At 47.5% G+C, this 144,179-nt stretch overlaps 1 protein-coding gene and 1 long non-coding RNA gene across 2 annotated transcripts; one reads left to right on the plus strand and one right to left on the minus strand.

Moving 5' to 3' along the window:
• Positions 1-23,486: 23,486 nt before the first annotated feature.
• On the minus strand, positions 23,487-28,242 carry ZNF703 (zinc finger protein 703). Its single transcript, XM_059685424.1, has 2 exons — positions 27,275-28,242; positions 23,487-26,302 (listed from the first exon to the last, which is right to left on the minus strand). The coding sequence occupies exons 1-2, from the start codon at positions 27,515-27,517 to the stop codon at positions 24,785-24,787; spliced, it is 1,761 nt and encodes a 586-aa protein (XP_059541407.1). The 5' UTR covers positions 27,518-28,242; the 3' UTR covers positions 23,487-24,784.
• LOC132228653 (uncharacterized) lies at positions 26,231-73,354 on the plus strand. Its single transcript, XR_009451396.1, has 3 exons — positions 26,231-26,367; positions 61,649-61,936; positions 71,582-73,354. It is a non-coding gene; the product is annotated as an uncharacterized LOC132228653 (long non-coding RNA).
• Positions 73,355-144,179: the final 70,825 nt, after the last annotated feature.

Below are 144,179 nucleotides of genomic sequence, written 5' to 3' on the forward strand. Positions count from 1 at the left end.
CACTATAATCTCATTTTACAAATGAGTACATGCAGGTTTAGAGGGTGAAGTCACTTCTCAAGGTCATGAACAGATCATCTGATTGTCAATCCAATATTTGCCTCCTATATTTGTGAATTGAAAAAATGTCAATGTATTAGGACAGAAATTTAGTTCAATAAACACTTATTAAAGACCTACTAGCTATAAGCCAAAACCCTAAGTCTGTGGTCGGCAAACTGCGGCTCGCGAGCCACATGCGGCTCTTTGGCCCCTTGAGTGTGGCTCTTCCTAAGCCTTAGGAGTACCCTAATTAAGTTAATAACAATGAACCTACCTATATAGTTTAAGTTTAAGAAATTTGGCTCTCAAAAGAAATTTCAGTCGTCGTACTGTTGCTATTTGGCTCTGTTGACTAATGAGTTTGCTGACCACTGCCCTAAGTGATGAAAGCACAGAAGAAGAATGGGAGAGGCCACTTGTACCTGTTAGGGTTCTATCGCAAGATTTCTCACTCTTTCCACTATTAATATTTTAGGCTGGGTGATTTTGTTGTTGTTGTTGTTGAGGGGAAGGGCTGTCTTCTGCATTGGAGGATGTTTAGCAGCATCTCTGGCCTCTATCCATGGATGCTAGTAATAACCTCCCTACCTTCCTACACAAACCCAATCAAATATGTTTCCAGACATTGCCCAATGTCCCCTGGTGTGTGCGTGTGTGTGTGTGACAAAGTTGCCCCCACTTGAGAATCACTATTGTATAGCAAGGCTTAAAAGGGGGGTTGCAAATGGGAGAGCAAGCTTTCCAGGCATCCCAAAGTATGACAGATGTGTGGTTCTGTCTGGGCAAAGAGAGTCGGGGGAGGAGAGAATGGAGGAGAGGTTATGAGTGTGGCCGCATGGAAGCAGAGCCCAGGAGGAGTTCTGGAGGTCGGAGGAAGATGGGGGCTGGTACTGCTGGACGGGGCCCTGGGAACCTGTAGGGAAAAAAATCCCTGGCTATTGGGATGGGAGAGGTAGAGACATTTATGTGTATGCTTGGAATGTAGATTTCAGTTTATTCTACTGAGCCGAATACCAAAGAGGGAAATTACTTGTTCTTGAGAAGATCAGACTTGGGGAGAGGCCCGGCTGTAAATCCTGGAGGGAGGACTTTAATGCCACTTAGAAATCAGGCCTGAAACACCCATAATGTTTGTCAGTCCACATTTTAGTGTTCTTGAGAAAGTGTGCAGGGTGTGGGGGATGAAATATGGCAGGTATTTGATTTAAAAAGCCTGCACAGATTTAATGTCCTGATAAAATGTATTAAATCTTTTAAGGTTTTAATGAATCTAGTATGTGTTTCATAAATCAAGAACTCTGCTAAGCCGTCTCCTGGTTTAATAAGAGTAAACTAGGAAATTGCTCTGAGCAGAAGCAAAATACATTTATATCGCATTGAAAAGTAATAGATTTTTAAGCTGAGGGGGTCTTTCTGGGCCTTTTAAGCTGTTTGCTTATTACATTGCTCCAACTCCTTCAAATATTAAACCCCAGGCAAACACGTGCTTAACCGTATCAAGAAGTGAGCTAGCACAAAGGTAAAGCTGGTTTGTAAGAGCAGAAAACAAAGAGTGTCTCCTTACCCTGAGACCTCAGACCAAGTTGATTTCTGCACGGAAACCTGGCTTATGTGTGTCCAGGCTCAAGGTGGTTGGTTAAAAATCGTTATGAACTCTTATTAGGCCCCCTTTCCTAAATTCATTCACTCCTCCATCCTCACCTCCTCAACACATTTTCTGGATTGAAGTGGTAAGAGCGGAAAATACTTGTTGACTTTTACAGCTGATGGTGGAATGGCTTGTTGAGGTGGCTGGTCAGACTGTCCAGAGCAAGCATGCAGAACCTTCTTGCCCTGTCTTTAACCCAGGGCTGTAATGTTTGCGCGCCAGCAGGGGCAGGGAACTAGGTGTGGATGCAACAGATGGTCTCTCTGGGCAGGCTGGGGATCAGAAACCGCTGCCACTCAGCTTCCTTTGTGGATGGGGCAGGTTCTGGGTGAGATGGTGGTTCGGGGCGCTGGGAGTGAGGTATGTTGGGGGAACAAGGGAGGGGGTGGGGATGGGGCTGGAACATTCCTGTGCATGAAAGCTGGCAGGGCTTGTGAGCTCTGCAGGGGAGGGAGCCGGCCCCATAAAGCTCAGTGTGGAGAAGCCTGTCCAACCTCATTAGCTGTCACGGGCAACAATACTGATCTGGCAATAAAGGCGATTCCAAACCTGTTGGTCATTAATCACCCGCCTGACAGTTGCGAATGGAAGTGGAAAAACCTCATCCCCCCCCCCCACCCTTTCCCTCCGCCCCTGGCCCAGCTCTAGGGTTTCGGGTTACCTCTCTCTCTCTGTCTCTCTCTCTGTCTCTCTCTCTCTGTCTCTCTCTCTCTGTCTCTCTCTCTGTCTCTCTCTCTCTCTGTCTCTCTCTGTCTCTCTGTCTCTCTCTGTCTCTCTGTCTCTCCCTCTCTCTCTCTCTCTCTGTCTCTCTCTCTCTCTGTCTCTCTCTCTGTCTCTCTCTCCCTCCCTCTCTCTCTGTCTCTCTCTCTCTCTCTGTCTCTCTTTGTCTCTCTCTCTGTCTCTGTCTCTCTGTCTCTGTCTCTCTCTGTCTCTCTCTCTCTGTATATATATATATATATATATATATATATATATATATATATATATATATATATATATATAGCTGCTGGGGCTGGTCTCTTTCCCGGCCATTTTCCAAGGGGCCAGTTTCAGCCAGGACAGGCCACAGGTTGGCCAGCACCTGGCAGACCTGATTCCTGCACAGAGACCAGAGAGTGAGAAGGTGACAGGAGGTGGCCCCAGAGGTCAGCCGTCACTGTGACCCCTGGGATCCAGGGCTGGGTCTTGGCAAGCTTGTGGACATGGGGAAGCTTGCCGTCAGCCCTCAAGCCTGCCTTTCCACACCCTCCCCCTCCTTCCCTGGCACTCCCTGCTCTCCCTCCTTCAGCCACTAAGCGTCAACATATTTCCCTTTAAGTTCCTTTTCCTACTCTTCCTGCCCCCTGCCCTCCGTTCCCAGATAAGCAGGTCTCGGTTCAGGAAAAGTTTTCATCTCAGTCCTTCACGGCCTACTCTGAACGGAAGCCTCTGTCCTTTCCCAGAAGCACTTGTCTTGTCAGCCCCCAACAGTGGCATTTGGTTAAAGCATGCTCAGTGTGTGGAGGTGGGGTCCATTGGTAGGGTGGGAGGGGAGGCCCGGGCTGCATAGGCGTCCTTGAAAGCCGCTCACAGGAAGTGCAGCTTGGTTGCTTGGTCTGCCTCTGAATTTTGTATCTAGAGAAAGGAGGACGGAGGAGGAAAGGTGGTGTGCTAGAGAACATCCACAGACCAGACCAGGGGAGGACTCACCAACTCTTCAAGTTCCTGGCATGCTCTTCAATGCCCTTGAGCTGGGGGTGCCTTCAGGAGCAAGGAGGTGCAACTTTGCAGTTTCAGAGAATGTGGAGGGAGGAGGGGTGGAAGAATTAGCCAGGAATTTCTGAACCAGCAGCCTGAACATAGCTTACACACTCCTTGGCTCCTGTGATGGGCAGGGCAGGCATGAGCGAGAGTAAACAGAATGCTGATGACTTGGGAGGGGGAGACATTGCAACATATATTTTCAAGTGATGGAAAATAGTCCTCTAGTTTGCCCAGACTTTTCTGAATCCCGTGGGTAAGATTGACCCTGGCCTGGCCGGGCCCATGTTTGCTGGTGCTGCCTGTTCTTTCCATGGCTGAGGACAGGAACATCTGTGCACAGCTGATCCATCCAGACGACTCTGACAAAGACAAATTCCCATGACAAACTAATAAGAACAAAATGGGGAAAAAAGATAGGCATAATTACAGGTTTTTGGGCCTGCTTTACAATTTCCCTTATACCCTTTTTTCTTTTACTCCTTTGTGTTTTTTTTTCTTTCTAATACTGTGGTTGTTTTTATCTCTATCTCCACATTTGAATCACTTGGGGAGCTTTTAAAAAATAGTGATGGCTGGGCCACATTCCTGGTATTCTGATAAAGGTGGGCTGGGGTGGGGCTCCCACAGGGAGATTCGAATCTCAGCTAGGGCTGAGAGCTACTGCCGTGATGTTTTTAAACTCACCATGGCAGTTCACACCATAGCATCTTTGCTTTTGAGGTTTTCTGTGCTTTGAATGCTCTCTTCTCTTCTCTCTGCCTCTTGACCAACCAACTGGTGCCACATGTGTCAGGTGCCACTACTGAACCAGTGCTTGGCATCATTCCAAAGAGAGAAGCAAAGGATGTGGTCTTTAGTTGGGGAAATAATACACACACACACATTTCTATTTAAAGACTAAATGGTCTGATACAAAATAGAGGTGCTATACAAGCTCAGAGGAAACAGAAGTCAGTGAGGAAAGTTGTATGGAAGAAGGGGGCTGGGCTGAGCATTAATGGGTGGGTTGGGTTTGGGTAAGGGGTCAGGAAGAGTAGGGGACTTCAGCGGAGGGACTGCATGAGCAAATGAGTAGAGGCTGAAATGATCTGGGCGTGTGCTGGGGACAAGGAGATTTGCTTGACTAGATAGAAGGCTCACCTAGCCCTGTCTCCTCCTTCAGCCTGCACTCATCCTTGCACAGCTCCGACAGCATTGCTGTGGATTCCTCTCAGTCATTGGTGTGTACTGTTCTGTCACTTCCATGTGTGTCTCTAGTTCTAACCATCAGAGTTGTAAGCAACTGAAAGGCAGGGACTATACTATATATAAGTTGGGACCTATCATTCAATTCAATCCAGTTCAACATATATTTATTGAGTGCCAGTTCTAGGTTTTTGGGATTCAACTAAACAGACAAAGATACTGCCCCTTTGCCCCCCCTCCCGCCCCCAGCCAAGATTCTAACAGGGAATACAGACAAGCACACACACTATAAGTCAGGGGTGGGGAACCTTATTTCTGTCAAGGGGCACTTGGATATTTATAACATCATTCATGGGCCATACAAAATTATCAATTTAAAAATTAGCCTGCTGTATTTGGTCAAACATTTTATTAACTCACCCCTAATGCCTTGGCAGGGCCAGACCCAATGAGTTGGAGACCCTTATATGTCCCCACTCCTGTGATAAGTAATATAGAGATGAATTATATAGTACAGTGAAAGGTGACAAGTACCATGGAAAAAAGAAAAAGAAGAACAGGGTAAGGGGGATCAGGAGTGAGTGTGTGTCTGTGTCTGTGTGTAGACTTATTAAATGGAAAGTATTAAATAGAAGGCATTATTAATAGAGGTATGGAATTGAAGGTCAGACTAGATTTTACTGAGAAGTTGAGCACTGACCAGAGACTTGAAGAAAAACTGAGGGGTTTACCTAAGTGGATATCTGGGAGAAAAGTTTTCCAGACAGAGGGGCCAGCTAGAGCCAAGCCCTAAGATAGAGCACTCCTGGCATGTTTGAGGAAGGGCCAGGGGGCCATGGGCCTGGAGCTGAGTGACTGCAGGGGGCAGTGTTGGGAAAAGACACCGGAGCTGGATCACGTAGGGTCTCAGAAGCCCCCTAAGGACTTTGGCCTTTACACAGTAAGACGGGAGTCCTTGCAGGGTTTCAAGCAGTTGAGTGACATGATCTGACTTATTTTTAAAAACATCTCTTGGGCTGCTGTCTTGAGAGTAGTCCAGGGGAGTTGGGGGTGGGGTGTAGGACCAGGGCAGAAGCAAGGAGATCTCTCATGAGATTGATTTTGTAGACACAGCTCAACTCATGCAAGTCAGTGAAAGAAGACCTTTACAATATGCCCATGGGAAGGCTGCACACGATTCCTACGTGCTCCTAAGAGCATCATTATGAGGTGCACATTATTTAGATTTTGGACCTGACCAACCAGCTTACTCACTAGGCTTGAATTCAAGAGACATTTCTCTCACCTAATCTGCACACAAAGATTTGTCATTGTCAGTAAAGAATGTGATGGGCTTTGAAGGTGGTTTTCCAAGAGTTTCAGAGTTCAGACCAAGGTAACTGGACAACAGCTTTAATGGGATGATATTTATCTCGATGTCTAAGTCTTACTATGTTTGTTAAAAAGTTCTACTTACAGTGTTTCTTCTGAGTGGAGGTTGGGCACCCAGCACGAAGCACACTCAGTGAGCACTTAAGGGATGGAATTAAGCCTTGAGCATGCTGGTATGTGCTAATTTGCAAGGCAGTATTTAAAATTCCACTTGAATTTCCAAATCCAACTAATTTTAAGGGGGGGTAAACGATATTTTTTCCTCAAGGAAAGTAAGACATGCATATTTAAAGGAGGCCTTTACCTTCCTCCCTTAAGAAGCCAAGGTGACCATGTTCCTGTTAAGCTTCTTATGAGTTCATTTAGGTGAATGAGCAGCCAGGAGGGTGGTCAGACTGTCATGCAGTAAGCAACATTGTTGGGTGCCTGCTGAGAGTGTAGTCACTGAGAGAGGATACAAAAGAAGTAGAAACTGCCATCTCTGCCCTCATGCTGCCCCCAGTCTATTGAGGACACTTATAAAGACTCATGCCGGTGAGCCATGGGAGGTTAGGAGGCTGCTCATTACCATATGCTTGCGTATCATTTTACGCTTCTCAATGTACTATAACATCCATCATCTCATTTTACTTGGTCCTCACCATAATTCTGTGAAATACAATCACAGACTGTTACAGCTGGAAAGGACCTTAGAGAGCATCCATTGGCCCAATCCCCTCATCGAGGAGGAGGGCACTGAGGCCCGGGCGTGTCAAGTGCTTTGCCCTGGGCCACCTGGGAACCAGAGTTGCAGGAACTGGAACCCGGGTCTCTCGGCTCCCAGTCTAAGTTCTTTCCTACACGTTCAGAGCTGTGTTACAGGGTCAAGATCACAGACACATTGAGTGAAGCGTGGGGGGAAACGTTTAATTTGGCAGGGGGAGAAAAAAGAGGCAGCGAGTGGGAAGAGCCCCTAACTCTTGTTTCAAAGAGAGTCCAGGCAGGGAAGACATGGTGATTCACAGAAAGGGTTTGGAAGGTTGAGTCACAGCAGGGCGCCCATAGACCCAGAGTCACAAGAGAAAACATTAGCTTTTAATTATTATTTTCTGAGGCTGGTCCTCCCACACCTAGAGTGGCTGGAGCAGGGCAATGGCAACCAGGGGGGGTTAGGAATGCCTAACAGAGAGAAGGCCAGCCAGCGGCAGTAGTTACAGGACGCCCCAGTAATGAACTGAATTCCTCGGCCTGGAGTGTTTAGGTTCCAACCACTGAGCCGGAACAAAGACCCCAGATGTGGGACACCCACGGGAGAAAGTCCCAGCTCCTGCCTGCTGGTGTTAGGGCCACATTTTTGAGGAACAAGGCTTGAAAGGGGGAATCAGTGGGAATTCAACTTCCCCAACCGCTCACCTGGATAATGGCCTTCCCAGCTCTTTCTGCCTAAGGCCTTCCATCTTTCAGACCATTTTTCATACTCCTTTCTAGACATCTCCAGCCCCCTCCTCCGAACTGGCCTGTCCTCTGAATACTGGTGGCACTGACTGCCTGTGCGACTCATTTGCCCTTCCCACCCACTGCCCAGGCTGCTCTTCTCCGTCCACTTGTTATTTCTCCAACTAGACCGGGCTACCTGGGCCTCACCTCCCTCCCTCTGTCCCGGGAAGTCAAAGCCACAACATCCCCAGTACTGCCAGGAGTCTGTGAATACAAGCTCCTTGAACTGGTCTGCCCTGTTGGAGCCAACATCTCCTTCCCTGGGCCCCTTGTCACCTTGAACAGTTGGCCCAGAGAATCCTTGCCGGGCCAGTCTCCCTGTCCCTATCGCCTGGGACTCTATTTCTAGAACAATAAAATGGATTCCATTCCTCTCCCCAGAGAATGCTGAGTTCCGGCATGGGGGCAAGAGTTCTCTCTTGGCAGAGGAGGAACCTGCCCCGCCAGACGGGCCAAGGGACCATTGATCTGAGTCCAGTGAAAAAGTGGCTTCTTAGGAGCCCGGGATCCAGGCCCACTTCTAGACAACTTCTTCTTTCAGCTCCCTTGCCCGTGTTTCAACTTCACAAACACGCCAGCCCTGGCTGGCCCTGAGACACAGCGGTGATGGTGGTGGTGGGGAGACCACAGCAGGGGTCAGATGGAGTGTCGGGGCGGGGAGGGTGCAGTTCGAGGTGTCACCTCCCAGAGACTTTTCTTTTGGGGCCTGAGGTGATGTTGCAGGTCAGCAGACACAGTCATATGGACCCACTCCACCTGACTCGTAAGACATTCACATATATTAACATATAGATGTCCACATGGGGCAAATTCAGACACAGACTTCTCACTCCTTTCTCTTGCCTTTTATACTTCTTACTCTCTCTCTCTCTCTCTCTCTCTCTCTCTCTCTCTCACACACACACACACACACACACATACACACACACAAATACTTAACCAATTAAGTCCGTCGAGCGCTATTTGCAGATGATGGTGTGGAATTGTGCTGGAGTTGTGTCCGGCCTCATTAAATGTCAGCATTAACAATACGGCACTTGGCAATCAAGGCTGCTCTGTGGCTGTTAGTCATTAATCACCATCTGACAGTCCTGAATTGGAAACGAGGAGCCTGCTCACATGTGCTCTGTGTACCTAGTTACCCTCTCGGTAATCAGTCTCGGAAAAGTTTTCTTTGACTCCCTGCCTGGAGGGCCTCTGTCCTGGCGAGGGGGCAGAGGGTCATTAGGCTTCGGGCCCCTCTCCTCCTCCTCCTCACTGGGAAAAGAAGTCGAGGTTCTAAAAAAACAGGGGAGAGAGGAGCATATTGTTTTTGGCCTGCTCTTTCTGTCGTAGGCCTGCTTTATGTAGCCTTGTTTTTATATTCTGGCCCAATGGCCAGGAAAATTCCTTTTCTCCCTGAAGAAATCATGAAAGACAGCGGGGAGCTCGGTTCTGTTCCAAAAGCTGGTGGGGTAAGTTTGTAAAGTGTGTTCTTCCCAAACTGCTCAGGTGAGGACCTCTGACTGCCAGCTGGGGGGACTTGTCTAATATCAGGATGGTTTCCAGCAGCGTGAGCCTGAATTTTCAAAGGTCTCTGGGTCCCTTTGCAGAATGGAGAGGGAGGATGAGTTTCTCTTTGGGATTCATTCTCATATCCTTTCTACAACCTTATTGCTTTAATGAAGAAATGTCTATTGAGTGCCTGTTGCTCAACAGGCGTAGACTGGACACTGAATACAGCAACGGCGCAGGTCAAGGTGGCGGCTTTCAGTGGGTGCAAGAAGGATTCACTAGAGACTCTTCATTGTGGCAGGGATGCTCTTTGAAAGGAAGTCCTCTTTCTCCGAATTCTCAGTGTGTGTGCTGCCCAGCTGCCAGCTTCTCCCCAGGGGCACTAACCCCGGAGCTGCCTTTCCTGGGAAAATGTTCATGTTCTAGAACTTTCTGACCTGCCTCCTTCCCACCCCTTAATGGTCTCATGTCTCATTCCCTGCAGAGCCTGCTCTCTGTCTACCTGGTGCTGGCTGTTCCCAAACAGGTTTATGAAGAGGGTTGTCTTCTCCCTCTGCCCCTTTGACAAGCACATTTTAATGATTTTTTTAAGGACTTTATTCTTTAACTCCAAGGAATGAGTTGAGAGGGGGAATTTCAGCTGACATGGTGGGTTGGTAGAGGAAGAAGGTCACGGATGGTCTGCCTAGTCCCAGCCGGTCTCCTCTGCCTGCCTCCAGGGTTCACTGCTCTAGTCAGCGTCCCGTGTGGCTGCCTCAGGACCACCCATCCAGTTCTGCGCATGGGGAGACGGACAGAGAAGGACAGACTTCTGGAGCAACTGGTCGCCAGGCCATTGGTTAGGGTTTACATTCTCTCTTTCCTGATGGCTCTGGCTTTGTCCCTCCTTTGAGTTTTACCCCCAGGGTCTCTTCTCTCACCCAACTAATAGCTTCAGTTCAAAGATGACTACTTTTTAAGCCTTTTAGCTGTTTTCTGGTTAAATGGAATTCAGCAAGCATTTATTGATTGTCCACTAAGTGCCTGGCACTGTCCTAGGTACATGGAGGACATACAGATTAAAAAAACACCCTTCTTGTCTTTAAGGAACTTATGGTCCACTGGAGGGGCAATGAGGGGCCCTCACATAGAGGTCTCTAAAGGGGACAAAAATAAGGGGTGCAAGGGAGGGGCGCTCTGGCAGGGGCATCATGACTGGTTGGGTGAACATGAGGCCAGTGAACTTGTGAGGAGATGGGCTTTTTAGGGAGAAGGAACAACTCAAAGCAAGAGTTTGACGTCTGAGAAGCTGAGTCGAACTTGGTTCCCCTGAGGGTTCTGGCCGGCAGGGTGGGAAGGGATGTGGGGCCATGTTGTGGGTGGTTTGAATACTAGGCTAAAGGTTTGGCCTTGATTAGACAATGGGCAGCCAATGGGTTTCCAAGAGTAAGAAACACACCCCTCCATTTTTCATTCAAAAACTATCTTTCTGCAAGACAGAAGCCAAGTTTCCCCCAAGCTTCATACTCTGGGGAAGAACCTTGTGATTATGTATTCATTTGAGTGATCATTAGTTTAATCTGTCTCCATCGGCAGCTCCATGCCACAGCTCCAGGAGCTAGAAGACCTCAAAGCTCTGTCCCAGGCCTCTCTTTAACCCTCTGGAGAGATGCGCTTTGGCCCAATCACTTTCTGGTCTCCCTCTGGCTTGCCTTGGTCCAAGGTCCTGTCTGGCCAAGGCAGTTGTTGGTGCTCCAGACTGAAGGGTGACTAGGCAGTCAGGGCTCTCCCGCCACACCCCTCACTCCCCTTCTCCCAGTCCTTGGTTCTTCTGGTTCTTCCCAGGCTCAGGCTGAGTGACTGAGTGTTTGTCCTTCCTGGAGGTATAGCTACAATGGAAAGCACCTCATGACAGGAGAATTTGGCTGATGTTCAGGTGTGGATTTCCCCAGCCTGAGACACACTTTCGTTTTCACCTGGCTAACCACTTAGCCTTCAGGTCTCAGCTTCAAGGTCATGTTCCCAAAGGGGCTCTCCCTGACCTTAGTTCTAAATGAGCATTCCTTGTTGCACCCTTTCTGTGTGCATTCTGCTTTTCTTTCACCGCTGCTATCACAATTTATAATTATACATTGATTTGTTTAGGTCCTCCCTCCCCTCCTTGTTAGTCTGTAAGCTCATGAAGGCAGGAACTGTGTGTCTTTTTATTCACAATTGTATGCCCAGAGTCTAGCCCTGTGCCTGGCATGTAGTAGATGCCCGTAGATGGTGCTGAATGAGTGCACTCATAGTGCTGGGCCCATCTGGGAGCCGGATGATCTCAGAGCTGATTGGGCGTTTACCCAATGGCCTGGGGGTAGGTAAACTGTGGGGTTCCCCCCTCTTTTTCAGAAGGAAAGGAAAAGAAGAAAATGGGGAGTGGCTTGGCATTCCTGGGAACAATCCCCATGGCCTGGCCCATGGAATATGCTTAGCCTGCTTCATAAGAGATCTCGGTGATGGCCCTGGCCACAGAGAGCCACCCAGCTTCTCCTCTGATAGAGTCCCGAACCCTCAGAGACTGGCTTGAAAAAGGAATCTATGGATATTCCAAAAAGAAATGCACATTCCTGACCCCAACTACCATCCATTGGCTTGTTCCTGAAGGATCCTGAGAACATAAAACCCAAAGAATTTTTGGGTGCCATTCTTTCCCCTGAAGCATGAATAAGCCATAGTCTGTTGGGGAAAACAGGAAAGCAGAAGAGGAAGGGAAGGATATAGAGTTTAGAGCAGGGTTGGTTTGAGGCAAGCAGCAGAGGAGAAAGTTTCGTATTGGGATGGGTGGTGCTTTCCTGGCCGAGTGGGCTTGAGGGGTGTGAGAGCAGAAGGAAGCAGAGAAGTGGGCAAGGCCCTCAAGGCATCAGGGAGGGAGGAGCCCCTTTACCAGGGCCAGTACCACCCCAGGAGCATTTGGGATTGTAGAGGATATTTTTGGTTGTCTCCATGTTGAAGGTGGCTGGGGTGGCGCTACAAACAAGTAGTGTCTTGAGACCAAGGATGCTAAACCTTCCACTCTGTACAGAAGGGTCCTGCCCAGTAAAGGACTCTTGCTCCAAACATCAATAGTACCCGCTCTGAGAAACACTGGGAGATAAGAGGAAAACAAAGACTTTGATGCTTTATCTCTTTGGGCCTCTAGCCACCCCATGGTTTCTGTCCCCAAGCTCCTGAGATCCATGGAGAAAAAGCAGAGAGGCCCATCCCTGACCACTGGGGCATGTGGCATGGCACTCAAGGAAGCTTGGGTCCCTGTCCTCTTTAGCTCCCTCCCAGCCCACCCTCTGCACCCCTCAAAGCTGCAGGCCCTGCTCACTCAAGCCAGGCCTCACTCAGCTGTAATGGTTAACGGTTTCCATATGCTGGGCTGCTCCTGCATCAGAAAACCAGAGAGGAATGGGAGCGATGCAGGGAGAGAGGTGGCTGTGAGCAGAGGTGAGGGGTGGTGGTGGTGGGGGGGAATGTCCTCGGATTGGTGGGAAAGGTTTTTTTTGGGGTGTTGCTGTGAGGGGGAAGTGCTGGGGGGAAGTCAACGGCAACACGTTCTAGCCTGTTGGGAGGACGGCTGTTGGCACCAGGAGAAATCCATCCAGCGGAGCCAACCCTCATTAATCATCCGGGCAGCTGAACTGCCAGCTCCTTTCAAGATCTTTCAAGAAGGGTTTTCACCCAAAATAGAGTTGAAAATGTGCTGGGCCCTACTCAGAATCTCATCAGTCTGGGCATTATGGGAAGTGTCAGGCAGGCTGTGACAGACAAGGCCCACTCTGTTCAAGGGGTCCTGACTCCCACAGCCTGTCATATCAAGCGTCTGATCAAATTTGACAGCTTCATTTGTACCTACAGAATAGATAAAAGGGGCTGTTCATTGAAACAAATGGAGGGGAAGGGTTGGGGGAGGGAAGGGAGGTGAGGGTGAGAGGGAGAGAATGTGTGTGTGAGTGTTGGGGGGAGGAATGGCATTTGGGGAGGGCCAGTGGGGAGGGTGATGGTTAGGAGCAAGGGGTGCAAAGAAGGATGCTCTGTAAGGACATTTTCTCCTCCAACACTCCCAGAGAAGGGAGCGGGGTCAGGGGAGGCAGGTGAGCATCAGGAAGGGATGGGTGTGAAGGCCCCGCTTGTCAGTGTCGCCATCAGGAGGCTCCTGAGCCCCTGGCTGTGCTCTGGGCCCTGAAGCTGTAACTGGAGCCAGGAAGGTGGACCCTGGGAGCAGGAGAGCCCAGGGTGGGTGGCTGTGACCAGGAGAGCTGGGCCAACAAGTGTGATGCATGTTTCAATTCCAAACCCTGAGCTGAACTGTGCAAAGCCTTCCTTCCTTCTTGCTGCAGCCCCTACGTTGTGCTCACTTGTGCTACCTCTGTACCGAGGCTGTTGACCTTCTTTGACAAGGCTGCTGGGTGGCTGCACCTTAAGTTATACTTTTGCAGGTGTCTCTGAGCTTCCTGCAATGACAGTTGGTTGGTGTGAGCTGGAGGGATGTCTGCCAACCACACCTTGCACAGTTTGGCTTCGGGCTTGTCTCAGGCTGTGCCGCTGACCTTGAAGGCCTCTTCTTCCTCCCTTGGGGCTAAGTGAACAAATGAGTCCTTGCAGCTCCCAGGGTGCTCTGAATGCTTTTATGGTCTCCTTCATTTGTTAATGTCATCTTTTATTTCACATTATTAGTATGCGTTTGTACTGTTTTCCCTATGAGATTGTAAGCAGTTTGATGTGAAGGTCATGTCTTATGCATCTTCTATCCTCTGATAGCATTTAGCACACATAGTAGGTTCTCGAGAAATAGTCCCACAAGTACATGTGCACTCAAGGCTCAGCTGTGACCATCAGGAGGTGAGACTGGGGTCAGAGGACATAAGGTTCCTTCCTGACTTATGGCCTTTAGAGGAGAGGGTCAGAGGTTAACAAGGTTCTGCCTATCCTGCCCCCAGTTCCCTGGAGCCTTTGGGAGATTTAGAGAAAGGCCCCCTTCCAGGCTGAGGCAGCCCAGGCCCGGTTTCATGGGTGGCCATGGAGCCCTCACCTGCTCCCTTGACCAGATGCACTGATGTGGGCATCGCCTGGGTGACACTATGTCCTGGCTGTGGTGGCAGGAGTGTGGGTTTTTGGAATCAGTTTGACTTGGTAGGGATCTTGCCTCTACTGCCTACTGGCTTTGTGACCTTGGGAAAAATATGTTCAATATCAGACTCACTGGATTAAATGAATCTTCTGTGGAAAGTGCTCAGCACAGTGCCTGGCACATAGCAAGCACTCAATAAATGTTAGAGAGAAGGAAAAAGGCCATATCTGGTCCCTGTTGCCCAGACTTTCTTTATTTCAACTTATGGTAGACACAGATGGCATTTGTTTGGCAGTGACCAGGATCATTATCACTTTTTTTAAAAAAATTATTTTGTTGCTTAAAGTCTTACAAGCAGTAGTACATACGTCTCCTTTTCCCCCCCATTGACCTTCCCCTGGTCGATCATTATCACTTTGAATCAACCCTTAGCCTTTGGTAAGTTTCACAGATGAACATATTGCTAGAGTCCAATCCATCAAAGGTCCCTGCCCTCCTTGAGAGGAGTTGTTAATATGCTGCCTTAATACTCTTTGCAAGCCACCCGGTGGAGCTCTCAGGACCACAGGTATGCAGAAGTCCCAAATCTCTTTGAACTTCAGGGTCTCATAGCCTGAAGAGGTCTGTCTAACTGTAGAGAGGCCAGCCTTGTCTGGCGAGAGCATTCTGTTTCTGCCTCTCCTACAATTTCAAATGTAAACTTTCTCCAGGTAAACGGGGCTCAGTGGGTTTGGAAGGGGCTTCTGTTTGGGAAGGCCCGAGAAGGCAGGGTGGAGGTGAGCTGGAGTGAGGAAGAGGTGAGCTCTTATCTGGCTTCTTCCTTACTCATGGTGTGGCCCTTGGCAGTCCCTGCATGTCTTCATCTCATCACAAAGTCTGATGCACAGGCTTTCCCCTGTGAACAATGAACATGGGGAGGGAAAGATGGAAGCTGGCCAGAGCACCCTGACAACACCTGTGGCAGACCCCTCCAGCTCTCCTCTCCTTCTGGGCATGAGGGAGGGTCAACGTCCCACCCTTGCAGTTAGGAGGTGCCCTGTGACCAGTTCTGCCCAGAGGATTATGAGCAGAGGTGATATACACTGAGTGGCCAGATTATTATGACCACCTGACGTTTGTAGGTAAATTAGCTATAATTTTGTGCTGAAGTTGCTAGAGGGCCAGACCATTACAAATAGGGAAGCAGGTTGTTTACCACGACAGTAGAAGTGATTTTTTTCTGAAGATATGGGTAAACAACATGATTTAACAGCTTTTGAACGTGGGATATATATATACATATATGTTATTTTTGACCTGAAATGTAACTATTCATGCAAGTCCCTCCAGCTCTCCCCCTGCTGTGACTACTGAGGATGTTTCTTTTCAGTCAGCAGGCCTGGTTAATTACACACAACACTAATGTTTTCTGATATGTCACTGTAATTAGACTGAACTACAGTTCTCAGTTATTTTAATCAGAGATCTAGGTATTTCTGTGAAGGAATTTTGTAAATGTGATTGAATTTTGCAAGTGCGGGGATCAAAAGGGAGGTTATCTGGGGGTGGGCCTGATCTAATCAGGAAAGCCCCTTAAAAGAGGGTTTAGGCTTCCCTGAGCTCAGGAACTCTAAATGGCTCATGCCAGTAAAGTTTCAGCTTGCTGGTGATATTCCCTTCTTGCCTGCCTGCCCTACAGACTTCCACTTGCTTAGCTAGCCACCACAAATGCATAAGCCAATGCCTGAAGATAAGTGTGTGACTCTATTAGAGGTTCTGCTTGCCTGGTCAAACACTGTGATAACGGAGATCCCTATCAATCCACAGTGAAGAGGTAGTGTAAGTGAAAGATAAGCCTTTGTTAGGTTAAACCCTCAGCGTTTGGGGTTAATTTGTTACACTGCATAATCTAGCCTATACTGACTATCACAACAGCAGTATTAGAGCTCTTCATTCATCATATCTCAATTAGTTTACACATCTGCCTCCTACTAGGCTGTAAGCTTGTTGAGGCAAAATCAGTGTCTCTCTCATCTTTTAAATCCTCAGAGAAGACCATAGTACCTGCTATGTAGTGGGCACTCTGTAAAGTTTACTGAATGAGCCAAACCCATTGCACTGAGCAGCATCTTAGTTCTTGGAAGAGACGGGCAGGTCCAATGTTGTTGAAATTACATGGTATCTAGCATGGTCCCAACATATGCAGTCACATTGGCCAAAATATTTTGATGGGACAGTTCCCCTAATTCTATCTATCTGTAGCATCTAGACTTACTTAAATACAAAATCTGAAGCTACTTGGCTTAGTGCAAAGGGTTTTATAGTCAGAACTGCGTTAGAATCCTGGTTCCACAGCTCTTTATCTGTGAGATCTTGGACAATTTATTTGACCTCTCCAAATTTCAATTTGCTCATTAAAGGGAACTGGAAGTTGCAAGTATAACTATTATATAGGATATGCCCAGCATATCCTATATAATAAAAGGCTAATATGCAAATCGACCGAAGGGCAGAATGATCAGTCATTATGATGTGCACTGACCACCAGGGGACAGATGCTTAACGCAGGAGCTACCCCTTGGTGGTCAGTGTGCTCCCACAGGGGGAGTGCTGCTCAGCCAGAAGCTGGGCTCATGGCTGGTGAGTGCAGCTGTGGTGGTGGGAGGAGTGGGCCTAAACCATGAGTCGGACATTCCCTGAGGGCTCCCGGACTGCGAGAGGGTACAGGCAGGGCTGAGGGACCCTCCCTCCCTCCAGTGCACGAATCTCGTGCACCAGGCCTCTAGTCCTATAAAATAAAAGCCTAATATGCTAAGTGTCCAGTCGTCCATTTAACCAATCAAAGCATAATATGCTAATGATATGGTAAGGCTGCTCAACTGCTCACTATGACTTGCACTGACTACCAGGGGGCAGACACTCCGACCAGTAGGTTAGCTTGCTGCTGGGGTCTGGCTGATCGGGACTGAGCTAGATGGGCCAGACACACCCTAGAGCCCTCCTGCGGCCCCTTCCTGGCTGGCCAACCTCCTGTGTCCCTCCCTGGCCCCAATTGTGCACTGGTGGGGTCCTTCGGCCTGGCCTACACCCTCTCCCAATCTGGGACCCCTCAGGGGATGTCAGAGAGGTGGTTTTGGCCTGATGCCGCAGGCCAGGCCGAGGGACCCCACTGGTTCATGAATTAGTGCACTGGGCCTCTAGTATTATATTTAACTGTGCCAATGGCACACACAAAATGATGCTTTCTGAGCTGCCGTGGGTGGTCTGGACTATCGTTTCTGTATATTTGTTTGGTGGCACACGTATTTGAAGTTGTCAAAAGTAAGAAGAACACAGTCACAGTTCCTTATGGACTGCATACAAACCCGAACACAACTGACACCAAACACACACACACACACACACACACACACACACACACATGCACACACACATGCACATGCACACACACTCACATGCTCAGGCGAGCAAACAGGACATGGGGAAACCTGCAATGACACGTTCCCAATTACCGTTTCCATTCTAAAATCTGGCTCTCATTTAAACTCCAGCAGGATCATTTTATTTTATGTTCCAAAGAGCTGTGGAGACACTCACTGGCCACTCAGAGCAAAGGTTCCCCCCACTGTGGTTTGATTTTTATCTGCTTTTCATTTCTTCCCTCGCCAGTCCCATTTTCCAAAAGCAATTGGCTGTAGGCTATGAAAAATGTGATTCTTTTTGAAGACCTTGGTTTAACCTCACAGGATTCTCAACATTATTTTTAATAATGATGTTTGACCCACTTCAGCACCCACAAAGTCTCTGAAATACCCGAATCACCGTAGATTCAGCATTTCATCAAATAAAACATATTTTAATAATTCCCTTTGTGGGAGCCAGTTCTCTGGGTGAAAAGTCCATATTACACATTCTTTTTGTGTTTGCTCCACCTGCCCTCCCTGATTTAGGGGAAGTCATGAGGTTTCTTTTTCTGGATCTTCCACATTTGCCATCCTGATGGGAACTTTAGAATTGTGTGTGACTGGGGGCCAGTGACTGAGCGTTCTGACCAACTCTCATCCCCATAATGCTTTACTCCTTAAACATTTTATAAACTCATGGAATATTCCAGTTAGAAAGGACTTAAAGACTATAGGGCTCAAAGACTTCATTTCCAAACTGGGAAAGAGACTCAGAGCGATCAAGTGACTTGCTCAGGGTCACATAGCAATTAAGTTTCAGCACCAGAACAGAACCAGGTATCCTGACTCCCATTTCAATGCTCTTTCTTCGGTATGTACAACGACAGGACTTTCTGGGACAGTCCTAAAGTTCGCCCAAATACTTATGACTCTTGGTCTCTATTTTGAAGTTTATAAAATATGGTCACTTAATTTTTTCTCAGCCAGCAGTTTAAGCTCTTAAGAGAGTTTTCCCAGTTCATCTGTGATCCAAATTCGCTGACAGCTTTTCCTGTTTTAGGAAGTGTTAATAATGCTGGTGATACGCCCCCACCCTGGGAGAACTTGGAAAGGCACTTTGTTTAGGAAGAAGTACAAACCATTTCCATGCCTGGAACGTTCTGTGGAAGGTGCAGCTGCCTGGAGAGGGCGGGTGGAAGAAAATTCAGATGTGTTGTTTACAACATCAGTGAAGCCTGTTCCTTGATCTGCTTGAGCAATGAAAATTATGGGCTCAGGGGCTCGAAGTTCCAGCCCTCTCACCACTGTGGAATGAAGGCCTCATCCATCTTTCCAGCCTGGGAGGAAATGGGGAGCCTCCCAACAGACTGGAGCTCCCATGGGAAGGTCCCCAACATCAGCCCCAATATGTTAGCCCCCACCCCCTCCAGCTCCTGCAGCTGGACCATCTGATCTGCACAAGTAGCACCTTATTATATCCTGTCCTATTCTCCATGGTTTGCACAGAAGGCTTTAGCACTTTATCAGATCAGCATAAATGCAGTTATATAGAATGCTCTCTTGCTCCCTGTCTCATGGGTATGTCTTGTCTCCCCCCCCCCCCCCCAAATATGGGCAGGAATTTGGTCTGAGTTTTCTTCTGACTCAGGGCATCCAGCATTGTGCTGGGCATGTAACGGGAACTCTGTACATTCTATTTGCTGCGACGATTGACCGCCTGGACTGTAATCCCAAATACTGGGGCTCTATTTCCAAGCTGCCATTTCTCTATTTTGGTCATTAGATACATCATTTGTCAAAACATAAACCGTACAAGTGGAAAGAAGTAGCTATCACTCTTATGGTCCCCCCACCTCTTTTTAAAAGTTGAAATCACCCACTGGGCTCAATCAATTTCCTGCAAAGCCCCTGACCTTGTTCCCACCCCGGGACCAGGGGGGTTGCCTGGGTTTTCTGGATTTGCCTGGCCTTGCTCCATCAGTCCCTTCCCCTGCCTCCCCCTCTGCTGGGTGCCTTTCCTGTGCTTGGATTCAGGGGCTGACAGGTGGTTTGGGGAACTGGAGGAGGAAATGTGGGCACGCTGAGCGTCACAATGGGGCAGGCTTTGTCCAGGCGCCATGGTGCGTCTCCACTGACCTTGGAGCTGAGTGACTGGGGACGACCCAGGGGAGGCAGTTTCCTTCCCTCTCTGGGCTGCAGGATTTTAATGTCTTCTTTGTTGGTCTGGGCCCCTGGAGATTGAACTGAAGGCAGAGACTTTGGGCTGCTCTCTCCCTCCCGGACAAAATGGTGCATGCTTTTCCTGTTTAAACAGGGCGCAGTTGTGAAGTGCCCTGACTTCGCACACACCACGGCCCGGCAACGGCTGCAATAAATCAATAGGAAAATAGAAGCTGCCAGTTAGACTAAACAAGTGCATTTGCAAAGACGGCTAGCCCTCATTAATCACTCTGACAGTCCTAAAAACACATTTCCCCTTTAATGACTGTATTTGGATAATCAGTGCTTTTTCCTCCTCAGTCAGAGTTTGAGTAACAGACAGCTGGTGTTATTACAGCTATTGGGGAGGGAGTGCTGGGATTAGGGTTGAGGGAGAGCCGTCCACTGGAGGTCTCCGTAAAGGGTGCTGGCTGCAAAGCTGTTGTTATGTAATAATGAGGGGAAGCTTTGTGCTGCCATTGATGGCTCCTGGGCAGCCATGTGCAAGTTCCCCCCAAACCTTGACACCCACCTGCATTATGTGAACACAAAAGCCTCATGTTGGGTTTTATGAGCCTTGGCAGATTGCATGGGGTGGGGGCGGGGGCAGGAGTGTCTCTGGTAGTGAGGTGAGAAGATGGGTGGGTGTGACTTGGCTTTGTTTCTTTTAGGTGACTTTGGCTTTCAGGAGAAAAGTTGGAAACCCAGCACATTCCTCTTTATAAATGATGTAACACATTAATGCACAGCACATTATGAAAATGGTAATTCAAACCCATAGTGCGCCAAATTAAACCATACATTATCAGATGCACTCAACCATCTATTTTACAAAAAGACAGGATGAATGAAATCAAATCAAACAGGAAACTGGAGTGCAGCTTCCCCTACAGAATGATTAATAAAGCCCAGAGCCAAAGGACTATTTTCAGAAGAAGGCCACGGTAACCCAGACAGACATACATTAGGAAGGAGTTAGTTCAGATACTGAGAGACGCATCACAGGCGGCTGCGTAGGACCAGGCAGTTATGGTCTAAAGGTGGTGATGGACCCCTCAACCCCCACGTGGGCTACAGATTTCCTAGGAGGTGGGTTTGTGGGGGGCGGGGGGGGGGGATGATTGTGAAGTTAAAAATGAACAGTCACGAAATTCTCTTTGTGTCAAACCTATATCCGAGGGGGAGTCTTTCCCCTCTCTCTCCTCCCTTCCTCCCACAGCTGCCCACGAGGCCACAAAAATAACCAGGCAAGAGGTGTGAAAATGTGACCTGGAGCCAGGAACGCCCAGCATCTCAAGTTCCAGCTCTGTGGCTTCCACCCTTCCGGGGGGGGGGGGGGGGGGGGGCCTTAGGAACACAGGCCCACTTCTGGCGCCTGGGAGAGATGAGGAGGAAGAAGGGGAGGAGGGCTAAGATGAGAAGGTGGAGGTGATGCTCAAACAAGGGTTGCTGGATGAATTAATTGTGTAAATTAAACGGTGGGGAGTATTATCTCTATTAAAACAGCAACTTTGCTTAATGAGAATTTAGCTACTAACAGTAACAAACTCCCCGCCAGCTAATTAAAACAGCCACATTTGTTGGGAATGTCACCCATTCCAGGGTGAGAACAGGGACACTCCGGACTACAATGCCTATACCCTTTGTGGTCACAATGGAATTTGGGGCCACCTTTCTGGTCTGAGGCGTGTCTAACCTGCATTCTCAAACCTCACTGTCAGCCAGGCAGCTACAGAAAAGCTGCTTTTGCTGGATGGAAAGTTTGCTATTGGAGTTTCTGAGTCTTCCTTCTTATGGTCCCAACAAGAGGAGGCAGATGGTCCTTGGGGGGGGAGGGGGAGGGAGGTGTCTGAGGACCACAAAGTTTAAGGAAGAGAAAGTTTAAGTCCCCCTGCAGAGGGAGCAATTTCCAGCAGTTTTAATAGGAATTTAAAAGGTACTGGAGGAGCCGGGCTGGTGTGGCCCAGTGGTTGAGCATCCACCCATGAACCAGGAGGTTGCAGTTTGATTCCCCTGTCAGGGCACATGCCTGGGTTTCAGGCTCTATCCCCAGTAGGAGGTGTGCAGGAAGCAGCCGATTAGTGATTCTCATCATTGATGTTTCAATCTCTCTCTCCCTCTCCCTTCCTCTCTCTGAAGTCAATAAAAAACACATTTAAGGACAAAAAAAAAAAAAAAGGCACTGAAGGAAAGAGCGGGGACTTGAGAGAAAAGGAAGGTGGGAAACCACCAACAGCAAACACAACAGAGAAAAAGGAAAATTAAAGCAAGTCACTACACTTCAGGTCTCTTACAGATTCAGGCCAATTTGAACTCTGAGAAATCCGGTAACAGCGATTCCCCAGGAGGAGGCTGAGCTGCTGGTGGTGGTGGTGGTGGTGGGGGGGGGGTGACTTCTCCAGTGCCAGTCAGCATTTCCCTGATGCCAGTGATGCCAGCAGCCCTGGTCCCTCTCCAGGGACACGCTTAGGGTCTTAGGGTGTCCAGCACCCACAGTTCCTGCAGAAGAAGGCTGAGGTTCTCTTGACTAATGAAGGAATTTTTCCCAGAAACAAAGATACAGGTGCAACCTCCCCCCAAACCCCAAACTCTACAAAAACATCTCGTGCCGAGGTTCTGCCAAGTACGGAGGGGATGGCGCCCAGTGAGGCCGAGGCCAGCGCTGCCATTCTCCAGCACCCCTCCCACCCCTTCCGCACTTGACCTCGGGTCTGCAGATGTTTCAGAAGCACACAGTTTGTGGAGCACGAACTGCCCAATACATCTCATGCCTCAGGAAAAGCAACGCAAAACCCCACCCCAGCAGCCACGGATCCCAAAGCCGCGCGGCGCCGACGCGGAGGAGTGCGGCCAGGAGGGGGCGAGGCAGGCCATGGTGAAGTGCATTCGACAGGTGGCCCCGGCGGTCAGTGCTGGGCGCCAGGGGTCCGCCAGCCGGAACCTGCAACCTGCGCTGGGGGCCTCGGCGGGCGACCCCCGCAGTCAGCCCCAGAAAGGACGTGGTTCAGGCCCCGCCTTCCCCCGCAGCCGCGCGTCCCCTCCTCCGGCCTCTGGGACTCCCCGCACAGTGGGAGGTGCCCCCCTCCTCCCACCAACCTGATAAACAGCACCCCACCCTCGCCTGCCCGAGGATGAAGTCAGTGTCAGTCGTGCGAGATCAAGAAAACAGGGACCCAGAGTGAGTGACTCCAAGGTCCCGAGTAATCGCCCCGACTTCTCAGCAAAACCCAACTCCGGTGGAGGAGTCTCTGGGAGCGCGGATAACTGGGATGAGCTGCCCGGCGCGGGCATTAGGGAGCCTCCAAGCCTTGCGAAGCGCCCCCGTCAGCAGGTGCGTTTACCCTTCGGTTTCAGGTGTGTAAAGGCTTTGTCAGCAAAGAGGAAACCCTCGCCTGTAGAGTGGGAAGCGCCTACGGTGCCGTCGGGGGAGGCGCCAGGAGCTGCCTGCCACCAGGTGGCGCCAGAGGCACGTCGTCTTTGCTCACCCTTAGGCCTGGGACTGTGCTGCCTGGCTGGAGCCCCTCTGTGCTGGTTCCCTCACAGCCCCTCTTACCTCGAATCTAGGTCCAGAGGAAAATCCACCTTTACACACTCTCCACCCTGTCCCCAGGAAATGTTAAGGCCTTTGAAGTGAGGCTGGAAAGTAAATAACCAAGTGGAAAAAAAATAAAGGTGGTTTTATGTAATTTGTAATGCGCTGGCAGTTTTTTTCTCCCCCTTTTCTCAAGGAAAGACGTTAAACTTGTCCTTGACCAGAAATCTGAGAAGGAAACCGTAAGGTATTTTAAACAAGAATAAAAGAAGGGCATCTGCTTGGGTATCTGGAAGTGGGGTGGTGGGTGAGGCAAGAGAGAAACACACCACGGTGTGAATATAGCCAAGTATTTCATTTATTAACAAAATAAGTCTTACCAAGGGAGAGCTCTATTCATCCCAGAGAGGCCCCGCAGCCTCCCCACGATGGTGCATAAGAGAAGGGACGGTGTGGGGAGAAGACCCAGGGCCCAAGTCTTCAATCCCAGTCACCGAGGGAGCCCAAGGAAGTCCCCAACTTTGGGGAATCTGTTGGGACCAGCCTGGGAAGGGATGAAGGGGGGCTATTGCGATCTGTATGCTCCTTTACCGTCCAACCTTCCCCCAACGGAGCTAAAAGGTTGTACTGCCCGCTGATAGTGCCACTGGTCTGCTTTGGAGGGATCTAGCAAGGATCGCTGACGCCACCCCCCACTGCCAGGAGAGGGACCACTGCCCCAATAACGGAGAGAAAAACAATGACTATAAAAGCACTTTGCAAAATATAAAAAGCAAAGTTTCATGCCGGCAAGGCCTTCTAGGACTTTTAATTGAATAAGATGAGCCCTATAGGACCACTCCCCTCCTTCCTACCCAGCGGGCAGTGTTTGGGGTTGGAAGAGTCTAGAAGCAGAAGGGCTCTGTCCAAGGCCACTGGGGTCCCTCTCTCAGGGCTCTCCGTTCTCAGAGCAAGGTAGGGAAGAAAGGCTCTAATTTTGGGGGCCAGGGCCAAGACCAGGGACCCTGGGAGGAGGGGGCTACAGGGGAGAAGTCACAGAGTAGAGTTCTGGGTCAACAGAGGCAAGACCTCCTGCCACCAAGGCCCCTCCCTGCACCCTCCGAATACGTTACAAAAAATATCTCCTCTCTGTTTCTGGTACAAAGGTAAAAACAGAACCTCAAGTGGAAGAAAATGAGGGAATGAAGGGAAAAGGGGGAAATGTAGTTTTAATGGTTAAGAAGCATGCAAGAAACTCCCCAGGAAGGGAGAACAAAACAAAGAGAAGAACCCCAGAACCCCAACTCTCCTTCTTCCCCTAAGACCAAACCAAAAAAAAAAGCAAAAGGAAAACAAATTAAAACATATCTAAGAAAAAGAAAAAATAAAGGAAGTGGGACGGGGAGCATGTAGTTACTTGTGTGATTAATATTATTTGGGGAAAACACAGACTTTTTGCATACCATTGACTCGTGTGGGCCGTTAATGCACTTATATTCCCAGCTTGTAAGCTAACATTATAGTAAATAAATACACAGTCCAGTGGGGAGGGCATGGGCGGGAACATCTGGCAGGACAAGCAGTAGTGGAGGTTGCAGCGGCCAGGCCAGGAGGCTGGGGGAGGGTCAGGGAGCGGGTGGGAGGAAGAGCTGTAGTTACTGGTATCCAAGTGCCGAGGCTGAGGCTAGTCTCTGTCCGTACAGCGCATATGGCGAGTAGTAGGGTCCGGCTGTGGGGAGAGACGGCATGGCCAGGCCCCCAGCTGTGGATAAGTGGCTCTTGCCGTAGGGGTGGTACCGGCTTAGCCCCAAAGTGTGTGGACTCCGCAAGGACAGCGATCCGGGGCTGCCCGGGGCGGAGGGCGGGGGGAGGTGCAGGTGGCAGGAGGCAGCGGCGGCGGCGGCTGCGGCGGCGCTGCCCAGGCCCGAGGCCCCAGGGTAGGCGGCCAGAAGTTTCTCTGCGCCGGGCAGGGCCGTGTGAGTCCGTAGGTGGCTGAGCAGCTCCTCTGAGGTGGCAAAGCGCTTGTCGCACGGCCCGCTGGCTGCTACCCAGTTGCAGCTGTGCGGCAGCGGTTCGTTCTGCAGCATGAAGCCGTAGGTGTAGAGGGGGTGGCCCGGGAGTGCGGCCTGGGCGGCGCTGGAGGAGAGGGCAGCGGGCTGCAGAGGGTGCCCCGGGTACACCAGCGGGTAGCCGCCCTTCAGGCTGGGCCCGGCTGGGTCGTGCGCGCTGCAAGTGGAGCAGCTGGAGCCGCCGAGGTGAGAGGCGCTGTGGTAACCGCCCAGGCAGTAGGGGTCGCGGCATAATCCCTGCAGGAAGGAGGGCGGGGAGGCCCCGGTGAGTGGGCTCGAGCTGGGGGGCTTGCCAGGGGGCAGGCCCAGGCTCCCCGACAGCTGGCCTCCCACGAGGCCAGACTTGCTAGGATCCAGGCCAGGCACGAACTGAGAGGGGTAGCCGGCGTAGGCGCCCACGATGGAGCCGTGGTAGCCGATGCTGGACGGCGGCAGCGGGAAAACCGAGTGGCCGGGTTTGTAGGGTGACACCGGGGCCACGTGGCCGGCCCCTACCAGCGCCGAGGGCGGCTCCGACTTGCGCCCGGAGGCCCCTGCGTCGGCAGCACCCCCGTGTGTGCCGGGCTCCCCGCTGCTCCCGCGGCTCACGGACACAGCCTCCGGGCTGGGCTTGGGCTCCTGGTCTTTCTTGTCCAGCTCCCCGCTGCCGCCATTCTTGCAGTCAGAGTGGTGCGGGGAGCCGCCCCGGGAGCCACCAGGCGAGGAGGAAGACGAAGATGCGGAGACGGGCGCTCCATGCGGGGGAAAGGGCGTGCAGGCGGCGCTGGGGACCCTGAAGCCTGCCTTGTCTCCCGGGGACAACGAGGAGGAAGAGGAGGTGGAGGACACAGAGGAGGAGCCGCTGTCTTTACGGGAGTCGCCGCTGGAGCCCTTGGAGTAGGGCTTGAAGCTGGACTTGTCCTCGACGGGGGAGTCCCCCAGCTGCTTGAGCACCGCAGACGCCGAGGCAGCGCCCGAGGCGGAGCGGCCCGGGTCCTTCTCCGCTCCCAGCCCGTTGGCTGCCGCCGCCACCGAGTTGAGCTTGGACGAGGGCGGCGGGTCCGGCTTGCCGATCTGCGAACAAGTCTGGGCCAGCAGCGCCAACGGGCTCTTCTTGGCGTCCAGCTGTGGGAGACAGCGGCGAGAGCGGGGAGAGGGAGTGAGACGACCAGACCGACAGAGCCAGCCGGGTAGGTGGGGTGCCTGGGGAGCCGGGTGGGCACGGGAGAGAGAAGGCCTGGGGGAGAAGTCTGAGCGCGCCCGGTGGGCGGCGCAGCTGGGCAGGACTGCGCTCTCTCTGCTCGTCGCCCGTTGGTGGATCCCCGGCCCCGCTGGGTCCCAGAGCGCACCACAGGCCCCGGGGAACCGGGCAGTGGAAGTGGCCCACCAACGGCCCCCGCGGGCGAGGTGGCGCCTCTGGAGTCGGGGCTGTGCCTTGCCCCCTCCCCTCTCATCTCCCTCTCCTCTAAGCCCAGGGAAAACTTACTCCTTCAGTTTGGGGAACTTCGCTTGGGACGGGTTTTCGGGCGGAGGCGAGGCGCGGTAAAAACCCGGAGAAGCGCCTTCTAAAGCCTGGGCTGCCGTGGGCGCGCTTAGCAGTCCCTCTCTCCCCGGAGCGCACCCAGGGAAGGGGGAGGAAGGAAGCCCCGGGATCGGGAGTGCCGGGGCGTCGTGCGCTCTAACCGGAGGGGACAGAGGCGGAGTGGGACGGGCGCGATCCGGGATTCAGAGAGAACAAACCCGGGTGGTGGCGGCGGCGGCGGGGTGGGGGCAGGAAAGACCCAGGAAAGATCATCTCTGGCCTAGAAACTGGGTGCCAGAAAAAGTAAAGGACCTAGTGGGAGACGCCAAGAGCAAACCCAATCCGAGAGAAAACCCGTAGCTCCGAAGGGCGCGCGTGGAAGGGAACCTTTCACGGAGAAGCCTGGGAGAACCGCGTGGGCTCTGATCACCTCCGTTCTCGGTCCCCCCTCACCCGCCAGTGTGGCCGGCCCGGAGCGTCGCGCCGAGGACGGGGTGCAGGGAGTGGGGCCGTGGGCCCGGCAGTGGTGGGCGCAATGGGAACGGCGCAGGGCGGGCAGAGACCAAGACACTGACCTCAATGGGGCTGACGGGAGTGGAAGACAGCGGCTGCAGGTACTCCGGGTGCAGGAGGTGGCCGGTGTGAGCGCTCAGCATCTTCAGGACCCTGATAGGGAGCCGGTTCGCTTGGCGCAGGGGGTCCGCCGGGGGCAAGAGGGACACCGCCGCCGGCACCGCCGGCCTCTTCCCGCCGCCGCCGCTGCCGCTGCCGCTGCTCTCGGGTGTCCTTGGGTTAGATCCAGCGGGCGAATCGCTCATTTGGAGGAGGCAGCGCCACTGGGGGGGCGGGGAGGGAGGGGGAGCACCGGGAGGCGAGCTCCCGGGCGGGTGGGCTCGCTCCGCAGCGTGGAGCGCGGTGCAGCAGTCGCCGCGCTTCCACCCCTCCTCCACCGCCGCCGCCGCCGCCGCCGCCGCCGCCGCTAGCCCGGGATAGCAACACAAAAACCTTCGCCTTCCGCGAGCCGCACGTCAAATAGCCGCGATCGGCAGCCACACTTCAAAGGGATCGCCGCACCCGCCCAATCGCAGCTCTCGCCGGGACCCGGGGCGGGGAGAGCGGCGGGCGGAGGCCGGCGCCGCCGGTGGGAGGGGAGAGCCTTAAAGGAGCCTCGCCCTTGCGCCGCCGCCGCCGCCGCCTCGGCCTTCACCGGCCGCTGTACTCCTCCCCTCCCCCCAACTGGGCCGCCCTTGCCCAGGGGGCAGAAGGGGTTTTCCACCGAGGACCAGACTTCTCCGGGATTCTGGGTTCTGCGCCCTATTCTCCGCTGTCTTTCCTGCCGCTCTTCCTCCTCTTTTCCTTCAAACTACCGGGCGGAGGTGCTGGCGGGGCCTCACAGCCGGGCCGTGAGTGTCTGGGGGCGGGGGGATAGGAGCGCAAGGCGGTGGCTCCCTCACTGCCCAGTCCAAGCCTCTCCCGAAGGCCGCCTGGGGGCAGGCCGCGCCGCCTGAGCCCCAGCCCTGTTCCGGCCCAGCTTGGGCTCTGCTCGGGTCCAGTTCTGTTCCCCGAATGGGCTTCTCCCGGGTGTGTTCACTCGGAAGCACCCGAGACTCAGAGGCATCCCTGGTTCTCGGGATGCGACGTCAGCCGTTCCAACAACTTTGAGCCCATCCTGTCCGAAGCCTGCAAGTCTGAGGACTCCCTTCCGGGGTGAGATGGTGGCGAAGAAGCACGGGGTACCCTGGGCTGTGCGCGCCACCCGGACGCGCCAGGCGCGCGGTGCCTGCGCATTGATTTAGAGGGTCGGAGTTTGAGTGTTTCAGGTTTCTTATCGTGTCCTCCTGTTTAGAGGCGTAAAATTCTCTGAGTGCACTGCTCATAGCTGCTATTTATTTTTTTATTTTTTGGGGGGAAGGGAGATCTGGGATCACTGGAGAGGCCAGTATCCCAGAGGGGGTAGGGATCTCTCTAAGTGCTGTACGTCGATACAAACTCTAGAGATGCCTCCCCCCCGCCCCCCCCCTCCCCGTTTTTCTTCTCACCGGAGAAAAAGAAAATGTACTATCTTTCCTCAGGGAAACGTCGGAATAAAAACTTTGTATTAAAAATAACAATGCACTCCTCTCCCCTCTCCCCTTCCCCGCGTCTTTCGGATGGAGTGTGCATCGCCAGCTTCGCACTTGGCGGAGATTTTACATAGTCATAGTTTGACGTTAAAGTTCCCAGTCCGCAGATCCTCAGGGGGTGTAGCCGGTCCTTTGTGCGCGGGCCTCTGGGGAGACCACTTCTTGCTCTCCGCGGCCAGTGGAGGCGCGCTGGTGTCACTGCCTTGCTTCGAGTACCACTTTCTCAGCCCCAATCCATCACTCTGACTGTCAGGCCTGTCACTAGGGGCATATTGCTCCAGGACTAACTGTCCCGACTCTGCCGCGTTGACCTGTGTCTTGAGCCAACACGAGAACCCAAGGTAGGTGATTTCAAAAAGGGTTCTTCAAAGAGAAAGAACTATCACACAGAAATAAAAAATAGCCGCCATGAACCGGTTTCATGCTCAGTGAAGGGGACAGCAGGCACCATTCCCAAGGCCACTTCGATCAAAAAGTAAATTAAACCTACTCCTGGGTCTGTGCTGTTTTTTGGGCAGTAGGTACAGACCTCTTAGGAATCCCACTGGCTTTCCCTACCCCGATTTACTCCTGGTAGAGTCAGGTTAGAAGGAATTCCAAGGGATGCCCCAACTGGGGGGTGTCTTCCATATCGTGGCAAGAGGGGCACAAGAAGGGGTGTGTGTGATCCCAATCATTGTGGTGGTCTCTATCCCCCTCCTCCTGCCTCTCCCCATGCCAGCCTCTGTGCATTCTGACATTGTTGCCAGTGCCAGCACTACAGTTAGAGGTCCACCTTCAGGGCCATTTGGCCTTTGGGAGAGTGCTATGCAGAGAGCGAACAGAAGAACGCCTTACAGAATGGAAGAGGATGGGCCTTTGCAGGCACCTTGGAGGAGGAAGAGTTGGGAAGAGTGGAGACCTTGGAGGCAGTAAGAGATGAAAGACTCCTTCTTGACTATTGTAACCAGCTCAGCTGTGAGAGCCAGCCAAGAAATCCTTCCAGGACCCAAGCATATGTGTGCTAAGAGTGATTAATGGGGAATCAGTTGGGAGCAGAAGGGAGGTAGCGAGAGGAAAGGCAGTTAGGACTTTGGAAGGAAGGAGGCAGCAGGAAGGAGAGAGGAGGAGAATGGAGGAGGAAAGAATATTCACTCTCTATTTGGAGAGGAAAAGGGCAGTGAATGAATGAAAGGGAGGGAGAAGGGAAGAGATGAGGACAGGATGGCCAGGCTCAGGGTGGAGGGTTGGGAATTTGCCTAGGTAAGAATAAATTGTCCTTAAAAAGAAACGCCAGTCCCTTAGTCCACAGCAGAATTCACTGATGGGAACAGTGGGTGCCAGACAGCATTGAGATAGAGACAAGGCTCCTTCCTGGAAGGTGCTAGCAAGGTAGTAGGGACACCCTTCTTTTCGGGTGCTGGTGAGGGCATCAGGGCTCCTTTGGCTGAATCCATCTAGTTGCCTGAGGAGAGAAAATGGATAACCGTACTAAGCCAGACCAGAGGCCTAATTAAAACACGACTAGACAATTATAATCAGCATTTGACAATCACTTAGCTGAAACGCTAACTTACACAGAGTTTTAAATAGGGTCCTAGCGGCTTACAGCAAGGATAGTTTTCAAAGAAATGCCTTGTCACTGGGGAGAGAATAAGACAGTATTCAGTTGGGTCAAGTTTATTGAAGGCCACTTGTAGGCAGAGAACTGCACTAGGGTTGTGGTTGAAAAGTCCATGCAAGACAACGTTGCACAGGGACAGGGCCTATGGCAATGTTCTCCCTTGCCAAAAGTGCAGATGTATGGGTAAGGGACCGCTAGGTCTTCCTCAGATTGCCCTGTGAGTGAGCAGCACCGTTGCTTGGCACAAAGAAAGTCCCAGGTCAATGAAGGCCACCTGCATCTGCGGGCAATTGCTCCAGAGAACAGTCAAGGCAGCAACTGGACCCAGAGGATCTCAGCACTGGCAACCAACGGACCCGAAGGCCCAACGCTGTCCCAGAAGGCCACCAACATGAGTTCCCTTCTCCCAGCCTCCAAATGTATCTTTAAAAAAATGGCCCCCCTCCCCCAAGCCATCAGGAAAAATCCTTTAGGAAATTCTGCATATTTATAGATTTTTTTTCACTACTTCAATTTACATAAAATTCACCACCCAGGAAAAAAATGCCTGAGTCAGGTTGAGAGCGAGAGGTGGTAGATTTGTTGTGTGGGGTTAATGTGGAGTTTTCCGTCCTCGCTGAGGCGGAATTGCCTGAACGATCGCCTCTCTCTGCATAACACTCACACCCTAATGGCAACAACATGAAATAATATCTCACTGGGTAACTATTTACATTTTTTTTTTTTTTTACAAGCTGTAAGAACTCTGAAAAGTCGGCCTCATAGAGAACTTGGTTTTCCTCCCTGGCGTTTAATATCTTTCAGCGGCTGGCAATTACAGCCTTGGCCAGGAGCCCTGATGTAGCGCATTGCGCTCAGGGCACCGGGAGGCACTTCCTCTGCAGGCCTCATCCCAGGCTTCAGACACAGCCTGGGCAGCAGAGGGCCAGGGGGGCAAGAGGAACAATCCGGTGAAAGCAAGAACAGCCAGCCTTGCAGGGAGCGAGCACACTCTAGTTACTAGAGTCTAGTAGCTCCCTCTTCTGTTCTCACAGCTCCCATTACGTTCTATTACTATACCTATGACCTGGCATCTGTCTGTTTACTTGTCCATTCTCCCACTGGACTGTGAATGCTTCTGCATTGTCCTCATTCTCTTTGTATTCTTGTGGCCTGGCTGGGTGTTTCACTATCATCATCACAGTAGCTATCACTGAGAGCCAAGCACTGTTGTAAGCACTTTGCTCACATGATCTCATTTAATCCTTTCAGGAGCCTGAGGAGGGAGGTCCTGTCATTACTCCCATTTCACAGAGGTAGAAGTGGAGGTCCCTGAGAGGTTAACTAACTTTTCCAAATTCCCAGCTGGTAAGAGGTGGGGCTGGGATGAGAAGCCATGCAGCCTGAATGCCGTAAGTGCTCAACGAATGTTAGTGAATGAATAAGAATCTATAATAATAAAAGTGTAATATGCTAATTAGACCAGATGTCCTTCTGGACATCCTTCTGGACTACCTTCTGGATGAAGCCGGGGCTGGGAGGGAAGCCCGGGTCCCGGGTGCTGGAGGGAAGCTGGTGCTGGCAGCCGGGGGAAGGAAGGCCTACTGTTGCATGAATTTTGTGCATTGGGCCTCTACTTTTACATAAAAAGGGCTATTTATTTATATCTCAGCTCAGCTTATTCCCAAAAAGATTCAAGGTGGATGACTGTGTAATTTTCAACATGTTAACTGTGGAAACATCGAGTATCTTTTCCCAAATACATGTTTGTACTCATCATCTCATAACAATTTTGTGAGTTATTTTGGACAGGTGTTTTTATCCCCCTTGACAGATGAAGCATCGGGCTCTGAGAACTTACGGGGGAGTCTGAAGTCACACAGCTAACGCTGGCAGAGGGCCGGGAAGAGGCCTTCCTAACTCCTTCCCTAGTTCCCTGGTTCTCCTATCACCAGCCATTGCCCGGGAAGGGGAGGTAACGCCTTTTGATAAAAGAGGAGGAATTAACTACTTTTCCTCCCTCTAGAATTTCCTTTGGAGATGTGGTGGGAAGGAATGGACAAAAGGAAATGTAGACTGAAGCTTATCTTCAAGCCCTGGTGTTTGATCCGGGTCCTTGAGTAGGGTGCTTTGAAGAAGTGATTTCATTTATCTCCTATCAGCCCCCAGGAGATAGGCAGGGCGGGCAGGCGGGTGGGGAGAGGGGGATGCAAGTAGGTGTGCTTTTGAAGTTCTCCAGCCTTCATCTGCCTGCCCCTCCTCCTGCCCCCCATACATCAGCCTTAGCCCTGGGCATTCACCCTTGACTACTCTGTTCCTCTGGGCCTTCACGTTTCTTAGAGATTCCTCTTTTAAGTATTTCCAAAAACTGCTGGAAGGAATCATACCTTAGCAATCTGCCAGCACCTCAATTGTGATTAGCAGACAATGAGTTATTACTACCCAGGGTAATGGTAACATTTAGTGAGTGCTTACTTCTGAACACCTTATGTGCCACAACTCATTTACTTCGCACAGCAAACCGATGAAGTGGGCACTAGTATCATGCCTGTTTTATAGGTGAAGCACTGAGGCTCAGAGAGGTTGTGTAACTTGCCCAAATTACACAGCTAGAAAGTGGCAGAACTAATAGTCAGTTCCTGAGCCAGACTTCTAGGTGCAGGACTGAGGGAGAGGGAGAGAGCAGCAGGAGAAATGGAAAACAAGGGACTTGAATAATTTTCCAGAGGGCCGGTCTTCACACTCAAGATTTCCCTTTCATCCTGAGGAAGGAGAATATGGTAGAAAGGAAACTGAGGCAGAGAAGGAAGGGAGGGGAACATTTATTCAATGAATTGAACTGGATTGAATTAATTCATTCAGTTACTGTTTATTGACCACTTGGATGGTGTAGGTCCCCGCTGAACCCAAGGTAGGAAAGGACCAGAGAAAGCCAGCCAGTCCAGGCGTCCCACCTTTCACGTCCTGAAAGGCAGGGCAACCCTGTCTTTTGGGCATCTGTGTGCTTCTTTGGTAGATTTTTTTTTAAAAAGCCAGATGGTTCTAACTTAAATCCTGCACAGTAGCCTATACTTTAATTGCCCACTGTTCTTAAGTCCATTTACTCAAAGGTAAATTCAGATGCTGCTACATTTACTGAGCACCTTCTGGGTGTCAGTATGAACCGTTCTAGGTGTTGATGCACCTTCTCTTATTTGGGTACAAGGGGAGTTCTGAAGCAGAGCATAAGGCCCCTGAAAGGGAAGTAGGGACCATGCTGACCTACACATTCTGCCCCCATGTGCTGAGCTGCCACCAACTGGAACCACCAGGCACCCCAGACAGACTGTGAATACCTCAGCTGCACAGGGCTGGTGTCACACCTGCTTCTGACCCTTCTATGGGCCTCAGCCGTGAGGGTGATGATCCCCACTTTTCATGGCTAAGGCTTTAAACTTGCCCAAAGTGTGCCCCTGTCTAGGCTGGGCTCCCAACTAGCTGGAATGTGCAGCTCCAAACTCATTTTGACAAACACAATTGGAGAAAAGGGGAGAGCTGCTCAGGCCATGGCTGCATTATCACTGGTTGTATTTGATAAAACCAAATTCCAAGATGCCAGAACGACTTTGAGGAGGGTTTATGTCAGTGGCCCTTGGCCAGTCTCTGCTCAGAGAAGGAAACTTGAGAGACAGGGTCTCAACCAAACCCGGGGGCCAGAAGTAGAGAACTAGAGTAGTCCATTCAGAGTAGAGAGTTACATACTAGCCCCCTTTACAAATGATTTTTTTTTTATTTTATTGAAAAATGCATTTATTTATGATGAAATGCATTCCCATGGTGCCAAATTCCAAAGCTATAAGACCATACAGTGAAAAAACCTCCCTCTAGCCATCAAGATTTTCTCCCCAATGTATTAATACTATGAGTTTATTGTCCATCCATCCAGAGGTATTTTATACATGTATTAGCAAATACATATATATTTTTCCCCCGTTGTACACATAAATGGCAGCATACTACACAAACTGTTCCACATTTACTTTTTAAAAAATATTAATATATTTTGGAGAGCGCATCATAGGCTTTTGTGTGTTTTTTTTGTTTGTTTAAAATTTAAGTTTAATATTCAAGAACCAAACATACCCATAATTCTACATTTCTTGTAATCTTGCTAAATGCATAACTGTTCACCAAATTATATAATATTGTTTTTTTGTTTTTAATTCTTTATTGTTTGTGCTTTTGTATTTTATTTATTTTCTTCAGTTCATGGCTTTGTTACATGGATGTGCCCTGTTTATTTTGACTAGTCCCCTACTGGGGACATTGGATAGTTTCTAATCTTTTGCTCCTGCAGTGAATAACCAGTTATATGTATACTAGTGGCCCGATGCACGAAATTCATGCACATTAAAAGGGAATTAATTAGAGGAAATATTTTAATATTGCTATTTGCCCTTTCTCTATAATAGAAGTGTCAGAGATGAAAGAAAATTAGTAAAATGTATATGAAAATCTCCCTCCTGTCAGAGTCTGGGGCACGCTGTGGGACCCCGCCCACCCGCATGCACATCAAAATCACGCGAGACCTGGACCTGGCCAGCCCCACCTGTCAAGTGCCGCCGGGCAGGGGATGCAGCCCCAGGTCCCCCGTCAAGCCCCGCCAGGTGGGGGGCGCAGCCTCAGGTCCCCCAGCCCTGGCACCAGGGAGGGGAGTGCGGCCTCAGGTCCTCTGGCCCTGGCTTGAGGGTGTGAGGGCGCGAGGGCGCAGGCACAAGGGTGTGATGACCATTTGCATATTAGCTCTTTATTATATAGGATTTGTGTGTGTATGTGTGTGTGTGTGTGTGTGTGTGTGTGTATAATACACATATTCTCCATGTGTACTACTAGAACTATAGGATGAATTCCTAAGAGTAAAACTGCTGGGTCAAAAGCTACATGCATTCAAAACAAGCCCCTTTTAAGAAAGGTGGTAGGATAGCTGTGGAGTAAGTTCAGCTGGGGACTCAAGCAAGGAAACCCAGGAAACACCTCTGGCACCTACTGGTCATATCATTTGGAGGAATTTGAAGGCTCATTGGGAAGGAGGTCCCATTCCATCTTTGGATTTAAGAAAATAAGCATGCTTCTCATGCTCTCCACCCCTTCCCACCTTCTCCCTCATCTAGTCAGAGAAGAAGAAGGAGAAGAGGAATATTCAATCTGGTCTAAAAGAATCCAAGATACAGGGAGGGGCAAAAGTAGTTTTACAGTTGTGAGTACACGAAACACAGAGTTTGTTCTTGTATTATTATTTATTAATTATTGTATTATTTTCCATACTAATAACTATAAACCTACTCTTGCCCCACCTGTATTGACAGGTCCCTATTTTAATATAGCAAACTTTCCAATAATTGAATCCTAATAAGAACTCTGGATTATCTAGACTATTTTGGATCATGCTCATGAAAAGGCAGAGTTTCTCATCAAAGACAGCACATACAATGGTTTTGGTAGTATCTGGAGAGGTTCATCTCCAGACCTCACCATGAATTTCCAGAATGGGGCCTGTGAAGCATTAAAAGACATCAAATCATGAAATCAGTAACTACTGTTAGTAGATTGCTCACCAAGACAGGTAAAAAGTCTTCATTTTGTTCTTATTTTTATTACTAGAGGCCTGGTGCATGAAATTCGTGTACAGCCTTCACCCTCTCCAATTGGAGACCCCTTGGGGGATGTCTGACTGCTGGATGACTGACTATCTGGCAGTCGGACATCCCTCTCACAATCTGGGACTGCTGACTCCTAACTGCTCACCTGCCTGTCTGCCTGATTGCCCCTAACCACTCTGCCTGCCTGCCTGATGCCGCTAACTGCTCCTCTGCCAGCCTGGTCGCCTCTAACTGCCCTCCCCTGCCAGCATGGTCACCCCTAACTGCCCTTCCCTGCTGGCCTAATCGCCCCTAACTGCTCCCCTGTCAGCCTGATCACCCCTAACCGCCACCATGGCGGATGGATGTCTGGAAGATGTCCAGTCTAATTAGCATATTACCCTTTTATTAGTATAGATTTTTGAATGGGTACTACCTGAAAAATTCAAAGGCACGAAAGGACATGGGTACATGAGATGATAAGTTTTCTACTTTAGCAAGTATTTGCCAAGAAAAGAATAAAAAAGAACAGCCCACTCCCTAGGAATTTTGGTACCTGCAGCTTCTTTGAGCTCCTCTTTTATCTCCTTACTTTCTGTCCTGGGCCTCCTTGGGTCACTGAGTCAAAACTCATGTTTGTTAGTGACCTGGACCCTGTGACACTAGGATGAACCTTCTGGACTGGGTAGAGTGTGGATGGGCTTGTGGAATCAGGAGAAACTTATATGCTGGGATGTCTCAAGTAAATTTCTAAGGTCTTGAAGAACTTCCCTCAGGAAATCAGAGGTCCCTCTCTCATGACTCCCCACCGAACACCGATAAGTTCAACACAACCACTTTCTGTCAAGCTGTCTTTGTTTTTACTCTTAATTTCCTTAAATTGATAAACAAATGATAAAAAAACCCACCAAATAACCCAAACCAGAAAAGCTATGGCAGTTAAAAAACCCTGAGGAGCCTGTGTCTTTTTCTTATTTTTATTCCTGTTTCACATCAGGCCTGAAGGGCTCTCACAGGTCCTGCTCTTCTCGCTCAGTCGGTGAATTTGTCACTGCTGCAAGTCAAAATGCATGACAACAATCTTATTTGTGACAGGAGACATGTTTTAAAACAGCTGTTTTAAAACAACTGACAGAGCAGCAAGATGGGAAACGACAAGAAAGTGCGATTTTTTGGGGGAGGGTGGGATGGGGGGATAGGATGCTGGCAAAGGAGGACGATATTTTCCTTATAGAAGTTGGAATTCATCCTTTCTTCCTGGAGCAAGTAGAGACAAGCACCCAGGAGGAAAGCTGGGGGAGGGGCATTGCATAATGACCCTGCTTAGAGGTTGGGCCGCTGGCCCTTGGCGAGCTTCTTGTTAGGCTCTCAGAAGACACGATGCTCTAAGAAAGTGCAAAGGCCTCGCGGACACCCAGTGTACAGGCCTCTCGTGGGGCCGGGAGAAAGGCGAACTCTGCTCTCCAACCTGACCTCTCTAGTCACCTCAACAGCTATCTGTGATGCTTCCCAGTCTAGGCAGAGCAAGCAAGTCGGAAACCCTCAGGATGGCAAGAGGCTGGTAAAGGCTGTTGTATGGATGGCTCATTGAGGCCCCTGTGGGGTTAGGGAAGAGAAAGTCAGTGTTCTCATCTGTGCTTGAGGAGAAATCTCTCTCCTTCAGCCAATAGCTGGAGACTGTAACCTTCTCTTTATAGCTGTTTCTCCCTCTAAGACTGGAGGGAAAATTACAGAAGATGAGCCCTTACTAGGCTTGACTCTGATCCTCTAGGACAGTGGTCGGCAAACCGGGCTCATAAGCCACATGTGGCTCTTTGGCCCCTTGAGTGTGGCTCTCCCACAAAATACCAGGTGCGGGCGCGCACGTACAGTGCGATTGAAACTTCGTGGCCCATGCGCAGGAGTCGGTTTTCGGCCTGGGTGAGTCTATTTTGAAGAAGTGGTGTTAGAAGAAGTGGGGGGTGTCAGTAGGTCGGGCAATGGGAGACGTGGCGCAGGCGGGCCGCGGAATATGCAGCGTGGGGGAGGCGCCAAATATCAACAGTGCTTAAACTATATAGGTAGGTTAATAACAATATACCTGCCTATATAGTTTAAGTTTAAAAAATTTGGCTCTCAAAAGAAATTCCAATCGTACTGTTGATATTTGGCTCTGTTGACTAATGAGTTTGCCGACCACTGCTCTAGGAGGGTAGAAGCAGAGAGCAAAAGTCAAGAACAAAGAAGGGAAAGTAGGGAAAAGGAAGAATGAACTTGGATGAGAAAGAAGCTGTAGTTTAAAGTGAATTTAAACTGGAGGTGGTGAGGGGACCCAGGGCACGGAAAGGAATTGGAATGCGTCTGGCACATCTTTTTAGAAGGATGTTTTGGGGCTTACGTGTGATGGGAAGGATGGACCAGAAGCAGCTAATTTTGCTGAAGGATCTTTGATGATTTCTCTCCTTGGTTTTTGGACATTATCACATTGATCTGAGAGCCACCAGCTTGTCTCTTCCTAGATTGGTGGTGAGACAGCCTAGGTCTTCAGAGGCCCCAACCCAGGTCCCTGCCCAGGCCCCTGCCCAGGCCCCTGCCCAGGCCCCTGCCCAGGCCCTCTGACCTTGTAGTTCAGACCTGGATAGTTAAAGCATTTGGTCAGCCTCTTCCTTGGGGACACAAATTCAGACCTGAGAACACACCCATCCCCTAAACCATTCTGCATGCAAAGCAGGGTATTGGTTTTCTAGACCCCAATGTATTTCGCCAAATAAGAGTGTTAATCCCTCCTCCTTCCCCCACTCTGCATGAATTGGATTACTTAAAGCATCTTTTCAGAGACGTCAGCAGTTTAATAGAGGCAATAAGTCAGGCCTGCCCTTGTGTTTTATTTTTCTGCCAGTATTTAGTTAATTAAAGAATGCAAATTAAAACACCTTAATTTATATAATATCAATACCAACGCCTTAAGACATTTGGCATAACTGCTCTGGCACGTCCCTTACATAAACCGTTCAGAGCCATGCTAATAAAAATGAAAAAGGTTGTAAATCAAATTTAATTTATTCATCTTCTGTTTGGTATTAAAGCATATGCCAAAATCAAGTTATTTATGAGCGCATCATAACAATAGGCATTTTTTTGTTGGTTGCAAATGACAAAAAGTTCCTTCCTCCAATGTTTTAACTTTGAAATGTCTCCAGGTGCATCTATGTTCTGGGCTCTGATCTCTAAAATTTATGTTTTTGCACCCAGGTCGCCAGAAAAGAATAGATTTCGATATTGAAAAACATATCGAGCCTAAAAACATGGTAACATCAGCTCAAAAAGGCAGCTGCAATCCTCTTTATGTAGACAGACATATCCACCATATGGCCTATGGAGTATGACTTTTCAGGTGAGATAAAAGGTTGGTGATTTATATCCGATTTCTTAAATATTCCATTAAGAGGATTATCTCACAGGAGGCTCAGATACAGACAGCGTAGGAAGGGATTTGGTGTGCGGCTGCTTTCTTGGGAGCCTGGGAGATGAACTGTGTGTGTACTACGTGAATGGATAGCCGAACACCCATTTTCATCGTTCCCCTCGTTTGCTGATATATCTCTCTTTGTCTGGTGCACGGGAGCCTAGAATACATTTTATTCAGTCCTGGAGGAAGAACAGTAGGCCCCATTCAGGGGCACTGAGGGATGGCGTGCTCTCCTGCTGCTCACAGCAAAGCTCCCTAGTGCAGTCGTGCTTTTAGACGCCTCACCACTGTCAGCCGCGCTCTGTACTCAAACAGGTCTCAGGGCAGGTGGGAGAATTGAGAGAAGTTTTGGAAAAACCCTCTCCACCCTGAGCCTCTCCTGAAAAACCCAAGCAAATTCACAAGTACAATCTTCTAGCCAGTCCCTGGCGTCCCTACTTGGGAAGAAAACACCCAGGACAATACCACGCCCTACTGTATTCATTATCTTTTAACATGAGCATAACACACTTGGCAGAAAAGGTAGGAAATTGGGGTTCCTCACTTGGGAACTGATACAGAAGTGGCAAGTGGCATCTTTCTGAGACCTTGAGAGTCACGGTCCTGGGCTGCCTCCTGGTTGTGGGGAGAGCCCTGCAAAACCCCAAATAAAATGCATCCTGGAGGGAGGTGCCCTTTCTGATGTTAAAAGCAGTGACACAATTTTACATTGGTTCTATTTAGAGCCAATGGGATGCCCCTCCCCGCCCTTGCAGCAAACTCAATGCAATAGGGAGTTAGAAACACTTCTTCAAGCAGGTGAAAGGGGGGTTGTTGTTGTTGGTGGTGGTGGTGAGGTACCAAGCAGAGCCAGAGAAGGTCCTAGGAAGTTAACTACCCCACCCTTATTCTCCTAAACTCCCTTTTACCCCCATCCATCCCATAGTGTCTCAGAAGATCATGGGGGAAAAGGTGTGGTGTGGCAGATAACCAAGCTTGAGAGGCAAGCTGAGCTCTCTGCACTTTATCAGGGCACCAGCATGAGTCTCTCAGTGGTAGGATTGGAGCTGGCACTGTGGGCAGTTTCTCAGGGCGTCCGCGCAGAGTCTATACATCTCCACGTGTGATCGTGGGCATATTCTCTTTCACTTTTTCTTTATACATGTCATCTTTCAAGGCTATTTTTAACCTTTATATTTATTTATACCCCTCAAAATGCAGATACAGTAAAACCGGAAGCCATTAACCCAAAGGTAACAAGATCAGAGCCAAGTACAAAGAAGGAGGGGGAGGAAGAAGCTGAGTAATTATACCAGAATGGGGAAAAAACCGTAGATTAAGGAATAATGTAATTGAGAACAAAACCCAGCTTCTAACTCCCTGGTAGCTTGGTGGGTGGCTGCCAGCTCTTGTAATACTAAGGATTATTATACCTCAAAGGCAGGTTTAAATGCCTGCGGCGGGCTCCCTGGCTCTGTGAGCGTGGTCAAGCTACTTCATCTCTCTGAATCTCTGTTTCCTCAGCTGTAGAGTGAAAATGGCCTCACTCATCCTAGGGTTCTTGTGAGAATGCAATTCAACAACACCGACAGTAGCTCTTACTTAATGATTATGTGCTGTGTGCAGCGAATCTAAGTGTTCGACGCAGACACGTTTCATCAATTTTAAGATGCATTTTCTCACATTTTAACATCCCTGACATTGATTTTTTTTTAAAAAAAGCATGTGTCACCCATTATTTCACAGCATTTTTTTCTTTCTTTGTTGGATCTAAAATAATGGTGCATTGTAGATTAGATGAAATACGTTATTACTCATTCAGTCCTCACAGCCACTTTATGAGGTAGGTGCTATGTTTGTCCCATTTTCCAGACAGGAAACTGAGGCATCAGAAAATGGAAATGACTTGTCCAAGGGCTCCAGCTGGCAAGCAGTGGAGATGGGCATGTGATCCTAGGCTGTGGACCTTTCGCTTCACTATACTGCCTTTCCACAAATATTTCAGCAACAACCATTCCAACAAAAATGTCCCTGTTGGGCACTGAGGATATAAGGTGAACTGGGCACTGGGGATATTAAGGTGAAAAGACATGTACTTGCCCAAAAGGATTGGATTCCAATGAGGGGACCAACATGTAAACAAACCACATTTCGTGGCTTCAAGTGCGTCAGTGCTAACACAGCCAAGGCAGAGAGGCAGGTAAGGGAGCCATGATGTTTCTCCAAAGCCCCTGCCCAGGGCTTAGCTCTCTAGTAGAAACTGCCCCTTAGCAGGTCAAGAGAGACACCATTAAGTTTCCTGGGGTCTGAGAGGAGTCTGTTGGTGGACCTTCAAATGAGGGCGATGGACAACCTTAGTGGATGCATTCCAATAGCAGAGAGCCAGAGCACGGGTGCTGTACTTATGGCCACTTTGTGTATAGACACCAGGTGAGAGCTGGGACAGCAGATCTTTTTTTTTTTTTTTTTTAAATATATTTGTATTGATCTCAGAGAGAAAGGGAGAGGGAGAGAGAGATAGAAACATCAATGATGAGAGAGAATCATTGATTGGTTGCCTCTGCATGTTCCCTACTGGGGATCGAGCCTGCAACCCAACATGTGCCCTGGCCAGAAATCAAACCGTGACCTCCTGGATCATAGGTTGAAGCTCAACCACTGAGCTACACCGGCCAGGGGGACAGCAGATCTTAAGGGAGCATAACACTCTCAGGAAAGGTATGGAAATGGCTTTTGGAACAGAAATGAAGGGAGAGGTTTGGCCTCCCAAGGCTAGGGCTGGAGATCCAAACAGGAGGGTGGGGAGCCAGGGGAGTACATGAAAAGGAGAAAACAAGGAAGGGAAACAGGATTGAACCACCTTTTGGGGCAAGAAAATGCAGCTTCAGAGAATTTAGAACACAGAACTAGAGACAGAAGAACTTCGCTGGAGAGAGCATGCCGGAGGATCCTGGACAGGGACTGGCCTTGGAGCCTGGAGGCGGAGCCTGGCGAGAGAGCATGGCAGGGGATCCTGGACTGAACCTGACTGCGGAGATTGGCAGGAGAGCCTGACTAGAACCTGGTGACTGAACCTGACTGGAGAACCTGGTGACCGAACCTGGCTGGAGATCTCAGACAGAACCTGGCTGGAGAACCTAGCGAGGGAACATGGCTACAGAACCTGGCTGGAGAACCAGCAGAACCTCTCTGGAGATCGAGACCAGAACTTGGCTGGAGATCCTGGCTAGGCTGCTGATCAACTGAACGCTGTCTCCATGTCCTTCCTTCTTCGCCGACTCCGTCCACGCCTTTGGGGACCCCTGGACCTGCTGGGGTTGGACCCCGGCATATGGCGCCCGAACAGGGACCCCTAGGTAAGCCCCACTCTCGGGATGGATAGGACTCCACCGTAGGAAGAGGGTGGATAGTCTTCGCCGACTCCGTCCACACCTTTGGGGACCCCTGGACCTGCTGGGGCTGGACCCCGGCACGGCACCTGGCCCCGGCTGGCTCCTCCCCAGCCGCCTGCCACTTAGCACACTGTTACATCCCTTGTACCCCATAAGTCTGCAGTTACAATCTCCAGAGAACAGTTGAAGCGTGGACACTCAGAGTAACCAGGACGAGCCTGATATCACCACCAGCTCCTGGAACTCTGCCTTAGGCATTGAGACCAAATCTCATCCTTTAACAATTTCCCCGGAGCTACAGAGGAGGGCAGCAATATAACAGTGTCCACAAAGGTGGTGACTGACAACTGGGGTAAAAGTCAAGGAGAGATGGATCTGAAGGGTGGGAGCGTGGGCAACAGAGCACCCCCGTCCACCAAGATCCCCAATTTTGTATTGTTCACCTTGGAGTGTCTCTTATCTGGCTCTGAGCAGTGGAAAGTGTCCAGCACGGCCCAAGGCATCCACTAGGGACCTCCAGCTTGGCAAGGCGGGACCTTAGCTGCAGAAGGGATATTTGGAAATATTTTTTCAGGAAGCTGCGGGGAGGAGGACAGACTCCCCATGTGAATTCCCAGTGGCTCACGGGGATGTGGAAACTCCCTGGGCACACGGGCACGAACTCCTGATTTCCTTTTAATGTGCATGAATCCGTGCACCAGGCCACTAGTAAAGAAATAAAAGTCTATGTTATTAAAGCAAAATACAAAAAATCCTCCAAGATCTGTGCAGAGATCAGGCAAGTGAATTTCTGCACAGGACTGGGTGGTATGTACAAGGGGTCTCCCCCACTCTCCCCTTGGCATGTCCCATCTACAGTACTTTTCTGCTCCAACTGGATGTTTTCGTTTTGAAAACAAAATGTAAAGTTGTAAGTGTCAGAGCAATGGAATCAATTTAAAAGAGCCCTCCTCCTCTAAAAGGTACTAGTAAAAGGTATGTTTTCTCCTTTTGACGTTGTTCTCCACTTTACCTTGTCATGCTTAGGATTTTATTGTAATAAAGAATGGACACCATTGCCTTGATCGGTTTGGCTCAGTGGATAGAGCGTCAGCCTGGGGACTGAAGGGTCCCAGGTTCGATTCCGGTCAGGGGCATGTACCTTGGTTTGGGCACATCCCCAATGGGGGGTGTGCAGAAGGCAGCTAATCGATGTTTCTCTCTCATCGATGTTTCTGACTCTCTATCCCTCTCCCTTTCTCTCTGTAGAAAATCAATAAAATATATTAAAATAAAAAGAATGGACACCATGCTGAAGGATTTATAAAAAATTAAAAAAAAAAAAGAAAAAAAAAAAAAGAAAATGCAGCTTCAAAAGGGATGAGCTATTAGCCTTTGGGAGGCTGGGAGGTGCCATGAAGGAAGGAACTGACTTGGTTGGAGAAACTGGAGTTAGAGACCTGGTTTTGCCTCTGAGGAGCACAGTATCTTTTGTCTCAATGTTATCATCTGTCTAATGGGCATAATGACATCACACTTATTACCTCACATAGTTGTTGAAAGATCAATTACGCTAATATATGTGAAAGTACTTTCCAAACTAAACAATGCTATGCAAATGTGAGTTATTATCTCTGCCTTTCTAGCCAGACACTTGATCTTTCATTACCTCCTGGCTCTGTGAGCTTGGACAAGTTAGTGCAGAGAGAGAAGGAAAAAACACAGGGAGCAGGGCTTGCCCACCGTTTGGGGCAATCACGAGAGCTCCTGGCTGTGGGTCTCACTGACCCCTGACTAGTGAGGAAGCATGGGGACTCTGTCCCGTGGGTTGGGAGGGGGTCTGAGCTTTCATTACTCATTGCCCCACTCCTTTGACCTCAGCTCAGCCAGCAGCAAGTGAGCTGAGAAAATTTTGGGTGTGTCTTCTTATACGAATAAGGGAAGTTCAGCAGCCAATACAGCAGGACTTAAACAATATGGCAGGACTTAACAAAACCAAACCAAACAACCAAGTACAACCAAAGCAAATAGATCCTGACAGAACTCCCCTAATAAGGAATATTTCTAAAGTATCAAACAGACTAAACCTATATCATTAAAGCCTCTTCTAGACCAAACAAGAGTGGAAATGGAAGTCCCGCTGGCCTTGTTCACAAAGAGCTGTGACCCTGTTCATTGTAGTGTGACCTCCAGGAGGGAGGGGTCCATGGAGGCCTGGCCACCAAGTCCAAGTGTGCCCTGATCAGAAGGCCTCCCAGCCCGCAGCCCAGAGGGGAAAGGTGGCTGTCCAGGAGGAGACAGGTGTTCACCGGCTACTCCAGGGACAGTAGAAGCTGACTCCACCTTTTCTGGCCTTTCCTGAGAGGGAGAAGGAAGGAGGAAGTGGGAGGGGAAAGAGGAGGAGTAGGAAGAGGCCCAAGACCTGCGAAGGGTTTTAAATGAGAGAGGAAGTGAGGAGAAGAATTGAGGTGGACAAGAGCTGGACCAGCAAAAGAGGGTAAGAACAAAGTGGCCCTTTGTACACAGAAGGCTGGAATTCCACCCCTGGTCCCCTGGTCCCCTGGTCCCCTCCCAGACCAATCTTAGCATCTCAGCATCCTATTCCTCACTCTCCTGGGAGACTGGGGGTTGGGGCTGGGGGGTGGCTTCTGAGCAGGGCCTGCCTTCCTTGGCTGCAGACAAAAGGCCATTTCTGAGTTACACAGAAAATGTGTTACTTTGCCAGAGGGCCTGGTAAAGGCCGCCAGGTCCAATCCTGGGCTGAGGAGAGCGTCCATGGAGGGGGGCTGTCAGTCACCGGGAACCCTCCTGAAAGGGGCCCCTTGTCAACTTCCCCTGCCTTTGAAGTGACTGGGATGGAGGTGCTCAATTAAAAGCCCATCAGTCTGTAAGTAAATCAACGCCTATCAGGCTTGTCACATCAAACAAACGATTATTACCCCAGCCCGCCCACCCCATTAATCTGGCTGTTCCTTCTTGACGGCTCAGGGTCAGGGCACCGTAAATCCTGTACTGGATTGTAGCCACCTGGATCGGGATGAAAGTGCTGGCGCAGCGAGCAGGGCGGGTGCACTCAGGCATTTCCCATTTCCCGGAGTTCTCAGAGCTCTCGGGAGGATGCAGGAGGCACCCGGGACAGAGACAGAAAGCGACACCTAGAGACACAGTGATGTGAAGAGGTCTGTGGCTGGACAGAGACACAAGAGACAGAAACAGAGAGACAAGCGGCGGAGAGAGAGCCTGAGAAAATAGACCTCAATAGAAGTAACTGGAAGAGGAGCCCCAAAGTGGTTGACAGGTGCCATAAAAACCCACCCAGAATGGTAAGAGTGAATAGATGCTTCTAGAAGACAAGCAGGTGTGTGGATGAACTTTCTCAGAGTCAGAGAGTGATCAAAGTTATGCCGCTGTTTCCCCAGCTTCCCTCCCATCCCTACCACAGCCCCCAAATGTCACTTAGCCAAGAGAATGGGGGCAGGGGCGGGGGAGAGACATAGAAACTCAGGGCTTTGCTAAGCATGCCCTGCATTGGACATCAAAATGTGTGATGGCCAGAACTTGATTATCTGCAATAAAATGCTATGAACAGACAGATGGGACTGGAGTGCCGGGTTCTCATACTCTGCTGAGCGCATCCTCCAGAAACACTTTGTTCCAGGGCTTTCCAACTAGCTCTGTGGGTTGCTTTGTAGGTTCTTTCTGCTCTTGCGATCAAGCTCTGGCTCTCACCCACTGCAGACCAAAAAGAAAAGCAGGGTTGGGAGAAAGCTGTATTCTGGGCCTGAAGTGGGGGCTGGGTAGGAGGTGAAGGGCGGGGAGGAGAGAGGAAGGAGGCCCAGCAACCAGCTTGGAAGAACAAGGCATGCTTTTGAAAGGCAAGAAAGAATACTCTTTTCTCAAATGGCGGTTCCAGAGGTGCCCCAAGGCATAGCTCACTCTGACTCGTGATGTTTCATATTTAAAAAGGGCCTTCACATGCCTCCCTAATAGCTAGAGGACTAATTCCCAAAAGAAAACAAGAGATGGAAGCAGAGAGGGGGAAACTGAGGAAGGGAACGTCTTCCCCTCATCCCAATAAGGAATTTGACTTCCAGACTGGAAGCTTGTGGTGACTTCTTATTAGATAAAGGAAGAAAATTCTAAAAGAATGAAACTGGACCTCCATCTTACACCATACACAGAAGTCAACTCAAAATGGATTAAAGGCTTGAATGTATGACTTGAAAGAGTATATCCCCTAGAAGAAAATGTAGGTGGTAAGCTCCTTGACACCAGTCTTGGCAATGAATCTTTAGATTTGACACCCAAAACAAAAATAACCAAGTGGTACTATGTCAAACTATAAAGTTTCTGCACAGCAAAGGAAACCACCAATAAAAATGAAAAGGCAACCTAGAGAATGAGAGAACATTTTTGTAAATCTTATATTTGATAAGGGGTTAATATCCAAATATATAGAATTCATATAACTCAATAGCAAAAAAATAAAATAATCTGATTAAACAGTGGGCAGAGGAACTGAACAGATATTTTCCCAGAGAAGACCCACAAATGGCCAACAGGTACACAAAAAGGTGCTCAACATTACAAATCAAAGGAAATGCAAATCAAAATCACCATGAGCTATTACCTCACGCCCTAAGTTATAATGGCCATCATAAAAAGACAAGAGATAACAAGTGCTCTCTAGGATGTGGAGAAGAGGAAACCCTGTACACTGCTGGTAGTTTTGTAAACTGGTACAACTACTATGGGAAACAGCATGGAGGTTCCTCAGCAATTAAAAATAGAACTATGATATGATCCAGCAATTCCACATGTGGGAATATGTCCAAAATAAATGAAAACAGGATCTTGAAGAGATATCTGTACTGTCATTCATTACAGCCTTATTCACAACAGTGAAGATAAGGAAGCAACCTAAGTGTCCATCAACAGATGAATGACTAAGATGTGCTATCAATCAATCAGTCAATCAATCAAATCAGGCAATCCTGAGGGCATTGTGCTAAGTGAAATGAGCCAGACAGAGAAAGACACTATTCTATGTTATCACTTATATGTGGAATCTAAAAAAGCTGAACTCAGAATGGTGGTTACCAGGAGTTGAGAAGGAGGAGAAAGTGAGAGATGTTGGTTAGAATATAAACTTCTAGTTATAAGATGAATAAGTTATAGGGTTATAATGTATAACAGGGTGATCATAGTTAACAATACTGTATTCTATACTTGAAAGTTGCTAAGAGATCTTAAATTTTCTCACCATAAAAAAAGAAATAATTACGATAATTATGTGACAAGATAGAGGTGTTAGCTAACCTAAAGAGATAATCATCTTATAATATGTAAACGTATCAAATCAACACGTATGCCATATATTGTACAATGTTATATGTCAATTATGTCTCAATAAATTTGGACCAAAAAGAAAATTCTCAAAGATACTTGAGACATTATACTTGACTAGAGGCCCAATGCACAAAATTTGTGCAAGAGTAGGCCTTCCTTTCCCCAGCTGCCGGCACCGGCTTCTGGCACCTGGGAACCGGGCTTCTCTCACAGCCCTGGCTTTATCTGGAAGGTCATCTGGAAGGACGTCCAGTCTAATTAGCATATTACACTTTTATTATTATAGATAAGAACTGCTCACTGCAAATCCTGAAGATAGGCTATCACTGTCACTGCTACATGCTTGGGCCACTGCAGGGTTTTCTCTCTAGCCAACTGCCCATCACTCTCTTGTAAACTCATTCATTCCATCATCAAGGCCCAGTAATGCAGCAGGCATTCCTTAGTCCTCTAATAGACATGATAGATGTGTTGACTCATCCCACACAGCAAGGCCTTTCAAAGAGATGGATGGTATACAGATACTTTACAACGTGGGAGAATTATCTGTCCTTCATATTTCATTCATTCAACCAAAATTTGGTGTTTAGTATTCAGCAACTTATAGATATTTAATATTTACAACTCACAGGCCTTTTTAAAAAATATATATTTTTATTGATTTCAGAGAGGAAGAAAGAGAGAGGGAGGGAGAGAGAGAGAGAGAGAGAGAGAGAGAGAGAGAGAGAAACATCAATGATGATAAAGAATCATTGATCGACTGCCTCATGCATACACCTACTGGGGGATGGAGCCCACGCCGGTTGGGCCAACTCACAGGCCTTTTCCTAAGTCCTGGGGATATGATAGGCAAGGTTAAGGGATATGTGGAAGCTTTTACAAAGAACTGGGGTGTTTGACCTCATATTTATTTATGTCATGCATATACTCAGTACACAGATATTCGCTAAGCACCTACTATGTCCAAGTAATGTGCATGGCAAGGAGGCAAGGAAGGATCGGAAACAAATCTTATCCTCCTGGAGGAGAGAGTAGATACAAGTCATGAATAAATGGAATGCATTGTTTAAAGTAGTAGATGCTACAAACTGGAAAAGGACTGGAGAGAGTTCAGAGAGAAAAGATAATTTATTGAGGTTGCTTCTTTCTTAGTGAAGGTCTGGAATTGAGAAACCTGTTACCTGTTCAATCATGGCAACTTTTAAATCTACTCTATAATATAGTACAGTATGGGCTTAATGTTTCTTGTTATTATTACTGGTGTTAATGACAACGGGATTCACTGTCATTGTAATTACATCTCAACACCCCTCTCTATGAGGCAGGTGTTATAACTCTGGAGCTCTGTTTCAGGCCTTGTCAGGAGTCGGGAATGGTTGAGAATTTCCAGAAATCATAGATGTGCCTCTCACAAGAGGCAGAGTGGTGCAGAGGTTAAGCAAGTCGGCTCTGAAATCAGACTGCAATTCAAAACCAGCCTCAAATGCTGCCTCTCCTGCCTGCCTGCTGTGAGGCCACGGGCAAATCACTTGAACTCCCTGTGTGTGTTTCCCCATCTGTTAAATTGGGGTGATAATGGTACCGGCCTCATAGGGTTATATGACAATTAAATGCATGTAAAGTATTCACAACAGTGCCCAACAGACAGTGTATCCTTAACAATGCCTGTCATTATTATTGCTCTACCTCATTCAAAGTGGTCTCTTGAAGGTACACATTACATTAATGCAATTGTCTTCCTATATTTAAATATCACTGAAAGTCACTTATATTAATTTTACTTTAAAAATTATTTCCAAGTTCAGCACATGGGGTTTACATATTTGAAAAGTTTATTTTTACTAAAGTATTATTAACATTTAATGCTATAATGTAACATTTGACACATGCAAAAAAGAGTGCATGTACTATATGTATCACACATGTAAATTTGTGTCTCTGTGCTTCCTTCCCATCTCCTGGCCTCTCCTCCAGGAAGGACCACTTCTGAATTTTGTGTTTATGCTTTTAAAAAACGTTTTTGAATTAAAGCACAACCTGTATTCCAGTACAATGCACAACTCTTAAGTGTGCAACTTGATTAATTTTTATAAAGTATATACTTATGCAACCGCATATGGATTAAGATCTGTGATATTAATATTCCAGAAGCTTCTCTCACACCCCTTCCCAGGCAACTCTTCCCCCACTCCTACTGCAGGGAAACCACTGTTCGGACTTTTATTATCAGCTTAGTTTTGGAATTATTAAGTGTGTATTCTTGTGTCTGCCTTCTTTCAGTCAGCATTATATTTGTGAGATTCACCCATGGTGTTATGTGAATTAATAGTCCTTTTTTCATGGTTGAGTGGTATCCTGCTGGGAGCCGGTCCATCCTTGCTGTTTCAAGGGACCTGGCATATATGGCATACAGTTCTTAATATGTTTGCTCACCTTCTTGGCGCTGTGTTTTAACCAAGGTCACCTCTCCGAGAAAGGTTGTTTCCCCACGTAGGAATTTTTCCCTGAAGTCAGGGAGGGGATGCCTCTCCTAGAAAGGTTATTTCCCCAGGTAGGAATTTTTCCCTGAAGTCAGGGAGGGGATGAAACTCCTTAACTAAGTGCCAGGCGGGTAGTTAATCACTACAAACAATCATGCTTAAGCTACATAATCTTTACTCCCTGGAATGGAGATAAGAAACGCCCTAACCTTTGTAATAGAGATTGATAGGATTGAATGAACTGGTATAAATACAGATGTAACAAGACAGCAAGACACAGGGCTTGGAAGACAGGACCAAGAGATACAGAGCCTAGGCACAGAACCTACACAGAACGTTCTCTAGGGACAGAAGAACTTCGCTGGCGAGAGCATGCCGGAGGATCCTGGACAGGGACTGGCCTCGGAGCCTGGAGGTGGAGCCTGGCGAGAGAGCATGGCAGGGGATCCTGGACTGAACCTGACTGCGGAGATTGGCAGGAGAGCCTGACTAGAACCTGGTGACTGGACCTGCCTGGAGAACCTGGACAGAACCTGGCTGGAGATCCTAAGCAGAACCTCTCTGGAGATCCTAACCAGAACTTCGCTGGAGATCCTGAACAGAACTTGGCTGGAGATCCTGGCTAGGCTGCTGATCAACTGAACACTGTCTCCGTGTCATTCCTTCTTCGCCGACTCCGTCTACGCCTTTGGGAACCCCTGGACCTGCTGGGGTTGGACCCCGGCAGTATCCCATTGTCTGTATAAGTCACACAATTTATTCATTCCTTCTACTGTTAATGTACATTTATATTGTGTCCATATTTGACTCGTGACAATAAAGTTGCCCTGAATTTTCCTGTACATGTCTTTTTGTGCACATACGCAGTCATATCTGTTGGGTATAATAGGAATGTCATGGTATACACATGTTATATGGATAGTTCAAAATAATTTTCCAAAGTTGTTACACCTATTTACATATCTAACAGTAGTGTGTGAAAGTTTTAGCTGCTCCACATTCTTGCCAACACTTGATGTTGTTAGTTAATTTTTTAAAACCATCCTGGCTATTTCTTTTTGTCATCCAGTAATTTTTCATGTGTTATTTTCATTGCCATTCAGTTCATATTATTTCCATATCTATTGCAAACATCTCCTCCTATTCTGTGACTTGTTTTTTTGTCTTTATTCATGGGCTATTTTGTTGTTGGCCAGAAGCTTGATATATATATTTTTAAATTTTATTTTATTATTTAAAGTATTAAAAATAGTAGTACCTATGTCTCCTTTTCCCCCACCCCCATTGACCTTCCCCCGGCCTCCCTTACCCCCCGCCCCCCCACCCCCCCTGGCACATGCCCTCACCTCACCTCCCCAGTGTCTTGCGTCCATTGGTTATGCTTATATGCATGCATACAAGTCCTTCAGTTGATCTCTTACCTTCCCCCTCAACCCTCCCCAGCCTTCCCGCTGTAATTTGATAGTCTGTTTGATGCTCTCTGCCTCTGTATCTATCTTTTTGTTCATCAGGTTATAATGTTATTTATTATCCATAAATGAGTGAGATCATGTGGTATTTTCTTTCACTGACTGGCTTATTTCACTTAGCATAATGCTCTCCAGTTCCATCCATGCTGCTGAAAATGGTAAGATTTCCTTCTTTTTTTATAGCAGTGTAGTATTCCATTGTGTAGATGTACCACAGTTTTCTAATCCACTCATCTGCTGATGGGCACTTAGGCTGTTTCCAGATCTTAGCTATTATAAATTGTGCTGCTATGAACATAGGGGTGCATATATCCTTTCTGATTGGTGTTTCTGTTTTCTTGGGATGTATTCCTAGAAGTGGTATTACTGGGTCAAATGGGAGTTCCATTTTTAAACTTTTGAAGAAACGCCATACTGTTTTCCACAGTGGCTGCACCAGTCTGCATTCCCACCAGCAATGCAGGAGGGTTCCTTTTTCTCCGCATCCTCTCAGCACTTGTCATTTGTTGATTTGTTGATGATAGCCATTCTGACAGGTGTGAGGTGATACCTCACTGTTGTTTTGATTTGCATCTCAGAAGCTTGATATTTTAATGTAATTTTCTTTTTACTTTGTCCGGGGTTGTTTAGAAAAGTATATTTCTTAATTTTCTAATAATCTAGGGATTTTCTATTTATCTTTCTGTTTTGGATGTCTTGCTCCATTTCACTGTTATCAGAGCATATACTTTGAATGATGTCAATTTTTAAAAAATATTCTTAGGGAGATATGTTAAAAATCTCGAACTATACTTGTGGATCTATCTTTTTGTTCCTTAGTTTGGTCAGTTTTTGCTTTATATATTTTGAATCTATGCTATTATGTGTGTACAAATTTAGAATTGTTATATTTTTCTGTTGAGCCAACCCTCTCACCTTTAGAAAATATGATTCAGTAAAACTGCTTGCTTTAAAGTTATTTTGTCTGATACTTGTTTAGATACACCATGTTTATTTTGGTTAATGTTTGCTGTGTATCTTTTTCCATCCATCCTTGTAGTTTCAAACGTTTCCAGTTATCTGTTGCTTATAACAAATCATCCCCAAAACTTAGTGGTATAAACCAACAATCATTTTATCACAGTCATGTTTTGTGGGTCAGGAATTTAGACAGAGCATAACAGGGATGGGTTATCTCTGCTCTATGATGTCTAGTGTCTTGGCTAAAAAGATTTGAATGGTTGAGGGCTGGAATCATCTGGAGACTTTTTCTCTCACATGCCTGGCACCTGGACCAGGATAATGAGACTGGGCTCAGCTAGGACTGTTGACTGGCGTGCCTGCCCACGGCCTTTCCATGAAGCTTGGGCTTCTTTACAGCAAGGCAGACTCAAGGTAGTCAGACTTCCTACAAAGTGGCTCAGAGATCCAAGGTTGAATGTTTTACTGAACAAAGCATAAGTCACATAGCCTTTTATGACCTAACTTCAAAAATCACACAGTATTACTTCTATCATAATCTATTGGTTGAAGGAGTCACAAGCCTGTCTAGGTTGGGGACATAAAAATCAGGAATTGGACCAGATCAGTTTGTTCTCTGTGAAGTGAAATGGAGGCAGCATGGTAAGAGAAGATTTATTTAGTCATTCTCTTGAAGAAGCCATGAATGAGATTAGAATAAAAATTTAGGAAAGCTGGTGCCTATGAATGCTTCCAGTCTCCTGGGAAACAATTCTAGCTGCAAAACCTATGTCCATCATCGGAAGTCCTTGAGACAATGATTCAAAGTGGCTGATTGCCACTTGCTGTTTTATAAGCATACGCAATGAACGTGGTGTGGAGAAGTGAAAATAACACAAACAGCGTTCAGACTGACCTGGCTTTGAATCCTGGCTTTGACATCTACTAGAATTTTATTAAGGCTGACTTAGTCTCTTTCATCTTCAAATTTCTTACCTGTAAATGGACATGTTAGGAACTCTGTGAGGATTATGTGCCAGATTATATTAAAGATGCCTAGCAGAATGCCTGCCAGTATTAGTTGTTCAATAAAATAATACCTTTGTGCCATTGTTCAATGTAGCAGGATACAAAATTAACCCCAAGAAATCTGAGGCATTTCTATACACCAATAGTGAACTTTCAGAAAGAGAGATTATAAAAACAATCCCATTTACCATTGCACCAAAAAAATTAAGCTATCTAGGAATAAACTTAACTAAGGAGGTAAAAGACCTCTACTCAGAAAACTACAGGACGTTGAAAAAAGATATAGAGGAAGACATAAACAGATGGAAGAACATACCGTGTTCATGGATTGGTAGAATCAACATCATTAAAATGTCCATACTACCCAAAGCAATCTATAAATTCAACGCACTTCCCATTAAAATACCAACGGCATACTTCAGAGATCTAGAACGAACTCTCCAAAAATTCATCTGGAATAAAAAAAGACCCCGAATAGCTGCAGCAATCCTGAAAAAGAACAAAGTAGGTGGGATCTCAATACCAGATATCAAGTTGTATTACAAAGCCACTGTTCTCAAAACTGCCTGGTACTGGCACAAGAATAGGCATATAGATCAATGGAATAGAATAGAGACCCCAGAAATCGGCCCGAACCAATATGCTCAATTAATATTTGACAAAGGAGGCAAGAACATACAATGGAGCCAAGATAGTCTCTTCAATAAATGGTGCTGGGAAAATTGGACAGATATATGCAAGAAAATGAAACTAGACCACCAACTTACACCATACACAAAAATAAACTCAAAATGGATAAAGGACTTAAATGTACGACAGGATACCATAAAAATTCTAGAAGAATCCAAAGGCAAGAAAATCTCAGACATATGCCGAAGCAATTTCTTCACTGATACAGCTCCTAGGGCACTTGAAACTAAAGAAAAAATGAACAAATGGGACTACATCAAAATAAAAAGCTTCTGCACAGCAAAAGAAACCATCAACAAAACAACGAGAAAACCCACTGTGTGGGAAAACATATTTGCCAATGACTTATCTGATAAGGGCCTAATCTCCAAAATTTATAGGGAATTCATACAACTTAACAAAAGAAAGATAAACAATCCAATCAAAAAACGGGCAAAGGACCTAAATAGACACCTTTCAAAAGAGGACATCCAGAATGCCAAGAGACATATGAAAACATGCTCAAAGTCACTAATCATCCGAGAGATGCAAATCAAAACAGCAATGAGGTACCATCTCACACCTGTCAGACTGGCTATCATCAACAAATCAACAAACGACAAGTGCTGGAGAGGATGTGGAGAAAAAGGAACACTTGTGCACTGCTGGTGGGAATGCAGACTGGTGCAGCCACTATGGAAGACAGTATGGAGTTTCCTTAAAAAACTGAAAATGGAACTCCCATTTGACCCTGTGATCCCACTTCTAGGAATATATCCCAAGAAACCAGAAACACCAATCAGAAAGGATATATGCACCCCTATGTTCATAGCAGCACAATTCACCATAGCTAAGACCTGGAAACAGCGTAAGTGCCCATCAGTAGATGAATGGATTAGAAAACTGTGGTACATCTACACGATGGAATACTATGCTGCTCTAAAAAGGAAGGAACTCTTACCATTTGCAACGGCATGGATGGAACTGGAGAGCATTATGCTAAGTGAAATAAGCCAGTCAATAAAGGAAAAATACCACATGATCTCACTCATTCATGGACAATAGAGACCATTATAAACTTTTGAACAATAATAGATACAGAGGCAGAGCTGCCTCAAACAGATTGTCAAACTGAAGCGGGAAGGCCGGGGAGGGTTGGGGGGCAGGAGGTAGGGGGGTAAGAGATCAACTAAAGGACTTGTATGCATGCATATAAGCATAACCAATGGACATAAGACACTGGGGGATAGGGGAGGCTAGGGGACTGTCTAGGGCCGGGGGATAAAATGGATACATATGTAATACCCTTTGTAATACTTTAAGCAATAAAAAAAAATAAATTAATTAAATTAAAAAAAAATAATACCTTTGTGCCATTGTCATCACTGTCATTATCATTACCACCATCATGTAGGAAGGCTATGGAGATGAATATGGCTCTGGGCCTCTTAAGAGGTCCTGAAATCTTTGCTTCTATGCAAGTTTTTGCCCCTGTACAAGTTCTTAAGTTACTGCTGTTTTTCAGGGTGTGGTCATTACATTTGGGCTTTTTCCTCCCAGAAGGAAGGGAACAGTTCTAACTAATTAGAAGTGGGGTGGTCAGATTTAGGGCAAGGCCTACTCTAACATACAGTCAAATGCCTATGGACTCACAATCAGGTTGAAGAGGAAGATAGGTTACATAGCAGTCTACCCCAGGGAAATGTATACAGAGAAAAAGATTTTCACCAGGGCTACAGGGTTTAAAGTTGTCACTGAATTCAGCTACCTTTCAGATGCATTGACAGGTGATGCACACGTAGGCCAAGAAGAAGAGAACCAGATTAGGGAGCCTATCAGGTCCTAGGAGATGGACTAATGATGTGGCATCAGCTTGGTTTTGTGCTCCGGTTCAAGTCAGAGGTCCACAGAGCGAGGTTCTGATCAGTTTCCTACATGACTCTTGTTCATTTGTTTTACTGTCTATCTATAAAACATCTCCCAATGTGCCCAGAACACTGTGGGGAAGACAGAAAGGTACACACACACACACACACACACACACACACACACACACACACACTGCTAGGAGCCTAGAGCTCAGCAAGTTTCTTTACATGCTTTACATATATGAAAGCAGCAATAAAACACAAAATCAAGTGGTGAGGTCATAAGGTCATAAGAGATGTGCCAATTAAATTTTAGGGGAGTTCAGAAGAGGAGAGAACACTATCTGGAGGTACAGTGTGTGAATGTGAAGCCTCTTAGCTATTCTTTGGCCTCCACTCTGACCCTTCTCCATTGAATTCTGCATGTCTTTGCCACTTTATCCTAAAACACCACTTTCAGCATGTCCATCTTTTTCTTAAAACCCTTTAATGATTTTCTATTTCCAACTGAACCAATTTCAAAGTCCCTTTTGGATGGCTCTATTATCTCAAGCTCTGCAGATGTGATTTCTTTCTCTTTTTGGGATGGGGTTGGTGGCGTGGTGTTTGTAGATTGCCTGCTATAGGTTTGCCTTTCTCATATATTTTGTGATTTTGGCCTGAGTGCCTCTTTCCTTGGGGATGTTGGCTGTGGGCATTTTTTTTTTTTTTTTTTTTTTACTGTGTGCTTTGGGGTGTGGGGGTCTGCCCATGGGACAATTCTGTGTTTGCCTCTGCCTGGGGCTTAAGAATTTCTGTACTGAGAGGTACTGAATTAGGGTTTTTACCTCAAGAAGCAAAGGATTTCCACATATGGCCTTTGAGCTTTATCCTGAACTGATGATCAAATATTCTGATTTCTGTTTAGGGATAGTCTAAGCTCTATTGGTTCCTGGTTTCATGTAGGGAGCCTGCTCATGCTTGTGAGGCCATGGGACTTCTGACCTTGATTTGGCATTAAACCAACAGACCCTGGGGCTTATGTTTTATTGAATCCCTGAAGGCTTTATGAAGATAATTCCCTAAATCTGTACCTCTAACCTGACCCCTGACCAAATCCCAGAACTGCAGGCTCCTAGATCCAACTGCCTGCTTGTCATCTTTATTTGGCTATTTTATGGCCATCTCAGATTTAATATGGTTAAGTCAGGACTACTGATCTGTTAATATACATATGTTAAACACACTACCATGGCATACATAGGAATAAGCACTTACCGAGTGCCTGTTATATGCTGTCATTTTAATGGCTGTTATCTCAGTTATGCCGTTATCTATGTATACATTATAGCTATATAGATCTATATACTACATAGCACATGTGTTATGTAGAGCACAGTTATCTCAATGAACTTAGATATACTTTGCTTTATGTCCTCCAACAATCTCAAGATTTACAAAAACGTGCTTTTTAGATAACAGCAGTCCTAACACTAAGTGTTTATTCACGGTTCTGCTTTACTGACTTTGAGAGGTAAGTAAACAGCTTTGCAGCTTTCTCTCTATGCCAGAGGTTTTGAAATTGTGGTCCACCAATTACATGCATCAGGATCACCCAGAGTTCTTGCTAAAAAGACTGCCTTTTGGACTCTCCCAAGCTAAACTTTTTGGGGATAGGACTCAGAAAAGCATATTTTTAAACAAGTTCTTCAGGTTATTCTTAAGTGCACTGTGGTTTGAGAACCGCTGCCCGAACCCCTGTTCTCTTTTGGCAATTCATCTGAAATGTTTATGGAAGAGACTGTTCCAGGGAGCCCAGAAAAGAGGGCGCTGATCCACAGCCATTCCTTCCCACACTGAAATTGCCATGAAAACCAGGGAACCTGGTTTGGCCACACCTAAATGCCCATGAACATCTTGCTGAGCTGTAGTGCTGGACCCTACTTGAACTTTCCAGAACTACAACTGCTATTTAAAATTTTTTTCAGTGCTTTTCATCTTGTTGGTCTAAACACAAAAATGTCAGCAGAGGACGATGCAGCTTAGATGTCATTAGAGTTTCATTAACTGTCCTGGTTTGCCTGGGACGAAGGGGTTTTTTCGGGATGCATGAGTTTCAGTGCCCAAACCACAAAGGTTCTGGATAAACTAGGATGAGTTAGTCACCCTAGCCAATGTGTCTTATGAGTTGAAACTAAATGCATCAGGAAAGAATATTGGAAATTGACATGGGTTATGAAATAAGGAAGACTAATGTGGGATGAAATATATTTGGAGATTAGTCAGATTTGTGGTGCAGGATTGAAGAGTTGATGACATTGAAGAGTGGGCAGTTCTTCTCACCCTTTAATAAAGGCCTTGTATCCAGCCTGTTGCATGGGGTGGCTGCTCGTCTTCCAATTCATGTTGTGTTTGACAGCAGTGGCGGAACATAACTGGAGTGAGGAAGTTTGTTTCCTAGCAGTGGCGGAACATAACTGGAGTGAGGAAGTTTGTTTCCTAGCTCTACGAGGAGGCTGCCTGTTCTGACCCAACCAGCCATGAGTTGTTTGGTGCCCTCTTGCATGGTCCCAAGTTGGAGTGAGAGCAAGAGTGTACAATCTATTAGCAGTGGGGGATGTGGTGGATGGATGCATTTATTCTTTGTTCAGAAGTCTCTGGTCAGCTCTGGTGGGTGGGTGCTCTCTCTGATGTCTGTTTAGGGATAGTCTGCCATCCCATTTAGCATCCTCTCCATCAGGGGCAACTTACCTTTAACATGGAAGGCAGTGCCTCGCATCCATGGTACTGCCTGGGACTCCAGAAACCCTCTGTCTCACTCAGCCACAATCCCTGCTGTTTTCCCCCTTTTTATTGAGTGTATGGGGTGACAGTTGTTAATAAAATTATATAGGTTTCAGGTGTACAATCGACTGTATATTGTATTGTGTGTTCACTACCTCGAGTCATCTCCTTCCATCACCATTTATCCCCCTATACCAGCCGTGGGCAAACTACGGCCCGTGGGCCGGATCCGGCCCGTTTGAAATGAATAAAACTAAAAAAAAAAAAAAAGACCGTACCCTTTTATGTAATGATGTTTACTTTGAATTTATATTAGTCCACACAAACACTCCATCCATTCTTTTGTTCCGGCCCTCCGGTCCAGTTTAAGAACCCATTGTGGCCCTTGAGTCAAAAAGTTTGCTCACCCCTGCCCTATACCCTCTTCTACCTCCTCCAACCCCCTTTCTCCTTGCTGGGTTTTACAGCCAGAAATCATGGGGGGCTTCTCTTCCTGGCACTGGAACCCTGGGCTGACTTATTTACACTTTGACTTATGTGTGAGAGAAATAAACTATTATGATTGAACCACTTTTCTTTTGACTTCTGTTATAGCAGCTGCATGTTTTATCTAAGTAATGTAGCTCTCTATACTCAAGAGCCCTGCTTCTTTGTAACCCCCACCAGACATTGAAAAGGACCTCTATCCTCACTGTTAATAGTACCAATGTTTTGAGTCCCCCCGCTTTCCTGATAATGGGAACAGATTGCATTTAGCCTTTACTCTTCCCACTCCCCAGACATAGCTCCTCCATCCAATGAGTAACATGCATGGGTGGGTCAGAGCCAGGAGGGAGATTGTTGCCAGGATAAATCTCCTTATGGGGCTTGAATATGCAACCTTGACCTCATCATCAGCCAAGTCCACCAGGCTATGCCTTTCACTCAGCAGATTCCTAGCCAGGTTTGGGTGCTCTGGCGTCCTCTAATCCTATTCCTGTCAGATCAGGGGAGGGCAGCGGAATAAGGTGTCTCTTGGCTGCTTCCAGTAACCAGCTCTTCTTCCCTCAGAGCAGAACTGCCCTTTACAGTCTTAATCTTGTGTGCAGTTGGGCTTTTTTCTTCTTGAAAATGGTTTCTTTTAATTTTTTTCATGGAAAATGTCAGCAAAGCTTCTCAGAGTAAGACCTGTAAAGTGTGTGTGTGTGTGTGTGTGTGTGTGTGTGTGTGTGTGTGTGTGTGTGTGAGTGTTTAGGCAGGATGGTAGACAGTGGGTGAAATGTGGAATGAAAGGGGAAATGATTCCCCATTTACTGGGTGGCCTCTTTGCGACAAGTGCTTTATCAGACGTTACATCATTTACTTACGAAGACAATCCTGAGTGGTAGGAATTGTCCTCCATATCTTAGACATGCATAAACGGGTACACACATAGGTTGCCAGCCTAAAGTGGCAGTGTCAAACGTAGCTCCTACATTGGCCTTCCATCGACTTTTCCATACAAACTACTCACATCATTTGTTATATCTTTAAACCATAATGGGAAAGGAGAAATTCCGTAAATATTTGGCTAATCTGATTATGGAACTGGCTGGAACTGGCCACAGTGGTAATACAAGTAAAACAGTTCCTCCACTCAGAGTTGACTTCTGCCTTCTTGACCTTCCTCATCTGTGTACTGAACAAAAAGACAACAAGCACGTGGCTCTCGTTGTGTTAAAGGTCGCTGATTCCCAAACTAATGACGCTGGTGAAAGCTTTTGTTTTAAGCCAGTAACAGTGTTTTTCACTTGTTTTCTAATATGTCAATTCTTTCAATATAGTGCAAAATTTGAAATTAACATTTGAGACTGTTTTTTATCTTTTAAAAAACCTTACATTAGAATTATTTTTTACACAAACTTAAGTTCAACATTTGTCTTTACAGATAGAGAATTTCTCTGCCAATTTGCATGTGGGCAAACCCATGGAAATAGAGAAGTTTCTTTTTTCTTTTAAGTAACATTCATTGCCTAGTTAAAAATTAACAACCAATCAAGAATAGCCTTTGAGTATATTGCCTTCTTATCATTTCCCTGTAATTAAAAAATGTCTAATATAATTGTGATGAAGCTTTATATTTCATGTTACACATACAAACGGGTCTTTTCAGTATATGTGGTTGACTGTCTGCATGCGTGCACACACACTTTCACACACACAATCACGTACACACATACACATTCAGCTACCCTCCTTTCTAACCACTGTATTGTAATGACGTCTCCCTCCTTTCTTCTTCAGGTTGCAAATTGGCAGTGGGTGAGTGAGGAGAAACACTGCCCCTTTCCCCAGGGCTGACTGCACTTTGCACCGATGTTCTGATGTCCCAAGGTGCTCTGATGTCCCAAGGTGTTCTGATGTCCCAAGGTGCTCTGATGTCCCAAGGTGTTCTGATGTCCCAAGGTGTTCTGATGTCTCACGGTGTTCTGATGTCCCAAGGTGTTCTGATGTCCCAAGGTGTTCTGATGTCTCAAGGTGTTCTGATGTCCTAAGGTGTTCTGATGTCTCACGGTGTTCTGATGTCCCAAGGTGAGGTTGAGAAACAGCACCTGGGAGTTTCACAGGGCGCTGCTGCATGATTTTCCCATTGCAGGAAGGGAAGCCTGGCTCTATCCAGGCCTACCTTATCTTGGATTGTGACAGAGCTACTCCCAAAGCCTGCGGTTCTTTCTTCTGGTGTCATAAAGTACTTCAGCGGACAATTGGATCTTTTTCATCTTGTCTGCCTTATCCATGTAATCCTTCCCTGCTCACATCAGGATTTCAGAATAGAGCTCTTTGGATAATACAGTAAGTGTTGGGAATAATAACCGACACTATTTTTTTTAAATATTCAGATTTATTGAGGTATAATTTTCATATCATAAAATTCACCCATTTTAAATGTATAGTTTGATTAATTTAGTAAATTTATATAGCGGTGCAAGTATCACTACAATCCAGTTTTAGAAGATTTCCATCTCCCCCAAGTCTCCTAGTGCCCATTTAATGTCAATCTTCATTCCCACACCTAGTCCCAGGCAAACATTGATATACTTTCTGTTTCTATAGATTTGCCCTCTTTAGAAATATCATTTACATGAGATCACATAATATTTACTTGTTTGTGCTTGGTTTCTTTAATTTAGCATAATTTTTTTGAGGATCATTCATATTGTTGCAAGTAACATTAGTTTATTCCTTTTTATTGCTGAATAGTATTCCATTATATGACTATACTATATATATTCTGCTTGTCCATTCATTTGTAGATAGACAGTTGAATTTCTTCCATTGTTTGGCTATAGAGAATAATGCTGCTATGAATATGGGTGTACAAATATCTGTGCGAGTCCCTGCTTTCTCTTCCTTTGGGTATATACCTAGAAGTGGAATTACTGGATCACATGGTAATTCCATGTTTAATTTTTTGAGGAATTGCCATACTGTTTTCCATAGCAGCTGCACTATTTCACTCTCCTACCAATAATACACAAGGTCCCACTTTCTCTGCATCCTTGCCAACACTTGTTATTTTCTAGGTTAAATTTTTAAATTTTATTTTATAACACTCACCCTAATGGTTGTGAAGTGATATCTCTGTTATTTGATTTGCATTTCTCTGAGGATTAGTGATGATGAGCATTTTTTGATGTGCTTATTGGCCATGTGTATATCTTTTGTGGAGAAATGTCCATTTATGTCCTTTGCCCATTTTAAAATAGGGTTCTTTGTTTTTGTTGTTGAGTTGTAGTTCTTTATATATTCTGGATATCAATCCCTTATCAGATATATGATTTGCAAATAATTTCTCACATTCTCTGTGTTGTCTTTTCACTCTGTTGATAGTGTCCTTTGATGCACAAAACTTTATTTGATGGAGTCCAGCTTATCTATTTTTTCTTTTGTTGTGTGTACTTTTGGTGTCATATCCAAGAAATCATTACCCAAATAAAATGTCAATAAGCTTTCCCCCTGTGTTTTCATCTAAGAGTTTTATAGTTTTAGCTCTTTTGTTTAGATCTTTGATCCATTTTGAGTTAATTTTTGTACATAGTGTAAGGTAAGGGTCCAACATCATTCGTTGCGTGTGGATATCTAGTTTTCCCCAGCATCATTTATTGATTAGTCTTGGCATTCTTGATTAGTCTTGGCATTCTTGTCAAAAATCACATAACCATATATGCTAGGGTTGACTTCTGAGCTATCTATTCTATTCCATTGGTTTATTTTTATTTATTTTTAAAATTTCTTGATTGATTAAGTTATTACATATGCATCCTTATCTCCACATTATCCCCCATCCCCCTCCCACTCATGCCCTCACCCCCCTGTTGTCTGTATCCATTGGTTAGGCCTATATGCTTACATATAAGTCATTTGGTTGATCTCTTCCCCTTACCCCCACATTCCCCTACCTTCCCTCTGAGGTTTGACGGTCTGATCGATGTTTCTCTGTCTCTGGATCTGTTTTTGTTCATCAGTTTATGTTGTTCATTATATTCCATAAATGAATGAGATCATGTGATATTTATCTTTCTCTGACTGGCTTATTTCACTTAGCATAATGCTCTCCAGTTCCATCCATGCTGTTGCAAATGTTAAGAACTCCTTCTTTTTTACGACAGTGTAGTATTCCATTGTGTATGGTTTATATGTCTGTCTTTATGTAAGTGCCTCACTATTTTGATTAGCATAGCTTTGTACTATGGGTTGAAATCAGGACATGTGGAACCTTCAATTATGTTCTTCTTCAGGATTGTTTTGGCTATTCAGGGTCCCCTGAGATTCCATATAAATTTTAGGATAAATTTTTGAAAAAATGTTGTTGGGATTTTGGTAGACATTGCAATGAATCTGTAGATCCTTTAAATTTTTTCTTAAATTTATTTATTGATTTGAGAGGAAGGGAGGAGAAGAGGGAGAGGGAGAGGTTGAGGGAGAGGGGGAAAGAGAGAAAGAGAGAGAGAGAGAGAGAGAGAGAGAGAGAGAGAGAGAGAGAGATAACATTGATTTTTTGTTCCTTGTTAGTTGAGTCAATCCTGACTAGGATTGAACTTGTAGCCTTGGCTTATCGGGATGATGCTCTATAACTGAACTACCTGGTCAAGGCCTGTAGATCCTTCTGAGTTGCATTGACGTCTTACCGATATTGTCTTCTAATCCATTAATAGGGCATGCTTTTCCACTTTTGTGTCCCCTTTAATTTATTTCAGTAATGTTTTGTAGCTTTCAGTATACAAGTCATTTGCCTCCTTTAAGTTTATTTTTATCTTTTATTCGTTTTTATGTTATTGTAAATGAAATTTATTTTTTTTATTGTTAGTGTATAGATATACAACTGATTTTTGTGCTTTCCTCATAACTTTAAGAGACCCACCATCATTTGACATCTAGGATTTCTTTTGGGAAATTTGACTCATTCTGAGTCCCATTTTTTTATATGTACTGGCTCCCTCCACCTATTTCTTTAACCCATGGAATTTTTATGGGTTACCTCTTTACCTTTGATGTTCTGAAATTTCACAATGATGTTCCTTGATGTGGATTTTTAAAATTCACTATGCTAACCACTTGGAATATCCTTATGTCCTTTAGTTCTGGGAAACTTATTTAATTTTCCCATTAGTAATTTCCTTTCCATGAATTTTTCTCTTTTATCTTTATAAAATTCTTATTATTTGCGTTTTGGCCCCTTGGGTTCACACCAGATTTTCATACTTTTCTACTTGCGTTTTCTAATTTACTGCCATTTTCTTCTAATTTATGGAGATTTCCTTAACTTTTAATTAAAAAATTTTTTAATAATGCTATTCTGGTTATCAATTTTAATTTCTAGCAGCTCTTTCTTATTTTCAAGGTGAGCATTTTAAATAGCATTTTACTTTTGCTTTCTGGCTGGAAAATCATCTTTTTTTTTTTTTAAATATATTTTATTGATTTTTCACAGAGTGGAAGGGAGAGAGATAGAGAGTTAGAAACATCGATGAGAGAGGAACATCGATCAGCTGCCTCCTGCACATCCCCCACTGGGGAAGTGCCCGCAACCCAGGTACATGCCCTTGACCGGAATCGAACCCGGGACCTTTCAGTTCGCAGGCCGATGCTCTATCCACTGAGCCAAACCGGTTTCGGCTGGAAAATCATCTTATCTCTTGAGGATATTATTGCTCTGTCTACTTTTCTGGCATTTTTTTCTAATTTTTTTTAATATATTTTATTGATTTTTTACAGAGAGGAAGTGAGAGGGATAGAGAGTTAGAAACATCGATGAGAGAGAAACATTGATCAACTGCCTCCTACACACTCCATCCTAGGGATGTGCCCGCAACCAAGGTACATGCCCTTGACCGGAATCGAGCCTGGGACCCTTGAGTCTTCAGGCCAACACTCTATCCACTGAGCCAAACCGGTCAGGGCTCATGTTTGTTTTGAATGTATCCTCTATGAGAAGGATTTCCGCCAGGGTCCGATGATCCTGGGCTCTCTGTCCAGGCATAAGTGGAGGCTGTTGGAGTGGAGGAGCTTCACTGGGAGGGGTACCTATGCGGCTGCCCATGGCCATTTTCATGGCATCCCTCTAGTATCAGGATATGTCGTGTTTTTTTTTTTCTACCAGAGAAGTATCATCCTGCCTCCTGCTTCAGAATCCAGTTGATGGGTGGCAGCGTGTACTCGGTTGCTTGCATTCCGGACACAGAGCAGGAAAAGGTGAGGGTCGTATGTCTCACCATGTAAAGAGTAGACTTTCATAGAATTCTCCTATTGTTACTTGTTGTCTAGGTCCTGTCCTTTGACGAACCCAGCTCCCTGAATTTAGAACCTCTTTGGTTGATTTTTTTCCTTGAGTCACAGGGAAGCTAGATGTCTGGCTGCTTGTGTTGTTGACTCCTGGAAAGGCTCTAAAGAAAGACTTTCAATCCTTTCTCTTCTTTTCACCCCAACTCCCCCACCCACAGGTTTGTTGGCTGAAATTTTGTATCCAGGCTTGCCAACGCCACACTGTTTTGGATATGGTGGCTTTGTATTTAGTATCTGGTGACGTAAGTCCCTCCTCACTATTCTGAATTTTCTTAGGTTTTCTGAGACATTTTTATACAAATCAAAAAGATCACAAAGCATTTCCATAGAATCATACACATATTATTATAATAATTTAATTTAGTTTTCCAAATGATCCTGTTGGGATTCTGACTGAATTCTTATTCATTCTTGTATCTCTAGGGCCTTATGTAGGGCGTGGATCATGTTAGGCATTCAAAAAACATCTGCTACACGGAAATAAACCTCTGATCCCAATTCCTGTGCTCTTCCTATTACCATGTCCTTTTTGATTTGTACTCACATCACAGAGCCAGCTGGTAGCAGAACCAGAAGAACTCAGGTGTCATAACTCACCATCCAGTGCCTTTTACCACACGTGCCTGTAAAACAATTCTGAGCAGTTACACACAGTCCAGTGTCCAAGCCATGCCCGTGCAATTGGAAGGCCACAGAGCCATGGAGGCCAAAGTGCTTTAAAATCCCAAAGAAATATCTCACCTGGGCCAACCGGTCTCCAGCCCATAACTAGCTTCTGTGCGGGGGAATAGGATGGGCGTCCTCTAGCCCGGATGGGTACCTTTAGAGTGGGGTAGAGCGAATGTTGCCGAGTGTATTTATGTTTTCCCATAGGAGGAGCCATATTTCAATGGCATAAATGTGAGTGCAAAAGTAGGATGGTTTATCTGCCATGTCTGATCCATGTGGAGTTTTAGTAATAAAGTTTATTAGGGCCCCTGATTTAATATGACACATTTCCAGTGCAAATTACTCTGAGATCATCGTGTTCACAAAATATGACAGAAATCTTTTAAGTGTGAGCATAAGTTCTGAATTAATTTAATCACCCAGTCTGGGAAAAGGCATGTGGTTTAAAACATAATATTACGCAATTATTCACTGGGCTCCTCCATGTCTCTTTCACCCACCCCCCACTTCCCATGGCACCTTTCAAAAGCCCTTCTTCCTATCTCGAGTCCCCTGGCCTCTTCTCAGGGAGGTTTGGAAGAGGATGTACTAGCGTGGCCAAGGCCAGAGGGTCCATCCTTCTGTGCCTGGGGGCCCTTGAGCACAGCTGTTTTCAGTTCTTAATGGTGCCCACTCCAAGGGAATGGACAGGGACTGATGTGAAAATGGTGCTTAGCCTCTATGATACACCTCCTGTTAGTGGTTTGGGAGGTGGCGGGAGAGTGAGCATGACATAACATTGGAGGGCCACGGCTGCAGGAGCACAGACACAACCCCTCCATCGTTCCAGATGGGAAAAGAATGACAGCAGCCAAACACAGGCCCGGGCTCTCAAACGCACATGAAATCACTATGTAAATTGTGAAATACAAGTCATGGTTCTATTTATCTCCTGGCAGTGTAAAACTAAAACAGAACAACATTTCCATCAAGATAGAGAATAGAAATAAAGAAAAAGGATGATTCCTTTGGCATAACTGACCAATATGACTTTTGGGGTCTATCTTGTGAACAGAACTATGACCATCTTGTCAAAGAAAAAAGTAACCCATACTCCCCACTCCTGCTCAGATTTTATAGGAGCCGGGCTCGGCTTCCTGCTCACTCACTAAGTCACTTCCTAGGCAATCCTGTGCTTTTCCTGGGCCTTATGCTCCTCTTGTCCTTTCCGAGTAGAATGGGACCCTGGGCCAGAGGAAGCCCAAGTCCTCCAAAGACATGCTCTGGTGCGGCCTTCTGATGTGTTTCCTATTTCAGCATCCAAGCTGAGAAGGGAAGGACCCCCTGAGTGCCCAGGGATCAGACCTTTTTCCTGACTGTGGTGCTTCTGACACTAGAACAGGAATGTGCTCCAAGTGGATAAGCTCCTCAGAGGTGGCCACTAGCAGCTCAGAAGGGAGGCACTCCCACAGTCCTCATTTCATGGGGGGCACCATGGAGAGTGACTATCATTCCTAGTTCAGCTTCCCCCATCACATGTAGGAACTGCCAACAGCAAGACCTCAGAGTGAGGTTTATTTATTTATTTATTTATTTATTTAGTTAGTTAAAAGTATATTTTTATGGATTTCAGAGAGGAAGGAAGAGGGAGAGAGAGATAGAAACATCAGTGATGAGAGAGAATCATTGGTCAGCTGCCTCCTGCACGCCTACACCGGGGATCAAGCCTGAAACACCGGCATGTGCCCTGATAGGAATTGAACTGCGACCTCCTGGTTCATAGATTGAAGCTCAACTACTGAGCCACACTGGCTGGGCTAAGAATGAGTTTTATCAAGAGACCCCCACACCTCTCCTAGAGAGAAGTGGCAGCAGCTGCCTTTTCAACAAGGAGGAGCTGTTGGAGGGATGTTCTCCTGGCTGAGGAAACTGTACTCCATCCACCCCACACCCAAAGGGCTCTGGTGCTGGGCCACCTTCTCCTCTGTGCCTTGGTCTGTGTGAACCCCCCTGGCTGGTAGCCTTCCTCCCATTTCTGGAGCTTTCTTCTCCTTGGAGGTCTGCTCAGGTCCCACCTCGTCCATAAAACTTTCCCAGAAAAAAACAGTCAACAATAATGTCTTTCTTCATGGGCCTCCCATTGCATTTGCTACTTAAAATATACCTTTGGCACTTAGTGATATTCCCGTTAGCTCTTGCATTGTGTCCTGTCTTCTTTTGTTCTCTAATTACTTCCTGAGGGCAAGTCTTGTCTGACCAGCCAGGCTATAAATGCCAGCCCCGTCCAACATGTTGGGGAGGGAGGCTCCCAGTGGATTCTTGCCTATTTAAATCAGGGAGGAAACCGGAGCCTGGTTTATGCGATGCGGGTCAGGGTTGGGGATGTGCCAGCCTTCCTGAGGAGTGGACTGTGCCCTCAGCTGGGCAGGGTCTGAGGAGCCGGAACACAGGACATGTTCTCCTCTGGTTTTCTACGCCTGCCTTTTCACCCCCTACACTGGGGAGAACCTGGCCAGCCTGCACCTCCGTCTGTTCTCAGGACCTCTGGCCTCTGTGCTTCTCTCTCCAGTGACAGTACTTGAATCCCCCATTTCCTTGTCTATAAATCTAAACCTTTTAAAAATCAGCTCTAGCCTTAACCGGTTTGGCTCAGTGGATAGAGCATCGGCCCGTGGACTGAAGGGTCCCGAGTTTGATTCAGGTCAAGGGCACGTACCTCAGTTGCAGGTTCCCCAGCTTTGGTCAGGGTGTGTGCAGGAGGCACCAATCCATGTGTCTCTGTCACACTGATTTTTCTCTCTGTCTTTCCCTCCCTCTTCCTCTCTCTCTAAAAATCAATGGAAAAATTTCCTCAGCTGAGTATTAACAACAAATAAAAATAAAATAAAGATAGTTTAAAAAAAAATCAGCTCTAATGCCATCTTTTCCAGAAAGTGTAGCCTGATCCCTCAGCTGAAAGCTCCCTTTCACTTCACTGAATCCCACTGGCATCCATTTACATCTCTTTGATGGGGCTGGTCCCCTTCTCTTTTTAGTTACAATATTTGTTCAGGAACTCCTTTTTTTGTATTAACTTTTCTATTGTTGCTGTAACAAATGACCACACACCTAGTGGCTTAAAAAACACAAATTTACTATCTTACAGTTTTGCAGGTCAGAAGTCCAACATGGACCTCACCGGGCAAAAGTCAGGTGTCAGCAGGTCTGCATTCCTTCTGGGGACTCTGGGGGGGGGGGGAGGGCTCCGTTTCCTTGCCCTTCCTAGCTCTAGAGGACATCCCCATTCCTTGGCTTGCGGCCTCCTATCTTCAAAGCCAGCAGCATCGAATTCATTGGCTCTGCTTTCAATGTTACGTTACTTTTGATGATTCACAGGTTAGATTGGGCCCACCTGGATAACCCAGGGTCATCTCCCATCTCAAGTCCTTAACTTGAATCACATTTTTAACTTTAATTCCCTTTTGCCATGCAACGTAACATATCCACAGATTCCTGAGATTAGGAGGGGGCATTTTTGGGGGAGGGCATTATTCTGTGCACTACTTCCCCTTTAGGTTGTTCCTTAAGGTTGTTCAATATGTATTTTTAAAAATTCAGGTAAGTTTTAAGCACAGTTTAGCACAGTTAAGAGCTGGGGATTTAGAGAGGGGTGAGACATAATATCTTCCCTCAAGAAGTTTAAAACCTGGTAGGCAAGACAGACACAGGAACAATGAAAAGCAACTGACCAGGGTGGTAGTGGAAATGATTGTGGGGAGTGGGTGGAGGTATTTCAGAGAAGGGGTAGGTGACATTCTCTGGAGTAAGTAGGGTGGGGGCTGGTTGGGAAAGACCTCACCAAGGAAGTGGCAATTGATTAGGTTCTGAAGAACAGGCCATGCTCACCGAGGGGATCGCCAGGAGGCAGCCTGGTGTTTGGAGGGATATCATACATGGTTTGGGTTGCTGTAGCATTAGGCATGGGAGAGGGGCAAGTGGTGGGGAGAGGAGTCTGGAAAGGTTGGCAGGAGCTGGGTCACAGAGGCCTTTTATGCCAAGAAACTGGGATCGATAGTTGTGGGAGATGAGGAGGCCTTTGAGGGCTTAAGGAAAATTATGCCAGAAAGTTTGATGGAAAACCATAAGGGAGTAGTGACACACAAGCCGAGAGGAAAGAATGTCACAAAGGGGTGATGATGCATCAACAGTGTGAACATTCGAAGGAGGTCGGGTCATCAGAGGAATGCTCCCCATCATTGGGTTTGACAGCGAGGAGATTTCTGGTGTCCTCAGTGGGAGCAGTTTCCATGGAGAGGTGGGGCCAGAGGCAGCCTGCAGTGGACTGAGGGGTGATTGGGGGGGTGAGAAGGGAAGGACACGTGGTAACAGCAACTTGGCCAACAAAATGAGGAGAGCTGTGGGTGCTAGAGACCACGAGGATCTTGGGAAGATCCTGTGGGCCAGATCTGTACCTTCTCTACCTCTGGAGGTCACCCCAGCACCTACCACAGTGTGAGACGCGTGTAGATATTCCGTAATGTGTGAAGAACGGCGGAGCGCACCTCACGCGTTTCCTGGAAGAGGCTGTGGCACCATCTCGGATTTGCTCACCAGGGATGCCTTGCTGTCCAGCGGGGTTCTGGGAAGCAGCTGAAGGCATGAGCTCTGTTCCCAATCACGTGCTTTCCCGAAGCTCGGAAGGCAGACGGCCAGGGTGTCAACACCTCAGGTCACACCACATAACGCAGAGCCTAATTTGACTTTCAGGCTGATGTCAACATTTCGTTACCTTGCTGCGAAGCCCAACTTGAAGACTACGTTAATTTACATTTGCCTGCGCTCCAATAATGCGTTCCAGATCAGCGCCGGCAACTGTGACACTGAGGTAGATGCTGGCATTTCCTGGATAAAAAACCCTCCTTCCTCGTGTGCGGGAGACAATTTCGGGGCATTAGTTCCTTGGGGGAAGTTCCACCAGCTCACCAGGTAGGGTAATCCCATTTAAAACCAGGGAGCCACCACACGTGAAAAGAGACTCGTCCTTCATACTGAGGCGATGGCATTGTTATGGGCGCCCCAGTTTCAGGACCATTCTTCTCAAGGTTAAAATAATTCCCCCAAGCTCTAGCTGGTTTGGCTCAGTGGGTAAAGTGTCAGCCTGCGGACCAAAGGGTTCAATTCCGGTCAAGGGCACATACCTTGGTTGCAGTCTCCTTCCCGGCCCAGGCCCTGGTTGGGGCTCGTGCAGGAAGCAACCAATCGATGTGTTTCTCTCACATCAATGTTTCTCTCTGTCTTTCCCTCCCTCTTCCACTCTCTCTAAAAATCAATGGCAAAATATCCTAGGGTGAGAATTACAAAGATAATAATAATAATTTCCCCCATAAGGTTGGATGCGCATCCCCAGCCCACATGTGGGGAAGCAGGACTCAGGCAGAGTCACAGGGAGAGTCCTCTGGGCTCTGTCTCTGGGACACCAGCCCAGGTCCAGGTGCACAACGAGCCCTCCTGGAAGGTGTGCGTGTTTCTAGTGCCGCAGCCCCCCACCTGGAGTTCGTGTGGAGGGGGTGACGGGAAGGATGTGGAGTTCTCTGGACTCTGAGTGCACTGTCTCCCGTGCTGCCTCTCCCCCCAGCATCCCAGCCTTGGTTTTGACCTCTGTCCTCCCTCCCCATCCCCCTCTGACTGTCCTCAGGGCTTGGTCCCTTCTCGGCTTCTCTTCCTGCCCTCCAGCACCAGCAGATGCTCCCCATTCTAGTTTTATTATTTTATTTCCATTATTTTTTTTGGGTGTGCGCGTGCGTGTCTGTCTCTGTTCCTAAGCCGCGAGCCTCTGTGTCTTATTTAACTCAGTGTCCTCAGTGCCCAGCACAATGCTTGGGGCCAGGCAAGTTCACGGAACAGAAGAACAAATTTATAAACATGCCACTGCTGGCCATCCTTCAAGGCTCACCCAGCTCACTCTCTACTGCCCAATTTCTTTCAGACCAATCATCTCTCAATCCTTACCCTTTATTCAACAAGCATTTATTGAGCACCTATTATGGCATTTGGTGCTATGAATAAATTTGACTAGATTCCTGTCTTCAAGAAATGTTAGGAATAGTTGAAAATATAGGTAGGTTACTCAACAATTGAGATAGATGCTATTATAGTGAAACAGTTGCAGACTAATAAAGGCCATTTTTAATAACCTTAGAAGATTTATTTTAGTGAACGTTTTATCACTTTGGTGCTAGAATGAAATTTTAATGGAGCCAAGCATAAAACCCTGAATTTGCTCTTCTGTTGTATCACAGAGTAAACATTTTTCTAAATTAGAAAATAATGTGTTTATTATAGAAATTCAGGAAAATATAAAAGTAAAAAGGAGAAATAAAATTATTAACTCACATTCAGAGATAACTACTGTTAACTTTTGGTATATATCCTTTTAGCCTATTTATTATCTACCCATAACTGCCTTTTTTTTTAAATTTTAGAAACACAAAACATAAAGCTGGAATCCTGAGAGTTTTCATTCCTTTTTCCCCTTTTATTATAAACACTTTATTATGAAATATTATAAAAATATGATTGTTAATGACTATGTAATATGACTGTACCATGATTAAAATTAAAAGTATTCTTATTGCATTGGATTAAGATGGTTTTCAATTTTTCTTTATGATAATTAGTAAGAAAATCTTTGTATAAAATTCTGTATTATTTACCTATTTTTTTCCTTTTTGAGGCATTCATCTTTTTCCTATTGATTTTTTAAAAGCCCCTTTACATATTAAGAGCATCCATCTCCTGGCATATTTATTAAAAATATATTTCCTGGTCTGTCTTTTAATTTTGCTTAGTATAAGGTTTTTAAAGCCAGAAAGGATATTTGAGGACTTTAAATCTAACTCCCTCATCTTAAAAACAAGAAAACTAAAGCCAAAATGTTCAGGTGACTCCCGGATGGCTTAGAGAGCCTGCAGCAGGGCAAGCCTAGAACCCAGGACCCTGGGGCCCTCAGTTGGGAACCCTCAGCGTCTCCTCCAGCCATGCGCACATCAGTACTGATCGGGTGTCAAGTTCTTTGCTTTCCAATGGGGTCATTTGTGCTGGTGTTGCCTTCCCATGTGAAGGGCAGGGGTTGTCTCTCAAACCTGTTCTCCATCTTCCCATCTGTTCCCGACCCTCCTTTCCTGCCTCCTGCACATTACTTAGCACACGGCTAGGAATTTGACCAGTACTTTTTGGTTGATACACTGGTTTTTAAAGAGTGTCCAGTAATGATGATGCAAAGTATCTCCTTCCATGCTTACAGTCAATCCACAAGGAAGGCAAGGCCTAGTGCAGATGGTGAGGAGAGCAGACTTGCCAGGACTTACGCAAGATCTCAGCTAGACCACGGCAGCACCAGGACTGCAACAACGTTCTTTTGACTTCAAACTCTCAGTTCTTTCTGCTGCACTGAGTTCTCTTTCCCACAGGCCCTTGCTTCTGCCCCACAACCCCCAACTGGGGCAAAGCAGGCTGTTGTTTTTGACTCTGGGGAGGGTTGAAGAGGTGGAGCAGGAGGCCAGCTGGTCACTCCTTTTCGTACAGGGAGCCAGGACCATGGGGCGAGGTCTTGCTGACTGAAAGCTCAGAAACCCGTGAACTGGAGCCAATGTCATGGATGCAGAGGGTCAAGCAGAACTCCACCTGGGTTTTTATTTTCTTTATTATTTTTATTGAGGTAAAATTCATATAACACACGACTTAATCTTTTTAAAGTGAACAACGCTGTAGCATTTAGTAGTTTGCAATATTGTGCATTACTTCTATCTAGCCCCAAAACATTTCCATCGCCCCACTCCTATCTAGCTCCAAAACATTTCATCACCCCAAATAAAACCCGGACGCACTGAACAGTCAGGCCTCACTCTCCCCTTCCCCAGCCCTTGGCAACCCCTGGTTGACCTTCTGTGTCTGTGGATTTACCTCTTCTGGAGATTTCATGTGCATGGACCCATCCACCACGTGACCTTTGAGCCTGGCTTCTTTCACTTCGCATCGTTTTCAAGAACTGCCATGTACGGCAGCTGCCAGAACCTACCTCCTTTTTATGCCTGCGTGATATCCCGCTGTATGGATGGCCACATTTGTCTACCTATTCACCTGTTGATGGACATTTAGTTTGTTTCCACTCAGCCAGGATCCCTCCAGTCCTAAAATCAACCCTCTCTAGAGCCACCACCAGGACCCCTGTTGGAAGATGCCTTTCTCTAGGGGAGAAAGACGCCTCCGGGGAGCCCAGCTGAGGAGCAGAGGTGTGAACGCGGTGAAGGAGCTCTCTTTTGGGGGATTCTTAGGCCCCTGGCATGGGTGGGTGGCGCAGTGATGTGGTGGGGAGTGTGGACCCCCCTCCTGGCCCAGGGCTGCTCTTCGGGTCCCCACAGGCAGGAGAGGAGCCGCCCGCAATCCTCTCTCCTCCACTTCGTTCACAACTTCAATTAGCCCATGAACTCGAGATGCTTCATCAGCTGGCTGGATCAGCAGCAAAATTAAGCCGTCACGTTTATGAACTGCCCTGCGAGTTCTGGGAGGGACTCTGCATATTTTACATTTAATAACTTGCCTCTCGTTTTTATTTATAATGTTAATAATGATTTGGGGGTTGCTCTGGGCGAGCGCAGGGAGAGAGAGAGAGAGAGAGAGAGAGAGACTTTGACACAGAAAGAGGGGAGGACATGTGACAGGGATGACAGCTCTTACCCCTGTTATTACCGGCCCCTGCCCTTCCCTACCCCACAGGAAGGAGGGGCAGCCCCCATGCAGGTGGTTGGTTGCTCGGGCCTTGCGGACTGCTCTTTCTCTGGGGGCCCAATGACCAGGAGCTGGGCCGGAGTGCTGGCATGTTACTGTCTGCCTGCTCTGACGTGGTGTGGACTCCAGGGCACTCGGTGGGCTTTAGGAAGGCCAGTCCACAAGTGGGGGCCTTCTTCCCCTCTTTCCTGCCCTCAGGCCTGCCTCTCCAGCTTCCCCTCAGACCTGTCCGAGGGGGAACAGGTACCAGATTGGATGAAAGAAACAGGGGTTTTGCCCCAGACATGTTTCAGAGAGTGCCTGTGTGATTAGAGTGTCCCTTAGCATCTTTCAGGATGAGTGTTGTAGTGACTCCTCATTTTGGATATGAGGACATTAAGGTCTAGAGAGGCCAAGTAACTTCCCAGATGACCAGCTGGTGACCTGTAGCACTAGAGGGGCCGGCGGGCGGGGGATTCCCATTTCAGGGTGGGGAGTGGGGAAGCTGGCCTCTTAGCTCACCCACCTGGGCTCAGTCTGCAGCTCTGCCTCTGACTAGCCCCGGTTCTCTGGGCCTCAGTTTGCTCTCCTGTAACACAGGAGTAACCCAAATGTCCATTGCACAAGATTGCCGGGCCATATACTCAAGATCAAGGCGGTGAAAGCTCTTGTAAATTAGCGATCGCCATACGTGTCATTGTTGATTGTTTTCTACTGGGACGCGCCCTGGGCCACGTGGTTGCTGGGGACGCTCTAGGGAAGGGGTTTCAGAAAGGGCTCAGTTGGTGAGGATCTGAGGCTCGGGTGCCTCATGGTCGCTCTGGGCTCCCCTCTGCAGTGGCATCTCCGAAGCAGCCATTGACAATACCTAACTGAATGGGCGTGGCTGTGTGATGAAACTGGATTCACAAACACAGGCTGGGGCTGGATTTGTCTTGCAGGCCATAGTTTGTCGACTCCTGCTCCAAAGCAGCACGCTCTGGGGCGAAAAGCACTGACTTTGAGAACGCAGGGCTGTCTGGAAAAAGAGTCCCCTGAGAAATAGCCACTGCTTCACAAGAACATTTTTTTTTTTTATCTGCAAATTTTCCCCACCAAGAATCTAGTGCTAAAGGCTCCATTTCCGCTGGCCTCCTGTGGGTGCCTGCAAAGGGAACTGCACAGGCCTGGTCTCTGAACTCCGGGGGTTGGCTCAGCGTATGCCCAGGAAGCGGGAAAGACTCGTCATCACCTCAGATGCTCCCATTTGGGACAATCGAGGCAGCGCTGCTGCACCAGGGTCTGTGGTTGGAAAGATTACCCTGCTTTCTCCCAGAGCTGGCTCTTCCCTGAATGTGTCCATCGCCATTGCCCTGGAGGAGAAGCGGGGCAAGGGGAGGAGGGAGAACCCAGAGAATGCTGGCGATGGGAGGCGGCGGAACGGGGCAGGACCGCAGCCACTTACTTTTACTGTTCACCTGCCATATGCCAGGCTTTGCGCCCGTGTCGCCCAGACAGCAGATCCAGCCTTCTCTACCACCCGACAAGGCAGATTACGATTGCCATCTTACAGGCGGGGTAGCAGAGATCCAGACGGGTTAGGTGCCGCCCAGGGGAGTGAGAGGCGAGTTCCCATGCAGCTGCTTCTACTGATTCCCTAGCTCGTCACCCTCCCACTACACCCACTGCCAGGAGGCCTGGAAGCTCCTTAGCACGCATTCTCCTGCTCCCAGCACACCCTCTTCCTCGAGGCAAACCTGAGACATGGGGTGGTAGAGTTGGGAAAGGATGGACTAAAAATCAGGGATCTGAGCCCGAGCTCTGCCCTTAAATTGCCGCCTGACCTTGGGCAAGACAAAGGCACTCGCTGGGCCTCAGTTTCCTCACCTGTGCACCGAGATCGTCCTGACGGCACCGTCCAGCTCTGCATTCTCAGAGCTTCTCTGCAAATAGCCTGTGGGGGCCAATCCATTCTGCTTCTCCCCATCTGGCTGCTCAGCAGGAGGAAGGGAGGGAGGAGGCAGCAGCAGGAAAGCAAGGTCAATCAATTCCAGCCAAGACCAAAGCCTAAGAGATAGGGCGTGGCGTGCTGAAAGATGACGGCTGGCAAAAATCATTAGAAGCATCTTTCAACAATCTATATGCCGTTATCGATCTTGTTATAGATCATCTTCTTCCATTCCTCCCCCTACCTTCTTTTTTTTTCCCTCTCTCTCCCCAAGATCTTCTGGATCAATACAGCAAGTGCATTGAGACTGTAGCAACACATTTAAAACCTTATAAAAGGTTATTTAGTTGCTAACAGTGCAGTGGTTTCTGCAAAGCCTGCCAAAAGGTTACAGCTTTTTGGGGATCATAAATTACAGACGACAGGAAAAAAGTAAGTGCGGTTTTCTTTATTGTCTCGATGATGGATGGACTCCTGAACAGGGCAGAAAATACATCATATCACCTTTAATGGGCGTGCATTTCTGCAGCCATAACTCACAATTTTAAAATAGAAAATGGTGAAATATGGCATTGTATATTCCACTTGTGACATATTTATGAGTCCTTGCCTTCTTATAAATACAGTGATTGCTATTTCAAAGCACCATGTCAGGTATGAGCTGAGCACAAACAGCTGGCGCGGCTGAAAAATTATAGCCAGAGTGGACGTTTTCAAAAACTCTCTCTCGCAGCAGTAAATTTACAGTGTTTGCACTAACTGTTATTAAAACCAAATCCATATCTTGGCAACAGGAACCCATTGCTCAGGAACAGCTGGAGTGACAGTGTGCCCTGACAGCTGGGGTGAGCTCTAAACTTGGCCGCGGTGCACATCGAGGAGAGAACAGGGAACATCGTGGGCCTCGGACAAAGACCAGGGGCCTCCGGCTCGCAGGCCTGGAGCCCCGGCCGGGTCCCCCCTGGGCCCACCTCTGTCTCCGTCTGACCACCGAGTCTAGTCATGCTGCTTCCAGCTCTTTCCCTGGGCTGGCCAGGGATCCTCTCCTCACAGTGTTCTGTCTAGGCCTTTGAGACGCTCATCCCCACTCCCTCCCGCTCCCATCTCTCCACCTAGTGAGTCATTTTGGTGTCTGGAGAGGGAAGCAACAGAGCTGAGAAACCTCAGAGGGAGACAGAGTCCAGTGGGGCCGGCTTGTGTTGAGGAGGTGGGGACGGGAGTGGGGTCTGGGGAGGGGGTGTGATGAGGCTGCGGGCAAAGAAAAGACGGGATATAAAAAGCCAGATGGTCTGTCAATAAAAATAATTTTCAATTCAACCAAAATTTGTCAAGTGCCTGTTATGAGTCAGGCATATGTTTAAGGGATGGAAATATAAACAACGAATAAGACATCATTTTTACTCTCAAGGAGCTTACAGTCTACAGACCACCTAATATTTTTATGTTTTCTAAATTCTTTCCTTCTCTGATATTTTATTTGGCTGTTTCAACAACTAAAGAAAACACACGGCATCTTAGATGAAACGCCAGACATTATGTTGAATGAAAGGAGACAAAAGGTTACCTACTTTAGGATTCAACTTATATGGAGTTAAAACAGGCGAAACTGATCTATGGGCAAATAAGTCAGAACAGTGTTTAGCACTGGGGGGCAGGCGTGGGGAGGGCCTGTGGGAGTCCGGGGGTGCTGGAAGTGAATGGTCTACATCTTGCTTTAAGTGGAGGGTGCACGGGGCATATATAATTAAAACCCATTGCTCTGTAAAGCTAAGATTGGTGCACTTTACAAACTTTATATTTGTTAGACCTCAACTCTCCCATTTCCCCACCCATAGGCAGGCATCGGTACTTTGCTGTATAGGTGGGGAGACTGGGCACTTGCCCAAGGACACACAGGTGGCCTCAGAGGAAGCTCCAATTCTACTCTCAAGCCAACACCTTTTATTTCAATGCATTCTCGCTTTTTAGATGAACTTCTCAGAGTGGGCCTACTCATCAAATAGTGGCCTCTTGGTTCAAACAGTGGTTTTCTGGCAGCTGTACCTACAGCCCCCCACAACACACACACACGCGCACACACACACACACACACACACACACACACACACTCACTGGGAACCTGATGTAAGAAGAAGAGAGGATCTACTCTACACCAAGTGGGTGACTAGGGAAGGTCCAGCTTTCCTGGCACCCACAGGCCCTCACCATCTCTACTGTGAACTTGGTGTCTCTGGAAAATGAGGTTTGAAGACTGATGGTCCAGTGATGTCTAACTCTGGCTTTTCCATATATCCAGAACATTCCCATTAATATAAAGGGATGGGTATAAGATTCACACAAACATTTGGGACTAATTTTATATATTCATTCATTCATTCATTCATTCATTCATTCTTTGTTTCAACATTTGCAGAAATCCTATTTGTTGGCAGGAAGTATTGGCTACATCTATGCAGAGGGCTGGGGGTTCAAGATAATAATGAAGTGGGAATTGCCAATTAATGAGGGGGGCTTTCTGTCTAGACTGGCAGCAGGGACAGATGAATTCTGCTCAACGTGGTAGCTGAGAGGACTTCATGGAGGCGGTGATGTTGATGGTGGCTTTTTAAGGATGAGTAGAAGTTCCCCAGGAAGAGATGAAGGGAACAGGAGGAGCAGAGTCTGTGGTACCAGGAACATGGTTTGCAAGGGGAGGGCCTGAGAGGAGACTGAAAAGCTAGGGTGGGGACGCATTTTTTAGAAGATGCTAAATATCACCCTTAAGGAGCTAGGCTTCACCCTGTCAGTGTAAGAAGTCCTAGAGACTTTGCACAGGGGCTGGATGTGTCAGACCTGTGACTGAGCCAGCTGCTCTGCAGCACGAGGAAGCCTGGTGTGGCATGAGGGGGACTGATGCTGGGGAAACAGCTGACTCCGCCAGGAACTTCTGAGTGGGATGCACAGTGGGTAACGCTGATCTCTGAGGGGACTGCAAGCTCTAAGGTGGTATAATCCACCACAACCACTATTCAAAAAGGTTGGGAACTATTTATAGGTCCAACCCAATATTCTTACCCATATGTGTTTTTTTGGGGGGTAGGGGTGGGGGGTGGGGAGGGAGGTTGGGAAGAATGAGGCGCTAGTATTTTTGTGTAAGATTTTAATAGAAATATCTGTTCAGTCGTAAAAGAAATACATGCTTCTTGTAAAAACAAATCAAACCATATGATAAGAACAAGTTAGAATGCACTGAAGGTCAACTTGGGCCTTGTTATTTTGCCCAAATCTGATATTTGGCTTCAGCTGTGGGCTTGGCCTTTGGAAAGCCAGATAGTCTATGGGAATGTGAATGTCACTTCTGGCAACCCCGAACCTGTGTGTGATTGCTTCATACCTAATCACAATAACAGCGGAGATATGAACAAGGTGTGGCATTCAGATTCATTAATTGCTAGACATTCATTTTGAAATAGAGACAAACCCTCCAGCTGGAGCCTGGAGAGGTAATCTCTTTTGTGTTTTACATGTTAAAATCTTGTCAACCAGAGGAAGCAAAAATGTGCATTTATTATTGCAGGAGTGAAGTGCTGCAGTACGTTTGAGTGTCGAAGTTGTTAATTTTATGTACAAAGGTAATGGACATTCAAATAGTTGAACAAATAGGGGAGAAGCTGACACTGCAATTGGTAGGAGAGAATGTGCTAAGGAGACAGCTTTGGGAAAAATATGACATCTTCATATCCTTTTTGGGAACCAAAAATATAATAAAAAATTAAAAAATAACAAGACAAAAAGGTAGATTAGTGCTGCGGACTAAATGTATTTCCCTCCAAATCATGTTGAAACCCCACATCTCAATATGATGGTATTTAGAGGTCAGGGGTTTGGGAGATAATTAGGGGAGATGAAGTCATGAGTATGGGCCCCTTGATGAGATTATCCTATCTGATTAAAAGGGTAATATGCAAATTGACCATCACTCCAACACACAAGATGGCTGCCCCCAAGTGGTCAAAGATGGCCACACCCATGTGGACACAAGATGGCCTGTAGGGGAGGGCAGTTGGGGGCAACCAGGCTAGCAGGGGAGGACAGTTGGGGGGACCAGGCCTGCAAGGGAGGGCAGTTAGGGGTGACCAGGCTGGCAGGGGAGGGCAGTTAGGGACAATCAGGCTGGCAGGGGAGCAGTTAGGCATTGATCAGGCTGGCAGGGGAGTGGTTAGGGGCAATCAGGCAGGCAGGCAGGTGAGTGGTTGGGTGCCAGCAGTCCTGGATTGTGAGAGGGATGTCAGACTGCCCGTTTAAGCCCTTAAGGGCTTAAACGGGCAGTCTGACATCCCTCGAGTGGTCCCAGATTGGAGAGGGTGCAGGCTGGGCTGAGGGACACACCCCCACCCCCCCATGCACAAATTTTGTTTACTGGGCCTCTAGTTGTTTTTATAACAGACCATGTGTCTGAGGATACAGCAAGAAGACACTGCCTGTGAACCAGGAAGAGGTTCCTTGCCAGACAGCAAATCTGCTGGCACCTTGCTCTTGGACTTCCAGCCTCCAGAACTGTGAGAAGTAGATGTTTGCTGTTTACATTTATGGTAATTTGTTATAACAGCCTTCAGTTGACTAAGACAATTAGATTATGTCATTAAATCTTATTTTACAGAATTATTTGTTGTAATAACATTCATGACATTAAGCAAAACAACCTTTCAGAACTGTTTTTAGTTTTTAAATGTTTAATTCTATTTAGGCTGTGAATCTTTCAAGCAAAAAGCCTTGTCTGAGAATCCTTCACATCTTGTGAGGATGAATAAAGACAGGACGTCAGCTTTATCACCCGAGCATTTCAAAAGGAGGAAACACTCCGAAATCACATACAACATCTATGATAAATGATCTGGATTCAGACATAATAGAGAAAAGGAAAAGAATGGAGAAAAAAGACGCTGTTAGAGGAAAATGAGACTCCCCTCAAATACATTGCTTCTCACCTACCTTGGTTGAAAGCGACCATCTCTTCAGTGACACAAATGGACAACAGAAAGGCCATCCTTTCTGCTGACGGCCCAGGAAAACTGTGTTACACTTGAGGTCAGCCCTCCAAACTTCAATATAGTTTTAATGTAAAATTGCGATGATAAAGTTGTCATATAAATTAGGTATACACTTTGGCCTCCTCTTTGGCTGAATTTTAACACTTGACCATTTGGCATTAAGTAGAATGTACCTCTAGGTATAAGTTGAAAAACCTTTTTTCTCCCAACCTCAAGTCTGTTCTCCACAGGTAACCACTGCATCTAGTGTATTTTTTTTCAAACTTTTAAAATGTAGCTATAAAATATTTGTATTGTTTTTCTTGCAACGATGGGATTATACCATGGTACTTTTCAATAATTTTCTATTTACCACTCAATAACTTAATACAAACATCTTTCCACAAGACTATGTATAGCTCTATTGTATGCTTCGTAATGACTGCTCATATTCCAATATATGGATGTGGCATTATTTATTTATTTAACCAATCATCAGTTGAAGAACATATAAAAAGCTACTTCCAATTTTTATGCATTATAAGGAATGCGGCAATAAATGTATTTGTATAGTTTTTTTGTAAGTAGTAATTATTTCCTTTATATATATGTATGCACATATATAATTTTTGGTATGTCTTGCCATATTGCCTTCTAGAAATATTGTGTCAATTAATATTCCCACCCACAGTGTTTATATATAAGAAGCCTGTTTCCCTCACCAACACTGAGCGTCGTCTGCCTTTTGAATCTTTGCCAACGTGTTATGTGAAGAATGGTCTCTTGATATTTTAATATGCATCTTTTGTTATTAGTGAGGATGAACGTCTTTCTATATGTTATTGCATTGATTACTTTTAATCACAGAGGAAATGATGTCATCCGAAGTGCAGGAGGAAACACCAACATGTGGGCGTGATAGTCTAGCTTTGGATGGTTCTACTTAGAGGAAATGTGTGACGGGTACTTGACATTTGTTCTGCTTCTTACAGCAGTCAAATCACTCTCACTTCCTAATTTCAGTTAAGCCTCACAACCACCCTCTGAAGGATTTGTTGTTTTCATTGTTTCCAGGTGTGAAAAGATGGGGCTCTGAGAGTCGATTGATTGGTCTAAAGCCTCTTGGGTACAAAAGTAGACCTGGGGTTTGAAGCTCGATTTTCTGTCAGTCTTCATTCCACTTTTCTCCATTGTGTCTGCTAAAAGTTTAAATCCATTGTGTCTGGATTTAAAAATTTAAATGCAGATTCCTGGGTGAATAGTCTCAAATAGTAAAAATGCTATATTTATTGAACACAGCCTTGTCAATACAGTATCTCATTGGATCCTCATAATGATTCTATGAGGGAGGAGCAAATTACTATCCACATGCACTGATGGGGAGAGGACCATGTCACACAGGTGGGCTTTAACCTTGCAAGGCTCATGGGAGCCCATGCTTTTGAGACTGTACCACATAGCTTCCCATGCCAGCTAGTACCACATCCAAAGAAACAGCCTGCCCCTGTAAGCTAATGAGTTCCTCAAAGTGTAGAGCACTGTAGGAGACTGTGGAATTAATTCAAGGGAGAAAAAACAAAATCAGGCTGAGAATTAAGGATGGTAGGTGTCAAGTGTTCTCAACAAGGACACTATTGGCATTCTGGGCAGGATAATTCTTAGTGTAGGATTGTCACCTGCATTGCTGGGGGCGTAGCATCCCTGGTGCTCCTCCTCTAAAGGCCAGTTGCATCTTCAAGATACTATGACAACCCAAAACCCATCTCCTGAATTTTCAAATGAATTTTACTACTGCCCTGGTTGAGAACCAGTTGGTCCAATGGACTTTTGCTTGCATATGGTACACGTTTATCTCAGCTGTTGAGATTGTTTTGTGTCTGGCCTGACTGTGCTCCTTAGGCCAACCCTCTGGCGTAGGGCTCTGGTTTGCAGAGTGTTCGGCGCAGGTAATGTGGTATTTCTGGTCCTTCCTTTGAGGTGGCTCCTCAGTAACCCTTGGAGCCTTGATGCAGCCTCTGTCTGCAGACAGTCAATAAATGTCAATACCCGCTCTTAACACATGTCTGGGTGTCTGCTGTGCTGTGCTGGGCTCCAGCCCACGGCAACCACTTTTCCAGGCCCAGATTTTTCTTTCTTTTGATGGCAGAGGCAGCAGCAGGCAGGGGATGGCCAGCCCCCAGTCACGTTGCTACAGGGAAGGGCTTTCAGCAGGTTGGGACCCGAGCTCTGAGGGTTGGCTCTTTTGAAAGCCTGCCTGGCCCAGTCCTCCTGGCCATGGGAGTGGGTCTGTTGGCTCAGCTGGGCCCCCTCTGCCAAGTCCGTGTGTGCCCAGAGATGCTGTGTGAGCTCATGCTACATCCAGGAAGAGCTGGGGCCTCTGGGGCACAATCAGCAGAACTTCAGGAAACTTGGGAGGAAAAGGCAATGAGTGGCTACTTGGGGTTTGGCTCCGGGCCTGCAACCCCTCCAGCCATCCGGCCATGCCCACCGAAGTGGCTCTGTGGGCATGCTTTTTACAGAAGTGACGGCAGCGCAGCAACACTCAAACCATTGCTTGTCTCCAATTTGCCCAGCGAAGAGAGTCAGAACATGTGTGCAGAGAAAGGTAATGCTGAAAACAGGAAGTTCTTTATAGCGGCTGGATTTCTTAACACAAGGGAGTGTGTTCGTTCTGGGTTCTCCTCACTCATTTGTGGGAACAGCAGTCTCTTTCACCCTTGTTGTTGTTTAGGGCTAGACTCTGAACAAGAAAGCTCACTGTTAAAAAGCGATTGATTTTTAAACTGATCCATACACCATTTATTACAAATTCTGCGTAGGCCTTCCGGCAGGCTTCTGCCCCAGGAGGGTGATGGTAACAGGAGGCGAGGGGTATCCTAATAGGCTCCTGGTGGTGTTGTTTTTGCTGCTGGGAGAGATCTGGGCAGAGAATTTTCTGGTCTGAGGCTCTTGTCCCTGGGCTCCTCCTTGGGAAGCATGTGGCAGGGCTCTGAGGTAGGGACCCTCCCCTCCCTTCCTTGGGCAGGCCTTCATCCTGGACCTGCTGTCAGTGTGTGCTCACTGTCCACCCTCCAGGCCGTGCTGTCCCATTGATTTGCTCTGTGGCTTTGCAGGAGTCAGCTCAGTGGGCCCTTTGATACCTGCCGATATCGGCACTAAGCGGGCAGCATTTCATCTATGGCGAGAAATAACAAAGGGTGTGAGGGCTGCACCCCTATGCTGATTTCACTCGCTCTCCATTCACTTTGTAATGCTCCTAATGCAGACCTGGGCTGCAACCAAACTGGCTGAGCCTTCTGCGGTGGTTAGACGTAGACGGCGGACTGCGGGTGCTCTAAATGCAGTATGTTATGGACACACAGGCATCTCTAAAAATCCACAGACATTTAGCATGGAACCAGCCAGACTCTTGGGCTAACATATTCATTAGTTGGGTTTCTTGGAACCCCATTGGTCTCTGGCTTCCAGGTTTCTTGAGAAGTAGTGATGACAAATTTCAGGTGTGGTTTACAGTGAGGCAGGTGGGAAGAGCTTGAAATTTGGACTCAACCAACCTGATACCAATAACAGGAGGCCACCACTTAGTAACTGCAAACCGCCTGAGTTTTGACTTCCTTGTCTCTTAAGGGGGGTAGTAGCACGATCTTACCTGCAATGATTGCCGGGAGCCTCAGCTGAGAAGTGGGAAAAGGCTTTGGCACCTGTAAAATGCTCCCCAAGTGTTGTCTTTATTATTCTCTGCTCTTAGAAGCTGAACTTTAAAGACTCTTTGAACTGTGATGGATTCAGTGATGTCAAACTCTTCCTGGGACGAAGCTCTCTATTCTTCCTTCCCATGAGACACTCACAATCTCAAGAGGTGCCTAAAATCCAGGTGCAACCCGGTGAGTTGACTCTCTGTCTTTTCTCAGTTTAGTTCAAGAATTTTGCATTTTATTTTTGTTTTAAGTGGAATCAGATAGATCCTTAAAGCAACAATGGGCCTGGGAAGAGCAAGACAGCGTCCTTGCCAAAGCAGCAATATCAGACATGAGGTCAGCAGCGCAGCAGCTGTCTAGGAAGGCTGGTGGAAGGGGGGCTGCCTTGGTTTGGTGCCTTCTTGATGAGGTGTTTGTGCAGGAATGACTTATATATGCAAGGCAAAAGAATTGAGTGTTGAGTTTGGCTAATGCCCACTACAGCGCTGTCATTACATCAAGGTTAGTTCATGACTCAAAAAAAAAATGTCTTGAATATCAATTGTTTCTTCTTTCTGTGAAGTGGAGGCATATTTGATCAGTCTTGCCAGGAGTAGGGGTTGTGGTTGAGGCTTTGATATGTAGATGGAAGCAACAGAATATAGTAGAAAGAGTACTGGCCTAGGAGTTTTAAAACCTACGTTGACTTGGCCTACCACTAACTACCTGTGTGACTTTGGGGAAATCACTTAACCTCTCTGGTTCGTAGGAGTCATAGCTGTACATGAAATACACGAATGTTTGGGATAGTTACATTGTATGGTAATTACTTTTGTAAAAATTGAATATTTAAAAATTAATGTATATCTTCCCAAGTCACAGTGTACAGCTTGGTGAATGGTCCTAAAGTGAAGCCACTCATGTAACCACCATTCACGTGAAGAGCTAGAACATGACCAGGACCCCAGAATCCCCTCCCTGCCTCCTTCCCCCAAATGACCACAACCCTTCTCCTAACAACATAGATTAGTTGGGCCTCTTTTTGAACTATTTATATAAGTAAAATCATACAATATCTATTTTGTGTGTGCTTGGCTTGATTTGCTTGTGAGAATCACCCATGTTGTTGTAGATAGCAGTAGTTTACATGTGTGCATTGCTATATACTATACCATGGTATTCTATGCTGATGGAGATTTGGGTTGTTTCTAGTTTTTGGCGCTTCCACATAACGTCTTGTTGCCTGCATTTCTTTTTGGCATATACCTCAGAGTGGAATCGCGTATGTATGTGGCTCAGAACGAGTAGCAATTGTCAAATACGTTTACACAGTAGGTGTATCAATTTCTACTTCCACCCAGCAGTGTGTGAGAGTGTCTGTTTCTCCGCATTTCCCTCCAAACTTGGTATTGGCTTGACTACGGGCTGGCCAGAGAACGATCAACGGCTTATGTGGCCTGGGACCAATATTCTCTGGAGCCAATAAAAGTCCCTCTTTGGGGAGTCCGAACCAGGAGCCAGCAGGATGTTTCTGACTGGTGCTGGGCACATGTGCTGAAAGGCCATGTAGAGTTGGGGTAAGGGGAGCCATTTGGGGACCATGTCCTTGCTGAATGTAAGAGCCACTGAAACTCAAAGACAACAGGCAGGAGGGGGAGGGACTGGGGGCCCAGAAAAGAGCAGAGAAATCATTGTGAGTAAAGACAGTGAGAGAGCAAATCCCTGCTTTCTGCCCTTCTTGAGGCTCCATTAGATGTTTCCTGGTTTCCTCTGGGACCTCTGTGTATCCTTGCAATAATTCATTTTATTCGAACTCATTTGAGTGGGCTTCTGATCCTTGTAATCAAAAGAATTTGGCCTAAGATAGTCTAGATCAAAGGTAAGAAAAAAAGGAAAGATTTATGGGTTGTATTTCGTTCAATAAACCTTATAGAATTCTAGTAAAAAATGATTCCTCTGCAATTTAGATCACCTACCTTATTGACTAAAATGGTGTCTGTGAGAGTAACAGCGCACTGCTCTTTAGCCATTAAAACGTTAATTCTGGACATGTGCGTAAAGAGGAAGCATGGAGGCGGCTTTCTGATCTCCATCCTGTAATTAGAGCAGGGCCTTAATGGGAAGCTGGGGAGGGGCAGAGGCACCTGTGGCCGTGGCTGCAGATTCCTCACCTCTGGTCAAGAACGGTGTACTCACGCTGCTTCAGAGGTCATTGGGTTAAAAAGAGGTTACAACCTCAAGGGCCAAGAGTAGGAGAAAGGTTAAATAAATTAGTGGGCTTCAAATGAGGGAGTATTTATGGAGTCATTAAAGGTGATATCATTAGAAAGGTTTTTAATGATATGGGAAATTAATTGTATAGTAACATGTAACACTAACTGGAAAACAGATGTAAAATGTTATATACAGGTTGACTTCAACTATGTTGAAATAAACCCGTGAAAACTGTTAACAGAAGTCATGTATATATTAGTCACAGCTATGTTACCTATATATTTGCCTTTCTGTATTTTCTGTGATTATTTTTATATTCAGAAATAAACACAGAAAATTAAAATACGAATGAATAAGCTGTTTACTTAGATTCTCAAAGTGTGACATCAATGAGTCTGTTCTGGAGTTTTCCTCAAACATCCATTCTTGGTCCTCCAAGAATTTCTTCAGGTTGCGGGAGAGGGTGAGACTCCAGCTCTGTGACTGCAAGCCAAGCTGGGGTCTGGTTTATAAAAACTCTGGGAGAAGTGAGTGGCAATAAACTTTAAAAGTGCGTTGAGATCTTAGAGAGGAAGCTTGTCTCTAAGCAACCCTGGCCAGGGAGGGCACGTTAGAGGTTTTGTCCTGGAAGGGCCTGGCTTGTGTTTAAGTGGGACATGGGGCAGGGTAAGGACAACAGGGACAGAGGCGGCGGGAGCTGGTGGGGCCTTTAGAAACGACCTAGGTGGCCACCACCGCCGTATAGATAATGACAAGTACTGCCTTGACTCAGATGTCTCCTACGTACGAGGTGTGCATGCAGGTCAGAGGTGCGAGGGGCTGCACAGCCACATTTTATTGAACTTTCACAACAGTCCACAGAGGCAGGTTTATGATCTCCATTTTGCTAACCAACCCCAGAACTAAGCAAGGAAACTGGCTTAGAGGGGTAAAGGGATGTTCACAGGTAACTGATGGCAGGCCCAGGACTCAAAACCATCCCTTCTATTTTATTTTGACCTCTGATGATAACAAACAGATAACAACCATGCATTGGGTCTTTCCTATGTGCCAGAACGTGTGCTTTTCCTGCTGTATCTCCTTCTATGCTCCCTTTAATGCTGTGCAACACATAGCATCTCTCACCTGTGTGCACACCTAGCCCCTTGGGCCGGGAAACTAGATCTCCCCCTTTCTTCCCCCCTGTCCCAACCACCCACTGGAGCTGGGTCCATAACATCTGCCATTGTTTGCAAAATACAAGTTCCCAGGCCTTGTGCCGCCACTGCTCTCTCTCCTGCACACATGCAAAGACCTTTGAGTCCGCAGCTCGGTTTTATAAGGTTGCTACTTCCTGCCCTTGGCTTTATTACATCTGTTCTTTGGGGCATGGTGTTATAAATTGGGTATGTGATGATGTGTAATCACTAACTGAAAAGCCAATACATTTTCACTGTACCAGCAGCAAGACAAATAAAAGGCAAAATGAAAGGCTTGTGCTCTTTTGACAAAGGGAAAAAGCACACAACACACATATTAAAGAAAAAAAAAATCAGGCTGCAAAGGGAAGATGTTGTCATCTTCGGGGAGTTGGTTTTTAGGGGCCATCTGGCTTGGGCTTGCCTCCTGGAGTGGGGTGCCTGGTGGTGGGGAGGTAGGGGTGGTGGAGGGTGATCTTTTAGTCCCCTTGGGAACCCCATTATTATTAGGCTTTGTAGACCTCAGGCTATTGCCCCAGGTACTATGAGAACAAATAGTTCTGTGGTCAGAGATATGGGACAGGCAGACAGTTGGAGGGAGAGAAAAACAGAGAAAAGGGGACATTTTTGGGTTCCTGGGTGTATACAGTAGAGTGATTGTCCCTCAGTGGAAGTTCTGTGAACTATCCTGGTTGATACTGATGCATGTAGTGCAGTGTGATCTGTGTAATGGGGCTCAATAAGTGATAGAGGCTCTGTTCTGATTCTCTGCTTTCACACAGCAGGGTTGAACAGGATGAGGGTGTATGTGTCAAGTTTGGTTTGAGAGCTTTTAGGAAAGAAGTCCTCCCACCCATTTATATTCTGTAAATATGAATATTCATTCACCTTCAACTCCGAGACCTTGCAGAAATACAGTCTGCAGGGCCATGGAGTTTTGTTTCGCTTTGCCTTTTTCTTCTCCAAAGCCCCAAGGAAAATGCAATAGACATAGGGCTTGGGGGATAGTTATTTGAAACTGATTAAAGCAAAAGATAATAAGAGTAATGTATATTGTTAGTCTATAAAAGGCAAACCAGAAAAAAATAAAAGAGAAAAAATCTTTAGGCTTGGTAACTAATTATGCTCATGAAGTGAAGATGAATGTGGATAGAGATAAGGGTCTCTCCTTTGTAAAGAGGATTCGACTATGTGAGCAGCCTAGAAATTTGCACTTCAGTTCTTCCAACACATTGATATCATAATAATAGTGATAACAATAAGAAAGTAACAATATACTTACAAATTATATTTTTTGTTCACCTGTGTACAGTGTTGTCCAAAGGGGAGAACCCAGTGTGAATGACCAGGCCCAGTGGGCAGGAGGGGCCTAGGGCGATGCTACAGATCAATACTGGTACAAACCTGCCTCGTTGGGGGCCCCCTTTTTCCTTCTGGGGACAAACCAGCTCTCAGCTGTTTTATTTTAAAAATTCTTTCATAATTCATCTCATTTGGTTTTCTTAAGAATTCTTTAAGGGAGACAGGAAAGGCATTCCTGTCATTCCAGAATTCCGATTGGGGAAACTGAGACTCAAGACAGGGTGGCTGGCACATCCACAGTTGCCAGTGGCAGGGCCAGGATCTGACCCAGGCCTTCAAAGGCCTGCTTTGGTCTTCTCCGGGCCGTCCTGAGAGGGGCTGTGAGGGAGTTGAGACCACCTCAACCATAGTCCCAGCATCTGTTCTGGGGCATCTGCATGTGCCAAGCGGTGCTGCCCAGTTCAGTTCTGGAACATTTGTGTTTCGACCACATTGGCACTCAAGGAGCCCCTGACGGCTTGGTGAGTAAGCCTGGCTCCTGTTAGGCTGACCTCTCTGAGTGGCAGAACAAAATAAACATTCCCTCCCTGCGGCCCTGGAATTCCTGCACTGGGTGAAACATCACACTTCTCTTTGGGATGCTACTTCACAATCGGGGATCACTTTCTGAGGTGAAGAGGCTGATATGTGTGTATATATATATATATATATATATATATATATATATATATATTGATTTCAGACAGGAAGGGAGAGGGAGAGATAGAAACATCAATGATGAGAAAAAAATCATTGATTGGCTGCCTTCTGCATGCCCCCCAGGGGAGACTGAGCCTACAACTAGGTATGTGCCCTTAACTGGAATCGAACCCGGGACCCTTCACTCCACAGGCTGACACTCTATCCACCGAGCCAAACCAGCTAGGGCAAGAGGCCGATTTCTTAAGTTATTTAATATAGACCTTCACTTGATTTCATTAAAATCACACATTGTATGTATTAATGAGAAAATTTTATTTTTATTGTCTGTCTCTACTGCTCATTCTCCCATCTGAATGAGAGATCTGTGAAGGCAAAATTTTTGGTCTATTTTTTTCACTTAAGATCTCAAGTACTGAAAACAGTGCCTGGCATTTGTAAGTACTCAATATTTATTGTTTGAATAACTAAATTCTAAAATAAAGAGAAAATAGCAGAGTCTGACAATCTTAAATAATACGTTCATGTCCAATGACGGTAAAAGATGTCACTGATGTCCGATTGGTAGTTCAAATAGAAGAAATGACAGAACTGAGCTGCCATGTGGTCCATGGGACTCTAGGTACACAGAACCCAAATGCACCCATTTCCCCTCGAGAGGGTATATGGCTCAGATCCTGCCTTTTAAAAAAATATCAATTCTTTAGCAGTGATGGTAAATACGCAAGAAAAACTTTGTTAATTTTTTCAAGGTTGCATTTTGGAGTGAATTATTGAATAGACTGTCCCATAAAAATAATAAATCAATAGTTAAGAGCGAAATTTGTTGTTAAAAGGCAAAAAGCCAAATGATGACATAATAAAGATGATGGATGAAATCAAGAGTCATCAAACTATGGTCCTGGGGCCAAATCCTGCCTGGCACCTGTTTTCATAAATAAAGTTTTATTGGGACACAGCCAGGCCCATCCATTTGCATTGTCCACGGCTGATTTCATGGTACAACGATAGAATTGAGTAGTGTGTGACAGAGCCCCTAGGTTCACTGAGCCTAAAATATTTACACTCTGGCCTTTTACAGAAAATGTTTGCTAACCTCTGGATTAAATGATGGTCCATCACGTTAAAGTCCAAAGGATCGAGTTGACAATAACATGTTTCTGCTGATAAGCCCAACACTGGAGACAGCTTCTGCAAAGCATCAGTGTTCACAATAGAAAATTAATGTGGTTAATTCTACTTGTGTTGGTTTGGTAGTTTTAATTGCATTTCTTCTATAAACTTGTTTTATTTTATGTTTGCATAAGAGCTAGGAGCTCTTACAGATTTAAGGTATAAGGATTTATACCTAGTTAGTATTTGTATGTATTAAAATAACTTAAATCAACCCCATGGGGATTGGTGAGACATTTCTTCCTTTAACTGTGTTCTCATCCTTTGCTACTTAAGTTTGAAAGTTACTAGTGTAAAGGCCTCTGGTAGGAGCCTGGATCCAGGTTTTTGCTAAGTTATACTGTGGTCACTGTAATCGTCTTCCTCTAAATTCGTTTGGGCACAAGAACAACATTACTAAAATTTCTCTCTTTTGGAGTTTGGTTCATCAAGTGTTTGCCTTGTTACTTGGAGAAGTCAAGAGAGAAGAAACTTACTGGGAGGTACTTAGTTGAGTCCTGCTTTTTTGTTCTTTTGCAATTGTGGGATGACAGTTTTGTTCCATTACACCTCTTGAAACCGTGGGGCATGTTGTCATGGCTGTGGCTTTAAAAGTATGTCTTCTGCCCTGAGTCAGACTCTTTGAGCCCAGTGGCCTGTGCTTCAGGGTGTGGGGGTCAGAAGGCCTTTCCTGTTATTTGTTCTTTGGAGTAGGACTGACTGTAAATCCGCAGTGACTGAATGTGACAAGCATTCCCTGTCTGATGTAAATGTGCGTGTCGCTTGCAGAATCTCTGAATGTCACAGGATCATAATTTAGAGCCAGAGGGAAGATGGAAGTTCAAAGAAGTTAAGGCTTTTGTCCAAGGTCACAAAGTAAGGGGTGGCATTGGGATTGTGTTAGCTACATTAAGGAAACAAAAGACAAAAACCAAACCAAGCCAGAAAAACACCCTTGACAAAACAAAACAGCTCACGTTATCTTAGCTCTGAAGTTAGAAGTGTAAAAACACCGGCACCACAGAGCTAAATATTTTGTTTATGACAATAACTCTGAGACATCATCTATTTTTATTTTCAGCAACTCTCTTTGATTTGGTCCTGAGTTGATGTTTATAGCTTATTTTATAGAACAGGTTCTATCTACTCTTTGTTCTCTAATCCTCACAGCAGCCTTTGATGGCGAGCGATATAATTCTGACTTCCAGTTGGCAGAATGCAAATATTCTCGTAAGGATGCAAGGCCTTCCGCCTTCCAGGCCCCCAATCTAAACCGAGCTCAGCCTCTGTTCAACCTGACCAAGCTTGGCGCGGTTCCTGAACCAGCACCGGAGTGAGCTTTGGAGACACAGATCTGATCATGTCCCTTCTGCTTAAGCCTTGCAGGGGTTGCATGATGGGAAAAAGCTCCTTGATGTGCAGGCTCAGCCCTCCCGCCTCTGGCTTCCTCTAACAGCGGCTTCCCTGCCCTCCTCTTCCTCTCCAGCCCCTTCGGCTGCCTCTAGGCCCTGCTCCCCACTGTGCAGTTGTCCTTTCGCCTGGTGACATCATCTCATCCTTGGGCTCTCAGTTCAGTTGTCATTTCCTCAGGGGAGCCTCCTCTGCCCTTCCTGACCCAGGCAGTTGCCCCTTAACGTGGGACAGCACCATGCATGTGCCCTGAAGCAATTTTTCATTCATTTGTGTCAAGCCCTGAGCTGGATGGTGAGCTCTGTGACACAGAAATAGTGTCTTATTCTCTATGGTATTCTCAACCCAGTGCTTGGCACCTAATAGATGCTCAATAAGCACTTGCTGACCCCAGAATGAATGAATGAGTGAATGAATGAAGTTTTGGCCCAGCGCTGGGGGAAGTATCTTAGCAGCATAATTGCCAGCAGAATGTGTTGGGAAGAGAATCCAATTCGGAGTTACTAAGACCTGATTCAAATTACTCGGTTAGGTGGCCTCTCCGAGCCTCCATGAATTCATCTGAAAAGAGGCCTAAGTAATGATGCCCAGCACAGAGCTAATTATGAAGGTGACGCCGGCAACAAGTGAAAACACCGGGTCTCAGACAGAGACACAGACATAGCCAGTGAGCCCCTTTTCCATGTCAGATAGTAGCTTGGACAGCTTGAGACCCCCGTGCCCCTCTGCTCACCGGGTGAATTGGAAGCTGGTGGTGATCCAGCTTCCGGGACCCACGGGCAGAGCCAGGTCTTGGTCTGGCCCCCCGAGGCAGACTCTGCATGCCAGGGCTCAGGGAGCAGGGGGGGGGAACCCCGCGAGGAAATGAGCTGGATCCGCGAGGCAGGGGTTAAGCAGCAGACACTTAAGATGGGCCCATGCAGGGTGTACCCGTTCATCATGATAAGTGTCATAGTAAAATCAATTCTCTGTGTACTTTTGGGAATTACAACTATCATTTTGGCGTGATTTATTTGGTGTATAACACGAACATGGCCATTTGTTTCATCATTCTGAAAGTTCATCTAAAATTGCTTTGAGTTTCTGGTTTTCGGGAGTGACATGTCCAATTGTTATCGTCTCTCCTATGAAATATGGATCGAGGGATACACTGCTGCCGGCGCTGTTTTCTCCCTGGTTACCTGCTTTAGGTGGCAGGGGAAGTTTTATTGCTTTGATTTCCCTTCTCCTCTCATCGCCCTCCCCACACGGAATCCGTCTTCAGACCAACATGGGGTGGATCCCAGGGCTCTCCTCCCTGCCAGCCCTTGGGAACTTCTCTCTCCCGCAAAGGAGGAAAATGGTCTCTGAAGTGTGCTGGGCTCTCCACCCACTCAGCAGCCTTCCCCGGGGGTCCTCTCCCTCGCATCCAGCCACAGTCCTTCCGGATCCTGGCCTTGAAGCCCATTTGCATCTGGCCATGGCAGTGAAAGACCGCCCTTGAGGTTTTGGGTCGAAATGGACTGGTTTGAGAGTTGTCCCCACCACTTAACTGGCTGTGTAAGTTTGGGCAATTCCTTCAGTCTCTCGGAGTTTTCTCACCTATAACGTGGAGATGATAATAAGGTGAGGGCTCATGAGGTAATAGTCTTAGCCTGTATTTAGGACTGGACTGGGATGCAATAAGTACTACCTGTTGCCACCGTCATCACCCTGGTCTCTGCTTTGAGCTAAGCTGTGTGACTGGGGTCTCACTTTGCCCCGATTGGACAATGGCCTCACGGGGCGAATTGGAGGCCTGTGAGAGAAGGGAAATGTAATTTGTGGGGTGAGTAATAAACTGCCCTGATGGGAGACAGAGGGTGCTACTTAAGGTTTGGGTGCTTCTGTATCATCCTTTCTCCCATCTCCGTGTTGCTGATGGAAGCACTTGGGCTCTTTGGGACAGGCTTTTCTAGAATCCTGGAGTACAGGGTGCAAGTGAGGTCAAAATACTGCCAGTCTTCCCATCTGGCAGTGGCATCTGTGGGGAGGTCTGTGGTTTATTCCTGACAACTTTTTATAATAATAACACCACCCACCATGCATCACGTGCACAGACCCCAAAAAATCAGTGTTGGATTCCCCCCCACCCCCCAGACACCCGTTCCACTTTCTTGAAATGGAGCTGTTATTTTTGTATACATTCTTCCCAACTTTTCGGTCAATGCCTGGCACATCCAGGGCCATGATGCCTGCTGTCATCAGGAGCATCTGTCACACCTCCCCTCTACAGAGCATTGCATTCGCTGTTCTTTCCATGGGAAATGTGCTGTCCCATTGCTTCACATCCACATCTTATCCTTATCCACAAATGCCACCTCCTCCAAGAAGCCCTCCCTCATTCTCCCCATAGGTTATGGATTGCCCCTTCCTTTTGCTCCCCCGGCTCTTTATCTATACCTCTGTTTAGGCATCTATCACTTTGCCCTTTGTAGCAAAGATCCTTAATCTACCCAACTATATTTTAGTTCCTTTACTAAAGGCTGTGTCTTTTTCCTCTGGTTGCTAGCTCAGTATCTGGCACAAAAATGACCCTTCATGCCTTTTTCTTGACTGTTAAGTGACTAGAAGGAAAGTGATCATGCCTTGCTGTTTCTGAAGAACCGGTGTGGGGCCTGACATTTATAAACTTACCTGCCACCCAGCACTCCCTCCCACTTAGAAGTCTTGATTTGTCTTTGGGTGATTATTTCTGCTTGGGGAAGTCTTTAGGTCAAATCTCTCCTGTTCTCACCAAGTCAGGAGCTAGCTGAAGGTTCCACAATGGAGACATGTGGGCTCTCTGTGGGTGGCAGGGGGAGGATGCTGCACTGAGGATTAAAAGGCCCAGAAACTGAACAGGCAGAGTCCAAAGGGAGAGGTGTGCCTGAGGGAAGGGGTAGGGGACAGCTGGTCCTGGGGACTCAATAAAGGTGATGGTGGGTCTGACCTCACATACTGATTCCGGGCTTAGTTCACGTTACCAGGAAGCAGGAGAACATTTCCAGGAGCTACGGTACTGGCATCAACAAGCCACCCCTCCCGGAACACAGAGAGAGCCCACCTTCCCAGCAGCAAGTTAGCAGGGCCTTCCTAAGACAAATGTGCCTTCCCCTCTCCCCTCTTCGTCTTGCTCCAGAGAGAGAGGGAGAGAGAGTCCTTCCAGTTACTTCAATTACATGGGTGACTGGGGAGAGCTTTAGCACCAGGAATAGAGCCACCTGCTTGGACTGAAGGGAGGCAAGTCCCTCCTCCCTCCTGCCCTCCCCTCAAGTTGCTTAAATGGGCACCACTGACCTTTGGAAGGCATGTCACTAATGCAGGTGTTAACCTTAATGCCACTGACTTGGGCCTGTCATTAGCGCTCATGCCTGTGACAGGTGTTGGTTCTGGCCCTGGCAGGAAGGTCAGCACCTTGGAGCGGCTCAGTTCCCCAACCTAAAGTCCACAATGGAAGGTTGGCAAATGGTCAGGCTTAAGTGGCTGCAGTGTGGCCTCAGGGGAGGGCGGGTGGGGGGGGGGGGACAGAGCAGGCTTGGGGAGTGTTCAGAGTGGGGAAAGAGGTTTAATGTCCACTCCTTTCCTCAGCCCCAGAGGACTCTTCTCTCCCTTCTCCTCCACCTAGGCCCTCCCCTGGATGGTCACAGTGGCCTCCTGGCTGGAGGACAGGCCCGGGACACTTGCTGCCTGCCTCCGCCCGGGAACTCCAAAGGCCATTGGGTTCCTGTCCAACAGTTCTGCTCTTTGGAGACGAGCTTTGGGCAAGCAGAGAGGCCCCAGGGGCAGCGAGGCTATGATTTCAGCCCCGAGAGGGACCAGGTCTCATAGGTGTCCCTCTGGGTTTGTGCCTTGGCTGCCTGGGGACCTTGAGTGGACAGCCAGGGGTAAAGCCCAGATAGCACTGTGGGTCTTCGACCCAACAGACAGCAGAGTGCAAACTGGTCAGCTTCTTTCTGCGCCTGGGGCCGGGGAGGTCTGGGAATTGTGGACAGCTCAGTCACGGACACTGAGCATTAGAGATAAAGGGAATTCTGGGGTTCATGTAATTCATTATTTCTCAAATTTTTACCACCCATGCTATCAGAGGCAGTGATCCTAAGTCATTTCTGTCACAGAAGCTGTGGCTTGAATTCTCTGTACCTTACTTGTCTTTTACTCTTGGGATTCATAGTAACAATAAGAATCAAACGGACAACTTTCACCACCGGTGGCATCTATTGCACGTCCGTCACATGCCAGGGGTTTTGCTTACATTCTGCCACGTAAGTATCATAACAGTGCTGTGACGTCGGTGTTGTCACCCTCACTTTACTGATGAGGAAACGGATGCCTGAGAGGATGTGTGACTTGGTCACGGTGGAGCCGGGGTTCAAACCTAGGTCCCAGGTCTGAATAACTTCTGGTGCACTTTGCCACGCCCCTTTGCTACTACGATTGTGTTTGTCAATCATTCTGCGCTTTGGGTCAGGAGAGGCTGCTGAGTGCCCCCAGATCAGAGAACTGAGCCCAGAAAGGTGAAGCAGTGTGCCTTGAGCCCCACAGCTAGCTTGTGACTGAGCTGAAACTCATCTTTACCCAGCCGACCAATGACTTGGTTGTGCCCAGGGGGTTCCAAGAAGAATACAGTCAGCCCTCCCTATACACGGATTTTATCTGTGGAATCAGCCAACCATAAATAGCAACCAGTATTTTTGATCCACAGTTGGGGATCTGTGGATTTGGAGGGCCGACTGTCTGCATTGTTCTGTGCAATTTTTATATAAGGGATTTGAGCAACCTCAGATATTGATATCTCCAGGGTGTATTGGGACCAATCTCCCATGAATACTGAGAAATGACTTTATGCCCAATACTCCATGAGCTGCCTTTTGCTGGAAAAATAAAGCTATATCCATAGGTAACATCTTCTACTCTGTGTTAGGCATGTGTTTCACACTTAGCTCTCAGGATGTGAGTATGTACTGTAATTACCCCCTGTTTAGAGCAAAGAGAGCAAGGCTCAGCAATGTTAAGCACCTGAGCTGGACCATGTCTGGCTGATGCAGAGCCCTTGTGCTCTTCCTTCAGACTCAGAGAACCATGCATGCTGAGCTCCGAGGAGCTGCCTGTGATGGGAGGCCAGCGGAGGCAGAAAGATGTGTGGGTGGTGGTGGGGAGTTGGGGAGGGGAGCTCCTCAGAAGAGAAGGGACTTGAGCTGGGCTTTAATTTCAAATGGAGTCTGGGGATGGTGGCCTGGCTGGAAAGAACATCCTGCATAAAAGCTGGGGGTTGAGAAGAGTAATTTGAGTGGTGTGTGCCTGCTTGATGGTGGAGGGACCCTTCTCTCTCTGACTAGCAGCTTCTCTAGCTCTCTCACCTCATGGGTTGATACCAAGCATTGTTCTGAGCAGCTAAGAAACTTTGCTGATAAGGAGATACAAGTGTTTATATGTCATGGGAGCATGTGTGGCAGAGTGGAGAAGATCCCATTCTCATACACACCCAGGACCATCAGCCCTCCTGCTGCAAGAACCCCTCAGGGCACACGGTGGCTGTGTCCTGCTGGCTCCTGCTGGTTCCTGCTGGCTCCTGCTGGTCCCTGCTGGTCCCTGTTGGTCCCTGCTGGTCCCTGCTGGTCCCTGCTGGCTCCTACTCCTCTATACGAGTGGTTTACTGGACACTGAGCACTTAGAACCTTTAGCTCAACCTCTCTAAAAAGCCTGGGGAGAAGTCCCCATGTCCCTCAATGGCCTTTTGACCTCTGGGGCCTGCAAGTATTTCTCGCCTGCTCATAAGGCACCTGTACCCCAGAGGGGAGCACTTAAAGCTGTGGCCGGATGTCTGGCTTGGAAAAGCTGTGAGCCTAACCCAGCTTGGCCTCTCGGGGCCCATCTGAGCTCTCAGCGGCTCTCATATGTGACACATGCCCTCACTGTCCTAAGTGTGTTACAAAGAGTAACTGCTTCCATCATGCCCCAAACCCTAGGAGTCAGGTGCTGTTCTCCTCATTTCACAGACAGGGAAGCCGACACTCAGAGAGGCCGATTAGTTACCTCCTGCACGTGCCCCAACCGGGGCCGGGCATCAGACCTGCAACCCAGGTATGTGCCCTTGACTGGGAATCGAACCTGCCACCCTTCGGTGCTCAGGCCGATGCTCTAACCACTGAGAACACTGACTGGGGGGAAAAATAGGTACAATTTTGATTCATTCAGACCAGACGGCTATTGTTGTGTTGGCTGGTATCTTTTTAAAAATCTGACTATTTAAGGGAAATGAGGTCAGTGCCCCTGACTAACCAGTCAGGTATTGCACATCTGAAAATTCTCATGGCACACCCGTTGGAAATCGCTGATTTAGGTCAGTGGTTAAGGACAGTGCGTAGCACATGTTAGTCCCTAAAAGAGATATTATCTTTACCCTTTCAATCATTCCAGGCAAGCTGAGAGGTAGAGGGAGTGTGCCCTTTCCTCCCATTTCCAGAATCTTCTCTCTCCCCAGGTACCCTGTCCTGTCATTTACTCTCCCAAATCATCTGTTTCATTTGCACCAAAGTATCGCAGGCTTTCTGTATTATCCCTTCCATCAACCTCTACACTGAATAAAGGAATAGAGGGAGAGGACCATGCTTAAGCCCAAAGCACAAGACCTTAAAAAGGGCAAGAGACTTCCTGGTGCCTCCCAGATGCCCGCCACCTGTCCATTCTGCCCGTGTTAAGGCAGATTCTGGAAAAGCCTCTCCCTTCCCTGTAGTTGAACTTGTGCTTGGAGGCCTTTCTCAGAGCCCACACTCTCTTCTTTGTCCCTGGGCACCGTCCACTTGGCTCCGGACCACGCCCTGCCTGGCTGAACTGCCCCGGGAGCTGTCAACACGGGGTGTGCGTGCTGGTATGCCAGCCATGGGGCTTCGGAGACGAAAGGTGCGGGGAGCAGGCAGGAATGTGCTAGGCTGGTTTGCACTACCTGCCAGCATAGAATCCACCAGTAAATCACGGGCACAGCCGCGGGTGCCCAGAGCTGGGGTGAGAGGGGAACGTGGGGCCGGCCTGTCATGCGGAAGGGAGCGGGCTTGGTTCTCAGGCCAGGGGGCGGGCGCTCCGGGCAGGCTGCCTTTAGCTCAGGGTAAAAACAAAATAAGCAAAGCAAGTTAAAACTGCCCAATGCGGGGATAGTCTGCTGAGAGGTAGTGAGCTCCCCATCCTCACAGGTATTCCAGAAGTGGATGCTCACCCTCCAGTGCTATGGTTGGAAAGACTCTCTTACTGGGAGAGAGGAGTCTTCTAACCTGCAGATTCCCAAGCCTTGGCTGGACTCCTAGTGTGTGATTTTAAAACTACAGGGTCTAGGCATCTACTTTTCTTTTTTTCTTAATCCTCACCCAAGGATATTTTTTTCCATTGATTTTTAGAGAGAGTGGAAGGAGGGGGAAAGGGGAGAGAGAGAGAGAGAGAGAGAGAGAGAGAGAGAGAGAGAGAGAGAGAGATGAGAGAGACACATCCATTGGTTGCCTTCCACACGGCCCCGACAGGGGACTGAGATTGAACCTGCAACCCAGGTTCGTGCTCTTTACCTGGAACTGAACCTGGGACCCTTCAGTGCACAGGCCGATGCTCTAACTGCTGAGCCATGCAGCAGGGCTAGGAATATACTTTTGTTTAGTAACATGGATGCTGCCCTAACCATGTACCAGGCTCTGTTCTAATTGCTTACACGTATTAACTCACTTAATTCTCATATTAACCCTATGAGGCAGGCTCTCTTATTTCCATTTTATAGATGGGGAACCTGAGGCACAGACAGGGGACTTGCCCAGGAGCTCCCAGCTAGTCAGCCTGACTCCATCTGTTCTCTTAACTGCTTGCTGCTGAGGTCCTATCAGGGGTGTTTCCAGGGTGGTTGCAGCATCTTGGTCTGGGCATGGCTGGGTGGGGGTGGGGATCTGGCCAAGTCCAACAGCAGGCAAGCAAAGTCCCCTGGATGGGCGGGCCTTTTGAGGAGATCCTTTCTGCAGGCCTATCAGATAACCCCAAGGATGTGGTGACAGACAGGGGAACGCCCAGGTGCCGGAGTGAGGGGCTGGACCCTCCTGAAAAGCAGGAGGGTCACAATGACACAGAATCTGGAAGCTTGAAAATCCAGGTAGGCAAGTGACCGTAGGGATGTCTGTCATTCATCTGGAACTCCAGGACCTAGGGGATAGGGAGGGGATTCTGCCAGTCCCAGGGGATGTGGAATTGCCCTGAGAAGTGGACTCAGACCTCGCACAAGGCAAAGACGGTGGCATCAGCAGTGGCAAGCGGTGTCAGAGCATTCAGGAAGAAGGACTAGGTGTGGAGCCCCAGGGCTGGGGTCAGCTGCCCCAGGAAAGGAGGACCGGCTTCAGAACTCAGAGACCGGGGTTTAATCCCAGATCTGCCACTCTTGCTTCTTGTGTGACCAGCACAGCTTGGCTAACCTCTCTGATCAAATCAAATAATATTTGCTTCCACCCAGCCTTGCAAATAGGAGGTGCTAACAAATGTCCCTGTGTGTCTTCAATGGCTCTTGTCTTGGATGGAAATTGATTTTAGAGATTGAGAGTGGGCTGAGCCAGAAGGTGAGTGTGTGGGGTCAGGGCTGGAGAAGGGAAGAGGCAGGAGGGCATTGGAGGGGAGGACTAGGAAGGCCAAGCCAGTGAACAAACTGCCTGTCTTCTCTGGTGTCAGCAAACTCCCACCCTGGGGTCATCAAGTTGGTCAGTGTCTTTGCACGACCCTCTGGGTGCTAACCCCAAGATCAGGTGACGGGGGCTATGGAAGGGGAGGCCACTGAGGAACTACTTGGGATTTCAAGTTAATATATTGAAATCATACCGAGGGCCAGGGAGCAGCAGGCTGGCTCTGGTCAACAAAGCTTGCCCTTGGCATTCCCTCCCCAACCCCGACCCCTTCTAGCATGTTCTCTCCTGCCTTTCTCTCTGAGTGCCTGCGGGCACCCTCCATCTCCTCATCTGCAAAGTGAGCGGATTTGGGTAGGAGGATGACTAAGATTAATTATATGCCTCCCGGCCTTAAAGATCAAACATTTTCTTTTCCTCTTAATGTGAAAATTCAAAAGAATTGCTTCCACGTTAGAGGCCTACGCTTAAGGCAGCTGGACTAGGATCATGACTGGAGGATGATGATAGTAAGAGCAGGAAGGTGAGACCCAGAGTGCTCCAGAATGGATGGCGGTGCCCCGTGGTTTAGGTTTAATATTTATAATAGTCCCATTTTGTAGGTGAGGCTTCTGAGGGCCAGAGATGCAGAATGACTTGCTGGAGGGCCACACAGCTGGTTAGTGGTCAAGTCAGGCTCTTACTCAGGGGTTTCCAGGCCCAGCTCTCATACAAAGTAACTGTCTGAAGGCACTGGCCATCTCTAGGCCACAGCCTCCTCATCCTGAAATGAGTGTATTGTCCTCCTGGCCATAACATATTACAGTCTTGTGATTTCTCAGTCCCTTGGAGTGTGGGGTTTTCTCTTGGTGTGGGTGCTAAATACCCTTGGTCTCCAGAGGGCTTTGGTCACCTATTTCCTCCTCTCATTGTTAACGTTGACCAACGCTAGCAAAGGCTTGGAAGCAGGTCCCCAAAGGTGGTCTCATGTATGGCTCTGGATTCTCTTTTCACTGTGCAGCGTGTGGGTTGAGCTTTTTCAGAATCACAGCGTTTGGATTGTAAGGCACCGTAGAGGTCATCCTGTATCCGGAAAGGCCTTGCTAGGTGGCTCTTTAGTCCAAGCCCTGGCCTTCAGGAGGATGGACCAGGTGACCTAATAAAGTTCCTAATAAAACTGTCTGGGCAGATCACCAACCTCCTTCTTCTTTAAAGTCTCATTGAAAAAGGAATGTCTACAGCAGTCCCCGGGTAACACATTACAGTGTTTCACAACCCTCCTAGCCAGGAAGCTGTTCCTAATGTTTAACCTTAATCCCTCCCGCTGTAATTTAAGGCCCTTTCCTCTTGTTGAGTGCAAATGGAGAACAGCTGCTCACGCTCATCGTCTGACATCAGCTATTTCTCAAGATGACCCTGTGAGACAGGCCAGGGTCATTAGACCCAATTTGGTGCTCAGCAAATATGTATTTATTTCTGCATGCACGGGCTGCAACTGGTTTGTGGGGCACGATGAAGACCTGCAAGTTTCTCAGGGTGTCTTTTGGGCGGTTTGTCTCCTGATGTCTGTATTACCCCGCCTTTCGGCTGCTCTGTGAAGGCCCTAGACCAGCCCTCCATGACAGAGGCTGCTCTCCAGGCGGACGGATGGACGGGAACAGTTTTACGGAGGTGACTGAGGCTTTAAACTTGAGGCAACCAATCTGAGGAAGTGTCCAGATGAAACCACCTGGCTCCCCCTTTGCTGTGGTGAAGGCTGTGTTTTGGGGCTACCTTCTCCATCGGCAGAGCTGGGGAGGTTCCCCAGGCCACATGGCTTTCCTGCCGGCCTAGGGGGCCAACTGAGGGCAAAGGGCATGGCCACCAGGCTCTGTGACCACACGGAGGTTGTCCTGCCTTATGCCCTTTCTGAGAGGAGGCAGGGATGAAATACAAGCCAGCCATTTACCACCCCCACCATCGCTAAGAACAACAGTATCGACAACAAGAAGGGGGACAACAAAACCCGAGAGCCTGCAGAGTGAAACATGCCCTTCTCGGCTCAAATCTTATTTGCTGCTTTCTCTCTGGTCTCTCGATGTTTACGGAAACACAGCAACGTATTTGGGAGAACAGGTGAGCAAGTGTGAGGGAATTTCAGAGGCCGGGGCCAGTGCCTCCACCCGTTCCCGGTTTAACTTTTGACGGAATCGTCGCCTCTGCCTGAGCTGTGTTGCTTGTGGTTTCAGGAGCCCCGTTCCTGAACCCATTACATCCCTGTCCCCTAAGATGTAGGAGGAGAGGACGTTAGGCCTCCGGAGGCCTCTTCCCTTCCCCTCTCGGCTTAGAGTGAACTGTTCCTGATGTTTATCAGAGGCCTGGATCAAAGCTGTCCAGGTTGTAAATCTCTCTCTGTGGCTGTCAGGCCCCAGGGCAGCTGAAGACGGTTGACAGCCCTTTGGGCCTCAAAGGAAAAAATTTCCTCTGCTCCACCCACTCCCATGTCTGCCAAGAAGCTGTCCTCTCAGGAGCCACAGCAGTCCTGTTCCTCTGAGTTGCTCCTGGAGGCTGAGGTGTGCTTGCTGCGGTGGGAGAGGAAGAAGAGCCTGTGTAAGGGGAGGCGAGAGCAAGAGCGAGGGGCACAGCAGTGGCCCCCGTGTGTGTGCTTGTGGTGTGTGTGTGTGTGTGTGTGTGTGTGTGTGTGTGTGTCTGTGTGTAATGCTACAATGCCTTCGTAGGTGGATGGACGGGGTGGAGGAGACAGAAACTCGGAGCCACAAGTGCCCCCAAGGACCCTTGAACCCAGCCCCACAGAGGGATGAAGAACTCGCTCACATCCCACACCTCGGGCTCCTTAGGGAGGCCAGACCATGGAACCATTCTCCCAACTTCCAAACAAGAGCCGAGTATCAGGCCTCAGGAACCATCCATCAGGCTTCAAAACACTGAGAAAGGGCCCCTGCCCTTTAGTAAATCCCTCTGCACCAGTCTCTAGTGTCCATGGAGCCAGCGCCTGTGGGTTTTTGCAGGCACCTCAGGGACTGACACCCATTGGAAATTCAAGGCCCGTGGAGAAAATGAGATGGAGCTGGAGGATCCCAGACACAGGGGGTGCTGAGATTATGTGCGGAGAGGGCGCCCCTCCCTGGACAGACCTACCCACCCTGTGATGGTGGCTGCAGGGATTTCTCTGTGGATACAGAGGAGGCCTTGAGCCTCCCTGCTCGCTTCAGGGCAGGTGGAAGGTATGGGGCTGAGTTGTTAGCCCTCCAGAAAGGGGTAGAAGGACAGTTTATTTATTTTTTTTAAAAAAATATATTTTATTGATTTTTTACAGAGAGGAAGGGAGAGGGAGAGAGAGTTAGAAATATCGATGAGAGAGAAACATCGATCAGCTGCCTCCTGCACACCTCCTACTGGGGATGTGCTCACAACCAAGGTACATGCCCTTGACCAGAACTGAACCTGGGACCTTTCAGTCCACAGGCCTACGCTCTATCCACTGAGCCAAACTGGTTAGGGCTAGAAGGACAGTTTAGGCAAACTGGCACCATTCTCTTTCCTGAAGAATCAGAAATGCTCATGAAGGGAGGGGGCTGCAGGAATAATTTGGCTTAACCCTTTCATTTACTCAGGAGGAAAAGGGAAGCCCAGAGGAGAGAAGGGAATCACAGCAGAAGGGAGAACCATGGGCAGAGAGGGATCCTGGCCCCAGGGTGGGGATCCTAGGAACTCAAGCCTGAGCTGAATCATAAAACAAATTGCTGTCAATAAACTGCATATGTGCTTCTATAAAACACATAAACGCATATGGCCACGATTTCAGAAAAATGCCTCACAGATAAAAGTAGCTTTAAATCCTCTATAAAATGTTAAAAGTCTCATCCTTAACTCCCAGCAGCTCAAACGTTGACAGCTCAGCAGCTACATGTGAAAGGAGGAGACAGAGAAGAAAGGGGATGAAGACGTGAGCGCTGGAGTGACAGAGGCCTGGGTTCCAGGCCGGGTGGGCCTTGGACCTTGGCAAACTGCCTCACAGTTTCCTCATTTGTACTTAACCTTCACAGGTAGTTGTACCAAGGAAATGACATCTGTTCTGGGGGCAGTGCTGGGGACACGGTAGGAGCTCAATAAATGGCCAATTTTAGAGACAACTTGGGATCTTGGTCTAAGTCACATGGAAAAGGACTTCACTCCGGGAGAAATGAGGAGGACCCTTCCCTCTTGGATAAGATGTGGGAGTGCTGGTTCTGCTGACATCTAGCGATGGATCACCCAGGAGGGGAAGCGCTGGAAACAACTGGGTTTCATTAATTCAGAAGAAGATTTATCCCAATTTCAGAGGTTGCCCTGGGATTGGGTGGCTTTAGGGCCTTGGTTTCATCTGTGGGGGGATTCAACCCTGTTCTGAGCTGTAGGGTTCTGTTATGGTCTGAATTGTGTTTCCCACAAAGTTGTGGGTTGAAGTCCAACCCCCAGCACCCCAGAATGTGACTCTATTTGGACGTAGGGTCTTTATTTTATTTAATTTTTTTAAAAAAATATATTTTATTGATTTTTAGAAAGGAAGGGAGGGGGAGAGAGAGATAGAAATATCAATGATGAGAGAGAATCATTGATTGGCTGCCTCCTGCACTCCCCCTACTGGGGACTGAGCCTGTAACCCAGGCATGTGCCCTTGGCATGAGTCGAACCTGGGACCCTTCTTGGGACCCTTCAGTCCGCAGGCTGACGCTCTATCCATTGAGTCAAACCAGCGAGGGTGGATGTAGGGTCTTTAAAGAGGTAATTAAGTTAAAACGAGATAATTAGGGTGCGCTCCAATCTGATATGACTGCTGTCCTTCTAAGAAGAGGGAATCTGGACACAGACACACAGGGAAGACCTGGTGAAGACGCAGGGAGGAGACGGCCATCTGCCAAGGAGAGAGGCCTCAGAGGAAACACTCTGCCAACCCCTCAGTCCTAGACTTCTGTACCCAGAACTGTGAGAAGATTCACTTCGGTTTTCCAGCCTCCCTGTCTGGTACCTGGTCACGGCAGCCAGAACTAGCTTTAACCAGGTTCTGCTCTGTCTTCCTCCTGACACCTGGACATGCAGCAATGGCTGCCCTCCCACGGCTTCCAGGTTCCTGGTTGGCCAGAGGGGAAGGGACCACTGACCAGGCCTCTCAGACTTTTGTGTGTTTGAAACTCTCTCCTAAGAGAGCCTGTCAAGGATGTAGACTCCATGACCACACCTCCCATAGAGAGTCTTACCTAATAATGTTTGGGGAGGTGTCTGGGGTGACTTGGATGGCAGGGTCCATCCCTTGAGGGGCACTGCCTTAGCCCTCAGGCCCACCCAGGCCTTCCTTTTGGGGGTTAGGGTTGAGGAGAGGCTAGCAGGTGTCACTCAGTCACCAAGGAGGCTTGTAGGAGGGCTGGAAGCTCCCAGATCTACCTGGACTCACGCCCCCTCCCTGCACACCCCCACCTATGTTGGCTGCTGGAAGCCCACAGCCCCGCCTGCCTCTCAGACCTGGGGCCAAGTGGAGACAGCCTGGCCCCCAGGCCCCGCCGGCTGCGGCTGCAGGAGAGAGTGGGAGCTTCATGGGCTTGCTGTCGGGATGGGCGGGATGGGCGTGGAGAAGTTATGAACTCCTGGGCGTCTTGCTCCTGTCAGCTTCCAGCATGACATATGCACAAAGGTACCTTTTATAGGTGGGAAATTATAGGTGCTGCCACTTCAAAGGCCTTGGCAACCAGAGCTCCTCTTTGATAGATGACAGTATTATTAATGGTGATTTATTGCTGGGGCCATTTTGACAACAGAAATAACCAGTTTCTCCACCTTCCTGGCCCCTTCCCCCCACACCTTGCTGGTTTTTTGGTTTTTTTTTTTTTTTGCTTGGGGGTTACTTCCCTGCAAGGAGGCTGGGGCATCTGTTTAAGGCACATAGTGAGGTATCTGGCTTATTAACTTGTCATCGTGTGTCATAAAGTTTAGTGAAATGCTGGCAGATTGTAATCCTAAACAGGGCAATTACCCTACTATTAAAGCGGCTTTCTTTCTTTCTCTCTCTTTGTTTTTCTTTCTCTCTCTCTCCCCCCACCTCCTTCCCTGGTTGGGTTTGTTCTTACCTCTGTCCTACCTGCTTGATTAGTCACAAGCAGGAGGCTCCTGCTTTGCAATTATCCTGGAGTCAACCTGGCCCTGGCTGGGCAGAGATCACGGGGAAGCAACTAACTAAGCCAACTAACCAGGTCATGGAGACCAGGGCTGTCCCACCAAGGCCACTGCAGGGAGGCAGCAGCGACAAGCAGGGGGTGGTGGGGCGGGTTCTGCTCCCAGGCCCTGGTGGCAGTGAGGTTGGAAAGAGGAGACAGAGCTAAGGGCGGTCCTTTAGCTTCCATTGTCTTTGCTTCGGACTTGAGTTTATTTCCAGAGTTGATCTCCCTCTGCCTTTCACCAGCTTGCTTTTGGATCTGGGAGCAGGGCTAGAAAATAGAAAAGAGAGGCAGTGGTGGGGTGGGGGTTGGGGGAGAGGAATCACTTGATCTGGGTTTGAATCCTGTCTGCCACTTACTTGCTGCCAGGAGACTCAGTTTCTCAGTCTATAAAATGGGGTGATAATCCTTGCATTGTCTCTTTCACACAGTTCTAGAGATGAGATGATCAAATTATATACTGGGTATTGAAGAGGATGGTGAAGGGTAAATCACTCTACAAATCTGAGGGATTATTGTAATTTCATATGTGCCATTGCAGAGTCTGGCTTCATGTCTAATTGAACCTCAACTCCTGTTCTTCACAGTATGTTGAGAGTCAGTCTTCTCTTTCTCTGTACTCCTCAAGGTTGTGATGACCTTGGTTTCTAAATGCATGTGGGACGCACTATTTGACTTGTGGTCTGAACAATGGGAATTTTTAGGCACATTCATGACGAATAGTTGTTATATGTACAGAGCTAGGTTAAGAATACACACCTGAGCCCTAGCTGCTTTGGCTCAGTGGATAGAGCGTCAGCCTGCGGACTGAAGGGTCCCAGGTTCGATTCCAGTCAAGGACACATGCCTGGGTTGCAGGCTTGATTTCCAGTAGGGGATGTGCAGGGGCAGCCAATCAATGGTTCTCTCTCATCATTGATGTTTCTATCTCTCTTTCCCTCTCCCTTCCTCTCTGAAATCAATAAAAATATATTAAAAAAGAAAAAAGAATACACACCTGAAAGGCTGGAGGCACAACTGAAATAACTGTATCTCAGTTTGCCAGATCTTGAAAGGACCTTAGAGATCATCTAGTTTAATTATCCCATTTTATAGATTTGGAAATTGAGGCTCAAGGAGGTAGAACAACATTCCTAGGATGAGATACAGGCAAAGTTGGGACTAGCATTCTTGTTTCTGCTCCTAGACCAGTGCTTTCTCCACTGGGAGAAGCAATTTAACAGCCTGGACTTTGAGAGACTTCACTGCCCTTTCAGGTATCCTCATCAATTAGCTCCCAGGAAAGGAGGTGCTAGCAGTCACTTACACCCTAGTGTGAATTTAAGTCAGTATTTAGTTCATTCAGACTTATGTGCTTGTGTAGCCTCATCCTTGGTTATATAGAGCTGGTCTTTATTCCCTGTCAATAGTCTCTAACACTGAGAAGAGAGACAGTCATTTTTGAGGCAGAGACCCATGATCCTCATGCCCTGAAATCCTGCCAGTTGCCTACTCCATAGGAAAGCAAGGGCTGGGCACTGCTTCTAGAATTACACAGCTCTGGACCAAGATGTATGTGTTCACACTGTAGAGTGTGTTTGCCAGGACCTGTCGGGGAGTAAGGTTGGGTAGATGAATGGAGTCAGGGAGGTTTAAAATGGAACCAGCAGACAGATTTAAAAATGGAAGGTAGCCAGACAGTGTGAAGGTGGTCCCTAAACACCCCGCCCTTCTGTCTGTTTTCTGCTTTCCTTTGAAAAGTTGGAGAACACAAGAAGAGAGACTGGTGTTATGAAGTGTAAGTTCAAAGTGCCTGGTGCAGGGAGGATGGCTGAGCCCCTACCACATGCCAGGCATGTCTTATGAGCAGGATGGTGAAGAAAAGAGATACCATTCAATCTCTTAGAGCTCAAGTCTAGAGGTAGGGCCACAGGCAAGGGAGGGGAGAGATGCTCTGTGGCAAGTATGCTGGGTCTCTCTGCTTTCCCCATGAAGTGAATGAACCACAGTACTCTTTCTGTAGGTCACCTTAAACCTCTGGTAGAACTCAGTGAGATTTAATACTGATAATATTGTTGGTGGGACTTTTGCTCTTGGGCAAAGGGGCAGAGAGGATTTGGAGATGATCTGAGGTATTGAGCTTGGAGAGCGAGCGAGAGAGAAGAGACAAAGTCGGGTGCAAAAGGGAATAGAGTAACTGATTTTAGAAATGTAGATTGCAATGAGGCAAGGCAGCCCCATGCAAGTGTCCTGCTGGCTTTAGAGAAGTGTCCTGGAGTCTGGGGACAAGGGCAGAGCTGGCCATTTGGACCTCAGCCTAGAGGAGACAGGTGGTGCCTGAGGCCATGAGAAGAGATCCTATCTCCTCAGACAGGAGGGTTGCGACACTGAGACTCTCAGTTGGGCAAGTACAACCTGAGCTGGGAAGGCGAGTGACAATGCCCTCTTCACTCAGCTCCTTGTTCAGTGGTCATTTGAGAATTGGCTGAGGTTGACCAGTTACTCCATGGGTCCTGGAGCACAGAGAGGAGTGGAGGATAAAGGAGGACCAAAGTGGGGCTCCTACCCCCACCCTTGCCAAGTTCACAATGGGATTTATGGCTTTGCTGGCTGTGAGTGGTCCGGATGTGGACAGCCTGACTCCCTTCGAGGCTTTGCCAGGTCAAGGCCTCCTGTTGCCCTCTGAATTTAGAGGAAGAAGGCCTGTGATCTCCCATCTTTATTGGCAATTTCTGATGATTTGACCTAATGTATGTCATTAAGTAATTGTGTGATCTTGGATAATTCACTTCATCTCACTGTGACTCATCTGAAAAATAGGGGTATAATACTTGCTCTGCTGACCTCGTTGGATTGTTGTGAAAGAATAGCTCAGGAGATAATGGGTAGTAGGTATTTTGTAAACTTTTTGGTGATATGCACAGGTTAGTTTCCGTGATGATGGCTCTTAGTCTGTTACTGGGAACACTTGGAAAACTGCCCCCTTCTCTGAGGAAACTCTAGGGGCAAATGCTCCTGACCCAGACTCGAGAGGCACTGTGAGGCCTGGGAGTACCAGATTCCTGGCTTATAGGACAATATAGGTCCCTTTTCCCAGACATCTAGGGGTGAAGGAGAATCTCCTGCTTTTGAGGGGGTTTTCTGAGAGCCACACCACACTCCCCTCCATCTGAGGAGCGCACCCAGTCCCAGTTCTATGTGGAAGCACCTTGCCTGGCCCCAGGGCCAGTTCCATGTAGCCAGGCCTCAGAGATGTCAAACTTGAAAGGCAGCTTGCTGGCTCTGGTTCTGACAGACATCTCAGCCAGAGCCTGCAGATAAGGGAGATAGGCAGGCTGGGCTCCTTTCCTCCTTGAGTAGATAATTGCTGTGCAATAGCACTCTGTGTAATTGCTAAATAAAACCTCTTGCCCCACCACGATAGATTTATGGCTGAAACATCTTATCTGAACTGAGAATATTTCAAATGAGTGTATATGGGTGTGTGTGGGATGGGAAGGGAGAAAAGCCAGTTTTACAAAAATTTGCAGAAGGGCTCAGTAAATTCCTACCTTTCCTCCCTTCCCTGAAGCATTAGCCAGAAGCTCTTTCTAAATCTGCCAGAACTTATAGATCTATGGATCTTCTCCAGAACCTAGAGCAATGTAGACACAACATGAAATATTGGCTTGCGATGATGACGATGATGAAGACTGTGGCCTGGCAAGGGACTATATTTTTGACCTGTTTAATTTAATTTAATTCAGCCAATATTTAACATTTAATTTAATTCAGCCAATATTTAACAAGTGCTCATTCTTGCCCAGGGCTAGGAACGTTATTATTATTTTAGGGGGGGTGGGGAGGAAGGAAAGGCATTGAGAATATAAAGGAAGATGACACAGGCTCTTTTCTCTAGAACCTTGTCTATTTTGAGCGGCCAAGACATGCACAAACTGGCTTGATGGGAGTGGAATGGGGGCAGGTGGGGTTGGGGCAGCCTCTGATCCCAGCCCCTGTGGGCTGGGTGACAGCGCCTTCTCAAGGACTGATTATAAAGACCAGAGCCTTCACCCTTGGAGGTGGTGGATCAGAGGAAAGTGCTTGCTGGGTCCCCGGGCATGAGAACACAAGTTACTTTCCCATTATACTGTGGCAACTCTGCTGCCCTCAAAAGAGCCTGGCCCAGTGTCTCTGGAAGTTCGCAGGCACCTAACCATGTCAGTGCATGCGAATTCTTTTCTCGCTTCCACTTAGGTGTGCCTTTTCTGGTATAAACTATTAAGGCTTTCCCTGTAACACCTCTTCTTTCTCTTTATTCTGTTATTTAACACAGCAGGAGGAGCTGGGGACTGATGACAGCCGTGGGAATGGAAAGAGCAGATGGAGGAAGGAAGTCCCCAAGCTTTCTCATCCCCCACCCCGCCCAGGAAAGCAATTGTCCTCTAAGAATTCCCCTTTATAAGTACAAATGTTTCATGATACACCTGCCTCAACCACAAGGGGGATGACTATCTCCATGGACTCATGGACCATCAGAGGCCCTGGTCCTCCTCAATTCACACCAGCCTGTGAGGGACCTGCCTTCAGCAGCACCCATCTCCCCAGCTCCCTTGTGTTGCACCCCCTGGACTTGTCACTGCCAGTTTTCTCCCCTGACATCTCATCCGCCTCAGGAATCAAGGGGTTACTAGCATAAGTGGTTATCTAGTTTCTGATGAAACGCCAACAGGAGAGGTTTGGGGAACCCTTCCAGGTAAGGGGGACTTTACCAGATGTAATGGGATGAATCATATCCCCACCCCCAATTCATATGTTGATGTCCTAACCCTTAGTACTTCAGAAAGTGACTGTATTTGGAGATAGAGTCTTTAAAGAGGTCATTAAGATGAGGTCATTAGGGTGGGCCCTAATCTAATACAACTGGTGTCTTATAAGAAGAGGAAATTTGGACACAGATAGACACAGAGGGAAGATTGTGTGAAGACACAGGAAGAAGACAGCCATCTACAAGCCCAGGAGGGAGGCCTCAGGAGAAACCAACCCTTTCCACACCTTGTTCTTCAACCTCTGGCCTCCAGAGACCATACATTTCTGCTGTATAAGTCACCCATTCTATGGTGCGTTGTTATAGCAGTGCTAGCAAAATACCGCACCTGGGCTCTTCTGAAAGTCACCTGGCTAAGAGTGCTCCAGCCAGGAAATTCTGGAACAGATAGGGGGTGAGAAGCTCTCAGGCAGGCCAGGAGGGGGAAGATTTTGGGTGACAGGAAGGCAAGGGTGGTTCTCAGATCCCTGGCACAGTAGCCTGGGCCATTTAATAGGACTTGGTGTGAATGAGGCAAGCTTAGTGCCAGGAAACATGGGCTCTATAGATGCTTGGTCCTCCCCCTTGTGGGATCTTGTTCAAATTCCTTCACTTCTTTGGGTCTCAGTTTCCTTATCAGATGAGAGAATAATGCCTGTGTGACTCATCTCAAAGGCTGTGTGTGATCAAATGACAAAACGTGCCAGTGGTTCGCCTGTATTAGTATCGTGTGAAGGTGATGGCTCTTTCTCTCTCCACGGGTATGTGGGTGCCCATCCTGGTCTCACTCTGCCATTGAGAAGGAACTAAGTCTTCCTGGAAGGAGGGCTGCTGTGGGTCTCCATTAGAGAGCTGCACAGAGGTGAGACACTCCGTGTGTCCACTTCTACTCAGCAGCCCTCGGGCCTGTGTCCATTTGTCCAGGTCCTAATTTTTCTAAATTACAAATGTAATCATGCATTTTGTGGAAAAATGAGAAAATACAGATAATATAAAAGAATAAAAAAATGTATTATTCTACCATAGTCAGCCTTTTTTTTTATGTGTAGGTGTGTGTATTTTCACAAAAATGAAGCCTTGTTGTACATAATGTTTTATAACCTATTTTTAAAATCAACAGTGAAATAAAAATCAACATGTGTCACAGACATCTTTCCATGTTGACCCCAAATTCATCTTTGTCACCAGTTTTTTCGTTAGGATTCTGTTCTGATGGGCTGTTCTAGAGACCCCATCAGGTAAGAAGGGGAAGGGTTGGGTCACTGGACAACTGCTTCTCTTCTCTGCACAGTGTTTGATCTCAGGTGTAGTCTATGGGTATCACTGGAGGCAGGTGAGGTCTGGAGAGGATACTGACCGTGGGATCAGATAGGCCAGGAGTCCAGCTGCACCTCTGGCATTTACCAGCTGCAGACGGGAAGGGAAAGGGCCCTGGGCGAACCACTTACCTCCATAAAGGATTAATGGCATAGTGGGAGTAAAAGAGCTTTGTAAACTGGCAGCGATTATTAATACAAACTCATAGATGAACAAAGGATATTTTGTTGCTTTTGCTGGAGAAAATCCAATGTCCTGAGGGTCATAAGACACTACAAAGGAATGAGTCTGGCCTGCAAAAAGGAAGAGAGTTTGCGAAAGAAAAATCATATTTTAGATTTGAGACATGATTTGGACCTTGAGAACAGACTTCTTGGTAAATGATGAGGCGGGGAAGCGTGATTTGGAAGGAGAGAAGAAAGAGATCAATTTTTAGAAAGCCAGAAATAAGGGTTCCTAATAAATAGTAATAGTGATGGCGATGATGATGATGACTAACACAGCGAGCATTTATTATGTGTCAAACGCTGTGCCAAGCACTTTCTAAATAGGAACTCAGCTAATCCTCTGAACATCCCTATGAAGTAAATACAGTCGGTCTTCCCATTTTATAGATGAGGACACTTAGGCACAGAAAGATTAAGTAACTTGCCTCAGGACACACAGCTGGTACGTGGGGGAGTCAGGATCTGAACCCAAGGCACAAGGTGTTTCCCTAGACCAGGACACACCTGGGATCAGGTAGGTAGGGCTGCAGAGAAAGCTCTAGACAGATGGAATTTGTCTTCATGAACGTTGTCTCCATTTGTCATCTCTTTGGACACAACTGGCAGTGAGTGAGTCATTTCACCTACATGCAGGGAAACCAGCTGGAAGGTAGTTTGGTCTGTGACAGTTTGGGAAGTGGAGAAGCAAAGTAGGAGGCACCTGTGTTCATTATTTCTCCAGAGCCCCAGGGAGGCGGCCAGTGGCAGGGAGTTGCCCGCTAGGCTGCCAAGCCATGACATTCCAGCGGCTCTCAACCTGTGGGTCGAGAACAATGAAAATACATCCTGCATATCTGATATTTACATTACGATTCATTACAGTAGGAAAATTACAGTGATGAAGTAGCAACGAAAATAATGTTATGGTTGGGGGTCACCACAACATGAGGAACTGTATTAAAGGGTCGCGGCATTAGGAAGGTTGAGAACCACTGTCAGCCTCCACTGTGAGGAAGTGAGACCGGTATGAACGTACCTTGTGGTTTAGACTGTGTGTGTGTGCCTTTGTCTCTTGGTTCACCCAGAAGTCACAATCTTTCTCTTCTTCTCCTTCCTCATCATCCCTCCTCTCCTGCCCACCTGTTCTCCCTCCCAAGCACAGCTTGGTGGAGCAGCCACGTGCATGGGTGGAAGGGATGGAGAGAATCACCTCCCTGCAGGGGTGGTGAAGGCCCCCCCCCCCCCCCCGAAGTTGCCCTGAGGCCCTGGGGAAGTTTGGAAGAAATAGAAGGCGTTTCTTCTATTGCAGTAACAGTGTGGGGAGGAGGATGGAACAGCCATGCTAGGGGGCTGACTGTTCCATTCCACTGCTGCCAGAACCCACTCTGAGCCGGCTGACGAGTAAAGAACCTGCTCCAGCTAATAGTGTTCAGGCAGGCTGCTCAAGGTGTGTGCCCATCAGAACCACCTGGGTGTGCTTGCCCCAAACAGGCCCTGAAACCCTCCCTGCACCCTCCGCAGCCTTAGGAGACAGGGTGGTCTCCGGTAGTGGAGTTGAGAGGCTGCACTGCAGAGACAGCAGCAGCAGGACAAAAGGTGCTAGAAGCCTGGGGAGGCCTTAGATCAGTGGTTCTCAACCTTCCTAATGCCACGACCCTTTAATACAGTTCCTCATGTTGTGGTGACCCCCAATTTCATTGTTACAAATTGAACATAATTAAAGCATAGTGATTAATCACAAAAACAATATGTAATAATTATATATGTGTTTTCCGATGGTCTTAGGCGACCCCTGTGAAAGGGTCGTTTGACCCCCAAAGGGGTCGCGACCCACAGGGATCGCTGCCTTAGATGGTGAAGCCAGCAGAGTGGCTGAGTGGTTGTGAGGGGTGGGCTTACTGGTTTACTCAGCAGTGTGCTATGTGCTATGTGCTGGGTACCAGGGACCGAGATCACCACCCACACCCGTGCCTGCATGCAGTGGCTCAAGGTGCTGCGCAGATGTCAGGAAAGTGGATACCTTATCATTTTGTGTTCCAACTTCTGTGCTACAGGCCCAGGGAAGGTGCTGGGACATGTGGAGGGAGAGTCCTCATGGACAGGGATCCTGTGTGGAGAGCTCTGCCCCTTCCCACTGTGGGTCCCTGTCAGGGAACTGTCCCTCTCCTGTTCGTTTTATAACCTACTAGGGGCCCGGTGCACGAAATTCGTGCACTGGGTGTGGGGCGGGGGGGAATGTCCCTCAGCCCAGCCTGCCCCCTCTCACATACTGGGAACCCTCAGGCGTTGACCCCCATCACCCTCCAATCACAGGATCGGCCCCTTGCCCAGGCCTGACGCCTCTGACAGAGGCATCAGGCCTGGGCAGGGGACCCTCATTTCCCCCCATCACTGGTTCTGCCCCCAGCCCAGGCCTGATGCCTCTGGCCTAGGCATCTGGCCCAGGCAGCAGGGACCTGCAGTGGCAGCGGGGGGCGCTGCGATCACGCGGGCTCCGCCCCTGCCCCTGCAGGATGCCTCTGGCTGAGGCGTTCGGCCCGGGCAGCGGGGACCCACAGCTGCAGCGGCCCCGCGATCGTGGGCTCTGCTTTAGGCCCAGGCAAGGGGCCCCTAGCTCCTGGGACTGCCAGCTTCGACCGTGCCCAGCTCCCATCGCTGGCTCCACCCCTACTTCCTGCTGTCACTGGCCAGGGCGGAAAAGGCGCCTGATTCTCCGATCATGGCTGGGGGGCAGGGCAAAGGTGGCCCCAGGGCCGCCTTTGCCCTGCCCCCCAGTTCTTAGCTCCCCCCTGGGTTTCTGATCACTGTCAGTGGCAGGGGGCTTCTTCCTGCTTTCCCTTTTGCCTCCCTGCATTGTGCCTACATATGCAAATTAACCGCCATCTTGTTGGCAGTTAACTGCCAATCTTAGTTGGCAGTTAACTGCCAATCTTAGTTGGTAGTTAATTTGCATATAGCCCTGATTAGCCAATGAAAAGGGTATCGTCGTACGCCAATTACCATTTTTCTCTTTTATTAGTGTAGATTTTTTAAACCAAAAGTGTATCGCAAACATCTTGCTATGCTCATCCAACTTCATCTCCATCACCATTTTTTAGTTAAGACTGTTTCAATGGGCAGAGACCTCTAACCTGGTAAGAAGGAGAAGGGATTTCTGGGAAGTGACTTCTCTCTGCGTGCGCACACGTGCGCGCGCACACACACACACACACACACACACTCACTCACACACACTCACTCACACACACACACTCAACACACATATTTCTGAAATGTATGTACTTCATGGCTCAGTATGTATTGTTTAAAACACACACAAAATTAGAAAAGCACAGTGAATGCCCATGTACTCATCTCCCGGCATCTACAGTGATTAACATTTTGCCAATTTTGTTTCACCCATCTCCCCAGTACATTACAAAAACCAGTCATGAGTCCTTGTATTTCATCAGTGCTTCAGAATGCACATCACACTGCATCCTTACAGCAACCCATTGAAATAAGTGGAGTGCTTCTTATTATCTGCATTTTAGAAAGAGAAAACCAAGGCTCAGAGAGGTTAAGGAACGTTTCAAAGGTCACACAGCTAGTGAGTAGCAGAGCCAGACAACGCAGGCCTTCTGATGCCAAATCAATTTCTCTCTCACCAAACCATTCCAACTGCATTTTAGGGTGCATGTGGGCAGAGGGGGGTGGGCCACAGCTCAGTTGGGGGTCCCAGGAACTCCCAGCCCAGTAGGTTGTCCACTCTAAAGCCTTCCTTTGAACTCCTTGGTTTGTTCTGCCCACCCTGATGCCCTACTGGTTGGAGGGGCTGGGGCAGGGGAAGGCAGATTAAGCTCTCCCAAGTTTTTCATCGGTGGTTTCCTTGGATCGTGGCTGCAGGATGTTTATAAAACTCGGAATCAATTTGAGGTGCAGAGATTTTCAATCAAGGAGGCAGATTGCGCTGATAGGGTCAAAAGGCCTGTCGCCAGCGAGGATCATAGCATCTGACATATTAATTTGAGCTGTCAGAACCAATATGTGTAACACAGGCTTGAAGGCACGGGCCCTGTTTCTGCAAAAGAGTGGGAAAAGAAAAAAAAAAAAAAGCGGGGGCGGGGGGGATACCACCCTACAAGGGACTAATATTTCACAGATTTCTGTAGAAGCAATCCCACCAGCTAGGGACCAAGGTGCCCTCCGTTTGTGGGGAGGCCAAGGGAGCTGGCGGACAGGAGCCTTTTCCATGCGGAGACTGGATGCATCACAGCGACCAGGGGCCTCATTGTCGGCAGGTAGACTTGACCCAGCTTTCCACAAGCCCGCTCTCTGCCTCTTTCCTTGCCTCCACACCGTTTCAGTTCGAAGGCTCCCTTGCTGGCAGAGGAGGCCCATCTGAACTTCGGCAGGAAGTGCATTTGTTATTGAGAACCTTTCACATCTAGTCTGGGAACCGTCCATGCTGGAGCCAGGCTTCTGGCAGGAAATCACCATGAATCCTGCCTCCCCCAGGGCTCACACACAACACCCTCCCCACCTTTTTCCTGCCTTCCCTCTGCCAGTTCTCCTTGTATCCCTCTCAATCCTTGCTCTTCCCACTCCCAGTGCCTTTCAGACTGTTTTGGACAATCTTGCCATCCCCCCAAGACCCCATTCCTTCCCTTACTGAGATGTGGCTGCTGATATTTTTAAATTAACCCGCATGAACACACACCATATCTGGTCTGTCCAGGGCATGTGGGGTGCCCTATCCCGGGGACTCTATCTTGTTAGATTCCACATGTACAGCAGGGTGAACCCAGAAAAGCCCAGTGGTATCCATACTTCTCATACCAAGTGATCATGAAAATATGGGAAATGTAACATCATGGCCCAGACAGAGGAGGGGCTCCATTCCTGGGAGCCCCTGGGTGCCCTGGGCCATGACTGGGCTGGTGACCTATGTCACATAAAGGAAGTTATTCCCTTCCAGTGGAAACAATACAACTTATAAAATTGGGCTCAGTGCTAGCTTTCATAGAGATATAGCAATCTTTAAAAAGTATATATTTTTATTTCAGAGAGGAAGGGAGGGGGAGAGAGAGAAAAACAAACAAACCCATCAATGATGGGAGAGAATCCTTGATTGACTACTTCCTGGGAGCCCCCTACTGGGGATTGAGCTCAAAACGTGGGCATGTGCTCTGCCAGGGAATCTAACCAGGACCTCCTGGTTCAGAGGTTGATGTTCAACCACTGAGCCACCCTGGCTTGGTGGAGGTACAGCAATCTTGAGAGATGGACAGTATCCTCAGAGTAACATTTGAGCAAATGAAGACATAGCAGTCTGAGTACCTGGCAAGTTGCTGAAGTCTGGGGTTAGAAGTGGTATGGGGTTCAGTCTTCTGTCTGTGTGACTGCGATGCTCATAGCTTCCTGGGTCAGTCTCTGTACAGCTAGGCCTGTCAGTGATGAAAGATGATGGGGATTTTTCTGGGCAGTGGTGTTGGGGGGCTCCCTTGGGAACAGAGAAGTTGACCCTCTAGTTCTCTTCCCAGCCTGGCATATTGATTGCTTGATGACCACTTCTTCACTCAAGACACTCTGCACCATCCTAAAACCAATGTAGAACCTGGTTTTCAATATTCAAGTCTTTTTCTTCTCAAATTTTTCTGTCCTGTGCAAATGATACAGATCTTTGAAGAAAACAATTTCTGGAAACAACCGGCTTGAGTTGCGTGGAAGAACCCCACATGCTCTTTCTTTGAGGGGAGACCTGAGGTTCTGAAGAGAAAGTAAATGAGAGGCAGCGGTTACCAGGCCCAGCTTCTCCCTGCCTGGTCTCTGGGGGCAGCGTCTGTCTGTCTGTGTGGGGAAGGCCTGAAAGGAGATGTGGCAACTGCTCCTTGGTCTTCTCATTTGACAAGCTCTCTGGGTCTGTTATCAAGGGTGGCTTTTCAGGCAGTTTTTCTCTTGGGGTGGAAGAAGGTGGGTGAGACTTACCAGAAGAGCTGCATTTCTTCTCATCAGTATTTCCCTCCACCTACAATGTAAACTTGAAACAAATAATGGGGAGAGAGAGAGAGAGAGAGAGAGAGAGAGAGAGAGAGAGAGAGGAGAGAGAGGAGAGAGAGGAGAGAGAGGAGAGAGAGGAGAGAGAGGAGAGAGATTTTTAAACTGTATCATTCTTTCTGCCCTTATTTGCTGGAATTCATTTAGAAAGAGGCACTTTTTCTCATCAACTATTTGGTTAGAGTTCATGCAGGAAAGGCAGTGTAAACATTGATCTCCTCTATTATTTATCCATTTTCAGTGTTTTTATGCCATTATACCAGAATGCTAAAGTCCAAAGAATGGATAGGTCTGAGTGCTACAAACAGGATTTGAATCTAGGCTTTCTGACCATTCAGTTTGTGGGCTTAACCTCTACACCCGAGTACCTCCCAGAAAGAAGGAAAAATGGTCTTGACATCATGCTCAGTTGACCAGGCAGAATATAAAAATGCATCTATGAATCTATGGGCATATTTTTAGATGCATAGAAAAGGATGGAGCAAAATACACTGCAATTTTTACAGGCTTCCCTCTGAAAAGTTTAGGGACAGAAAGCATCTGAACACTTGGGTTCCTCCATTTCTGGCCCTTTCTTAAAGCCTGCTGAGAACCTACGGGCGGTGTTGAATTTCTCTCGTATTGAGTTTCTCTTGTGTGACCAAGTGGGGCATATTTCTGCCACTGTTGTCCTTGAAAGCTGGCAAGCATCAGGTGGGGGACTGGGAAGTGTTTTCCTCCAGGAGGGCAGGATGTGTCTCTCACTTCAAGGTTTCCTATATGTTTTCTGTGGCTGCAGCGTGTGTGGTTTGGCAGGGAAAGGTGCTTGCTCTGGAGTTAGACTGTTTAGGTTTACGTCTTTGCTTCGCTTCCTAGCTGTGTGACATTGGGCAACTTACTTAACCTCTTTGTGCCTCAGTTTACTCATCTCTAAAGTGAGGAGAGTCCTAGTACTGATCTAGGGTTTTGGAGGTAAATGAGTTCCTGCAAGAAAGATGCTGGGCTTCAGAAGTGCTCAGCACATGTTAGCTTTCCTCATGCAGGAGAGCCTGAGAGAACCTTTGGCTCTGAGCAGTTTTGCAGTTACGAGAATGTAAGGGAGGACCTCTTCCCCAGGTGTTGTGAGGACTGCAGCCAAGCCCAGACTCTGCCTCCTCGACACACATTTCTTTCCCCTATCCAATTTACTTTGGCACAAAGGGATAATTCACTGGTATGTTCGCATCCCGGTCCGCAACATAAATCTTCCCTACGCGTGTACGTGGTGACAGCTTCCCAGGTCTCCTGGACGTTCTTTTCCGAGTTTCCCATTAATGTTGTCCACACAAAGAAAGATCCTGGCATGCCTGCCTTCCCCCCAAGCCATCCTCCCTCTGAGGGGTGGGGGATCTGAGAAAGACGGTGGTGGGGAAAAGATCATCCTAGGGAGACTGTGACCTTGAGATCCAGAATTGGGGGCTTTAGCAGCAACCTGGCCTAGAAATACACAGGTCAGCTCCCTCCCAGTGAGGCCTGCCCTGTTCAGCATTGTCCTCCCTATCAGTTGGGGGTTGGGGTGGGGGTGGGGTGGGGAGGCACCCCTAGAACGACACTGGTCCTGGTCCTGGCCCTTGGGAGGAGGTGCATGGTTACTGATGAGCTAGTTCTTGGTTTGATTTTTCTCCTCAAACACCACATTTTGTTGCTCATTGGTCAAACAAGTACATACTGCATGGTCATCTCCAACCATTCACAGCCCTAATAATTCATCAGATTGACTCGCATAAACAACTCTCTCTTTTGGGTCCTGCCGGAGCCCAGATTCTCAGTTGAGATCCCCAGGAGTGAGGAAAATCATTCTATTTCTTTCACAAATGTTTGGACTTTAGGTCAGAAGCCACCATGGAAAGGGGAAAAAGAGAAAACAATTCTTAATGAAATATTCTTTATTTTTGGACGCCACTCAAGGTATATTAGGAATGTAAGTAAAGTTTTCCCATTCTCTCATTTCATTCACTTATTTATTCATTCCTTGGAGAAATATTCATTAGTTCTTTTAAATAGTGCTTTTAAAATATTTTTATAGTAGCAGAGCCCCTGTCTATTTAATAAAATCTTCATGAAACATAATATATAAGGGTCTGAACTGAAGTTCAGAGTCAGTGACTTGCCCGAGGCATCTAAGCCAGTTAATGGGGGTGTTGGGTGGTATCCATTTATGCTCATTTCTAAATCTTAGGTCAAATATGGCCTGGTGAGGTGGAGCATTTATAGAGAAGTCCAGGCAGTCCTAAACTTACAAATGAGTTCTGTTCCAAAAGTTCATCTGAAAGTCAGTTGTCTGGAACTTGGAATATATTTTCTTGTAGAAGCAGAGGTATGGATGGTGGCTAGGTTCCCAGCCCAGTCCACAAAAGCCCATTTAATCCACAATGTGTTGGAATAACAGAACAAACAGTTCTCCATTAGCTTTGTGCTACTAACAGTACGATGGAACTGGTGCTGATTGAACAATTGGGACCTCACGTGTGGGGAACTCGGCTGTCTATCAACCACCCATGTGCAACACAGGGAAAAATTAGCCAGTGAGTGAGAATGGCCTTTGCATAGAAGAGATGTCGCCAATTTTCTTTGGTTTTACTAGGATGTCAACTCCACCAAGGAAGGGATTTTTGTTTATTTCATTTCCTTCTGTATCCCCAGCACATAGTGGCTTGATAAACTCTTGTGGAATGAATAAATGCACTGAAGTTCCATAGACTGCTCAGACTCTAGCTTAGAATCTGGTTAGTATTAGTTAACACACATTTCCAGTAAGCCTGGTTGTTTTGTTTTCAAGCCTGCTCTACTTAGAAATGGCTAAGTAAAGGCTGATATAGACAGATCACACTGATAGCAGGGAGAAGTGTCCAACATCAAGGGAGGAGACAGGAAAACTATAAAAAGCAGACACAGGAACTCCAAAAACATGCAGCCTGGGATCATTTAACTCAGGAACCCTGGGAGTCATTACTGTAAAATAAACATTAATTAAGACTCTAAAATTTATCACCCCTATTTAAGGATGTAGGAAAGTATGTGTGGAAATTGTAGAAAGCTTAATAAAAAGTTATGATTCTTTAAAAAATTTTACATTTTTTAATGACAGTGGACATATAATATTATATTAGTTTCAGGTGTCCAACATAGTGATTAGATGTTTATACAAGTTACACAGTGAATATCCTGAAAAGTTATAATCCTTAGGGAAAACAAACTGCTCTGTTATATGGAAAACCATTCTTGACTACAGAGTGAGTACTCTTCAAGTTCTGGGTACTTGAGTGTTCTAGTCTGTAATATTAGAAAATGGTGGGTAGCATGCTTCACTTACTGTAGTGGCCATTTGGGGCTTTTTCTGGAGCCCTCAGCCTTTTCTTACTGAAAATATAATGGGAAAACAAATGAGAAAGTTTGCCTTTCAAGCAAAACAAAACAAACAAACGACAACAAAACCTAAAAGTGGCATCTTAGCTGCTGTGAACAACAGTGCATTGCAGGTGGCCCAGTGTGGCCTTCCAGGAGCCCAGGTCGGAGGAGAAGGTGGAGGGTGGTTATCTCTGCAGACGGTACATGGTCGGGGGAATTGTGCTGGAAGACATACTAGTAGCATGGGCTTCAGGGTAAGTCAGGCCTGCACTCAAATGTAGGCTCTTCTACTTACTAGCTGTGTTACCTTGAACAAGTCATTAGCCTCTCTGAGCCTTAGTTTTCTTTGCCTTTAAAAGGTAATGCCTTCTCTATAAAATTGTGATATTTAACTAAGATAGTGTATTTAAAGGGCTCAGTATGGTGTTATTACATAAAAGATATTCAACACATATAATTCCCTCTCATTATTTGCAGGAGTTGTCCTCCTGTCACTCTGTTGTTGAGTTTGAGTGTAGGGTGGTGTGTGTGTGTGTGTGTGTGTGTGTGTGTGTGTGTGTGTGTGTGTGGCTTGCTCACTCAACAACTCTTCTCTCCAGCAATTCTCATTTTCTGCCCTACTCCATATCTCTGGATGAGCAGTTGGGCAAATGAGCATAGTCTAAGAATGCATTGCATGCATTGCAAATTTTTGGTAAATATTTGGCTACTCTGGTTTACGTGATGATTTGAGGTTGAGAACCAGTAATACAGCATCATTTTCATGGACAAATGTGCTTGGCATGGAAAGGTGAAAGTGAAACATATTCCTCTGTGCCCCTCCCCTTCCCATGACTATCATGGTCTTCTGTGACTATCATACCCATGAAGGGGATGGCCAAAATTAGTCAAGAGAGTCTGTGAACAGACCTCTCCTTGCTCTAGTGTCAGACATGTTGCTTGGGAGTGCAGGCCGAAAGGTTTTGCTGAAGGTTTCATAAATGTTCCTAATTTTGTGAATTTGGGGGTATGGTGAAATGTTACTGTGAACTGCCTAGACACTCCTTGGGGACAAAGGTTCTCATTTCTCCAGCTGCAGGAGGTGTTGCTGCTGATGACACTTTACTTTGTTCCTCTCCAGACATGGCCCTCATCTGAAGGGAGCTGCCTTACTCAAGGTTGTGTTCCCTCTCCAGGGGCTGCCCATGTCCAACGACTGGACAATGTGGTGGGTAAAGATCAGGTCCTCTTGTCTCAACATGGGACATTTATGAAGTCCACCCCAGCTCCAGAGCTCTCTATGGCTTTGGCTGAGGCCTCTGTTGCAGTAACATTGCAAGCGAACTTCAACTTCTGCCCAGGCCTGCTTCCTTCACACCCCCTCAAGGACACTCCCCAATATATCACTGGCAGGTGAATCCCCATCTCAAAGTCAGTTTCTGGGGGAGATGGACCTAGAACACTTGGTATGGGAAGAGATGCTAGGAAGCACATGTTAAAATGCGATCTGGGAGCTTGGTCCTCTGCCAGCCCACTGGTAGCAAGGAGCCTGTCTCTGGTGGTAGCGGGAGTACTAATTGAACCTGGCATGCGGTAGCAGTTTAGTTGTTAAATCTATCACTGGTGGTGAGCTTAGATGGGATATTGATGGAAGGAAACGTACTGGCAGGTATAATATCTCAGGTGTTTGAGAGGTTAGGCGGCAGTAGTAATTATAAGGACTAAGGAAACATAGCTATATTGATGCATTGGAGAAGACAATGAAAGGCTGAGGATAATTAATCACCAACTTACCACCAAGGACCTCCTTGGAAGCTTAAAAAGAGAATCTTATTGCCTGAAGCCAGAGGGGAGATCAAAGTAAGGATTCGATCTAGGACTTATAAAGATAGCTGAGCCCAAGAAAAGACTGAATTCTCAACTGCTTGACAAAGTGCAGAGGCCTTAGCTGTGTCAATATCAGGGCCCTAAGACTTGGGGTGGGAAAATCTGGGTTGATACATTAAAAAATATTGAATCCCCAGATTCTCCTGACCCTTCTGGGCCTACAGAAGCAGCACACCCCTTCCTGTTAAAGCCTAGCACTCCGCCCTTGACAAAATGTAGAGGCCTTAGCCTTGCAAGACTACAGACGCTCCTTCAGGATTCAGCCTTTCCTCCTTTCCTGGCCACCAGCTTAATAGCTAGGGATAAGTCACAACATAATCTGGTCAGAAAAGGGCTGGGCCTGCTAAGGAAGTAAAGGGCCTACACTCCCAAGGAGCTGTAGACTTAGCCAGCTGTAGACTAAGCTTAGACTTCCAGGAGCTGGGAGAGTTGGTACGGAGCTGCATTCTGAAGGTGTTGGATCAAGAGTAGCAAAATGTAGTGGAACAGGAAAGGTTTCTTGGTTTTTGTTCTTTGTCATGGGAGCATTCTTCTCTTATTCAGGATGTAACCACAGGACCAGGGCCCTGGAAGACAGTGCCAGCCTGCTGGGGCAACTCTTGGAAGCTTGGACAAGTGAAGGCCCACACTCAGTAGTAGACATTCCAGAGCTGCCACAGTAGACAGTGAAAGAGTGGTTCAAGAGGCTTAAAAAAGTATGTGTGCTAGAGCAGAGCTACTATATAAGGCCGGAAAACCCACCACTGACTATTCTCTAAGAGGGCCACAGGACTACCTCCAGCTCCACAGCCGGCCGCCCCCCCCCGCCCCCCCCCCCCCGAGCCCCAGCCCATTTATGACCATGATAAGGACTATATCATTATCACCAATGTTGTCCAGAAGTTCAGCGGTGCTGTCCTCTGTAGGCTAGGGCTGATCATAGGAGATTCTATTACATAACTGCACTCCCTTATATTAGGGTGCCCAAATGAGAGAGGCCAGCTGGTGTCACTTAATCGTCAGAAGCAAGGTAGGCACAATTATTATGAGGAGTGCTTCCAGGTACTAACCTGACTGTCCTTTGAAGACTTGCTCTCAGACAGTGGTTAAATGACTATCTGTCATGATCTGATAGCCAGACACCCAGCCCTTCCTAGGAGGTTAAAGTCTCTCCCTTCCCACTTCAGCAGGAACTTCAACCACTCTATACCTTTGCCAAGGCAGGGACCCCTCCCTGGAACACCATATCGCCTGGCTATGAAAGGATAGCTCTTCTTGAAGATCTAGCTTAGAAGTCACCTTCTAACGTTTCTGAGCTTTATACACACTTGGTTTATAGCATTTATTATACTGTGATACAAAGAACTGCTTGCCTGTGTGTCTTCTTCTTCAGGGGTCAACATGGCGTTTATTCATGGTGATGTAAATGCCCCAAGAATAGAAGGTTTGTGGAGTAAAGGATTCTTTTTTGCTGCTCTGTCCCTGGGGCCTAGGATAGTGCTTGGATCAGAGTGGGTTCTCGGTTAGCATTTGTTGAATGAATATCGTTTGTAACCTTTCTGCCCTGGCACAGTGCCTGGCATGGGGCAGGCACTCAGCTGTTGAAGGACGATATTTGCAAGGTCAGAAGTGTTTGTGATCTTAAGTAATCCTTGCTAGTGTGGAATTTCAGACGCTCTATGTGAGGAATAGTTTTGATTCTGGGAAGTCCTTCTAAGGTCTTGCTAAATTATCCTACCTACACATACACGCACATGCACGAATGCACACTCACAAACACGCATGCACATGCATCCACACCCCTTTATTCCCAGGCCCTCCCTCTAAATCCTTTTTGAAGATGGAGGCCCAAGGAAACTAGTTCTTGTAAAACTAGTTCTTGTAGAGCCATTTCCTTATTTTTCTACCCTAAGAGGATAAACCCTGTTGAGATGAACGGTTGGAATCTGTGCCTCCATCTCACCCACCCCCAGCCCGGGGCCCCCACCTCCATGGCTGGCTCATCATCAGACGGAATTGTTCCCACAAAGGCACAGAACTTGAGACTTAAATTGGATTTGCCTGTGGCTTTGTGCTTTTTGCGTCCTCCTGCCTTTGTTTTGGATTTATCGTTTTATTCAGTTGTAGTCAATCATTCCCTCTCCGTCTTGCTCACCATAAACACAACCCCTTGCCAACAAAATTATGACTGTATTAAATGATTTTATTAAAGTAAACTGCAGATTGTACAGTGTAAACACAGGTGCTGCTCAAACTCCACACCCTCTAGCTCTGTCCAGACTGGCACGGTGGCCGTGGAGAGAGGGAGACTTCTGGGCCATGAGAAGGGGAGCTGCCTCTGGGAGTCTGAGGACAGGAGGCCATTTGGTTCAACCATTCACCACAGCAACAAAGAAATGGAGGTCGGGGAGGTGAAGCCACTGATCTCAGGTCACACACAGATGCCTAATGGCAGAGCCGGGGTCAGATCTGGGGTTACTTGCTATTTGAGATCCCTTCCATGACACCTTTCCTGTTTCCTCTCCTTCCTCAGGTTCACTTTAAGCACATTGCACTGTAGTACATACACTAGTGGAGGGAATGGGAAAATTTGAATAGTGTAATTGGTCTGAGGTTATATATTCACCATGGGTCTTAATCTTTTTGTCCCATAATCAGAGAAACGTGGAAAACAGAATGGACAGGTAGGTCTTCCTGCCTCCCATCCTGGCAAGGGAGAGGTGGGGAGTTCCTACTGTCTAGGCTGGCTGCTTTGGGCGTTGTGCTGGGAACAGGAATGGGGAGTCTCTGGGAGGCAGACACAACAAGTGGAGGTCTTTCCTAAGATGAGGCCTTGGGGAAGCTGCCCAGCTCAGCACCTGCCTCTCAGGGGGGCGGGGAGAGCTTGTTCCTGCTGTGCCCTGGCCATTCTGGAAAGCTTGGGACCCCGTGCTTCTAAAGTGACATGTGCAAGAGCTGCTGGAACCATGCAGTTAGGTTTCTTTTGGTCTAGGAACAGAGTAAAGAAGAGTAAGACACTCTTTAGGGGCTAATTTCACCAGGGCAGTTACCCAAAATATTTTTTTTTTTTATCATTAACTGCAAAAAAGGCATTTTTCAAACAGGTGATTTATCAGGTAGAGGGGGACTCTTAGAGGAGTGGATTCTAGTGATAGGACTATTTGGGACAATCATTGATGAGCTTACTTCCCCCTTGGGACAGTTCTTTCTTTCCCTCCTCAATTATACTAGCTTTTATAATCATCCATGTATTATCCTTAATAGGTATATTTATTTCTTCATAAGGCTTTGAATCACTGTCCAGTGCCCTTTTATTCTAACCTAAAGGACTCACTTCTTGTAAGGTAGCTCTAGTGATAAAGAATTATCTCAGCTTTGGTTATCTGGGAATGTCTTAATTTCTCACTAATCTTTGAAGGACAGTTTTACCAGATATAGAATTATTGGTTGACAGCTTTTCTCCTTCAATGCTTTGAGTATATCAACCCACTGCCCTCTGGTTTCCAAGGTTTCTGATGAGAAATCTGCTCATAATCTTATTGGCAAAAGTATAATAAAAGCAGTCTTCTTCTAGGCTTTATAGATGTTAATAGTGAACCTTCCCATGTCTTATGCAACAGAACATTTTCTTACAGTATTGTGATATCAGTTAAGTTTTACCATCATTTTAAGACCAATCAGAGTTTAAGGAAAGGGAATTAAATATTTTAATGGTAGACACTATAAGGTTTTATTTTTTAAAAATTTTTATTTTTTATTTTAGAGAGGAAGGAAGAGGGACAGAGAAAGAGAAACATCAATGATGAGAGAGAATCATCAATCGGCTGCCTCCTGCACACCCCTTACTGGGGATCAAGATTGCAACCTGGTCATGTGCACGTGACCAGAATCGAACCTGGAACCCTTCAGTCCATAGGCTGATGCTCTATCCACTGAGCCAAATCAGCTAGGGTGACATTATAAGGTTTTTAAAAGACAAAATTACAGATTTTCAAGTTATAAATTAAAAGGCCACTAAAGTATCCTATAGATATTAATTTCTAATAAAGTAAACATAAATCTTTAATATCCGACACCATCAAAAAGCTCTTTGAGATCTTTTTTGTTTTTATTTTTTTAGAGTAAAGGAGTCTTGAGACCAAAAAGTGAGAAAACCACTGTGGTTTATCCCCAGCCATGATTGGTCCGTTTTCTTGCTCTGACCTTATAAAGCATCACTGTAATGGAATTCCAAACACATTTAAATAAGGCCCTGGCTGGGCTGAGGTTTTTGTTCTTAATAGTCCAGGAAGCTGATTTGTAGTTACTTATTGGACTTGGACCTGTTAGCTTGGTTTTTCCTTTATTTAGTTTTTTCTCTTTTCTTAAAAAAATCTTTATTGTTGAAAGTATTACATATATCCCCTTTTTTCTCCTAATGCCCCCTTACTGCCCCAGGCCTTCACTACCCTATTGTCTACGTACACAGGTTATGCATATATGCATACAAGTTCTTTGGTTTTAAATGCCGAACTTGAGGATGCTGAGCTCCAGAGAGCCCAGCCGCATGGTATAGGGAGATAGGTCAGAGGCTGGAGGTAGGCCAGGTGGCAGTGAAGGAAGTACAAAGTATGCGTGCAAGGACCCCTTGCACACGAGCGAGAGGACTTGGTCCAGTGGACGATGGAGGTGTGCAAACTGCTGTGGCATTCTCTGCACAGGATTCACTTCAGGAGGCTACCTGGTATCTCCGTGGCCTTCAAAAGCATTGGCCCCAAAACGCCTGGGCCTGGGGGATGGCCTGGAGCCCTGTGGGGACAAGAGGAGAGGCAGCCCTACTGTAGGTCCATCACTTGGCCCCCACCTGGGTGAAAGTTCAAAGACTAGACTGTTTTGCCTGGGGGCCTTCTTCCCTCCCCTGTTCTTTTTTTCTTCCATGTTTATGGGAGAGGGGGTGGTTTTTATTAAAGTATTTGGTTCTTCCTAAGCTGGCAATAAACTGGATGCTTCAGGAAGATGTTTTTGGGGCTGTGTATCCTCCGGCCTGAGCAGCATGTAGTGATGTAGTACTTGGACTGAATCAGAACAACTAGGCGCTCAGTGATGTCAGCTCTCTTGACCTCTTGTCTTTGCTTACTTACCTTTGTGCTGGTGTCATTCTCAGGTGAGCCTTCCCTTTATGAAAGGCCACGGGGGCCTTTCTTAGCCCAAGCTTTCCAGTTCGGAAGTAGTACGCGCGCGCGCGCGCGCGCGCACACACACACACACACACACACACACGATGTGTATAAGTATAATATATATTCAAATATTGTTTAGTCTTAACATTGGCTCCTTCCTGTTGCTTCTTGGCACCTCTGGGCCTCTGTAGCAAACAGATCCAGTATTTACTGAGCAGCTCCAAAGGTGACATTTGCTTCCAAAAGTTTTGATTCCTCCTTCATTTGGGTAGGTTTCACTTCATCAGGGAAGCTGTTTTTTTGCTGAGCCGGGACTGCACGAGAGAGGCAGGAACACAGGCCCATCTGTTGGAGATTGGAACATAAATAGCCCCCTTTAAAAATAAATCTCCGCTTTTAACTCTGCAGATAAAAATATCTGAATAAAGGACAATTCTTAATCTCCGCATTCTCCCCTGCTCAACTCAAGCGTTTCTAAGTGGAGTTTTTCCCCTTCTCCTTTTACAGGTTTCATTTTGGCTTTGATTCTAGCGAGTTTACTGACAGATTACTTCATTTTAACTATATGGCTTTTCTGTCTAGTGGGAGGCATATTTCTAAGTATCATATTTATCAAAAGAGCTCTGCAAAACAAGGGCCAGAATTACTCTTTTGATGGTTCCCTCTCTAACTACAACCACAATAAATTTTGTGAGAAAGAATGCTCAACTGGGGACCTTTTATGTTAAAGCCGAGAACCGGGGTTCAGACATTGTCACTTGCAAACCTCCACCAGTTGGGCTGTTTTTCCCCCCTCCTCCCCCTTTCCCGGGCAGAAAGCTCACATCTGGTCTCACTTGCAAGGCTGGTCCTGGGCTCCCAGGGGCTCCATATTTCCCCCCCTATAACTTTAAATCAGAGGAGCATTTCAGTAAATCACAGGGAACACTTATTTATTGGACATAGTTTTGGGTCTCTTAAAGCATGGAAAATAAATTTAATGGAGCATTCAGAGCATTTCTCCAATCTTTTGAGGGATTACTTGGGGAATTTGTCAACTGCGCCAAGCCCAGCAGCCTGATCCAGAGAGATGGGAAGGAAATGATGGGAGAATCTTCACAGGGCACCCAGGTGGGTCCTAAATCACCCCAAGAAAGATGAATAGAAGGGACCCGGTTGCCAGCTAGGTTGACTGGCAGCTTTGCCGTTTATTTAATAAACTATCATTTCAGCTGGAGGGTGACTTTAATCTGAATTACATTTTGTTTTTGTCATCCACTCTTGCCAAGTATTTATGGAATACTGTAGATGCCTCTTAACCTCAAACAGCAAAGGAGGGAGATGAGGATGGGGGCTGGGGGAAGGAACAAAGAAACACAGCGAGAGCCAAGGGAAGGGAACAGCTCTGGGGGGTTGGTGACAGCCTTGAGTGAAAGGACAGCAGTCAGAGTGGGACGGTAGAGAGAGGTAGGGATCCCGGCCACTCCGCCTCAGACTGTGCGAGTACATATCTATTGGGGTGCCACCTTCCCGGGACATGGTGTTTGTGTTGGGACTGCTGGGGATCATGTTGGGAATGGCCTGGTCTGAGGAAACTTAAAGGAGTCGATTGTTCATAATCAAGGGTGAGGCCTAGATTATGGAGTTTGCATTTCCTGGGATGGATCAGAGCTGATGAACGTGTGGAGAAAGGGCCCCATGGGAAAGGGAGTCTTCCCAGTTGGGTGGGTGAGCTTTATTCTTGGAGCTTTTGTGTGTGAAATGAGGGTAGATGTGCTGTTCCCTCTTCCCTGAGGGAAGTCAGTCTGGAGGAGGATTTGGGGCTTTAGGAACCCGTGTCCTTGACTTTGGAGTAGGACGGGTGTTTCTTTAGGGGAGGATGATGGGAGGCTGGCTGCTGACAGAACCGTCAGGAGGATGTGCGCCCCTTCAGATGGGAGCCGCAGGAAGAAAAAGGGCTGTTCATGAGGGCAGACGGGCTTTGTTTTTGGAGGCAGAGTCACAATGACATTATTGTGGCCATTATTGGTATTAGCTGCAACAGCAACCACACCCTTCCCCTGAAGCTTTGTGGGTCTTTACCTTCCGACTTGCCCTCATCTCCACCTCTCTTAAGAAGGAAGAAGGCAGACATTTTTGCTTTTAAGTTAAAATGGGTAAAGTGAGGCACAGGTTGGAATGTAAAAAGAAACAAAGGTGGATGAAGATGCTCAAGTCACAAGGGTGTAGCAGGTGGGCAGGGACACAGTGAGGGGTGTGTGTGTGTGTGTGTGTGTGTGTGTGTGTGTGTGTGTGTGTGTGTCCTTTTTCCAGCATTCATGCCCTTAGGATGCCCAAGGGCTGGAAAAAATTCTGCTCCAGATGCCAGTTTTCTTGGAGTTTCTGTGATGTTTTAGGGAAGTAGGTTTTCTCTCTAACTTCCCATCCTTGATATGAGCTCTTACGACCCCGGCACAGCCTTCCTCTTCCTCGATTCTTCATTCTTTGCTTTTTCAGCCCATGCATACCAGTCCTTGCCTGGGACCTACTGGATAGTCGTGCACTAGGGACTGAGAGTGGGGAAACTCCCAGGGATCACTGAGGGGGTGGCCGCAGTGATAAGAAGGATTGATGGTGAGGCAGGTGACCTGAATAGCCCGTGAACCCTACACTAGTTACTACCCTATCCGAGCCAGATTATAGCCCAGTTGGGATCTCTGTCTGTCCCCTTCTGTGGGGTAAATTTAGATGGGTTGTCAGGTGTAGATATGGAGTTTAGAAAACTACAGGACTAGGGCTTCACTGGTCAGCAAGGGCCTAAGCCCTGACCTTCATGTGACTTCTTACTGCTTTAGTATGCACTTCTCCAGCCGGCTTAAGACCCTCCATGATCTGGTTCCAGCCAAGTTTTCAGCCTTGATCCCTTCCCCCTCTCCCATCTCTAAATGTTCACTGTCCTCGAAACACACCGGACTCAGGTTTGAGTTCTCCCTTTTCTCTTTGTGGACCTTCAGTTCCTGCCCATCCATGCAGTTCTGCACATGCTTCGAGGTTGAGATCAAGTTTTATCTTCTCCTAGAGCATGTCCCTGACGGCTCTGCTTTCTCTGACCAGCTTCCAGTCATCTTTATCATGTAATTACATACTGTCTCATATCGCCTCCGATGATTTGCTGTCTCTCTGAACTGTCCCATCTCTTCACTGGTAAATGAGGGCTTTAGATGGATGACTTCTAAGGTCCTCTGCAGTTCTAACAGTCCAGGATTTTGTCTCTGTTTGTCTTACTTCCTCATCTGGACTGTCAGCTCCTCAAAAGCAGGGAAAATATCTTTTCTTCCTATGAGTCCCTCAATATTCTAGCCCCGTGCTTGGCCTTGAGTGGGTGTTTCATAAGTTCTTTCATGTACCTGGACTTTTTTTGTCCTTTTTCCTACTGGAAATGGAAGGACTAAGGAGTGCCTTAGGTGCCCTGGAAGGCTTGTCTTGTAGTCTAGCCTGAAGAGAAATTGTTTTGCAATTTGTGGACATGGTAAAAATTGCCATGGCGTCCTGACTCTCAATGTATTCTGTTGCAGGGATTTACACTGGGGAGCTCTGCCCAGCATAAGGGAACATCTTGTTAAAGGGGCCAGGGAGCTTCCTCCCCCCCAACCCCCTGCCACCCTGGCAGCATATACATTTTGTGGCAAAGTGGGAAAAAGTGCTCAGCTTGGTTCACACCTTGGTTTGGCCACTCACTACACATAAGACTCAGGCAAGTCACACGGCCTGCGTGAGTCTGGTTTGCACACCTCTACTATAGCAATTGCAATGCCTGCCCTGTTTATATCAAAGAGTTGTTGTGGGAATAAAAATATGAGACATGTGAAAATACTGAGGAGGTGTGAAATGCAGTTACTTCACATCTCCATGTAAAAAAAAGTAAAACATAAAAACAAAACATAAAAATGGAGTATCAAAGGGTTTTCTCTCCCCCTCTTTTATTACTGGACAAAGAACCACTTCTTGCTTTTGAATAATATTCTGTAGCCCCCCCCCCCAAATCCCCCACCTGCCCCCCCCCACACAAAAGGAAACAAAAAGAAATGAAATAAAAGAAAGTTCATGAGTAAGAGGGAACATCCTGGTATATTCTGAAAGTTGACTCTGAGAAGAGAGGAAAACATGAGCAAACAAAAGCTGTCACTCACTGGCAAGCTACTTCCTCTGGGGAATAATCTCTGTGAAGAAAAGCTATAGATCTGAACGTTGCCTTGAGGAGGCGCAGAGATGATGCCTGTGGCTGGTAAAACAGGGGCCTCTGGGATGAGGCCTTGCTGCCATTGGTGGGGATTTAGTAGCTCTGAAGGGTCATCTTCTTGGTTAGGAGTCTGCCTGCTGCCCCTCGAGTGGGTTCTGCCTCCCCTTCCTTAGGGCCCAGCAGCTCTTGTGAATCGGTGTGAATGGACATGTAAGATGCTGCCAGGCCTCGTGCCCCAGACCCACTCTACCCTCTCTCACACACTCATGCCTCCCTTCCCCTTATCCGGCCCCAGCTTCCCTTCTAACATCCATGCTATCAATTTTCACGCCATGAACCAGAAGTCAGAGGGCCCCCCAAAACTAGCAACTGGGCCTCCAGCCTTCTAGAAACCTATTTGTGTGCAAACAGACAAAGGACTCCCCCTAACCCCTCCCAGCACACCATCCCGACTTTCCAAGATGATGATTGAGTTTTTCCCCTGTTCTGCTTGATATTTCTGCCAAAGCAAGAAAAATCCTCGTTGAAGTCTAGCAGGAAATCCAATAAAAATTCTTCAAAAGATGGGCTTGACATTGAAAAACAGCAAAATTATAAAATAGGCCTCAGAAAAGAGAGAGGAGAGTTATTATATCTGGCACCGAGCAAAAGCCCCGAGACCCCGTCCAAATGAGCCATCACAGACTGAAAGTGTTTAGCTTCCCGTTGATTAAATATGGAGAAGGACCCAGGGCCTGCCAAGCCTCGGGGATCCAAAGTTTGTTTTCAGTCAGAATGTGTTTTCAGTCAATGGAAAAAATGGTCGGCCCGCGCTGGGCTATGTAACCGAGAAGCCCCAGGTTTGGGGTGAGTAATGGCTGTGAAGCAGAAAACCATGCGGGTTGTTAATCACCCCTCCCAGGCCCCTGTAATTTAACTCAGAGGCGCAGTCGACTTGGAAAGCTCCCCCATCGCCTTCCTTCCTTCTCCCTCAGTTCCTTTTGCTCCAGGGGGAATAGATGAGCCCTTCTGATGCTTGTCTCTATGTTTCAGTTGTTAAAACTCTTCACCCCCAAGACACCCCTCTCCCAGTCACGCCCCCATCACCCGCTGCTCTGAACACCCTGGGATATGAGAACAGAGGGAGGAGATGTGTTCACGCCAGTGGGGTTCTTCCAGGGACTCTCTGTGTCCCGTGAGCCTCCCGGAATGGAGGCCTGGACAAGATCTCTTCCTGTGCCATTGCCTTTCCAGGGTAGGCTGTTTGCAGAGGCGTTTACTGACATTCTTTGAACAGGGTTATCTTATTCCAGCCTTACACTGTGCCTTTTCCTGGGCCCTCATCTGCTCCACCACGTGCCTTGACAATGAAGAGTATAGGGAGTCTGCTTTTGGATGTCATTATAGTGCCTAGGAGTGAGGCAGAAAGGGAGAGAGAGAGCGAGAGAGAGAATATATGGCTCCTGGAGCAGAACTCTGAGGAAAGATGAACCTCCTTTCCTGTCAAATGCAAACACCTTCATGTTTCACACCCCGTGAGTAGCCTCAGGGGAGCAGGAACAGGTGCTGGTGGATTTGGGGTTCTCTTTCTTGAGCCCCCCTGTGCGGGCACCATGGCCTTTATGGGCACCCTGGGTTTCATCAGCTCAGACCTCCACACAATCACCTTTCCGGGTAGCTGCTCTTCATGGTCCCACTGCACTGAAACCTGAGTAAAATGGCAGCGAGGCCCGCCTGGCCTCCTGCGGGTCGGCTGCGTGTTTCACAATGGTGCTCGGCCTGAGCCACAGCTTAACTCAGGGTCCAGGCGGCTTGACCCACATCTGCTTACAGAAAGTCACTTAAAAATATTTTTTTGAGGACTAGGCAAATGAGTTCATAAATGGCTTTAAAGTGGTGACATGTAAGATGCTCAGTGGCTTCGTGGAAACAGGTTCTTTTGTTTGGACAGTGAGTCCCAGCAGGACATGAGCCCAGTGAGACACCAAAGACCAATGATGAAGGAGCAAGAAGGAGACGCTTCAGGGAGCCAGGTTGTCCCAAACAGCAGCCAAAGGAGTTCTGGGCAGGGAGAAAGTGAACAAAAAGCTGTGGAGAAGATGCAGTGTGTGTGTGTGTGTGTGTGTGTGTGTGTGTGTGTGTGTGTGTGTGTGTGTGAATAAGGAAATGGACAGGTACTTGGGATGTCACCATTCTCTGGAGGGAGGTCAAGGAGGTTATTATAAGAGGAAGAAGGAAGGCAGAACAGAGTCAAAGGTGGTCCTCAGGTACCTCCAGGGGGACAGTCCTCGGCCTTTTCCTTGTTATAATCCTCCTCCTCCTCCTCACCATGGCCACCATCTGATGAGTATTTACAATGTGCCCGCACTGTGCCCAAAGGTTTCTATGTTGTTTAATATAGTCCTTCCAGCGACTCCCTGGGACATACTGTGTCTTCCTCCTTCACAATAAGGACTCTGAGATTCAGAGTCTGAAAGAGCACAAAGCTTGAAAATGGCAGAGTTAGGATTTGAACCCAGGTCTTTCTCACTTCCTGCCTTGAACCCAGAAAGACAATCTGGTGGGCTGGCTGTTGTAGGCAGTTTTTCCAGGGCCCAGACATTTGGAAAGAACCCAGTAAGGTCCACATCAAAGATTCCACTTCACAAAGAAGAAAACCAGCAGCCCCATCAGGTGGGGACTCTGCATTTCAAACAGCCAGGGAGCTGCTGAGTGCCTCATGGGCAGCAGCAGGCCCAGGTTGAAAGGGTCAGTGGAGGTCACTGTCACCATCAATCACCCACAAGCCTTTTGTCTGTATGGGGTGAGCAGGAGGGGGCTCGGTTGGGAACCAAGCAGAGAAGGTGGACCAATAGAATGTAAGGAATTCTGTTGGTGGCAGGAGATGGGCAGAACCTTTAGAGTTTTCAGGGGCATCGTCGTGGTTTGGGGAATACCCTGGTTTGGAGAAAATATGCTGTCCCTGAGTCCTGAAGCTGTGCCACTGAACAGCATTCTGGTAACAAACTGGTTCATCCCCATGTTGAGTCCCCCCAAGACTAGGTTTATTATGTGTCTATCCATCCAGTTTTGAATGCCACATCAATCACAGTTCTAGAAGTCACCGTTATACATTATTGTATTTATATTCAGAGAAACTTACAGTTGGGAGAAATACATACATGAAGCCTAATATAGAATAGTGGGGGGTGGGGGCGGGGGGGGGCAGTGCCGTGTAGGCAGGAGGCTCTGGGGAGAGGGCAGACTTGGGTGTGATGTGGGAAGAGGGCCTTCATGAGCAGAGACTGCGGGGAGGCTGACCCTGGGATTGGCTGGGGAGAGAGAGCGAGTCTGACTACAGAGCAAGGGGGGTCATCAGGGAGCAGTAAGAGTGCAGGCCATGGGCAGGCTGTGGGCAGGGAGGACTTGAATTTGGTTTGCTCCCTTTGAGGAGGTAGGGCTCCTGGGGACGGGGGTTGGAGCTTAGAGCTTGTACGGCGTAAAGAATAAAGTACTGGGAACCTGAATTCCAGGCCCAGCTCTGCCTTTAGGCATCTTACTCAAGGCCACTCAGCTAATCCATCAACCTGGATCCCAGCTATCTGATTTTTTAAGTAAAAGAATTAGGCTAGATGAAGCCCTCTGGATAAAACTGTGGTAAAACTCACAGGGTTTTTTGAGAAGGAGGGGGTAGAAGAAACTGGAGACGGTGAAAACTCACAGGGAGAGAACACAGAACTAGAAGGGAACTTAGGTCCCCATTCCCCCCTGCTCTGTTTTACAAGTGGGGAAGTAGAGGCACAGAGAGGGTAAGCATTTTTCTCAAGCCACACAGCTCATTATTGTAGAATTGAGAGGACAGTCCAGCCCCTGACCCTTAGTCTGCTAAGGAGCCTGTGCCTGCCCCCCTTCAGGCAGGTTCTGTGGGGAACTCAGTGGGGGCAGGGCCGGGAAGGCGGAATAGGGAGGCTCACCCTGAGTGCTGTGGGCCTTCCTTCCTGCCCATTTGCCAGCACTGCCTGGGCGACTATCTCCATAGGAGCATGTAGCTCAACCGAGCTCTCGGCGCTGGGTTCCAGGCCTCTCTCTGCTATGGCAAGGCCCTGACAACTTGGAGATGGTCTTAGGCAGTCCTGCTTTTTGCTATGAGCTGAGGCCATAATGGGCAAGAGCCACCGGCAGGGGAGATTGAAGTCTGAGGTGGGACCCAAGCCAGCGGCCAGTGTGGAGGCAGACCCCCCAGGGCCTGGGCGCAGAGCCCTGTTCCTCTCACCTCCTGTGTGGGGTGAAGAGGTGGTGTTCTGGCCTGAGCTGCAGGGCAGGGTGCAGGAGGTGAGGCTGTGGAGCGCTGTGCAGAGCCCCTGACACTTGAATGAACCTCCCTCCCAGGTTCTTATTAGCACTGGATGTCAAAGGAGTCTGGTAAAAGTTAACAGGCCTCCTGGCCTCACTGAGATCAGAGGGACAACTGGAGCTTACTGGGGTCAGGGAGAGGTCATTGAAACTTGCTTGATGGGGCAGTCACTGGGGCTGGCCCTGGGCTAGGCGCCTGTCCTGCCCTCTCCCTTCAATCCAGAACCCAGGGTTCTTGCCAGCATGGCTGACCTGAGCCCTCCTTTGTCTGAAGGCCCTGTGGAAGGTGTCCTAGGCCTTCCTTGTAGGGGTCCCCTCTCTGATGGCCTTGCACCTTCTTCCCTAGCTCTGGGCTCAACTGTGTGCCTGGAGGGAAGGAGAATCAGGGGGTAGTGAGCAGAGTGGCTCCGTGGAAGAGATGCTGGCTGACCTGGGCCTGGGCCAGGCCTGGCCAGGTGTGACCCTAGTCCCTGACCCCTGGTTGCCCAGAGGGGGAGAAGATGAGGGTTGGGGTTGGGGGTGGGAGTGGGGAGGCTGTTGGCTAACATTTACCAGGACCTTTGAAGATGTAAATGCTTCCCCAGGCCCTGCTGGGATTGATGGGGTCAGAGTTCACAGGCATGGTCGCCTGCTTCTCCAAGGGGGCTGGAAATCTTGCAGACAGATGGGTTAGTGTCCCTGTGATGGGACTTTCCCCAGAGGTGGAGGGCTCATGGGAAATGCTATTTTGGGGGTTCTCCTGAATCAGGCCCAGCGACTGTCAGACTTGGAGTGTCTGACAGCGTTTTCCAAATGCTCACATTTCCCTTGGGTATGGTTTCCAGAGTGTATTTGGTCCCACTATTACTTAAAGCTCGGGGAGACAGCCTCCATGTGTGCCTCTTCCTGATTTATACTTTTTATTCTACAAATGCTAGATGGCTTGAAGTTTGCCATCGATGCCATGTTCATCACAGGCGGTGCCCTTCCTGTGTTCACTCTGCAGGCATTCCCTTCCTCACCTTCTCAGCATGTCTAATCCTATTCACCCTTCTGCACCACCTCTTCCAAGAAGCCTTCTGGGAATGGAATTTGCCTTTCTGCCTGGTTCTCCTATAGCATCCAAGGAGTCATTCAATCAACTAATATTTATGTGAAATGTACCAGGCCTTGTTCTATTGTTTTATGTGTCAATGCATAAAACAGACAAAATCCTTCCCTCAGGGAACTTATATTCTAGAGGGCATTGATAGTGAACAATTATATAATATGATTTTAAATGCTTTACATGTGTTAAATCTAATCCTGAGAGTATCCCTATGAGTTAGGTCAATTATCCACATTTTACGTGCGATTACACAGCTGATAAGGGGCACATTTAATTTAATCTTTACAACAGCCTTATGAGATAGACACTATTTTTCTCATTTTACAGAGGAGAAGACCAAGACTTAGAGGGGTTCAGTGATTGGTCCAAGGTCATCCATCCAGTAGGGAGTAATACCCAGCAGGATGATGCTTAGCCCGCCTCCCTATAATACTACTACTCTGTATTTCTATACTGATGCCGTTTCTCTGTCTGCTGAAGTGATCTGCTCATCTTCTGCATCATCCTGGGAACTCCCCCAAGGCAGTGACCTTGGCTTATTTATGTGTATCCTTTGAACTCCCATTGTGATGGACACTTAATTGGCTTCCAACAAATACGTGTTGATTGATTGATTGACAGCTGTATGTGGGAAGAGATGAGAATAAAGCAGCTACTATTTATTGCACACACTCTGTGCCGAGCGGTGCATTGGTCCTTGCTCAGCATGATCTCTTCTAGTCCTTACGGCAGTCACATGAATTAGCTGTCACTACTTGGAGGCTGGCAGCTAGCATGTGCTAAAGATGGGACTTGAATCACAGGTTTCTCTGACTCCAAAGCTCCCTGTCCTGTCTTTTATGCCACAGGAGGCTGATCAAAGGGAAGGTGACCACTTTGAAGACATTTGAACCCCAGCCTCCTGGCTCTTGCTGCTTCGGTCCCCATGGGGCTAGGAGGCTGTAGGGACTGCAGAGAGCAGGCCTACAGTGCAAGGGGCTGCAGCCACACAGGTTGAAAGGCATCTGGAGAAGTGGAGGCTTTGGTTCCAGGATTATTCCCATCCGTTAGGATGTCTGAAGTAGTTAAAGGGAGTGCTCGGGCACAGCGAAGGTGTCCAGTGAGTTTTTACAGATTGTTGTGGAACCGTCCTTTGTTCCAGAGAAACAGCCGGCTTCAGACAAAACCCGTGGATAGTACCGGCGTTTTGCCATGGAAAGAGGAGGGTTATGGCGGAATAGACTTCAGCCTCCAGGCCTGGAGCAGAAATGGGAGAGTTCCTGTTCTGTGTATGTTTGGTTCCTTTGTTCTGACATCTGCTTTTTTCTTCTTTCCCAGTTAAGAGGGGAGAACAGAACTGAATCTTCTGATTCATCTGCCCATGGGGCTTAGCAGACTGGCCAGCTGGGTATATGTACAAGGAGAGGGGCATGCAAGAGACGAACTCAGGGTCACACAGCTGAGCAGGGGACCAGAGCCTGCCTCTTGGGCCTCCCAGGTCCTCACTCTTGCCATCATTCGTGTCCAGAGCCCTGGCTCTCACAGTAGACAACCATGCCAGATTCCCCCACTCCCTTTGGTTAATCCCCTATTTCGCTTGACTAAGAGTCAAAATGCAGGACTGTACCCACAGGAACTAGCTCACTTAAAGCACTGGCAGGTAATCTGATAGATGAGTTGGCCAGCACTCACTGCAGGGATTTAGCAAAGCCTGAGCTATGGAGACAGTGGGAAACAACCTTGAGTGACTGGTCAGCAGGCGGCCTCATTTCACCCGGGGAAAGCCCCAGCCTGAGCTCCCACAACTCAAATGGGAAGGCTGGTGTGTGCCAGGGGGATAGTTGACATTAGTCTCTCAGCCCCTTGTTCCAAAACACAGGACCAACAGACCCTTGGTCCTGGCTCTGACTCACTTGGGGTTAGGGTGTCTAATTGTTGAGGGGGGAATGAGCAACTCTGTCCCTACCAGCCTAGGTCCCATTTCCTCCAGCCCACCCAGGTAAGAACTCCAGCAAATGACCTCGTGGGTTGAGCTCACTTGTTTGTTGAGCTAACTCAGAGGGAACAAGGGTCTTTCAACAGATGGGAGTGGTGTTATATAAATGGGTGTTTTATGGGCCATGTGCAGCAACTGACCACTTGTGGACGGCTGCACCAATCTGCAAAGGGGTCTGTTGCGAAGGAGAAACTGCTACGTCCTTTCATCATGATGGGGATTGTAGCTCCGAGTTCAGATAAGCAGAACAAATAAGTCTCAGCCCAAGTGGGAACTGGTTCTACCCCCTTTCTTTGTCTTTGCTTTTCTAAGTCATCAAAGCCAAGTTCCTAAAGCCTGACTGTCTCACGGTACTTTCTGATGGTTTCATTGTTTTGTTTATTGTGCTTATGGCAAGTGCTAACAGACCGCTTTCAAAGTGTGTTGATATTTCGGTTGTTTTTGAATGGCCCTTCTGTTTTCCTGCATCTGGACAGCATTAGAATCTGGCCCCAGGGAACCACTGGGTTCCTATAAAAGTGTACCAGGTCCCTTTTTGCCGAAAACATTGGCCGTGGCAAGATCAGACACCCCATCTGGGCAGGAACAAACACCCAAACTAGAACAGAATCAGCAGCCTGGACAGACAGGCCTGTGCTGGGCAGGGGCCAGAGCAAGCTTTGCCAGTTGGACCGTGGGTATTCTTTCTGTCCACAGACATACTGTGATCTTCCTGTGGGAGGACTCTACCTAGCAGAGTGCCTGGCACAGGATGATGCCACTAAGTGCTGGTCATAGACAGGTTCCATCTCTCTTTGTCTTCTCCCAGGTTTCCTGGTCAACCACCACGTGTTGTCCAAAGAGAGGGCTCCCAGGGACTAGCCAAGGGACAAGAGACGGAGGAGGGAGAACAGGAAGGAGGCCAGGGGAGGACCAGAAGAGGCAGTGCAGCCCCAGGGGGTATGCGTTGCAGGTCCTGATCTG

Source organism: Myotis daubentonii, chromosome 2, assembly GCF_963259705.1.
Source record: "Myotis daubentonii chromosome 2, mMyoDau2.1, whole genome shotgun sequence".
NCBI lineage: Eukaryota > Metazoa > Chordata > Mammalia > Chiroptera > Vespertilionidae > Myotis > Myotis daubentonii.

Bases quoted from the DNA above. Each gene is read 5' to 3' on its own strand.
- ZNF703 (XM_059685424.1), bottom strand. From the start codon at position 27,517: ATGAGCGATTCGCCCGCTGGATCTAACCCAAGGACACCCGAGAGCAGC. The intron at 26,303-27,274 runs GTCAGTGTCTTG...TGTCTCCCACAG, and splicing joins CTCCCGTCAGCCCCATTGAG to CTGGACGCCAAGAAGAGCCC.